At 40.0% G+C, this 144,179-nt stretch overlaps 2 protein-coding genes and 1 pseudogene across 2 annotated transcripts; 2 read left to right on the top strand and 1 right to left on the bottom strand.

Annotated features, from left to right (window-relative positions):
- Window positions 1–1,275, top strand: part of LOC141958422 (uncharacterized) — a 3,109-nt pseudogene extending 1,834 nt beyond the window's left edge.
- A 28,213-nt stretch (window positions 1,276–29,488) lies between these two features.
- Window positions 29,489–111,655, top strand: ZDHHC17 (zDHHC palmitoyltransferase 17). The gene is made up of 17 exons (XM_074902828.1): window positions 29,489–29,591; window positions 50,783–50,886; window positions 60,911–61,033; window positions 67,257–67,334; window positions 68,714–68,858; window positions 75,779–75,843; window positions 77,166–77,328; window positions 81,942–82,067; window positions 83,304–83,446; window positions 85,808–85,908; window positions 93,496–93,620; window positions 96,906–96,968; window positions 98,267–98,360; window positions 102,150–102,233; window positions 102,626–102,783; window positions 104,851–104,945; window positions 106,868–111,655. The coding sequence occupies exons 1-17, from the start codon at window positions 29,529–29,531 to the stop codon at window positions 107,004–107,006; spliced, it is 1,869 nt and encodes a 622-aa protein (XP_074758929.1). The 5' UTR covers window positions 29,489–29,528; the 3' UTR covers window positions 107,007–111,655.
- Window positions 111,656–113,879: 2,224 nt separating this feature from the next.
- On the bottom strand, window positions 113,880–123,445 carry CSRP2 (cysteine and glycine rich protein 2). The gene is made up of 6 exons (XM_074902829.1): window positions 123,340–123,445; window positions 119,220–119,338; window positions 117,177–117,345; window positions 116,058–116,190; window positions 115,300–115,393; window positions 113,880–114,114 (listed from the first exon to the last, which is right to left on the bottom strand). The coding sequence occupies exons 2-6, from the start codon at window positions 119,329–119,331 to the stop codon at window positions 114,038–114,040; spliced, it is 585 nt and encodes a 194-aa protein (XP_074758930.1). The 5' UTR covers window positions 119,332–119,338; window positions 123,340–123,445; the 3' UTR covers window positions 113,880–114,037.
- Between the last annotated feature and the right edge of the window lie 20,734 nt (window positions 123,446–144,179).

Raw genomic sequence — 144,179 nt, 5'->3', positions numbered from 1 at the left:
ACATGCAGTACAATTACAAGATCGTTTGCTTAATGCATTAGCCTCAAAGGGGGGAGACGGGCAGGGGGAGAGCCCATTACCTGGGAAGAGATAGCTCAGGACTTAATAAATTATGGCCGGAGAATGGGCCTTATCAGGGGAACGGGTAAAACTAAGCCCTCGGTACGCAGAATGGAACAGCAGGAAAATCTGTCTCCTTCCCCTCCACAAGTTTTAAGAGCAAAGAGAAACCTCTTGTGGACTGAGGGAACAAGGCAGGGGATTCCCCGAGAGTTAATGGATGGTCTGACTGCTGCAGTTTTAGAAAAGCTCATTCGAGCCTGGAAAGGCAGAAGGAAACTGCCCCCCCCCCCCCCCCCCCCCCCCCAACCGAGCAGACCTCTCAGATGAAGGGAGGGACAGAACTGAAAACTAACGAGATGGTGGTAATCGCTTCTCAAACACCAACTGCCCCTGAAGAGGACTTGATTGATTTAGGGTCGAGAAATTGGACGCACCATCCCCAGTAAGTGAGCCGGGGGATGGCGGGTGGGTCCACTTAAGGAGGCTCACAAAGAACTAAAGGAGACTTGTTGATTACCTTTCTGCTCAGCCCCTTTAAAACTCCAGTTGCATTTCTAGTAAATAGCACTCCAAACTGATGTTGCCAAGCGTAATGGCATAACTGCTGGCAAAAAGCAGATTTGGGTTACAGATGTTTTCAGGGACTCTAAGCCACAGCCGACTGCTCAGGTGAAATGCTGGTTACCTGGGAATGAAACTGCAGCAGAAGCTATTATGATTCTGGGAAATTTCCCCACAAATATCCTGGGACTTGACCTATTGAAGGGACAAGCCTGGGTGGATACAAAAGGAAGGGAATGGAAATTTGGGTCCCCAACTGCCTCTATAAGACTTTTACAGCAAGCGCCTGTGCTTCCTCCTTCTAAAATTGTTAATGTGAAACCTTACGCCTTACCATTGTGTGCCAGGGAGGAGATCCCTCCGGTAACAGCAGAGCTGCGGGAACAAGGGATAATCATTGCAATTCATTCACCCTATAACTCCCCGGCATGGCCAGTCCATAAACCTGACGGAAAGTGGCGACTGACAATTGACTATCGGCGATTAAATGCCAATACAGGTCCTCTAACAGCTGCAGTACCTAACATAGCTGAACTGATTGCAACCATACAGGAACAAGCCCACCAGATCTTAGCAACTATTGATGTGAAAGATATGTTCTTTATGGTCCCCATACAGGAGGCAGAGAGAGATCACTTTGCCTTTATATGACAAGGTGTGCAATTTACTTTTACACATCTCCCCCTGTGGTGGTGCAATTCTTATCCCTCCCTGCCCTTCTTGTTGGGCTGCTTGGTGCCAGGTGTGATTCCATCCACATTCCCCCGAGCCATACACCAATCTGTGGAGATAAGGACTGATAACCTTGAGGAGCCTGGCTCCTGCCCCTCCCAATTGCTTGGAAAGGGTTATAATGGCCTATCATCTCCTGATGGCCTGACACACCTATGCCTGGGATGTGATCAGATGGAACAATAACAGGGTTGCATGTTATTCAAATTCTTGTGCAACTGCCAGAAGGCACCAGATAGCATTTGACAAAAGTCACTTATCTTGGACCCTATAAACTGCGACCACCAGAGACCCTTTGAGCTCTCCTGGATCGCAGCGGCCTGTGACCAGCATCTCTCCTGAGCTGGGACGCCTCTCAGGTGTCGTCTGCTCCAGACGGAAGGCCAGGGCTAAGTCCCCCCACTCGAGTCTCAATTATCGCCCATTGAGGAATGCCAAGGCATTGTGAGTATTTGCTCTAAACTCGAGAGGGAAATTTTCTTTGAGCTAGCTTCTATTTCACCTGTTTATTGGTGTGTGTGTGTGGGTACGTACCCTTGCCCTTGTTTCTGTGTGTGTTTGTGCCTTTTGTGTTCATTTTACTGAATCCAAACCCCTTTGTTTCTGTATGTATATGTCTGTTTTGTGTATGCACACGTATATATGTGCATAAATTAAGGTACCGTTAAGTAAGTTAGAGTGAATATTGTCATTTTAGAACCTGAATAAGTTGCTTTTCTTTCTGAGTTATTTTGCATTGACAAATAGTTGTTAGTTATTAATAAATCTAGAATATTTTTACTAGATCATTACCATGTCAATACTTTCATCCATAACAAATTGGCATAGTCTGCAGGATGACGAGCAAAATCACCGAATACTTACAAAAACATGGTATCCAACCAAATCCCACCTTCCCAGAGGGTTGGGCTTATAATAATTGGCACAACTGGGAAAAGGTAGAAAACCAGTTAACTAATGCTAGAGGCGCAACTAAATTTGGAAAAAATAAAGGTATGATTTGTAAAATATTGGGAGTGTGCCTGGAAGCTGCCTGTCATGAACGAGAGAAGTTTAATAGTAAAATACAAAATTTACAAAATGAGATTACATGGCAGAAATCCACCAATCTGGTGTTATCAATTAAAATAGAGCAGCTGCAAGGGCAACTTAAGGAATCCCAATTGAAACAACAAAAACTGGGGGAACGCATTGAAATGATGCTAATGCAGTGTCTGACCCCCCTTGATATCATTCAAATCAGAAAATTGATTGTGTCCCCTGAAGATTAAGATGGTAACATTTGGAGCGATACACATAATGACAACTCAGACAAAAATGATTTTCAACCACCTGAGTCTCCTCCACTTGCAGTCAGACCAATTATTAAAACAGAAGTAACAACAGGATCTCGGGGTGGTGTGAGAAGCCACATCAGCAAAACAACCCCTTTTGATCCAATTCAAATAGCCAATTTACAAGATCGTTTTGGCCGTAAGCCGGTAGAAACGGAAACTGAGTACCTATGGAGAGTGTCTCTAAACGGGGGAGATAGAATTTTACTAGATGGCAGTGAAGCCAGTGGTTATTGGGGTCCTGGTGTCTTTTTGGATGCTGGTCCCAACCCCCCGACTGACCCCCACTCACTAACAAGCAGAGTGGCCTATTGGGCTGGTGACATTGATGTTTTAGAGAGAGGAGAACCTCTGTTGATACCTATCAAATCTCTAAATAACCTCTCCGCAGCTTTTACAAAAGCTGCCTGTATCCAAGCCATGCATCAGCGTAATCCTACTGATGTTCTTCTTTCGGCACCTGTAGCTCCTGCTATACTCAAACTACTGATAAAAGGAGCCCCTGCCATGCTCAAACCTTTTCTCATTGAAAAATGGGATGAGATCCAGAGAGACTTAAATTATAACGAATTGATAAATCTACCATGAACTGTTGATAGCAGTGAGGAAGTAGAATTAAAAGGATTACCCACTTGGGCAACATTAGTGCATGAAACTATAAACCACGCCCGAGAAATGGGATGGAATGAAATTCCCAATGAAACAAAAAATACAGGTCACACTGTTATAAATAAATTTCGAATCACCAAGATTTCAAACTGAATTCTAAATTTATTGTTTGAATGGAGACAAGCAAACAGCGCCGGGTGTGCCGGGATGTTGCCTTTGGAGGAGTGGCGACCTGGTTCAGGAACAGCACGGCGACCAATCCCAGGCCGCTCGGGCCATCAGCTCACAAACACCAATGCGGTGGATGGTAAATGGCGTTTATTGATAACTAACACAGCATTATATAGCTTAAGTTTGCAGCGTCACTTCATCCGCTTACATCATAAGCTAAGCACTATTAGCTATCCGGAGAGGGGTCCTACATTTCCGTACAGCGCAACATCTTCCGACCAACAAACCTTACCTACACCGGGAGTCTCCACTCCACCAAGACACACACCCACATAACAAAACCGCGTCTTTTTAGAGTGTAGTTCTTTTACATATTCATGAGGATGGGCGTGAGTAAAGTTTCTCGGGCTTTCCTCAGGTTTCCATCATGGAGGGGAGGATGACTCAGCATAGGGAATGACTCAGCACAGGTGTTTTTGCAGTCATAACTGCTGTCTGGTTTGGTGACGGAGGCCATCTTTGTTCCTTTCTTTAACAACAACAACTGGTCTAAACAACAAGAACTATGTACATGACACCTTATTTCCCTAAAACCTGTGGCTACATAAAAAAAGTACAAAAGCATTTAAGAGTTTCATACTTAAGAGAGTTGCATTTTTATCACTCACGTGGGCATGAATCAGACAAACATATCTCACAATCCCCCCCTTTTTTTTTTTTCCTAGCATTGATTCGTGCTTGATTTTCAAAACATAAAAAGGTTTGTTGAATAAAATTTGGTTTTAATATCATCAGGGAAGGAGTTTTCTCTGTCCCTGTTTCAGAATCAATGGATACAGCAGATATTTGCATCCCCTGTATAACTGAATGTATTAATCAAACAAGGAATTAACAATCCCCCAATTACTCTTAATACGATTATTCTAATTTTGGTAAACCAGTCACCACGAATAAAGTTTCCCCATAAATTCCCTAGATTAATTCCATTCCAAATTTAAACTGGAACGTGGGTAATCTTCATTTCTGTTAATAATTCTTTCAGGATGCCATTCATTATCTTTCCAATTCCTGATTTGTAAATCTCTTTTATATCATCTTTTCTTTAGCTCTTCTGCTTTTGCATACACTTGGACTCCCAATCGTCCTTCTCTACTTATGGGTAACAGGAAAAAACTGGGTCCGATAGTTCCTATTATGTAGGATTCTGTCTAATCCTTTAGGAGTTGTCCAGACATGTAATATATGTTTATTCATTTCCAGAGGATTTCCCATTTTATAGGTAACCTCCTTCACATTCTAGGTTACTCACCTGAATTCCACCCTCTTTTAGATTTTTGCCAGTAACTCCTCCCAACTATACCGGTTTGGAGTATCCATTGTCGTTTCCTGTTACGTCCTCTTATTGTTTCCCATACTTTAGGTTCACTTATATTACTCTCCCTAGCTTCTCATGGCTACCGTTCACCTTAATTTGTTCTACCACAAACATAAGGATTACGTTCCATGACTTAACTATATTCTCAACTAGATTACAAATGAATCCTTAGCTACTGTGGGAATCTCATAGTTTACTCCTGTTTCCATCTCATGGTAAAATGAATTAAATAGTAACCGGTGTTGTACTGACTCTTTCGATTTCTCTTTTATTTGCACACTTAATACAACACCTGGGTCTTCTCCTGTCCCTTAAATTTTTCACAAGCATCAAAAGATATCCAAACTGGTGTGGTCAAATTAGTGACTACTTCACTGGATCTCATTAATCTTCCATTTTCATCATTTGTTCTAATCTCTACTCAATATTGATAAGGAAGTTCTTTTGGATCATAGCGTACAGTTCTGTTTTCCTCCTTGCACAACATATTGGGTTTGATTATTGGTACAGCTTCCCATTTTTTTGACCCTTGCAACTGTAAACAGTATGGTATACATTGGCACTCCAAGTAAGATCAGAAGAGGTCTGGTAAGAGCTATAGGGGTCAGCAGTCACAGCCCAAAGGGGTTGCAGCCCTTGGCAGACGTTTTCCTGGTTGCACCACCTGTTCCCTATCCAGTCTTGCCCTCTTCCTTTAATAGGTGGTATCTTAAGTATCTGAAAAGTTGCAAGGTTGCTTCTTAAGTTTAATTTGTATGCTATATCCAAAAAGACTTGATATTTTAATCTTTGAATACTTTCTCTCTATGTATGTATATGTATTTCCCAAATTGCATAGGAACAGTTACGATGAGAATCCCACAGTAACTTGTCTTACGATTATTACATTTCCACCTGATACAAAAAGGAGATGTATTCACCAAATAAATTCTCTGTAACCCATTAATTCGGATTGCATGTTTTCCACAATAATAACAATGACAAATAAGATATAAGCTTCATCGACGACAAGTAGGACAAGGTGAAGTACTGGCCCAATTTAAGATTCTGCTGTCCTGTGTCATTAACTGGAGTATTCCTCCCATTTAGTGACAGCCTCAAATTAAAGTTCTTTTGAATTTGAGTCTAATCATACAACCTCATTAGGTTCATCTGATAGTCAGCTTAATTTCTCCTGGTTCAGACGTTACTTTCCATTCCTTCACTGGACCTTTTACCTGCGATGCATGTGTCCATCCTTTTTCGGCAGTCCTCACGGCTGTTTCTGTAGTCAATAAAACAAGAAAAGGTCCTTCCCAAAGGGGAGATAAGTTTTCTTCTCTCCACGTTTTTATTAAAACTTTATCTCCTGGTTCTATTTGATGAATTGGGAATCCCAAAGGTGGGGTTTGAGATATTATCCCGATTTCTCTTAATTATTTTAATCTTTTCCTAATGACAATTATGTATTTTTGAATATTATAATCTTCAATTGCATTATTTTCCAGGGGCATTCCCTGAAAATAATGCATACCATATAGCATTTCATAAGGGGATAATCCAGTCTCACTATACGGTTTGGTTCTTATATTTAAGAGTGCCAATGGTAAACATTTTGTTCAAGGCATTTGTGTCTTAACCATTAATTTGGCCAATTGTTGTTTTATTGTTTGATTAACTCTTTCTACTTTTCGTGAACTCTGTGGATGCCATGGGGTATGGTATTCCCACCGAATACCTAATGACTGACCCAATAATTTTATTATCTTAGAAGTAAAATGTGTGCTTCGATCAGAATCAATATATTGGATTATTCCATATCTAGGAATTAAATTTTCTAATAATGTTTTTACTACTGTCTGAGCTGTGGCTTGCGTTGTAGGATAAGCTTCTGCCCAGTGCGTTAAATGATCCACTATTACCAGTAAATATCTTATTCTTCCTACTTTAGGTAATTCTGTAAAATCAATTTGTACCCTTTCAAAAGGCCTATAAGCTGTTTTTCTTCCTCCTATTGCCACTTGTCGGAATACCTTTTTATTTATTCTTTGACAAGTTAAGCAGCCTTGTGTAATTTGTTTTGCTATTTCAAAAATTCCAATACAACCGAATTGTTTAAGAAAATGATCACTTAATGCTTTAGTGCCCCAATGTGTCTGTGTATGTAAGCGTTCTATTATTTGCCTGGCATAAGCTTTTGGTAACGTTTCCCGTCCATCAGGTAGTATCCATTTTCCCTGTTCCAATTTAGCCCCTATTTTTTCCAGCTTTGATTGTTCCTCAGGAATTAACTTCTTTTCTCCCTCCTCCCGTTCCTTTTCACTACTGTTCTCCTTTGTTTGTACTACATTGATCTTGATAACCTGAGCCTTTAGGGCTGCTTCCTGGGCCTCCTTATCTGTCAAAATTATTTCCCCTAGTTCGATAATCCAATCCTTTTTGATGTCCCCTCACATGTACCACTGCTATTTCCTTCGGTTCTCTTAATGCCTTTAAAACTTTTACCACTAACTCCTGGTGTATAAGACCTTTTCCCTGGGTGTTAAATAAACGCCTTTCTTCCCAAATTTTTCCAAAGGTGTGAACTACCCCGTATGCATATTTGGAATCAGTGAACACAGTCCCACTTTTTCCTTTTAACAACTCCAAAGCTCTGCATAAGGCATACAGCTCACAAGCCTGAGCTGACCACAATGGGCTTAGAGGTCCCGATTCTATAAGCTCCAAGTTTTTATTAATTATTGCATATCCTGATTTTCTTTTTCCTTCTATTACTCAGGAGGAGCCATCTATAAACAGTATTTCTCCCTTTTCCAATTCGATGTCACTTAAGTCTGGTTTGATTTTTGTTTGGGTTTCAATTACTTCCAATTATGTTGTAATATTTCTGATGGTTCTCCAAATAAAAACTGAGCTGGACTTTGGGCTGAGGTCACCCTTAATTCCAAATCAGGGGAGTCAATCAGTATTGTTTCATATTTTAAATTTCGGCTGTTAGCCATTTTTCCATTTTTTGTTGTAAAACACCTCTGACATTATGTGGAGTATATACTTTTAAAGGAGCACTAAAGGTAATTTTCCTGACTTCTTCTATTAATAACGCTGTGGCTTGGAGACAAGCAAGCCATCCTCTGCTTACTGGATCAAGCAGTTTGGAATAATATCCTACAGGTTTCTTAACTCCTGCCCAGTCCTGAGTAAAAACTCCATATGCTGTCTGATTTGATGTGTTCACAAAAAGATAAAAAGGTTTCTCCATATTCGGTAAATTTAATACAGGTGCTTGTATTAATGCTTTCTTTATTTCCTCAAATTTCTGATCATCCTCCATAAACCATTTAAGTTGGTTATTGGTTAATTTCTCATAAAAAAATTTCACCTTTTCACTGTAGCTTTCAATCCATGGTCTGCAGTAACTTTTTAATGCCTGCCCAAAAAGGTTAGGTGATTTTGTAAAACCTTGGGGAAGCACTGTCCATCTGAGTTGTTTTCTATTATTAGATGGATCTTCCTATTCAAATGTAAAATTGTCTCTGTTCCCCTTGTCCAGGGGGGCAGGACCAAAATGTATCCTTTAAGTCAATTACACTGTACCAAATATAGTCAGGAGTAGTTGGTTAAGCAGCATATAGGGGTTTGCTGCCATAGGGAAACGAGACACAGTTTGCTGGTTTACAGCCCTTAAATCTTGCACCAATCTGTAAGATCTGTCTGATTTTAAAACTGGTAAAATAGGTGTATTATGTGGAGACATACAAGGTTCCAATGTGCTATCTGAATTGGTGTCTCCGGATCAATTATATCAATTTTAATAGGCTTTATTTTAAGCTTTCCAATCTCTCCTTTTGTATACCAGACTTTAGGATTTATCTGTTACTCGTCTTTTTCCATTAATGTATAAATTTTTATTTTTCTTGTACTATTATTTTTAATTTCAGCTTCCGGTAGCAACAATAAATCCCCTCGGAATATTTTTACAGTTGATTTTTCTGCACCCGTATCTACTAAAAATTCAAACTCTTCTCTTTGGGGACTTATCAAGCGCTCCTTTGACGTCTTTGTCCCCAGAAAATAGAGCTCCCGACTCCCTTATTCTTTAAACATCCTTTTATCCTGCTCCTGCTTTCTACAATTCTGCTGTAAATGTCCCTTCTTTCCACAATAATAGCATGCTAATTCGTTTTCTCTAATTACTGCCCCTTTCTTTTCACCACCCAAAGCTCCAGGTAAACCCATTAGAATGGGATCTCGGAGGTTTCTCTGACTGCTACAACAAGTATTTTCGCCTTTGCTTTCTGCTTTTCTTCGTCTCTCCTAACATACACTTTCTGTGCTTCTTTTAATAGCTGCTGCAGACAGAGTCTTGCCAATTGTCTACTTTTTCTAACTTTTTCCTGATAGCACCTCCCGAATTGGCTACGAATCGAGTTTTTAATAAAGCCTCTCCCACGGGGCGTGTCGGGTCTACCCCTGAATACATTTGTAAATACTTTCTTAATCTTTCCAGCCAATCAGTGGGTGGTTCATCTCTTCCTTGATGTTCGCTAAAGACTTTATTAATGTTTTGCCCCCGAGGAACTGCTTCTCTAATGCCAGCCCCTGTTAAATTTCTAAGGTCCCTCATATTCTGTCAGCCCTGTTCTTGCTGATGACCCCAATTAGGGCAGACACTGGGCCATTTCTGATCTGCCGACGGCCCTGCTTGGTTTTGCAGTTCCCACAAACGCATTCCGGCTTGTCTGATCATTTGCCTTTCCCCGGTCATAAGTAAGATGCCTAAAATGGACTGTACTTCTTCTCAAGTGTAGGTATTGGGAACCTAAAAATTGATCTAATCTCTCAGCTACTACGAGAGGATTATCTAATAGAGTCCCCCTCTCTTTCTTAAAATTTTGTACATCGGAGGTGTTTAACGGGACTGCCACAAATCCGATGCCTCCTTGATTGCCTCCGAGGGGTACCTCCCGTAAGGGATATAAAGAAGCTCCCTCAGTTACGGCAGTTTTACTTCTTGTACATGCAGCCGGAGGTGGAAGGGGAACCGCCGCCGGGGTCGTTAAGGCCTCCGGAGCCGTTAAAGCCGCCGGGGCTGTCGGAGCTGGATAATATGGAGGCGGCAAGTTATCTAGTGGTTCCCATTTATCATCTTTCTCTTCCTTCTTTTTATTTTTCTCCTCTTCCTCCTCAAACTTTTCATCTGTTTATAATCACTTTCTTCCTGATTAAAAGGTTCCTTTGAATTAACATATTAATTTAAAGCTTGACAGATCCAGTCTTCGAAGGATCTAAAAACAGGCCAAAAGACATGTGGTCTTAAAGGTTTCTTTGGCCATTCAACCATACAGTACTGTATTAATTTCAATTTACTTTTTCCTTTTCTGGGGCCCCTTTGGTTTCAATTCTTAATCATTGTGCCTAATAGACTCTCTGGTGGTATGTCTAATAATTTTCTCCCTTTCTTCTGGTCCTGGGTCTTCGATTTCTTATGACCCATCTAGGAATTTTACAGTGGCAATTCCTACAGCCCTTGGTTGCCGGTGAGAGTGTCTTGCAGGGGGCTTAGGACCTATCACCCACCCACGAATCCTATAGGAATCGCTTCGATCCTTCACCAGCCAATTCCCTCGCGGGAGATTGGAACCGCGGTTAGAAGACCTCCACAATCGCTTCGGAACCAGGTTCTGTCTCAGTCACACTCTCACACACACAGGCAACCGAATCCCACCCAACCGAATGGTATACGCAACGCTTACGACTCTGCCATCTGCGTCCGGATCTTCACGCGCAGAATTACGGGTAAAATAAACTGCTGCAGCCGGCAAGGGAGCTCACAAAACAATGAAGTTCTTTGCTTGCTCTGTTCGGGTTCAGGATGGCGTTTAGTCCCGATCAGACTCAACCAGGAGCCACCTAGTTGTGGGGCGCCCCTCCTGTATGAAGTCAGAATGCAGGATCTAAGACCCTCCCGGACGAGCCCCCAATTGTTATAAATAAATTTCGGCTCACCAAGATTTCAAACTGAATTCTAAATTTATTGTTTGAACGGAGACAAGGAAACAGCACTGGGTGTGCCAGGAGTCTCCACTCCACCAAGACACACACCCACATAACAAAACCGCGTCTTTTTATAGTGTAGTCCTTTTACATATTCATGAGGATGGGCGTGAGTAAAGTTTCTTGGGCTTTCCTCAGGTTTCCATCATGGAGGGGAGGATGACTCAGCATAGGGAATGACTCAGCACAGGTGTTTTTGCAGTCATAACTGCTGTCTGGTTTGGTGACGGAGGCCATCCTTGTTCCTTTCTTTAACAACAACAACTGGTCTAAACAACAAGAACTATGTACATGACACCTTATTTCCCTGAAACTTGTGGCTACATAAAACAAGTACAAAAGCATTTAAGAGTTTCATACTTAAGAGAGTTGCATTTTTATCACTCACGTGGGCATGAATCAGACAAACATATCTCACAGCACTGTCAGGCAAATTAAACAGTCGCATCAAAATAATTCTCAGGAACAACCCCCCCCTGACCGACAATCCAGGGGTCAGGAATGGAGAAATGATTTATGGAAGCAAGCACTGTCACTTGGAATTCCTAGAGCCGCGATTCAGAGGCAGCCTACTGGCGTCATTCTGAGCCTAATTCAGGCGTTTCAAAGATGTAACGCTTCAAATACTCCAACTCCCCCATCGCCACCTCCCAGGAAAAAAACTTCCTTTCCTCCCTCAAGAGGATCAGTTGCAAAACACAAGATCAAAAACCGGATAAGGTCCGGATGGCAACTGGGCCTGCCAGCCCGGCAAGTAAAAGCTTATCAGTGGATAAATAAGAACGGCCCTTACATTCTAATTCCAGTTGGTCCTCAACAACAGTTAATAAAATTTTTTAATTGATACTGGTGCACAAATTTCAATAATTACAAAGCGACATGCCGACAAGCTAGGCATATGACCTAGCCGGAGAAAAGGTTAAAATTACCGGAGTTACAGGGAACTAGCACCGTGTGCCAGACAGCAAAAGTTAATTGGCGGCTCCCTGGCGAAAAACGTGTAACACCTCTTGGCTCTGCGATGAAGGAGCACTATGAAAACATCCTGGGTTTTGACGCGTTGAACGGCCGAACCTGGCGTTTGCCAGACGGCGGTCTGTGGTCTTTTGGTTCAACTGCCAGCCCTCACCCTAACAAACATCAACAAACGGCCACAGTGCGTGTGCTCCGTGCAGCTCCGGCACTTCCCGAATCAAAAATTACGAACGTCCCACAGTATCCCATTTCTGCTGCAGCACGAACTGGGATTTCTAAAGTAATTGCAGACTTAGAAAATGGACAGGTTATTTCCCGAACTCACTCCCCATACAATTCTCCTGTTTGGCCAGTCCGTAAACCAGACGGGAGGTGGCGGTTAACAGTCGATTATTGGCGTTTAAATGCTAATACAGCCCCACTGACAGCGGCAGTCCCCAACATTGCAACTTTAACCGCTACACTGCAAGCCGCCGCACATCCTTGGATGGCAGTGCTAGATGTAAAAGACATGTTCTTCATGGTCCCCTTAAGGGAAGAAGATAAAGAAAAACTTGCCTTTACATGGGAGGGTATCCAATATACCTTTGACAGACTCCCACAGGGATGTAAACACTCACCCACAATTGCTCATGCTGTGCTTGCTGAACTTTTACAGAGGTTCCACTCCCTGAAGAGGTAAAACTGTATCAGTATATAGACGAAATTCTAATCGGAGGAACCTCTCCTAACAAGGTGGGGGAGGTGGCAGCAACAGTTTGGCAAGCATAGCATGAGGCACAAATTGAAATTCCACCTGAAAAATGTCAGGGACCAAGTAAAGAAGTGAAATTCCTGGGCACTTGGTGAATTGCTGGAAGTGCAGCAATCCCACCAGATACTCTAACTAAAATAGAACAATCAGAAATGCCACAATCTAGAAAATAATCACAACAGCTAATGGGTACTTTAGGATATTGGAGAAAACATGTACCTGGATTCTCTATCATTGTCCGTCCACTGTATTCACTTTTACGAAAAGGAAAATCATAGAGATGGGACTCAGAACATGAAGAAGCAATTCAATCTCTGCTACTGGAATTAAAAACATATCAATCCCTATGACCTGTTCATCCTCATGATCCTATTATAGTGGAATGGGGTTTTGCAGAACATGGTACCTACTGTAACTTATTTCAAATGGGCCCTGAGGGGCCAAAGAGACCCTTACTGTTTAGCTCAACTGCATTTAAAGAGACAGAGCAAAGAGATTCAGAGTGGGACAAAGGTCTTTTGTCTTTAGTCCGTGCAGTTAAACAAGTTGAGAAAATTAGTCAAGAACAAGCTGTTCAGACCAGAGGTCCCTTTAATTTATTAGACACAATCCTAAAAGGGACTGCTCCCCCAGAGGGAATTGCACAAACCCCTAAAATTAGGAAATGGTATGCCTATCTAGTGGGCGTGGCAGATGAAAGGCAATTAACTGAAGGACACACAAGTTTCTAAAGTACAAATGCCTGTTAATACTGACCCGCTAGCATTACAACAACCATTTAAACCTTCACCAATTTTAGACGCACCCCCCTTCACTGCAGATTCACCAACAGAGGGTGTCTGGTTTATCGATGCCTCAGCAAAAAGAGTGGATCGTAAATGGCAATATAAAGCTGTTGCATTAGAAATCAAAACAGGCAAACAAGTTATTGAAGAGGGTGAAGGCAGTGCTCAAGTAGGAGAGTTAAGAGCAGTTGTTTTGGCAGCACAAAATGAAGCAAAAACCATTTATGTAGACTCTTATGCTGTCTGGGCAGGTGCCACACAGTGGCTTTGTCAGTGGGAAGCCCTAAACTGGGAGATAAATAAATCACCAACGTGGAGGACTGCAGACTGGCAATTACTATTAACCATGGCCAGAAAAACACCATTCCAAATAGGACGGGTAAAAGCCCATGCTAATGACAATAAACCAGCTACAAATTGGAACCAAAGGGTGGATGAATGGACAAAAATTAGGAAAACAGACATTGAAAATTCCCCAAACCCCACATGGTATCGATTAGGCGAATGGTTATATGAAAAATTAGGCCACACAGGTCGAGAAGCACTTTACTTTTCAGCTCAAAGCCGGGGATGGTCCCTCAGTAGAAAAACATGTGAAACCATCCTTACTGAGTGTCCCCAGTGTAAATTAAAATTGCAGATGGACCATCCTGCCAATGCACCACCTTTACACATTAAAGAAGGGAAAACTTTGTGGTCCACTTGGCAAATTGATTACATTGGTCCTTTAAAATCCTCTGCTATGTAAAAATATATTTTAACAGGTGTAGAGATAATATCTGGACTCCTTACAGCTACCAAGTGCCAAAAGGCTAATGGACAGAATACTATCCAAGGCCTTTCCTCATGGTTCTCTATTTTACCTGTCCCTGATTCTATCCAGAGAGACAATGGCTCGCACTTTACCAGTAAAGAAGTACAAGAATGGGCAAAGCAAAGAGAAATAAAGTGGGTATTTCATACACCTTATTACCCACAATCTAATGGTATAGTTGAGCGAGCCAATGGACTGCTAAAAAAATATCTTAAACCACATGAAGGACAATGGGACAGCCGTCTTTCTGAAATTATACAGCAGTTAAATAATCGGTATGGTCCCTATGGAAATCCAATTACTCAAGCCTTCTTAACACCTTTGTCACCGAAATCCGGGATAAAAATAACTTATCGACACCAATTTGATGCAGATAAGCAGACACTTCTTTATTGACGGCCGGATGTGTAGGGGGGAGTGCTCTCACCAACAACACGTGCCAGGCAACAGAATCATACACCTTATATAGAACTCACTCATACATATTCATTAAGTCTTCATACATAAGCATACAACTTCCAAGAAATCATTAACATATTGTCCTCCTATTTCCAGTTCTGCGCAGTAGAGGTTAGAAATGTCTAGAAATGGGTCTGGGGTGTAATGTGAGTAGGTGGTCCATGAGCCGGTGGTCATGATCTCCCCCTGCCGGAATTACCTTTTGCTTAAGGACACAGTTTTCTTGGCAGGTACCTGCAAGCTGTTACGGTTACTTCCCTCAGTTCCCATTAATCCTGGACCTTGACAACTACTTGCATTCTTCTAGTCCTATATATATATTATAAATCAGTTTACAAATCACCTTGTGTTTTGTTACCTAGGTTCTAACCATTCCTACTAAACAATTAGGACCAATCCCTTCGGCCTTGGTACAGGGCTGTACAGGGAATTTTAGAGTAGTAGTCAGTTGCTAGATTCAAAATACAGTAAATGTAAAATGATTTTTACTAAAATATCCCTTAATTCTATACTTGTATTAAAATCAAACACAATTTAATTTCAATTGATAATAAAATCAGTAACACCTTCTTCAGAAAAAACCCTAAACAATGAACACACCTGGTCCTCGATGAAAGCAGGACAGCCTGTGGTGGCAAAAACACCATCTGTAGGAACAATACCAGTAACCCTGGTCAAGCCACAAGGATTTCTAGCATGGGATGCTATTGATAATAATGGAATAAAACATAAAATCTGTACTAGATGGATTTATCCAGCATCATAAGGGGTAACCTGAAGTGCTAAGGCTTGGACAATAGGCCCAAGTCAGAGTTGATCTATAGATGAATCCTGTATATTGCATAACTGGTAACCATTATGCCAACAGGTATTATACTAAGTTATAATAAACCACCTATCCTGATGTAAAAGGTGGAAGTGATGAAGCCTGAGCAACAGGCCCTGAACTGAAACTGTTAACCCGGAATGTAATCCTTAATGACGCGTGCAGAGAGGATGTCTTGAATGTATCTTTCCTTCCCTTTGTATGTGAATAGAACAAGAGTCATGGAGGCAGGTGTCTGTCACAGAGACCAGATGTGAGACCTTGCGCATAATCCCATCAGATAAGCAGAGAAACTCCTTTGGCTTCTTCCTTGAGCCCTGGCCAGGCTCTGGGGGGAACCTAATGTGATATTGAAATCAGGTATTTCCGCTTGGGTATACAAGGCTGGACCCGCTCACAGCGACTTTGGAAGCCTCACCTATGGGTGAATGCACCACGTAGGACTTCCCATTTGCAGGGAAAGGCTCCCCAAATCCTCACTGTGACCAGGGCTACACAGCCACTGCGGGTCTGGATGATGGTAAAGTATGCAAGTGGTGATGTACCTTTCTTAATCACTATTCTCCCCCTGGTAGTAGCGATTTGATGCATTACCCTGTATGTTCCTAATTGTTTAAGTGCACTATTCTGTCTTATCGTATATTTTCTATATTATTCTGTTACATTCTTATTTTGAGTAAATACACCTACTCTTTTCACTCTGGTGTCTGAGTCTAACTGATATCCCTAATCAACAAAACATAACCTGTTCAGCCTCCACCCCCCCACCCCCACCCCCTCCCCAAGACAGTTCTCTTTTCTTTCCTTTTCAGAAATAACTAACTCCACCAATGACATCGTGGAAACAAACACCACATCCAGCAAGCCTATCAGCAGCACTGTGGAAACAACCCTCATCTTCAATATGAGAACCTCTGCAGCATTGTGCCTACCCATTCTCTCCCTCACCATCATACACCGATTACTACAACGATTGTGGCTATATGCCTCTTCTTCTCTTTTTCTTTTTCTACTCATGGGAGTAAGTGCATTTACAACGGCTCACACATCAAATCCTTGGGATCTTGCAACACTAAGATACACTGGAAGCATCAAAACACCACAAGACAAGGCAGGTTTAAACCTTGCTATTTTAGTTCTACATGAAAAGGAAGTATATACAAAGAATGAATGGGGATGGAACAGCTCTCAGCAAATGGCACAACTTCAAGCCACAATAGGAGAGAGAATACAAATTGGGTGTCGAGTGATCGATGGACCTACTTACCATAGACCAACAGAAATTAAGATATTTTACAGTGATTTTACTAAACCGGAAAACAACAACGATTGTTATAAAATAACAAACCCAAATCTAGATGGTTGGTACAATTTTACCTTTTCTAAACCTATAATTGTATTTTGTATGTAGGGCCATAGAAACAGAGCTACTATTTGATTTTACAATTAACACACGTAGTATGTGGAACCTGTGTACAACAGGATGGCCATGGACCCACGCTCATATAAGTTACAGTCAATATACATACTTATCTTGCTGAATCTCTAAATTTGTCTGTAGTAGCCCTACACAATAACTTTGCTTTCCAAAAATGGGTTGTAAAAACAGAAGATAAAGATTGGCAAATTCCACACCTAAAGGGGACAAGTGGAGACACTATTTCAGTAGGATACCAAATTGAGAATCACACTCAATGTACAACAGCTTCACATATTATTGTAGATTACGCTAGAGGAAGCATGGGAATGGTCCTGATAACACACACACACGTACCTGTCACTTTGGGCACGAATGTTGGTACAATTTAACTATATTCCACTCAGCACTTATGTATTTCAGCAGACGCCAAGTCTCATTCCAGGTTGGCCCTCCAGTTCAAAATTGAAATTCAACAGCCATCTTTACTGACTCGACCTCCTATCAAATTATCTCCTCACATTTATAATATGGGTCCTTACATAATTAAAAATATAGGGCAACAACAAGTCCTCTTTAACCCCAGTTGGTCTCTAAAAAGAGTGGAATTAGCACTGCAAATTGATGTGCCAAAATTTAAACTAGAGTGTTCTGCCTTTCTAAGAGTTGCCCACACTGGCTGGTTAGCATGGTTACATGGACGATCTCTAAAACAATACCAACGTACACGACGAAATGCCACTGGGTTATTAGGAACAGGATTAGGAATACTAAACACCATAGACACTGAAGTCCTAATGAACAAATTAACTGCTACTACCGAAGACTTGATCAAATTGGAACACCCACTAAAATCATCTTTATCAGCCTTAGGAACAAGTCAATGGCTTCTATCAGACCTTTTACCTCACTGGGAACGAATTGAAGAAAATGATCATCAATTAATTACAAAAGCTCTCGGAGCAACCCAAAGTAATACTTCTCTTGCTTTAAGTTGTATCCAAGCACAACTGTGGATACAGTCTGTAGTAGCAGCCATTATTAGAGAAGGAGAAGGAGGAACCCTCTCATATGAAATCTGTAAATTGATCTGGGACAACGCATCAGCATTTGAAAGGCAATTTCAGTCATGGTGGCAATTAGTCAGCTTCACTCACTACACAGAAAGCAATAAGATTATCGCATTTGTCCTCACCGTACGCAATGCTTCGGTGTGCAACATATACCCAATCCTTGCATTAGGACTGAATCACAATGGAAACATACGCTATTCCTTAAAGCATAAAGTACGGGCCCACCAGAAGGAGGGAAAATGGCAAACAATTGATGTAAATGCATAACAACATGGCTTCATCTGTGAAGGCAATACTCTTGAAGCTCAAGACATTTGTCTTGATACTGAACAGAACATTTGCCATTTTGAGATCCACCCAAACGAAACCCCTGAAACCACAATCATATATGTTGGAAAGGGATGTACTTGTATGCGAACACTATGTGATTCTTTTTTAGTAGACGGTGTTGTCCATAACATAGCCACTAAGTACAATCTATGTGTGTCCAACTTTTCTGTGATTACTGGTTGTGATTTTCATTTCTCTGTACGAATAACTACCCATGATGACTTATCTTTCAATTACATGCTATATCACGAGTTGCAACCTACACCTATTGGGATGAGCCTAACCATCATTGAGCAACTTCTCCAACATCCTGACCTAATTGACCTCCTTCAACAAGCACAGAAAACTGGACAAAAGACTCTTAGCACGGTCCAGCATGATATAGAAGAAATATATCAGGTGCTAACAAGAGTCAAAAGGGATGGAGAACATCGATGGTGGGAAAGCTTATTTGGATGGTCACCAACCACAACAGCACTGTTTAATTCCATGTTCCACCCGGTTGTGATTTCCTTAATTTTAATTTTAATATGTTTACTGCTCATAATTGTGTTGTATATTAAGGTGTGGAGGATGGTTAAACAAATTGCTCAGTTACAAAAGTATCCCCATGTGTATACTATCCCAAAATAATTTTTTTTCCTGAAGCTAATCAAACACAAAATTTCCTTCAATTATAACTAGATTATGGCATCCTCTCTTTATAGGCATAGAGGCAAGAGGCAACCACACTGCCACTCTATGGACAAGATAAATTGACTTTAGTCACGGGGTGGATTGTGATGGTGCAATTCTTATCCCTCCCTGCCCTCCTTATTGGGCTGCTTGGTGCCAGGTGTGATTCCAGCCACATTCCCCCCAGCCATACACCAATCTGTGGAGATAACGACTGATAACCTTGAGGAGCCTGGCTCCTGTCCCTCCCAATTGCTTGGAAAAGGTTATAATGGCCTATCATCTCCTGATGGCCTGACACACCTATGCCTGGGATGTGATCAGATGGAACAATAACAGGGTTGCATGTTATTCAAATTCTTGTGCAACTGCTGGAAGGCACCAGATAGTATTTGACAGAAGTCAATTATCTTGGATCCTATGAACTGCGACCACTAGAGAGGCCCTTTGAGCTCTCCTGGATCACAGCGGGCCCGTGACCAGCATCTCCCCTGAGCTGGGACACCTCTCAGGTACCAAAACCCTTAAGGTGTCGTCTGCTCCAGACGGAAGGCCAGGGCGAAGTCCACCCACTCGAGTCTCAATTATCGCCCATTGAGGAATGCCAAGGCATTGTGAGTATTTGCTCTAAACTTGAGAGGGAAATTTTCTTTGAGCTAGCTTCTATTTCACCTGTTTATTGGTGTGTGTGGGTGTGGGTACGTACCCTTGCCCTTGTTTCTGTGTGTGTTTGTCCCTTTTGTGTTCATTTTACTGAATCCAAACCCCTTTGTTTCTGTATGTATATGTCTGTTTTGTGTATGTGCATGTATATATGTGTATAAATTAAGGTACCGTTAAGTAAGTTAGAGTGAATATTGTAATTTTAGAACGTGAATAAGTCGCTTTTCTGTCTGAGTTATTTTGTATTGACAAATAGTTGTTAGTTATTAATAAATCTAGAATATTTTTACTAGATCATTACTGTGTCAATACTTTCATCCGCAACACCGCCAGGGATACTGCCATTCACTGACCATTGTTCATTATGCACTAGTGCAGGAGCTTGCTCAAATCCCTCCCAGGGAAGGGGTCAGGATATATCAATATATTGACGATGTTCTGACTGGTGGTTCTGATGCTGCTGCAGTGGGACAGACCCAGTCAGGAAATCACCCTGCCCACCTACTAAACAACCAGGTGGATTATACTGGTCCTTTCTGGCTCTCTGAGGGAAAACACTATCTATTGGTGGGGGTGGAAATAGTATCTGGCCTAACCCAAGCTGAAGCTGTATCATGAGCAACTGCAGAAAATACAGTGAAGGGATTAAAATGCTGGTTTAGCGGTTTGCCTAAACCCAAATCGATCCAATCAGACAACGGTAGTCACTTTACTGCCGAGGTGGTTCAGGAGTGGGCTCGAGATGAAGGAATTCAGTGGATTTTCCATACTCCATACTATCCCCAAGCAAATAGGATTGTGGAACGCACCAATGGACTTTTAAAGCAGGCCCTAAACCCCCTCAAATCAGGATGGCCACAACGAGTGCCAGACGCAGTAATGAAGCTAAACAGCTGGTGGGGAATTAAGGGATGCCCACGACTTACCGTGTTCTGTCTAAGCCTCTGTCAATACTCGCCAGGAAAAAAGAGACTAAAGACTCTGCAAACCCGCTCCATTATCCTGGACAACCTGTTCTAGTAGACTTGGTCACTGTGGGGCAAGTACCCCTAACCCTAAAAACTCCTATCAATATCTGTTCATGGGTGGCTACTGATGCCCATGGGAAAGAATACGGTATCAACACCAGGTGGATATTCCCTTCTTTCTAACCACTATTGTTTTGTTATGCATATATTCGTTTTACAGGGATCCTGGACAACCAGAGACCTCTGTTACTTTTAGTGCTTTCAATAATTATAGGCATTATCGGCTAGTTATTATTTGTAATCTGCTTACATTGTTACATAATTTGTGATATCATACCTGCTGAGTGTGGAATAAATCATTGCCAATCAATTACAATCAACAATCCAAGAATTTTACAGGTACATTTAATGAGTCCACTTATTGGAAGGCTAACCTGGAGTTGTGCCTTAAGTTACCTTATTGGGAATCACCTCCAAAATTAAGGAAGCCTGTGAGTCACCTATGACTGCACACTGGTGCTTGCAAATATCATTCAACTGTATGTGATCGTTACAACACCACATCCACCAACAGCAAGATGAAGTAATCAAAGACTAGCTGGAGGGGTCTGGTCCCACAAATTAAGCATTAGTGAATTGTACCTGAATATTAAATTGTATTCCCATTTAAATCCTTATAGACCTGTTACTGTGATTGTGTAACCTCAAATAATTTTAGAAAATATAACTTAGCATTTGTATGTACTAACAAGGTATGCCTTTAAGGAATTAAAGGTGCAGACCCAACAAACATCTAAGATGGCATTGCAGAATCCAGCTAGCATTGCTGAAGGAACATGGACTGTGCGGTGTGCTGAGTCTGACTGAGGGACAATGCTGCATCACCATCCACAATGCCATCACCTCTACAGAGGAGACCCGTACCATGATGAAGAAGATTGCCAACAGGAACAGAGAACTTTTTCAACTGATGCACTGGTTTGATGGATGGAACCCTGGGTCATGGGTAACATCACTGGGAACCTCAGGACTCACGGGGTGGGGAAGATGGCTTGTAAATATTAGTATTGTAATATTGTGCGAAGTTTTGCTTTTCATAATATGCCTTGCAGCAGTTAGATATATGCTCTCTTACCTTCTGTCTTCTTTTTCCCTATACCTTTTGAGACTACAGTGGTCAAAGAAGAACTTGGAGTGCTTGAATCACGGGGTGGGATGTGAGAGACGAGAAAGCAGGCCTGTGAGAAACTAAGAAAAACAGCCTGGGAAAGCAAAAGTTGAGGCTGATTGAAGAAATGCCTCAAACACTCGCAAGACCAAACTCTGAGTCCCAGGGTGCATTCTGTGGAGGCCGAAGCTGATAACCCTGCCTGATGTAGCTGGGGGAGAGAGCCCTGTGGAGACAGGACGGCTCTCCTCTGGGGCACCTGGGCAGATTTCAAGGGCCATGTCTCCGCTGAACAAACTTTGCTTCATTATCCATGAAATGCATATTAAAGTTAACACCCCTCAATATGCTAATGAGGGCTGACATGATCATGCTAATTACATCATCCCATGAAACCCCTTACCCCTCTCTGTACATGGGATACGTAGCTATGTGGGTTGACCTAGGGGACGGACCCAAGGAAAGGGTGTATAAATCAAGGGGGGGGGAAGAAAGAAGAAAGGGGCGCCGGCTCTGCCCTCCTCTCTGCTCTGCCCCCCCCCCCCCCCCCCCCCCCCCCCCAGCTGCCACCTGGAACCCTCCCCGGCAGGATCAGGGCAGGAACCCAGACCGGTGATCTGTATTTCCCCTTTCCCTCTATCTCCCTCTTTTCCTTTTTCCTTTTTCCATTAAGAAATGCAAGGCATATTGTGTTGCTCGCCACAACTTGCTATATACTTAGCCAATTATTGTGTGCTCAGTTAGTACATTGTGGGTAGTTAATAAATGTTTGGACTTGGACACTTGTTGTCCGCTCCAATTGGGGATTTGCAAATCTGAGTCACTTGTCCCCCTCGTCTGAGTGGGACATGACAGAGACTAACAAAGTCAGGTAAGTTAAAATGTATTTTAGTAGATCTATTAGACATATTCAGCCTAAGTAGCAAGAACACTAGGTAATAACAACTTTGACTATAATGAACAAAGAAAGAAGAGATGGCACTTTGGCATTAAAGAGGACAGCAAAGCCATCCATGAGTATGATATGGTATCAAGATCAGATATTCAGAACACATCGAGTAGGAAATAGAAGTGCATCCTCCTAAGGGGAAAAAGTGAGCATGAAAAGTCAAGTTAGATAAAACCACTCATTTTCTGTACTTGTAACTCTATGAATCAGTGCAGAATTTCTCAGCATGTGGAACTGCATCAGCAAAGGTGATCAGCTAGGGAAATAATGATTGCTTTACGTCATTCAAGGGCTCTACATATTTGCTGCTAGGTTATTTTGTTGGAAAAGAAGTAAACAATAAAATGGTAAAACCACCAAAAACCTAAGAGCAAGGGTGCTTGCTATGCTTAATAGCAACCTATACTTGGTGCTTACCTCTCTGACTGTGTTCAAATGCTAAATAACGATTCCACTAAAAACCTATACGAAAAGAACAGAAAGTGACTGAAAGAAGCTATCCAGAGATGTTGCAGTCACAGGCTGAACTCCTTAGTGTTTTGAAATCACAATATTAATTAAGACATTTCAGATTTCACAAATACAATTTTTTTTTTAATACATGTGTAACATCTTGCAGTTTGTCACTGTTTTATATATATGTTTATTTTATCGTACTTCATATGTCCATTAATATATTAAAATGCTTATTTTAATACCTGTATGGGGAAGGCTCCCTGCATTTAATTTAATATAGAGATTTGGTATCCAATTATACTGTGGGAAACTACATGTAGAAAAGGCTCCCTTTAAATGAAATGGGTGACATCTTTCACCACTGCAAGGGCATTTCCAGCTTCCAATGGCCAAATGGAGAGTTTGTTCACCCTAGGAAAGTGAAGGTGAAATAGCAGCAAATATATTATTTTTCTGATGCTTCCTATCAATCATCACTGGAGACTCTTTTAAGACCAGCAACCTCCTGGAGTGTTTCCAAGGGAGCAAGAGGCTGTGTAGTGGAAGAGCAGATTTCCTTGGGCAGATTCATCCAGTTCCATACTAACAGTCCTGCGAAGGACCTATCATCTGCAGGCCAGCAGACATTATGGCTTGCTATCCCAACAAAAGAAGCTTGCCCCCTAACAGATTTACTCAAGAGGAATGGGGAAGAAGGCGGCTTTCCCTTATAGTACTCCTGTCCATGCTGTGTACACAACATCCAAAACACAACACTATACAAGCTACCAGGAAAGAAAAATTAACTCTATACCAGCCAAAACCAGGACACCAGGTTACAATAGCTGAGGGAGGACCCAGACATCAGATAATAGTTCAGCTTGGATTTTTCCAACATTTTTTCCCCTGTTCTAGGAGGATCGCTGATACTGTACAGTATCTAAAACTGCCTGGCATGAGATATGGTGGTATTTGAGAAATAGTAAAGGACGGTATAAAAAGACACTGTGTCTGACTTTCTTTTCTTCACAACAATGTAAATCAAGATGATCTGCACTGAAATTCAGAAACACATCACTATAAAACTGGTGTAAGAGCACTGCCAGACTCTCTGACATGATCCTCAGAAACAAACGGCCTAATGTAGCCACTGAGACTATTCCTCTTCACTGTCTGTGCAGAGACGAGGAGCCTGGTAGTGAGGCAAATCACATCACCCACTGCTCTCTTGTACTAACAGCGCTGACTGATGTGCGGCAGCACATTACACAGTCATACAGTCGAGCGGCTGCTGTCCCCACCCATCCTGGCTGACAGGCGCTGCCATCTCTGAGTAAGGACACCTGATCGCCTCCTGGACCTCCATGACTTTCAGCTCAGGATGCTGAAGACACATTACCTTAGAAAAGAGGGCTGAAGCCTGCAGAGGTTCAGGTGAGGCAAATGGTTGGGAGCAAAAACAGGTTCAGTCACTCAGGTTTTATTCATAACCACACAACTGTCAGAGTCCTGAAATATTATCACAGAAGCAGTGACTGCAGCTACAAGAGGCACTGTATTAACCAAATTCACTGTCTTTGATTTCTGGTATCAATGCTGCATATTTAATATTCTCCTAATGCACTTGTTTTGAGGGTATTTTTAGCTGAATTATATTTTTAAAGACAAATTTCACAGAACTGTTTGGACAGAATGACACAAAATAAACTATCCCCATTTTCCCACGAACTGTGGCTTTCACTGAGGAGAAATGACTGGGATTGTCCTTATAAAAACAGGTTCTAGTTTGACTTCAAGATGTCATCCCCTGCCCAGCATAGGGGAAGAGCTGTTTGTCACAAGTTTTTTTCTCTAAGTTAAACTATACATTTTGGGGCATCACAGCCTATCTTAACCATAAGAAGGTATGAAAGGAAACCCAGCAATGGTGTCATGATCCCGTCTCAGCTACAGTCATACTCAAGAGAGACACCTCTCTTTGAAAAGAAAAATGGTCGTACCAGCATAGTTTTTCTCCACGGTTCTGTTCACATTGGATGCAAAATGTCATTTGTGAACTTCTCCCTACTACTGAAAGTGGCTGACTAGTTTCACCTGAATTTTCCCTTTTGGTTGTTTCCTGTTATGCTGAGAGAAGATGCAGTGAGTAAGAGTTTCTAAAAATGCTGAGAACCTACAGCATGGGATTAAAATGAAATTATTGAAGCAAGTTAGAATGTTGCTGGTAGGCTTGCCTTCCAATAGCCAAACCAGAAATGGGAGACATTGATTGAAGTGCAGTATATGAGGTGTGCTATCACCGTTCAGGGAGTGAGCTTCAGCCAGGCAGATGTTAGGACAATGAAAAGATGCTGGTCCCCGCATAGAAGACAGACCTACACAGCCTGTAAAGAAGGGTATGTTTCTGAGCCCACTGCATACTTAAGCACTCAGGAATATGGTAATGCTGCAGTAGTTTACCCTGCAGAAACATGTCACAGAAATGCTTCCAAGAAGCAGCAGCAGGAACAGGCTGGAGGGAAGGGCCACCTCGGGGGTTTCAGTCACCCAAACTCACAGGCTTTCAGTCACCCAGACTGGTCCAAACTCTGTGAGAACCAGGTGCTCTCCATCTAGGTGTGAATGCAGAGAGAAAGCATAGACTTGGATAAAGCCAAGTAGGATGACACATTTTACACGTTCGTTTTGCTATACACATTTAGATGGATGGGTGTCATTTCCAATACAGAAAACACGAGGCTCAAACAGTAGTGTGAGTAGAAAATGAAATATACATAGCAAATAATAAAGATAATTACTCATAGCTCCTCTGCAAACATACCCAGACAACAGGAATACAATATGGCTTCCCCAGATATTTTAGCCCCTGACAGTGAAGCTAGTTTTTGGGTGACTGTGCAAGGGAAAAATTCAGAGAGGGTTCAATATTGTGGCAAATCCATCTCATGATGTATTAATTAGAATAAGATTGATGAAAACTATGTATGCAAAGTGAAGGATAAACACAGGTCTTCTAAAAATACTAATTTTTGTAAGTTATTTTTGACTTAGCATCTATTGTTGTACTAAGACATGTCAACATTTTCACTTTAAATTTTGGCCTGCTGTAAGAGCAAATACTTAGCCTACACTTCAATATTTAGTTGCAAAGGTAAACATTGTTTACTCATATTTTTAGTTGTTTTAAGTGGTAACACCAAATACAAAACTACTGCTAAGACATGTATCTTAAATATTTTTTCACTGTCACATTTCACAGCTTAGTGAAAGATAGGAGCTAAAATAGCTGCACAGTCATCCCTAGTACTGAACCGTGTGTATTCTATAAATGTCTTGTTTCTGTCAAAGGTGGTTTTTATCTTCATTAAAAAAGGTAAAATTCATGCTGCAGAATAATCATAAGTTTTTGTGCTACTTACTTCCCAGTTAATCTGTATTTTATCGTACTTGAAAACTAAAATGTGTCTAGACTTTTTGTCCATTTCCGGTGATTAATGCAAAGGGAAGAAAATCTGTTTGTCTGTGGTATCGGTGAACTGTGTTTTCCTTAAGTCAGACTAGAATCTAAAATAATTTTCTAGTGCATGCAGTGTTTAGCCAATATTATAGACTTGTCCCTATTGCATGCCTTGTAAGTAGCACTGGATAAAACCTCTTTGGTCAATATGGAAAACACTTCACAGATCAGCTATTTGACCATCCAGTGCAACCAAGGCAGAAGAGGTTTTTGTGCCATTGATCAACAACAATTCCTGGCATTTACAAGGCATCTTTAATCTGAGAGCCTTAAATTGCTCTGCAACGATAATAAATTCTCAGAGTACCCCTCTGAATTAGGTGACATAGTACTTGATTTACAAATGAGCAAAGTGAGCAAAGTGAAACATCAAGGAGTAAGATAATTGTTCAAGGTCAGATAGTGAATTTTTGTCAGGTAAAACATCTAATCTTACAGCCTTTTGGATTTGTGGAAAATAAGTGTAAACTTTGCTACTGAAGCAGATTGTTAGGTTTCTAGCTGCTGTTCACTTACTCTGCACAGATGTTAACCTGCCTGTAATGACAATGTAAGACAGCAAAGAACCATGTTCCCAAGCAATCATGTTACAGTTTAGGAGAAGACTGAATGCTTGAGGTGTGGAAAACTTTTTAAACTTCTGAATCACTGCTAGCTTTTGAATTAAGAAGTCTAATGCAGAGACATCTTAGCACATTCCTGTACTCTAGTTCTGCTGTTATTCAGTGGTAAAAGGGACACTCGGTTCTGAAGAAGGACGTAATAGGCGGCACATAAACTGTACACACAGGCAAGGCTCCAAGTTTAATGGCAAAAAATTCTCTGTACAGATGTCTCTGACAACAGAATTGGGTTTCAAAATGTGTAGACCTGTGAACAACAGGGTATAAATACCTACACAGATGTCAGGGCATGCAATTACAATCCAGTTCAGAGCCATGGGATGAAGCATACCTTCTTTAGATTTGAAAGGAAAAAATAACCTGCATAGTAATTCAGAGCCATGGGATGAAGCATACCTTCTTTAGATTTGAAAGGAAAAAATAATCTGCATAGTAAAAATACTATAAAGATTGGTGGTTATTTTATCACCCTTACTCTTAATATAAATATGAGTGGAGAACTGTCGTGATTGATAGGATTGCTATTTCTGGGGTTTGCAGGGGGTTGAAAACCCTCTCCTCCAGGCAAATCATATTGCAGATTATATCTAAGCCCTGGTACATTTAATAATATACACAGTTAAAAAAAGATCCTCTCCTGTATATTCTGTGTCTTGTTCTGCTCTTTTCGCACGTCAGTACCTTATGGTTTCAAGTCTGTGCTTTTAGACCTGTTTCACACCCCCGATTTCTAGATCCTATGTCATTCTTCTTCCTGTCAATTTTAAATATATTCATACAGAAAACAGATATTTATGGTTTAACATTTTAATAATGCTGTAGTCAGATTTTATTAGTGCTTCTCTGTTACATTTCAGATCAGATAGGAAAGAGTAATGAAGAGAATATCATTGTGGGGTTTTAGGCTTATGAGCTTAATGTATTATGATACAACAAAATGTATTACCTAAAGGTCCCTTTCTCACAAAGGCAGATGAGACCACCATAGATACGACAATACAAAGCAGCAGTCAAACCAGTGGTAACATTCTATAATTGCAAAACCTTTTTTTTTTTTTTTTTTAAGAAAATCTAATTTATTAAAAAGAAATTTGAAATAAAGAGCTTTAGGATTCCTAATCTTGACTGTATGCGTATTACACAGCTTGTAAGAACAGAAATTACAAACTAAACAGAACCAACCCTATTTTCCTGCACGATGTAATTTGACCCCCGAATTTGCAGCAGATAGCCTGGCCATCTGGATAGAGTGACAGGATGCAAGAAAACACCAGTTCAGTGGGGTACAGATGGTTGGAAGGAATCCCTTCCACATGTCCTCAGAACCACTGCGGGGTTTCAAACATTCTTGCAGCTCAGAGCGAAAACATTTTAAAAACTCTCTTATTTTCTTCCCATGCTCACTTTGCTACCTAGTAGGCATGAGGGTAACTTCCAAAGAAAACTGGACAGACATTACTTAGTCTGGAAGCAAATCAACATTAAACGTGAGTGGAGCTCCCCTTTTGCTCTCATTCCAAATGATAACGGACTTACAGCTGAAGTATCTCCCAAAACCTAAATTACACTAAATATTAATTTCAAGAGCACCCATTATCTCCAAAAAGGAACATGCTGCTCCAGACAACAAAGTTATTAGTAAAAAACTTGTTTTCTCTTCGGCCGGCGGCTGCCTGCCCCAGAGCCGCCGTCCCGGGAAGCCCGCCGGTCCCTGCCTGAAGGGGCCGGGGCCCTGTAGGGCCGGGCTATGCGGCTGCCGCGGGCACCGCCCGGCTGCGGGCAGGCGGGTGGGCAAACGGGCAGAGCGCCACCGAGCTCTGCCCTGCAGATCCGGCGAAACAGCCCTGGGCCTCCCGGCGGCCGCCCCGCCGCGCCGCGCCGCGCCCCGCCAGCGGCGGCCCTCTGCTCTGACATCTGCCCGCAGGCTCATCCCCAGGCCGCCCCGGGGCTCCAAGGCCCGTTAGCGTCCGCTACGCCGCCGCCCGGCGCTCCCAGCGGAGGCGGCGCCCCGGCCCCGCCCTTCCCCAAGCCGCCGGGGAGCGGCGGCCGCCCGCGCCCCCGAAGCGGGGCCCGCGCCCGGACGCGGCTGCGCGCCCTCCACCCGCCGGGGGCGCCAGGGGCGCCAGGGGCGGGGCGCGGCGCGCGCGCGCGGGGCGGGAGGGAGCGAGGGAGGGGGCGCGCATTACCCGGCATGCAGCGGGCGGCGGGCTCGTACCAAGATGGCGGCGCCTCTGGAGGAGTACGAGAAAGAAGCGGGTTGCGTTCCCATCCTGCACCCGGAGGTGAGGGCACCCCGCCGGGCGGCGGCGGCGCGGGCGCTCGGGGCGCGGCCGGGACGCGGTGCCCGCCGCGGGAGGTGGGGTGGGGGGCGAGGCGAGCGGGCGAGCGAGGTGCGCGGAGGGCGGGAGTTGCGCCGCCGCCCCCCGCTGCCGGCCTGGGTGGGTAGGGCTGGGCTGGGCTGGGCCGGGCTGGGCCGGGCCGGGCCGTGGCGGGGAGGAGGCCGGGTGGGAGGAGGATGCTGGTGTCGATAGTGGGGAAGAGGGCAGGGTCCGCCGCGGGCCCTCCGCTGGCGTCCTCCTCCTCGGCGGCGGTCCCGCCCGGCACTGGGCCGGGGGGTGAGGTGGGCGGTGGGGCCCCGCCTGCCCCCTGGCCCTCCGCGACCCAGCCGCTCCTCCGCGGGCAGAGCCGCGCCGGGGTGGTGCCGCGGCACCGGCGTCACTGAGCAGCAGCAGCGCTCGGTGCCCCGCCGGGCTCGGCGCCCGCCCCCGCCACCCCAGGGCGAGCTGCGGCCCGGCAGCCCGGCGGGAAGCGGCTCGGAGGAGGAATAAATGTGTCTTCTTCTATATTTTGTTGGCACTGGCATGCGGGTCGGGCCCGGTCCGGTCCAGCCCAGCGCTCCCTGGGCGGCGTGGTGTTTATTTTGAAAGCAAACGGTCCGTATTTTTCAATGTGTTGTCGAGGCGGTGGGAGGAATGTTTACAGGTAACATGTAGAGGTCGTTTCGTGTCATATTTTTATTCTTCTTTTGTGCCTCTCGCCTTTGTCAACAGAATGCATGCATGTTAAAGGGCTAGTATGTTTTCAAATGTATTTTAAACCGTTTAGAAAATCTCTTACGTGTGGACTTGTCATCTGATACATTAAGGATTGTAAGAATTGATTTCTCAGCCTACGGAAAAGATTAGTGCATATGCCAGGCTCCAGTTTTTGCTAAACAGATGGCACTCTTTTTCCTTAAACAACATCTTAAAGACACTTTCAGTTTTCTTGATGACTTGAAGAGGCTTTATAGGCCTCTATATGTGATTGTGTATCCTACCCACTCTTCTCTGCTTCTCCAGACTGTGCTCGCTTGTAACTTTAAAATAGACCCGTCTTTTCTGAAGGTTAAATATGAAAACAGTGCATTCCAATAAGTGTCTCGATCTTTTTTGTTGTATTGTTTTGTTTTTCTTTTTAAAGTGATGTGTCAAGACTGATGCTACATGTTTCTGAAGACTTACTGGAGAATTATCCTCACTTGCGGTGTCTGATGTTTTTCAGAAGTGACAAATTTTCAGTAACTATCTAGACTATTGGATGTTGATGTTCTTTGAAAGAAAATAATTCTGTGGAAACTTTAGATGGGCAGTCTAAAACTATGAAATGGAATAAAAAGCTTATACAGGCTGTTACAAAACCGTTGTGTTCTTAAGATTGAACATTATTTTTTGGTAAATCAACTTTGAGTAATTACTGTATGGTGAACAAAAATGTCTCAATTTACACTGGTGATTTTCACTAGTTAAGCGGGTAGAACTTTATATTGTTCCTCCGATGTATAAAATTGAGTGTGTACAGAAGACGGGGAAGGAAGTGAACATATGTGCTGTAGCACCAACCTGAATATTTTAATATGCAATAAATATCACTTGTCTAACTAGTTTTGAGGGCTTTTTTAACTTGATTTTTTTGGAAATGCTGACTGCCTGCCTATGTCTTACTCTCACAGGGTAGTACTTATATGGATTTCAGTGGATGTTCCCTTAGTCCTTAAAATCCATTTGTGGAGACAAACTTTAAAAGAGGAGGATGTTTTTAACGGTGGTGAGACTGGCTGTTAACAGCAACTCCAGAAATGCTCTTTTAAAAGCTTGAGGATTCTTTGCAGTAGCAGAGTTGGTATTGTCACAGACCTGCCCACTGAACAATGTAGTATACTTATGTTTCGTCATTTTTGAAGGTCGGGGGACTTAATGCTCAGTGACTTCGACTTTTTGAGAAAATAGCATCATATCCTTATGTAAGTAATGATGTTGGAGCAGATAATTAGTTCTTACATTTGTATACATATAAAACTGATACTCTTTATAGGACAGTCAAAATCTTTCCTGGTTTCTTATGTTTCATGCTACTGTTATCTGTGTAATGCTTCACTATGTCATTTCTTCCCTATGAGGGTGGTGAGGCACTGGAACAGGTTGCCCAGAGAGGTTGTGGATACCCTGTCTAGGGAAGTGTTCAAGGCCAGGTTGGATGGAGCTTTGAGCAACCTTATCTAGTGGAAGGTGTCCCCTGCCTGTGGCAGGGAGTTGGAACTAGATGGTCTTTAAGGTCCCTTCCAACCCAAACTGTTCTATGATTCTATGTATCTTTTCCAGCTATTTTTTTTCTGTGTTTTTTTTTTTTTTTTAATGATGCTTTCACTTCTTACTGTCTCTGCTTTGGCTAATTTGGATTACTTAAAAGTTTTTTGAGGGGCTTTTTTGGAAGGGATGTGTTGGGTTTTTTTATATGACTCTATGGCTTTGTGTTTTGCCCTGATATATTATGAATGCTGTATTAATGTTGGAGAAAGGGTGGTCTTGGGAATAATGAAAAATTGTTTAAATACAGGGTGCTGGAAGATCTATTTATTCATTTCTTAAAGGGTCAGTTTAAAGCAATTGAGTAATTTTGGTAAGAAGAGGTAGAAGCATGGCTGAAAATGTAAATGCTCTAGGAAATTGACGATAGGACTGCTTTTGGTGGGTTTTGTGTGGTGTCTTGCTGACTGAGTTCATAGGCCTCCCTCCCACGTGAAAGCAAGCTGAACTTATATAATAGACGCTTGTTTCAAAGGGTATCGATTCTTTCTTCTTAACACAAGTTCAGCTCAGTGTGACAGTGTTTATTTACTAACATTGTTGTAAGATTATTAGTGGAGCAGCAAAGCATATAAGTATTTTAGTGGTGAAGAACAACAAGTGACGTCAGTTGCTCATGTAATACTTAGAATGATCTTATAATGTATGATAAATTGATGGAGAACTGCTGGCTAACTGGTCTGTCTTAGAAATAGTTGCTAGAGAGAATTATTTTTGAATGTCAATATTCCTGAAAGTTTTAGAGGAGCTAATCTACTAGACTTGAGATTTGTTTCCATGAATTATTTGGAAGTAATAACAAAATTTGCATTAATAAAACTTGCAGATGAACAAGATGAATAGGTACTAAGTGGGGAGGACCCAACAACTGTACAAAACGATCCAGAATTCATATTACGTTATGCTTAGTGCAGTCGTATTCGAAGTAATGTATTGAAGATAAGGAACAGAGTCATGGGATTGTATCTGGAAATTTACTGATTGCTAGAATATAAATATGAACAAGCAGTTCAACAGAAGCTTCCAGTATAATGCTTTAATTAAAAAGCATGTAATATATTTCTTGATCTAATTTTTTTTAAAGGTGGTGTCCTGATTAGGAACAAGGAGATGATTTTTGGTTGAGCATGTGATAATACTAATGATGAAGTTTTGTCCTTAAAAGTCATTGTTAAACAATGAAGAATGTGGAAGAAAGTTAAGTATTTTAATAATGCCTTGCAGTGAAAGACTTGAAAAAAACCTGTTCACATTTATCAGAAACTGTGAGAAGCACCTTCTTGCCCCATGTAAACACTTTCTTACTGAAATGCAGTGCTTTTTTCAGTTTATATTTAACAAGATCCAGTGGCTGGAAAGTGAAGCTGAGTGGGATCAACTTGAAAGGCACAAGTGGTAAATGGTGAGGGTGAGTAATCATTGTAACAAAGGAGGGTGGTGGTGGATTATCCAGCTCTTGATGTTTTCATCTTGAGTATGGATGTCTTTTTAGAGACCAAATGCAAGCTTTTGAATTCTGCACATGGATAACTGGGTGGTGTTTCAAATCCACAAATAGGAGTGTAGATTGTGTTGGGGTGCGTGATTCTTTGAGCGGTGTACTACCTTTTTCATATAAGTGAATTCTTAATCAGGATTGTGAAGTGCAGGGATGACCAGAGAGAGGAAGTCCTGTGGATGTAGATCTCAGAGTGGACATGGCATTGGCTGCCCTACGGCGGTATGGTAGCTCCCATATAAGAGATGCAGATCCCCCTAGGATGGCACAGTAATGCTGGACTGAGAAGTCTCTGTGAGTTTGTTTCCTTCTCCCAGTGTTCAGGTTTCTGGTGATGATTACAGTGGCAAGCTCTGCTTCCATTTATACAGTGTAACCCTAGTATGGGAATGCTACTCATACTGTTTGTACTTGTCCTTTGGCTAAATGATTTCAGTAGGCCTCCTGGCTTTTGATTCCTTGGATCTTCTAAATTAGACCAACTTCCTGACTGTTCTGTAGCAGATGATCGCAGGCTTGGATGTTTTATTTTGAAATCCACGAATTGGGGGATGTTTAGGAAATGATTTTGTTTGTATTGCTCCTTTTTGTTTGGAAAATACTCTTGGTGTGTGGCCTAATATGGCCTGAACTGCCAAAGGTATTTCAGCTGTTAAGGGCTGCATCTCTTCCTAAATGGTAAGAACTGTTACTGGGGAGGAATATTTATTTCGTTACTGCTATGTAGTGCATTCACCAGTGTCCTTAGGTTGTGTGGGATATGTTTGAGAGAAATGGAAGTTATTAGTTATTACAGATTATTTTGGCTGTGAAAGTTTGGGGGGGGTGGGGTGGGGGGTGGGTATTGGCTTACTCTGAAGTCAGAAAAATCTTCCTGCAAATTTTGAAGAAAATTAAGAGTTATGGACTCTGGCAGGATTTATCCCAGCTGGAAGCCTTAATTTTTTATCTTTGCTTCTCTCCCTGTGGTTCAATTTGTAACTACCTGGGAAGTTAGAAGCATAATATTTCTTTGTATTCCTTGGTGGCAGTGGGAAGAAAATACGTAAATTTACTGTGGATAGCTTTGGCTTTTTTTTTACCTTCTGTTAAAACTATCAGTGAAAGGCCTCATTTTGCAGTCTGATTACAAACCCTATGGGATTATGTTGATATGTTGGGGTTGTATTGGGATGCAGATTGCACTTAAGACGGTTAAGAACAGGATTTACTCTGTAGTTTAGTCAGGATCGCTCCAGGGACTAAGCTTACATTTCTGAGCTCATTCAGAGATCAGTTATTGTTTATTGCATTACTTAAAAAGGAGGATAGTACCACGAAGTTTCAGACAAATTAGCCTGCTTAATATGGAAAATTGAGTCTTGCCTTGTGTATCATGGTTAGGGTCATAGTTTGAGGCAAGAGGAGACTGCAGATCTAATCCAACCTTCTAAGGCAGGCATTGAGGGTTTTTTAACGAACTAATTCTTTTTATGGGCAGGGTACAACTTGTAAAGTAAGCAAGAAAATAAACAAAATCCTGCAGTAAAGGATAATATTGTATAGCTGGGAAAGTTGCCCCCAGATTTAATTAGCCTGTTTATGACTTAAACCTGTTTCTAGTCTGAATTTTATTTGTTTCTGTTCATTACACCTTGAGAGATATCTATCCAAATACAGGTTTGTATTTATTTAATATACTGATGATTATCAGATCCCTACATTTTTGTTACAGTTTGCAGTCCTACAGACCCTTTTGAGTCTCTCATGGAGACACATTCTTCGTTCTTTCAGTGTTTTCATGGCATTGCTCCGAGTGCAATAGCTGCTGTAGTAGTGACCTTGAGAACAGAGCACTGTCTAGTATTCTCACCAGGGCCAGCTGCAATAGTAAAGCAACTTCCACATTCTTACTCGGCATTCCCCATATGTGTAGACCATTGTACTGGTCTTGTTGGGAACTGCATCACACTAGAAGCTTGTACCCAGGTGATTACCCACCTCCAAGTCTTTTCAGTGCTTTCTGGATAGTTTCTAGGATGGGTCTTCAATTCAGGTATGATTTTGCTTTTACTGGTATTGAAAACACCTTCATCTGGCCTGCCCCAATCTTCCCCAAGTAATATGAGCTACATTGTGTCAGAAAAAGTATTATTTATCTTAGTTTCTCCCCATACTATATAACACCTCCTAATTGTGGTTTACTCTTAGGTTGCAGGCAACCATGAAATAGGATGGGATCAAAACCCAAACTCTGTAGGGTGTTTAGTGTCCTCTCAATAGTATTTTCATATTGATACTCCCCTGAGGTTTTAAAAATGTGAGCTACTGAAAAGAGCAAGAGAGGGATTTTTTTGGCCAACATAGTCCTTAACTAGGACAGTATGTAGAATAGCCACAGAGTGAATCTTAAGAATAAAGCTTGTTCATCTCTAGTTTTTAATACGTGTACGATAGACCACAGTAACTTTCTTAAATTCTAATTTCCTAATCAAAATATCAGACGCTACTAAATCAAACACTTGGGCTATTAACTGTTTGACTGTTACTACTGCTTTATCAACTGGAAGTTCTGGGTTTATGCTTCTGTGAAGCCATGGTACTTAGCATTACTAGTCTTTGCTTTTTTGTTAATTCTATATCAAACCTTGAAAAGCCAGCAATAACTTCAAATGGTAACTATCAATAACCCATGTTATCTTTTATCTAGATTCCTGGAGTTTCTTCAGGCTTAATGAAAACCAGTATTTACATCTTTTGGACTATATGGTTGACCTAAACAACCTGTACTTTAAAGAAGTTTAATGATATTTGTTGTTATATTCGAAAGCATTTTATCATGGCAACAACATATTTACATTTTCTGGCTTTTTCCTCAGCTGTTTTTGTTCTGTACTTATTGAACACTTTCAGATTTTGTGGATTTGTGTTCTTATTGGCAGTTCCATCATGCTAATGTTGTAATCTTGATAACTTTTGCCCCCTTCTTTTGTTGTTAGGATGTTGCTTGCCCTTCCAGGGATAGGGATGTCTTGTGTCCTTTTGTTTGCCTTTCAGTTTTCTGTATTTATCTTATTTGTCACACTCATTGTCAATGCTTCTCTTGCCATTTTTATAAGGTTTGGGTTTTTTTTAATTATTCTCGCTTCCCTTGTAAACTATGCAGTTTTTCACCACTCTAGGCTTTTTCTCTGTGGTAACATTGTTCTCAGGCATCTAGTAAAACACTTAAAGTAGATTTCAACTATTTACAGGTTTTCTTCTACATATTTTCTTCTGATTTGGGCAGTAATTGATTTTTAACCTTCTGAAACAGGCCGCCTTAAAGCATCAATAATAAATGTCTGGTTTGACCTGAATTTGTGTTGACTCAGTTTGCTGTTACTTGTTAGGCACAGACTGTATTTCTCTCGTATTTCACAAAATTTTAGTGTCTCAACATTGTTTTGCTGTTTGCTCAGGAAAATCATGAGACATTATAAATGTGGAAGAGTTACGTTTTAACTTTGCAGAATCCGGTTTACAGAATTAAAGAGGAAAATGTTTGTTTGCTTGCTTGAAAACTGGATAGTATTGCCATTGATACTGACATGTTTAGATGGGAGCAGCCACAGTAATTGATATTTCAGCATTCACACTGTCCTCTGATGCTTTTCAAAGACAGCATGAGATAAAGATTTGACTTGCACAGCATCTTTGTAGTTGAGAGAAACACTGGGGTCTGTTACAAATGAGACTGTAGAACGAAGTTGAAAGCTTTTTCTGAAGTCAGAGGGAGTCTGGCTGAATTGAACCCTCAGGCCTGTCATGCTCAGTACATGGTGTAATGTTAGACCACAATTTGTCTTGTGTAGTTTTGAAATCTAGTAATTTCTTTCTATGCTTGTAGGATGCCCTGAGGTCTTTAGAAGTGTTTCCTTGATTGTCTCTGTGAGGGGAGAGGTACCAAAAATGGAGGATAGTGGGAATGCTGTGGTCAGAGCTTGGAAAGCTGCTGAAGATCAGAGGAAGATGAAGATGACTCAAGAAGGAGGAAGCACGGTAGCAGGAGAAGGGAGGACATCGGAGTGTGCTTTAAAAACACTTGTATTGCTATCTTTGAGGAATGTAGTTTTGCAATTGGGTTTAAGCTGGTCTAAAGCCATGATGGAACCCAGACACAGACCCTTACCCTTCCTGGGCTTAGCTCTTGGCAACTGTGTGGCCAGTAGGTGAATTGTGATGCTTCTTGCTTTGTGAGCCTGTGACCTGATCTAACTGAAACCATTACTGCAATGTTGTGAGAACTGGTAAGAGGTAATGGAGAATGCGCAGCCAGGCCTGTGACTGTGGCCACACCTTCTGATGGCAGGACAGTTTTAGCTCCACTTAAGCTGATTGTGAAACCTACCTTCCAGCTGCATCTGCCAGTAGTGCTTGTCTGGTCCCAGGGGGAACCAGTTCAGGGAAATAAACCAGAAAATTCATCCTCTACAAAAAAAAAAAAGTGAATAACTTTCTGCTAGTCCACTAAACCTACTCATTGTAGGATCAAGTCCACTACAGACAGAAAAAGGTAGAGGGTGAGCAGGTCTTACCAGTTTGGAAGGTTACTTTGGACAGAGTGGGACTGTTCTTAACTGTCAGACCACATATTTACTAAGCTGTCTCTCAAACACTGCAGAAAACTGTCAGCATGACAAGAAACACCTTTCATGTGCTTACTCCTTGTGATAGATGAACCAGCCACCAGAAGTGGGAATGAGAGTTTGCTTAGTTGGCTATTGATTTGAAGCTCCCTTTGCTGGTTCAAGCTGTTGATGGGAATGGTGAATTGAAGTTTTCCATGAGGACTGAGTGCAAGTTGTACTAACTTTGTTTTCTGTATGCACCAAGGAGAAAAGAGGGTCCATAGCTAGACTGCTCATTCTGTCGTGTGCACTTGTCAGTGCTCTAATTCTTGATTTAAGTTTTTTACTGTTCCTCAGAGATGAGTTAGCTATAAATTTGCTAAGCAGTTTAATTTATATTTGAGTGTGGCTTTGGCAAATACTTCTGAATAAAGCAGAACCTTCAGTATACTTTTTTGAATTTGTGAGGTTACCAGGTTTGAAAATTGAGTGAAGAGCCTTGATTTTTGAAAAAGAATCTTCAGACTGGCCTTTTCTGGGAATTTTCAAGGTTTGGTTTGGTTTGGGTTTTTTTCCCCTCTCCAAATAGTTGAGAGTCAGGGTTGAGCTAGATATATACTTGGGCACATTTTTGAAATTTATCACTTTAAGAGTGAAATGCATAATTGGTTTTAAATTCCTGTAATGATGACTGTTAATGCTAGTTTTCAGGGATTTTGTTTTTTATGTTGAGAGGTCTGCAAGCTTATAATTTCTGAGACCTAGACCTGTTTAAATCAATTGGAAAAAAACCAGTTTTATTTATTTATGAAATCATGAGATTTTGGCTGAAAACACAGTGCAACACTCCTTGAAAAGAAAGCCAAAAAAGATGTATGTACATGTTAATGTAAGTTGCTGACTAAACCAAAACTTTAAGCTTTAAACCATGGTATTTTAAGTTTTAATTTTTGTAACCTTTACAAATGCTAGTAAATGCAGCTGTTCTAACTAGCATTTGATGGTGACACTACATCTGCAAATGTAAGGCCTTCTGAAAAGCCTACTTGTGAATCTACTGCTTCCTAAAGTAAAACACTTCAGTTAAGGAGCATCTGTAAGTAAATGATTAGGAAGCAGTCCATTGGTTGTGGACACATGCTTTGAAGAAGCAAAACTTACTTGTTACCAGCTGTGCCTTAAATCACACGATCTCTGAGCTCTGCATAGAATGGCTGGATTAAGGGCTCTAGCTGAGCATCCCTAACTCGTTATGTAAAAAATTAAATCTGCATTGGAGAGTATGTAGGATTATTCTCTCTGTGTAATGGCTGACTGACTGTTGCTTGTGGGTGGAACTCCATCACAAAACGACTACTTTATCGTATTTGAGGCTTTTTTCAATCTATTTTGCTGCTTTTTAAAGAAAGCATTTTCAACTTAAACTGTAACTTGCTTTCAAAAACCGCAAGTTATTAGGCACAGATTTTTTTTGCCATTGTGTATGTATACTACAGTTGGCTTCTCCAGGGTTTTTCATGAATGCATCTTTTCCATTGGTGTGTCAAGAAACTGTGCAAAAACTTAGGAGGGAAACCAGTTGAACTTCACAGGATGCTGCCAAATGTGAAAAGTAATGGAAAATGGTGACAGAATTGTCATTGAATGGAAGGGTTGTTTTTGTCATGTTATACTCATTCTGTGTAATTTAGTGCTGTAATAGGGGGCAGGGAGAACCCCAGCATAAATTGTAAGAGTTCGAGTAAGGTGGCTCTGATAGTATAGTATATAAATGCAAGCCAAATGCTGAACTTTTTGTTTGTAATATGACCTTAATATTTTAAAAAAGTGGTATTGCACACTTGGTTTTTTTTTCACGGAGAATTTAATCTGGTTTAGGTGGAAGTTTTCTAGGATGCGTTAGCTAAACTGAAGGTGTATATACATCATCTCAGCTCAGACAATCTAACAGCTGATAGCTGGTGAAGTCTCTGGGTCCTCAAACTGATGAACAATCTATACAGCCCTGCAGAACTCGTATTTACTGGTTAGGACTTCATGTGGATATGAGAAGGATCAGACTGCTCCCACTCGATGACAGTCAACAGTTAGTCAGATTAGCTGTTACTGGTTTCACCCTGAATTTTGCTGCTGTTTCTAGAGAAGAAAAAAAAAGGAATTTCTCTAAAGAAATAAATGTGATTGTCTCTAAAGTTAAGCCATGATCACTTTAGCCTCTGCGACTTTCTGTATTGCAGATTTAGGTGAGGGGGTAGGGGCATAAACTTTAGAAGAGGAACTTCCATTAAAAATGTTAAAATAAGTACCAGCAGTATCTTTTTTAGGATTGTGATGAATTGATTTGCTTGTACTTATTTTGTGAGCGTTCTTCTATTAATGCTGGTACATGAGTGGATAGTATTTATATGTATGTAAACTAATGTGGGTGTTTAATATGTAAATTACTATAAATAAATTTGTCTGTATAGGTTCTTGCACTTCTTAAAAGTAGGAGGAAAACTGGATAAGCTTGCTAAAAAACACTATATGCTAACAAATGAAGAACAGAAATCGAACACACCATTATGGGGAAAGGAATTCCTTAATATTAACCTCCAGTAGTCCCTGTTAAACATAACACACATACATGAGGATTATTCTGTTAGCTTCCCTGAAATAGTTGCAGTCACTTCCAATTTTATCATGATTCCTTTAACTGCTGCCAGATATGGAAACAGCAGTCATTAAGTAAAAAAAAGAATATGATTTCTTCTGTTTTCATTAAGAAACAAAGGAAATGGTATGCAATATTTTTTGGAAGGTAATGATTTTACTTCCACATCTTTATTTTAGAACTTGTTAGTATTTTTTCTTTGTGTCAATTATCTTCGTCATAATCCAGAATTTGAGTGTCTGACTTAGATCATGGTATCGCTTCCTTGCAGCAATATTGCATAACGTTAAAGGCAAAGCAGTCCTAGCCATCTGTTAATGCCTACCAGAGCCATGTGTAGCAGCTGTAAGCAGCAGTATTTTCCTCCCTCCCTTATGTCCAAGCAGGTGTATTGACCTATTCATATCCTCCTGCTATATATAATTGTGAATTATGAAATTGCTATCTCAGAATAATTCAGTCCTGGTCATCTTAGTCTTTCATGTGTAACTTCTGAGGTTTTTTCCTATGTTGTTCTCCGAATTCCTCTTAAGCTTATTTCATTTTGGCTTTTTTATGGGAAAAAATTGAGTACTGAGAGAAAATGAGCATAAATTTACTTGCGCATTTGGTTATGAGGAGAATTGATTGGGAATGCTGGTATTGTTAGTGCTCATTCTTGGGACCTGTGCTTACATTTTTTGCCATCTGCCCTGCACTTTTTCCCTTGGAGTTATTCTTCATCTTTTGCTTTACCTTCTGTTTCTCCATTTTATTGGTCCTATTTTCCGGAGGAGGTTTCCTTTTCTCCTCTACTATGTTTCTTTTTTCCAAAACACCCTTTTTTCTTTAGCCTTATTCTCAACTCTTGAGTTTTTTTCTACCCTGCATCTGTGCAAGCAATCTGCACATTTTGTGACTAATGGGTAATGACAAACTAGTCACAGATGCATAGGAGTGATTAGGACACTGTCAAAGGATAGTCACTGAAGTGGGAAGCTCATCTAGGAGGAGTGACCTGTGGTAGTAATTGGGGAACCGAATTTGATTTTCATAAATAAGTAAAATCTGTGTCTCTTGCAACCTTTTAAGCCAACCAACTCTACCAATTTCTAGAATTATCATCATTTTCTTCATCCTGTCAGCCTGATTTTCTTGAATATTTTAAAGCTGGAGTATGTTTTTCTGTGAATACTTAGTCAAATTAGCAATTGGAAGCTGCCAAAATGTTCTTGCTACCTTGTCTTTACTTGCTTTCTGTCCACTGGTGGCTCTGGAGCCTGTCTTCTTGCCTGAGAAATGGATTCAACTTGCTGTCCTAGTAAAAGACTCAGGTTTTTCTGTTTCTTGTTTAACTTTTTTTCCCCTCTAATGAATTAAGTGGGCTCGCTCACTGTGACCACTGTTCCGAGTACCAAAGCTAGCTTGAGTTAGGCAGCAGGAGCACAGAGCCAAGAGCAGTGGGGGAGAGTGGGCAGAGAAATGACCTTTCTCTTTTAGGAATGGTTAACTGCTAATTTGGCTCAAGTCACACTTGGAAGTGGCTCCTTGAAAAATGATGAAGCAAGCAGAGATTTAGTGTTTGCAACCTGCTTATTGTAAATCAGTGAAATAAGGCCTCTGCTCTACTACCTTCTAGTTAATTTTTCTGACTTTCAGCTGGGGAGGAGCCATAGTCAGTAGAGATAAAAAAATAAATGCCTTTGGATTTGTTAGTTTTTAATCTTTGAATTAGCTGTTAGTAGTTTTTAACAGATCATAATTGTAAAATTACGTTTTCCTGGAATAAATATTTTCATCATAAAGGAAAAATATTTTAATACAAAGGAGTATTATTGAAGCCATTTGTCAACGTTCTATATGTTCTAGGCTCAAAATGTTATTTCATTATCGATGTCATATGTTTAAAAATTCATAGTAGTTGAAATAATTTTAACTGTTTTCTTAAAATTTGTGTGAGGGTATATGAATTTAGAGGAGATTCATTCTTTCCTATTTTAGGTGAGAACTTAAAAGCCAATTGGTAACAGTAAAACTGACAATTCACAAAGTTCTGTAAAAGGCAGGATGTAAACATGATATAAATCATTATTTTTATCTTTATTAATGCTTATTCCTGCTCTTTTAATAATGGTGGGCAAGTGATCTAGATCAATACAGAATTTTTAAGCAGAACTGCCTGTTCTGTCCAACAGGTTGGAGGAAGTAATCTGTATTTTGTGTTTTTTAATCTTCTGTTAAAATCTGAAAATAGATGCTGTCTGAAGGTCATACTTATAATTTCTTTCTCGCCTAGCTGCTGATGCAGAATGACCAGCATAGGACAAATTCACCCCGATGTGTAAGACCACCATAGTCAGCCTTACCAGGACTTGAACCGGACGAGTGATGCCTAAGCATGGGCAGCTTTGTTCAGGTAGCCTGCTGCTGATTTAGAGCCATGCCTGCACCTATTATGGCAGCGTTTGATGGCTGTGGCTGTGCTGAAGCCATTATATTTGGTAGCAATGCATATTAGAGAGAAATTGTGTTTAAAATCTACAGCCTTTTAAACAGTGGTGCTTTTAAATTGTGATGCTAAACATGAAAAAATTTAAACCTTGCCAAAAAACCTGGTAGAAAGGTTAAGTGTTTGCTATTTCTTTAGCTTTGGTATGGTTCTAAGCCATGTCTTTTAGTTTATAATTGGTGAATATACACAAATGTGTTGTGTTTGTGTGGTGGGGTTTTTGGTAGCAGGGGAGGGGGCTACAGAGGTGGCGCCTGTGAGAAGCTTCTTAAAGCTCCCCCAGCTTCAAGTTGGACCTGTGTCTGGCTAAGGCTGGGACAATTAGCAATGGTGGCTGTGCCCTTGTGGTAAGGTATTTTAAAAGGGGAACCTGGAGAGGAGGAATGGGAGTTATGAGGAAGAGTTGTGAAGGAGCCACCTTTGCAAACATCAAGGTCAGTGGAAGGAAGGGGGGGGGAGAGGTGAGCCAGGGCAGAGACCCCCCTGCAGCCCATGGGGGGAGGGCAGGCTGTGCCCCTGCAGCCCATGGAGGTCCACAGTGGAGCAGATGCTGACCTGCAGCCCATGGAGGACCCCACACCAGAGCAGGTGGCTGTGCGTAAAGAAGACCAGGACTGTGAGGGAAGCCCCTGCTGGTGAAGTTTGTTGCTGGGAGGACTGCATCGTATGGGAGGGACCCAGGCTGCAGCATCTTGGGAAGAGCTGCAGCCTGTGGGGAGCATTCATGTTGCAGAAAGTTCCTGGAGGTCTGTCTCCTGTGGGAGGGCCCCCCATGGAGCAGGGGAAGAGCATGAGGAGTCTTCTCTCTGAGGAGGAAGGAGCAGTGGAACTGACCATAACCCCATCCCCTGCCCCCTCCCCTGCACTGCTGGGTGAGAGGAGGTAGAGATATTGGGAGCAAAGCTGAGGAAGAAGGGAGGAAGGGAAGGTGTTTATAAGATGTGTTGATGCTTTTCACTGTCCTACTCTGTCCCGATCAGTAAATTGGTGGTGGTATTCAAATTAAACTGATGCCGATCTTTTTTTCTAAGTCCATCTTTTGCCTGTGACCATAATGGGTGAGTCATCCCTCCAGTCCTTAATCTTGATTTCCAAGCCTTTTGCTTTATTTTCCCCTTCCCATTCCTGAAGGGGTAAGGGTGAGTGAGTGGCTGCGTGGTGCTCAGTTACCCTCTGGGCTCAAACCACAACACATGTATAGGCTTATGAGGAGTTTTGGTGTTTCTACAACTTTTGTTAAGTGACTGAGTTGAAATCCTTGCTTATGTCAGTTAGCTTTTTCACTTTTAAATGTTGGGTTGTTTTAGAACTGACTTCTTGTTGCAAATGTTATGGTTTAAGTATACTGTTGCAGTCCTTGAGAGGGAGGAATTACCAAAGTGAAATTTTGGAGATCTTGTCTACTTTCAGGTTGTGTTTGCAACAATGTAGTATAGTCAACTGAAACAATCACCATGCTCCATTTTTCTCATACACGCTTTCCAAATAACTACAGAGACACATGGTGGAATTTGACCACTGGCTGGTTAGATATGAAGAAGAATTTATGTTTATTCTCTTATAATTTGAGCAACAGATGATTCAGAAAACATTTATTTGTCCATATTGTACTATTAGAGATTATGGTTTTCAATTACAGATTTTTTTTTTCTTTAAAAAGGGCATAATTGTAACTTCATTGTGAGTTTTAAGAAGTTTTGGGTTTCAGTGTTGTGCATTGAATAACTAACTAAGAATAGCTTTGCACTTCAGTTTGAATTGACTGTACTGATAGAACTATATACGCATCAGACATAAGGTTGTTCTAGTTTGAAGTAATTTGAAATCAGCTTGTTTCAGGTTTTTTCCATCAGTGTGTGTATATAGTCTTTGTAAAAGCAAAGTTAGCTAGCAGTTGAGTTCTGTTGACTAAGTACTGGTATACCACAAGCCGTGACATCTGAGAAGCTTAATCGTGTTGAATACAACACGTTTAGTTTCCTGCAGAGTCGATGTTTAATCAAGCTAGAAGGCTTCATAAGTAGAGATATAAATAACCAAATTGTTCTATAAAATGCCTAAGGCTGATAGGGACTGCAAAATCACAAGCTGAAGGTTCAAAGAAAGTGTTTGTTAGCTGTGTTTGGTAGACTCTGAGACAACACCGTGAGTGGAAATCTGGTTTGGATTCACTTGTAGGTCTTATAATGATCTTCTGCTTTATGCTATCAGTTGATTTCCTGTTTACTGGTAACTTGCCCAGCTAAAATGCTGTAGACCCATATTAGATTCTCTTAATGTTAGTCTTCCATTATTTCTTTCTAAATCATTATTTCTGGAATAACTAGGAGAAATTACTTTTCTGCATTTATAGTATTATGCCCTAACCCTGCACGGGATTTTCAGAATCTTGAATAAAATTCTTTAGGAATGAAGAGGCTTTCTTCTGTTCCTAGCTGCTGCCTTACCTCTCTTATATTTTTTCCCTTGTCAGCTGAGCATAGTGTGTGACAGCATTGTTTGCAGTGACTTGGTCCAAATCACCTATCACTGGGTGAATCAAATGTTACTGTGTCCTGGTATCAGCCAAGATAGAATTAACTTTTACAGAATCATTCAGGTTGGAAAAGACCCTTGGGATCATTGAGTCCAACCTTCAGCCCTGCTCTACAAAATTCTCCCCTACACCATATACACAAACATCACATCCAAACAACCCTTAAACACATCCAGGGATGGTGACTCCACCACCTCCCTGGGCAGTCTATTCCACTGCCTGATCACTCTGTCTGTGAAAAATTTTTTCCTAATGTCCAGTCTGAACCTCCTCTGTGGAGTTTGAAGCCATTCCCTCTTGTTCTGTCACTAATTACCTGTGAGAAGAGACCAGCACCAACCTCTCTACAGTGTCCTTTCAGGTAGGTGCAGAGAGTGATGAGGTGTCCCCTCAGCCTTCTCCTCCTCAAACTAAACAGTCCCAGCTCCTTCAATCACTCCTCATAGGATTTATTCTCCAGGCCCTTCACCAGCTTCATTGCCCTCCTCTGCACTCGCTCCAGCACCTTGGTTTCTCTCTCGTATTGAGGTGCCCAAAACTGGACACAATACTCCAGGTGTGGCCTCACCAGTGCCGAGTACAGGGGCACTATCACCTCCCTACTTCTGCTGGTCACACTATTTCTAATACAAGCCAGGATGCCGTTGGCTTTCTTGGCCACCTGGGCACACTGCCCAGGGCTGAGAGGGAGCACAGCTGGAGGACCAGGTCCTGATTGGTCATTGGGACATTCCATATCACGTGACGTCATGCTCAGTATATAGGTGGACGTGGGCTCTCACGTGTGCTTGTATTTGGATTCTGAGTCGGTGTGGTGAGATTTTCTGGTGCAGTTGGATTGCTGCTTTGAGGGGGGTGGGCTGTGTACATGTTGCCACGCTCAGTAAGCCACTGCTGCATTTTACCCGTTTTGGACTTACTGTAGTTACTGTTGTTTTGTTACTATTAGTAAATTATTTTTTTAATTCAACCTACAGATTTCTTCTTTTGTCCCTCCCCTATCTTACCGGAGGGGGAGGTGAACGTCCAGCCAGGTGGCATCTGGCTGCCAGCTGAGTTCAAATCTCAACATACGGTGATTCACAAGATGTGCGTTCTCTTTTATTTTGATTCCTGACAGCTTGTTGACTTGGGAACCCAAAAGTTACTTGGCAGATCAGTTGTGAGCTAGGCATTTGCAATGCCAGGTGAGAATTACATCCTGCAGAATGGCACTGATCGTAGCCAGTGTGCTACTGCAGCCAACATGCAACTGTCAAGTTGCATAGATAAAAAAAATGGTAAATTTTTACTCTTAAACTTTGGAATCTGTGTCCAGGCTGCAGAGATCTGACTGTATTGGGTAAGGATTCAGATTTAATATGCTTTCCTGGAATTTGTCTTAAGTTAATTCCAAAAAGAGCTGTATTTGCATTTCTTTTCAGGCAAATCTGAAGTCATCCTTTTTTCCACAGACTGTAGTTAGAAGACTCTGTTGTATGATATTGCAGGCTGTGATGTTCATATACCTTTCATAATTTTAGGGATTGTTTCAACTCTTTTTAAATATAAAACACAAACTCAATTCTTTCAGTAAATAGGGTTCACTTTAAGTTTATATTTGTCATGAGTCTTTATATTAAAGTACTGTAACTGTTAATATATATGCTGGGGGAAAAGACGGAGAGAACTGTTTCTTGCTTGTTCATTTTATGTCATGTCATATTTGCTATCACTTCAAATCTAACTTTTAATCACTTTGGCTATTTTGCATTAATACAACAAAAATTAAAAGTTTCAGCATAAAAAGAGTAGTTTAGGGATGCTATCAGTACAAAAGGAGATTAAATTACATTTTTAAAAAAAAGTTAAGGGTACTGTCATTATCTTCAAGTCCTTAGTAAAAGTAGTAGATAAGCTGTAGAGGGTGTTTAGGAATATCATCTCTCACTTTTTTGAATTTATATGGTTAATAGTTAAGATTTTGCTATGTTCCCATAAACCTTTTTGTGAAAGCATTATTATCATAAGGCTGTGGTTTCATGGTCACTTTAGACTGACATAAATTTACACTGCTTGTAAATGAACGGCTCTCTTGACTGACTAGTCCAAGCTCAGGGGAACAGAAGCCTGGTTTGTGTGCTTGAAGTGGTCAGGAAAATGCAGTTTAAGAGAAATAGTGTTCCCTGGGAAATTAACATCTGTCTGAAAAATAACCCAAGTTCCTCAGTTTGCTTTTGATAGTGGTTAAATAACCAGAAGAGAGACTTCTTCCCCTTCCAGTAGCTGTGGAAGGCTAAGAAATACTCTGAACTACTATCTGCTCATCAAGGTGCTCTAGGACAGAGAGCTAGTTCTGGACTCTGTCTACTTGACTTGTCCTTTAGATTTTCAGGGTCTGAGCATTACACTTTGCAGCAGGATTTTACATATCAGTTATGTGGTGTAATAATAGGTGAACAGAGATGGTATAAATCCTTCTTTTTTTCTAGTATGATGGAAGAGAGAAAATCACATGGGGAAAAAAAAAAAGCCTTCTTTTATGTTTGGTGGTTTGTTTTTGTTTTTTTTTTTTAAATTGAAATGACCTCTGGTATCTTTCCAGCATTTTTACTCCAGCTGACACTGGCTTTTTTTAGCTGGTAAAAAAAGGTTTGGTTAACTGCTGACTTCTTCAAATACAAAGTGAAGTTATGTTTCTCTATAGTAAGAGAATTGGTTGCATGTGTCGTTTGGATGACAGCAGATGCCCTGTTACAGTTTTAAGATGCTCTCCTGTAGAGCTGGCAACAGAACAGCAACCTTCCTGCTGGCCTGGCAGTGCTTAATTGTTTAATCTAGTTAGGTTTTCAGGCTTAGAAAGAAAAATTGAATGCTACAAAATAACATTGTGGTCAAGAAAGTACATACTCTGATCATTTGGGTACTGTGTGAAATTGAAAACTTTATTTTTCAGAAGAAAAGTCTGTGCATAAGAATAAATCTATTTTGAAAATGAAGACTTTTGCTGTGCTAGTTCTCAGCAGTTTACTATATTCTAGTTTTAAAGCTCTAAACACTTGATTTTTCTTGAAAGATTTTTTGGTGTATAAAATGCCATAAATATTCTAACTATAAATTACTATATTACCTTGGTACTTTAGTAATACAAAATATACTTAATGCATTAGAATCTCTTTTGTTTTGATTTTTTTTTTTCCCCTGTCTGAAACAGGTACATTGTATGTAACAAATACAAACATGCACAACTGAAGTTCTTTGGTTTTGAGATTAATACTGAGAGTTTTGGGATTTGCAACTATACTACTTTATAGTTTACTCTGAGGTAACTGGTATAAGTTTTGAGACTTCTGCTTAAGTGGCCCTTCCGTATGTTGAAATCTGGAAAAAGATATTTAAAATGTGGTTTTCAGACTTTTTTTTTTTTACCTCTCTAAATGGGATAGGTAATGCGTGTAATAATTTTAGGGTAGAAATATCTTTAAAATAACTTTAATAAGAAAAATTTGTAATGACTGATTTGATTACCAGTGTCCACTTAATCTGTTTATACAGCTGAGTAAACTCCAGATAGAGAAAACAAAGGGCAGTTCACTTGTCTGCATGCAAGCTCAAGACCTAACCTCCCATTGCAGTCGATAGAGAGCTGCTTAATGTTATGGGAAGCTAGAAAACACCTAGCCACAGCTGGACACAGGAAGAAGTTCCTTCTCGTTGTGACCAGCAGCGACTTTTGCAGAAACTATTGCACGACTGAGAGAATGTGAGAAATGGGGAGCCCTGCTCATCTTGGCAATAGGAAGACTCCCTAGCCCTAATATGTCTTACTTAGGCTAGCAGGTCAACGCATGCCTCTTTGGAGAGAAGGTGGTGGGGACTTGTGACTGCAAATCCTTGTTAAGTTTAGGTGTTACCTATCATGATTGCCTTGATTCAGGGTATCTTTATTTCAAAAAAATAAAAACCTGTCTAGTGTAATAATGGAAAAGATGATCACTCATTTTAATAACTTAAGTGGAAGTTGGAATCTTAATTATACACCTTTCATAAAGGTGGTTAAAAGTGTTTCCACATATAGATTAAAGAAACAAAATTTCTGCTCATGAAACTGTCGGGGAAAACTGAGTAAAAGTAAAATTGCTAAAAATGCATTTCAGTTGATTATTAAACTTTCAGGGAGCTTGCTTTTTTTGCTGCACTGTTGCAGTTCTCATGCATTTTTTTTATGTAGCTATGCTGAATTGCACAGTTGATAAAACAGAGGCAATCAATGATGGTATTTGTAACAAATGGAAAATTGTCTAGAAGCTGTATAAAATTCATTGTTCAATTTCGGCTTGCTGGGCTGACTGTCACATGCATGCAGTTTGTAAAGAAAAATGGTATGTTGCTGCCCTAGTGATCTGTCAGTACAGTGTTTTAATATAAATTCCACCAAGGGAAGCATTGAGGGTTGAAGTGTTGCCCTTCATCAAAAGATTTAGATTTGTAGGGAGCGGTATCTGGTGGACAACATGTCATGGTCATGCCATTTATTTGAGACCCATAGGTTAAACATACACAGATAACTGCAAGCTGCGACTGAAGTTGAAGAATCAATAAAGTATCAGTAGATTCTTGTCCTTGGTATTAATGATTCCTAATTATTTATTTTCTGGAAGGTATTTGGCTATGCTATTTGAAGTATAAGATTTGTTGTAGCAGAGTGAGTGTCTCAGTTTATGGACTATAGCTTTTTTTTAGTTATGCTATGTTGCATTTATAAAAACAAACAAAAGAATCGCACCAAAACAAATAAATTACTTTACTTTTTGTTAACATTCTCTGAAAACACCCCATCATAGAATTTGGCGGAACTCTATCACAAGTGGTGTTTTCTGGAAGGTGTTAGAAATCCATGCTAGGGAATAGCATAGGCAGCCCGCTTTGCGAAATTTAGAATGTGGCCAGTCAGTTTACCACCCTCAGATTTAGGTAGCTTTGTAGTACACTGAACTTGGGTACTGGTTTTAGTTTTACATATAGGTTGGTTGTTTGGGTTTTTTTTCTGAGAAACTTGAGTAATGCTGACTTTGGTGTTCTAATGGCAAGTGTGTCTTTTTTAGGAAATAAAGCCTCAAAGCCATTACAACCATGGATATAGTGAATCTCTTGGACGGAAAAGTCACATGGATGATTACAGCACTTGGGACATTGTCAAAGCCACACAGTAAGTTTATTTTTGAGTGTTAGCTTTGTTTGTGTCTGTATTAGTTTAAAAATAGTAAAAAAAAGATTTTTTTTTATTTGCATGAAATGGAAGGTGAACTGTATTTGTCGATACAGTAGTGGAAGATTTCAGAAATTAACTCTACCAAATTACTGTTAGGACAAATTTATGAACATTGTATGAAAATATGTGGGAGGAATTATGGTAAGATGTAAATACAGGTGGTTGCTGGACAGTCTGTTGGAAGAGAACACACAGTTTTCTTCCTGGTGGTACTGATGGTTTTTTTCTGTAGGTGATGATTAAGAGGTAAGTGTGCAACACTGACACGCCAACACGAGGGTTTCCTTTGTAGGTTAGAAGGAATGTGTATCTAACATCCTTCATTGTCTGATTCTGCAGTTTCAGTGCTGCTATAAAATTAAGTTTATTTCTGAAAAAGGATTGTAGGAGTAAACTGTGTGCAAATTTAATAATTGCATTCTTAATGCAGGCGAATTATACAAATGTCTTCTACACAGTCCTGTAGTACATACTAACTCACAAGACTTTCTGAAGAATTGTCATGGCAGTACTTTTCATTTTGCTATCGTTTACCATTCATAAACCACCTGCTTTCACTTTTCTTCAGTGAGCTAAGACAGTTTTTAAGATTTTTGGTTTTTTTGTATTGTTAAATTTGAATGCTTAAACTATTATGTATGTTGCTAGCTATTTTTCTTTTTAAAAGAAAATTTTTCTTTCCTTTTTTTCCAAAAAGGCATCTCTTCAAACTGAAAGCAGCTTTGCAGCTCTGCATGTGACACAGGCCCCACTTTAGGTTTAGGAAGTATGTACTTTCCTTCACTTTTGTTTTGAGTTGTGAGGAGTTTAACTTCCTGATCTAGATGTTGGCTGACTCTGTGTGTGTTGCTCTAAATACTTCAATAGTATGTCGTGGTTAGAACCCAGAGGGCAACTGAGCCTGACATAGCTGCTTGCTTACCCCTTCTCCCTCAGGACTGGCGAAGAGAATATAAAGCAGAAGACTCAGGAACTGAGATAAGGGCAGGGAGAGGTGATTCACCCATTACAGTCACAGGCAAAAGATAAACTCATGGTATGGGGGGGGAACCATCAGTTTAATTCAGAATCTAACACTACCACCACTTAACAGACAGAATAGGACAGTGAGAAGCATTACCATATCTTAAATCACCTTCCCCCATCCCTCCCTTCTTCACAGGCTCAGCTTTGCTCCCGATTTCTCTACCTCCTCCCCTTCTGCAGGGGGCAGGGAATGAGGGGTGCAGGTAGTCTTGCTGCTTCTTCCTTCTCGGGACACACACACACACACACACATGACTCCTCACATTCTTCTCCTGTTCCAGCATGGTTCTCCCCTCATAGGAGATGGTCTTCCACAAGCTTTGTCATGAGTTCTTCCTATGGGCCACAACAGTTTGTGTGCTGCTCCAGTGTGGGTCACCCCCATGTGTTGGCAGTCCTCCTAGCACTGAACTACAACAGCATGGGCTTCTTCCCTTGGGGTCCCAGCCTTCTTCAGGCATAGCCACCTGCTCCAGCCTGGGGTCCTCTGTGGGCTGCAGGTTGGCATCTGCTCCACTGTGGACTTCCATGGGCTGTGGGGGGCAGGGGGGTCGGCTCTGCCTTCTCACCACAAGCTCCAAGGTGTTGTGCACTGGCGCACAACCCTCCCTTCCTCTTCCTTTCTTCCACTGACCTTGGTGTTTACATAAACGTCCTCCTTGCAACTCCTCACAACTCCTCTTCCTCTCAGACTCCCCTTAAATACTTTATCACAGAGGTGCAGCCACTGTTGCTAATTGTCCTGGCCTTGGCCGGAGGTGGGTCTGACTTGGAGATGGGGGAGCTTCGAGAAGCTTCTCACACAGGGCCACTTCTGTACCCCCCTCCACTACTACCAAAAATCCCACCACACACTCACAAACCCAGCACAAGTAATACTACAACCCGTAATCCTCATATGAGGGGATTTTTAGAAATGAAAGTATTGGCACAGCATCAAACTAGCTGCTTCTTAAAAGCATGGAAATATGACAGCAGAAGTGGTTTTCTGAATTATGTGCTTCCATTCTTAATGCATTTGTCTACATTAACCCTCAAATTTTGGCTGGTCGGTACTTTCAGCTGAGTTACTCTTTCTGTTCTTTTCAAACAAGAATCAACTGGGCTGTTAGTTAACAGTTATGTTCCTTCTCAGTCATGGTGAGATGTGATTTATAGAGAGAATGACGTCTCACCAAAGAGGACTATAGTTTGATATCATAGCCCTAATGGTTAATGTCACAGGAAGGGGGCACTGTCAGCATGGGTATATGATCAAGTTGTGGTATCCAGACAGTAATTACGTGACTAGGAGAACTTGCCTTTAAGTATTTTCTAGGCTTTGAAGGTGATGTTATATGAAACAGCTGTCTTAAAGAGAAAAATCTCTGAAATTTAAGGCAGAAAATAAACCCACCAAATATAAGGCTTGCAATAAAATAAATACTGCTAATATATTAATTCAGTGTTATTAAAAAGATAGATAGTTCCTATCAAAATGATTATTAGTTTTTGTAGAAATATAACCTCTCTTTTATATATATGAAGAATAGGTGATCTTATGCTCAACCACTTGTCCTCAAAAATCAATATTCACTTAGATTAAAATATCTGCTGACTTTGTTTACTTCTTAATTCAGTGCTAATGTAAGTAAGATGCCACAAAGTTTTGTAAAAAAGCCCACTCATCTGTTTCCCAGAACTCACCTTCCCAAGCGGTTCAGTAAGTTCAAGGAAGAAGTAGATTAAGAGTTATTTTCAGTCTCTTAGTTTGGGTGGGTTTTTTTCCAAGTCCAGACATGTAGCATTCAGCATAGGATTGATGGCACAGTTACTTTTTTCAGAACACTTCAAAACTCCCCAAGACAGTATAGTGGGTTTTTTAGTGTGATAGTCAAATTGTAGCTGGGTATTTACCATTAGTTAAATGAAATTCTGTTGGTCTCAGGAATGGTCTGATAGCTAATTATAATAACGAATTGTGTATCTTCCTCTGTTAAAAAAAGTCAAACTGATCTGTCACCTAAAATGATTTGGCGTTTCATATAAGACCACTTAAATTGGAGGCTTTTTGACAGGAAGAAGGTGCATTTTGCCATAGCATAGAATTGTTTGCTATTAAATTTTAATAATCCAAGTAGGAAGCAGTCATATAAGTAGTTTTTCAATTACTTTTTTTCATAGTCATTGTTCTTATTCAGGGTGTTTCATTATTAAAAGTTTCTCCTGTAAAAGTAATCAATTGCATTATTCTTGGAACATATGTGAAAATGGGGAATGTAGTTTCTTAAAGTCTAAAGATGCTGACGAAAAATGGGATGAAAAGATTTAAAACTCATCAATGCTTCATAGATGCTGGACTGTAGAATTCTGTTTTGAGATGCTGAGTTTATTGGCACTTGATTACAGAGTAATAAAACAATGTTAGTAAAACAACGCTTTTGCTTTTATGTTTTTCAGCAAGGAAAAATAAGAGCTCGTAAGCTCCACACATTTTTCCAGAAGTATTTGTTCATTGTTTCATATCTTGTTGAACTGTTTGTGTGCTTTATCTCCTTAATCTGTAGATTGGACACATGAAACTAACATGCTCATACACTGGAGCTACAAATCTAATAATCTTTTACAATGGAATTAAGACTTTGTCTAGAAAAAAGCAGTTAAGCTGATGTTCTTGTTGCAAAGACTTTATCAGTATTTGTCTTTTTTTCCCCATTATGTTCCTGATAAATTCTCCCACAGATAGGGGAGCATAGGCATGCTTTATACCAAAAATAGTGTGTGTCTGCATTTAATTTGCGGAAACTTGTGCTGGAGTAAAAAATCATAGTGTTTTAATATCTATTGATATAAAGGACACTTTTCACTGTCTTTGTTATAGACATATCCAAGGACAACTAGGTAGCGTTAAAAGCAGTAGTGTCTTAGCCATTCATCTTGCAGATGTTACAATATGTGTATAATCTCTGGGCATCTTGTATTCAGTTATTGTTTGGTTCATAAAAAGTTTCTCTTGTGTTTCTGACAGCAGAAGCAGGCCACTCATGTATTTGAAAACCTGTCTTCAAAGCAGTAGTAAAACAATCATCCATTCTTGCCTTTGCGGTTGCAGTGGAGGAATATTGCATACTAATGCTTAAGTACTTTGCCTATAACTCCATAGAAGGTCTTTGAATTTCTTCTGCCTCTATAAAATCAGGGTGGGCTGTGTACTGGTTTTGTTCCTCTGTGATAACATTCAGTGCTCTTGTTTGGAGCTGCAAGGGAATGGAGTCTTGTAAAACAAGTCATAAGTGCTTTAAAAGTGAAATTTAATGGAGATATGTTGGGTATGCCTATTTTTATCTCTTTTTGTCACCGGTAGCCCTGGGTCATCCAAGGCTGGAGTCATAACTTTTGGGTCATAACTCCTATGCCTTGGGAAGGGTACTGTGTTAACATAATAACCTGAAGTTGCTGCCTTCGTTTTAAATCTTTTAAGCCATGAAACTCTGGAAAGTAGCTAATGTTCACATGTAGAAAAGTATGATAGGTTATGACTAGGAGAACAAAATCTGAGACACAGTAATCCTCGCATCATGATTTTCTGTTCTGTTGAGAGTGAGCAGGTACCTTCTGCTTGTAGTAAACTTAAGCAAATTTCAGCTATGCTGAAAGTATGTTAAATAACCATTATGAATGTGGCTATTAAACGTTAATGATATTAACAAGTGCTTTTGTGACTTCTGGAAGATTGTTTCCTTGTGCTCAAGTGTTACGATTTCATTATCAGAAGATAAACTTTTCTGTTAGTTTTATTCATTGAGATCATTCAACATGAAGTCGTGTGCATTGTGAAATAGTGCAGCATGATATATGAAATGCTGAATCATGCTTAGGGAAAATTGGATTTAAGAACATGCTTTCTTCCTCACCATTTCTCATAATTCATAGGGTAACTGATAAGAAAAAAGATGGGATACATATGGAATAACTCAAATTTGTGAGAGTTGGCCGAAGTGACAGTTACTCCTGGCTTTTTGCAGCTATGCACAGGAGAGAATGGGCAGACTGTGACACAGGTACCCATTCTTTCTGCCTGGTCATTTGTGCCCATAGAGTTTGTTCATGTTGCTGAAAGTGAAATATATCTGAAGTTCACATGGAAGAGTAGGATTTTTTCAACCACAGTAGTAGTATAGCCACAATTGTCTAGACAATTTGAAGCTTTGGAACATACACAAGAGCTGAATTTTTCTTGTCGCTCAGCGTCACCGTGAACAGTTCATTAAGCAGCTCTTGAGTTACCCTTTTGCTGTTGAAAACAAAATTGTCTTACTGTTTAACAGGAAAAACCATGAGAACTATGAAAGGCTTTGTTAGTATTTAACCACCATCATTCACGGGAATGGGACTTCAAAGATAAAAACGATCATTTTTCTACTAATTGCATTTCCAGTTAAAACAGCTTTGATTGGCATTAAAATTATAGCAAGATGAGGGAGTGAGCTCTTGGCTTACCTACTGTTTGTTGGCATGGTGATGTGCTCACTGAAGAGATTCCTTCCTAGTATTGTGGCCAAATTTTATGTTAATCATGCAGCAAAGCTGGCAGTCTCTTATTTCCAAGAGTCAATGTGCTTTCAGACAAAAGATTAAAAAATGGATTACATATTTAAAATGCAAAAGGCTTCTAGGATACTATTTTTGAAAGTATTAAATTCAGAATATCTTTAAACTGCAATTACAAATAAAATGTTACAGGTTAGTTACCAAAATGGCTTAGAGACTGTGATAGTGAAATGAGCTTGCGAAACGGTATTTTTGCTCCAGAAGAACTAGTCTTTCAGAACAAGGCAAGCTCAATAGTATGCTTTAATTATATTCTATACTGATGTTTACAGCATCACCCTCTAGAATTCACCCAGATGCTGAAAATTTGTTAATATATCAGTTTTCTATGAGGATTTGAATCTTTTCCTCCATTCTTCTTTCTTGCAGGGCATAGAGCCCTTTGTAACAATATCATACTGAGTCTCTGAAGTAGCTGACTTTCTCATTTTGTAATCTAACAGTGCGTCATGAACCCTTGGAGAAGATAAGGTGAAGTCAGCTGCAGCAAACTGATGGAAGATGACTGTCCTTAGTATGTGAGAGAAGCATGCTGCATTTCTAGGACAGAGCTCAAGAAACCATGACTGCCTCAGTGTTTTATTTAATTGTAGAGAGCCTGATGGTTCCCGGAAGAGGAGCAAACTGTTGTAAATTCCTAACCTTTTTTGCCAGGCATATTTTTGCCTGCCTAGATTCTTAAGTCCTCTTGTGACAATATAATAAGTCAAAGTAACACACAAGATATAATTTAGTAACATCTTTTGTAATTGGTTGTGACTGAGTTCAAGATACCAAAATAAATTGCTAGGAACAGACAAACTGATGGTGACTTAAATAAAAAATTGCTATATGCCTTGTTCTCAGTTTAATTTTTAGAAAGTGTGGTTTTTTTTTTCTTGGGAAGGCTCTTTTGATGTATTGCAGAATTTCATGATTTTGTTTTGTGGCCACGCGATAGGAAGTATATGTGACTTGCAGTTTGTCTTCTAGTGCAAAGGAAAGGAAGTCTATGATGCTAAGCCTGGATAAGGAATCCATTCTTACTGCTCCTTGTTGTGTCTGAAGCCATGCAGTAGTCTTTGCCCAAGGCCTCACAGCAGTATATGGGTGAATTCTAGAGGGTGGTATTTGTAAACATTGGTGGAGCATAATTGGAGCATCCTATCAGGGCTTCTGCAGGCACTTTGGCAGCAGCATTCTGCCTCAACAGGCTGCAGAGTTGATTTACATGCTTACCACAGCTCTCTTTTGTTTGTTCAAGAAATATGAAAAGTTCTTCAGAAAGCAGCATAACATTTTCTGATATTTGCTTAAAATAAAATACGGCCCTACCGCCCCACCAAGCCACAAAAAACAAACACTCACTTGCCACTCACCCCTCTGCCGCCCTTCCTTCAAAGACTGTGACAGGATTGCCTGGTTATTCCTAGGTCTTACAGAAACTTGACTTGGTATCAGAGGTTACTTTCAAGGAGGTTAATTTTGGATTGACAGGACAGTTATCTGAATAATTTGTATGATTTACCCTAGCTGAGCACTAGTGATGTTGTGGTTTAACCCTAGTAGGCAGCTGAGCTCCACACAGCTGCTGGCTTGCTCTACTCCAGTAGGATGGAGAAATGAATCGGAAGAGTAAAAGTGAGAACTCATGGGTTGAGATAGGGACAGTTTAATAGGGAAAACAAAAGCTGTGCATGCAAGCAAAGCAAAACAAGGAACTGATTCCCTAATTCTCATCAGTAGGCAGGTGATCAGCAATCTTCAGGGCAGCAGGGCTCCATCACACCGAACAGTTACTTGGGAAGACAGATGCTGTAACTCCAAAGGTGCCCCTTCTTCCTCCTTCCTCCAGCTTTTATTGCTGAGCACAGTGTCACGTGAAAAAGGATATCCCTTTGGGCTGTTGGGCTCAGCTGCCCTGGCTGTGTCCCCTCCCAACTTGTGCACCCCCAGCCTACCGGCTGGCAGGGCAACATGAGAAATAGAAAAGGTTTTGACTCAGCACTGCTCAGCAATAGCTAAAACATGGGTGTGTTACCAACACTGTTTGAGTCACAAATCCAAAACACAGCACTATAGGAGCTACTATGGAGAAGATTAACCTTATCCCAGCCAAAACCAGTACATGTAAAAAAAACCCCAAAATGTTTACATGATTGCCTCTTACACTTTATAGAAGTTAGCATTATTGTGTTCTTTGTATCTTTCAAATAACCTGGAATATTCTATTAATATAATTCCTTCTTGTTGTGTAGTACTGCTTATTTAAGCAGGATGAGAGTCAGCTAAACTCAGCCTTAGGCAATACAGTTTTTTTAGCTGGTGACTGTTAAACCTAATAGTAGGCTGTAGGTTAATAGTTTCTTAAATTATGGCTTCAGTTAATTGTTTAAATGAAGACAGCAGGCTTGTCTACAGCAGTAGGGGTTGTCAGAACAGCTGGCTGGAGTAGAACAGCTTGTCAATGAAAGGGTGTTTTAATATTCTATATGAATTGCTTTCCAGGTTACCTCCAGATGTTGTATTATGCGGGTGTGATACTCTACTGCAGTAAGATCAGAATTTGCTGTCTTGCCTTCAGAAGTCCTTCTCTTCCCCTGTTTCTCCTACTGTCTCTACTCACTCTTCGTTCTTGACTGATCTGCCTTTATTAGGCCTTAACCTGTTTCAGTGGCCCCTTCAGCTAAGGGGGAGGAAAGTCTGGAATGTTAAGCCATTTGAACAAGCACTCAGCAGGCCATGCTGCTGATCTAGACTGGGACTTGGGAGGTAGTGTGCCTCAAGATTAGCCATACATAGAACCTTATCAGTTTTCCTGGCAGTTTTATGTGTCTGAACATGTGTATCTTGTCTAGCTGCTTGTGTATTTTGAAGTCTTTATAAAGCTGAACCTCTTCTCTCGCCCCCACCCCCAACTGATTAAAAACAAACCTTTGTTGTCAAAATTTTTCATGCCTGCTGCTTTTTGACTTGGTCTGTCTGAGGGACCAAATTTTACAGGCTTGTTGCCAATCAGTATCTACTGGACACAATACTCTGATCTTTAGTAATGTTTGGAAAGATTATAGGTATGACAGCAACTTCTGGCATTTTTCATAATTTCTAGTGCAACTTCCCTAAGAAATTGAAAAAGATATGATCCTAAGTAGGCTGTTATGCCTAGTATTTATTTTTTAATACTGTTCAACTATTTTATGTGCTTGAAACCTGTGATAGGCTTGGAAAGCATTTCTCAGGTTTGTTGACTTGAGTAATTTGAGACTTGACGTGTAGGAGTGCTGTCCAGATTGAGGATCCATTCAAATACACGAAAGGAAAAGGAAGAATGGTAACTACCCTGGAAAAAAGGTCTTTGCATCAGTTATGCAATCTTATCAAGTGGAGTCAAAGGGCCTTAAGTTGTCTAAGGTTGTCTCTTCTGCAGAAAGTAGAACATAGAAGCAGCATAAGGAAAACTTACTTAAATTCCAACTTTGAGAAGCTATTAAAATTCTACTCTAGCCGAAGTCAGATGTCACAAGGCATTGATCTTGATTTTAAGGTATGCCCACACATCACTCTCTTCCTTAAAACTTGAGAAGTCCCTATGGATTCTACAGACATTGAAATGTAATCTTTACTTGCCTTTCTGCGTTCTTTTTCTTGCCACTGAAAATAGGTGGTAAAACAGTGTAAGCGTCAAGACAGACATTATGCCTAGGTGATGTTTATGCTTCCTGATTTGTTTCAACTTACAAAATGCAGGCAGAATTTTTTTCAAATGAAGTTAACTCACATTTAGTAGTCATCTTTAAGGAAAGAAATAATTTCATATTGAAGTATAGAATTTTGAAGTGGTATAAAAAGCCAAAATGGTACTAACTTATATCAGGAAGATTGCTATTTGTTATCTGAGAAGAAAAATGGGAAGTGTTTGAGCTCTGTTAGTGTTTGTAATTGACCTGATGATCTTGTCATCTGCTGAATTCTAGGAAGATACTGTCAAATCAGTTGGCTAAGCATTTCTGGTCTTCAAGAGATGGAAGGAAAGGAGAACAGAGGTGGAAGAAACAAATATAGTGGAGTCCCTGAGAAGAAAAGATCTTTATTTATATTTGGTATACTGCTGATCGATATTTCACCTCAGTCTGCTGTGTAGCTTGCTGTGAAAATAAGTTTTCTGTAAAATCTTGAATTGATTAATATAACTTCTGCCAGTGGAAGCTTCTTGTTTCAAGAGATCTGTAATCATATAGAAACAGAAAGTAGTTTCTTCATTTATCTTCTGTTTAAGCTTTTGTATTGTGACCATATGTATAGTGTTTGCTGAATGTATTTTTATCTAAGGCAAAAGCTTTGAAAAAATCTCATTTTCTTCTTCAAGGTATGGAATATACGAACGATGTAGGGAGCTGGTGGAAGCAGGTTATGATGTACGACAGCCAGACAAAGAGAACGTAACGCTTCTCCACTGGGCTGCAATCAACAACAGGATAGATCTGGTGAAGTATGTATTATACTTTAATTTAAACATAAACTAAGTGTGTCCTAAAAACAGTTGATTTATTTTTTTTTAAGGTGTTAAATAATGTTAAGTCTATTAAAATTTCAATTTTTGGTCTTGAACTTTGGGAGAAGGGGGAGAAGTAAGAGACCTAATTTGCATTTTGGCAGCAATGTTTTCATGACACAGTTACCAAATAAAACCTGTTCTATGTCCAGAAGTCAAGCTCAGGCTCTCTCAGATGAGTTAAACCGGTGGAACAGCTATTCACCTGTATGTGCAGTTTCTTTACACTATGGTATACTTGTTGAAATACTAAATTTCTTTTTTAAGGAGGGGAAGATTGATGCTAGATGGTAGTGAATGTTTTTAAATAAGCAAGATTAATATGATGCAAGGGGCAATTGCTACTTCAGGATTTCAAGAAGTTCTAACTTAATTTCTTTGCCTTTTAAAAATACAGCTGTTAGAAAAGGTAACATTTCATCACCTCTGCTTGCAAGTAATAACAAAATGTTTAATGGTGGGAGCTGTGGGATTTAGGGTATATTTTTGCTTTTCAGTTTATAAAATCTGGAGCATAATATTTGAGACTATGTTTTTAAATCTATTATTATCATTCAGAACATGGAGACCTTAAATCCTGAAGGAATAATTCTTAGTGCTTGCTGTTTATAAATCTTGTGTATAGAATTTTTTTCTCTACCAGTAAGAAAACAAAGAATGTAAGAATGTATTACATGCAATTAAATCTAAAACCGCAAAATATTATTGAATCAGCAGGTTTCTAGAATATTTGACATAAACCACATCTTTAATCAGTCCACTTTTCAAAACAGTTCTTATTAACAAATGTGTGTACTTACACATAAAAACAAATGCAAAACATGTTCATTTAAGCACTTTCTCCTCATGTATGTCCATCACTAGCACCTTCATCAGACCAGACCTTGAGTTTCTAGATCTCAACTTCATGTTTCTCATATTGTTTTTAAAGGACTTTCTGTGTCCTCATGCAGTTTTCAAAGAAGGTTAAATAGACAAAGACAGATAAATAGATAAAGATTTAGATCTGATGAGAAGGATGTTGGGGTCCTGTTGGACAGGAAACTGACTGTGAAGCAGCAATGCAGCCTTGCAGCAGAAAAGGCCAACGGTATACTGGGCCTCATTAAGAAAATCCTCATCATGTTGAGGGAGGTGATCATTCTCTACGCAACCGCTGAAGCTGGACATTGGTGTGAAGTTGTAGGTTCCCCTTTGCAAGAAAGATAAGGACTTACTTGGGGTGAGTCCAGTGCAGAGTCACAAAGATGATTAAGGGACTGGAATATCAGACGTGAGGACCTGTTGCAAGGGCTTGGACTTCTTAGCCTAGAGAAGAGAAGGCTTACCTTGTCAATAAGATCCTCAAGAAGGATCTTACCAATGTCCATAAGTATAATACCTGAGATACCTGGTAATATATAATACCTGGAATCTTATCAGTGTATATAAAGTGATGGGAGGGGGTAAAGGAGACAGAGCCAGACTTCTCTCAGTAGTGCCCAGAGGCAAGACAAGAGGCAGAGGGCAGAAATTAAAACGTACATGAAATTCCATCTGAACATCAGAAAACCCTATTTTACTGTGTGGGTGACTGAGCACTGACACAGGTTGCCCAGAGAGTGTGTGAACTCTTCATCCTTGGAGATACTTAAAACCCAACTGGATGTGGTCCTAGACAACATGATCTAGATGCTTTGATAAGGGATGGTTAGACTAAATGATCTCCAAAGGTCCCTTCCAAACTAAACAATTCTGTGAAATAATTCAGCGTTTTGAAAGAAATTTTTTTATTACACATAATAGATAACACAGCAGATTTCATGTCTTTATTGTGGGTAGAAGCTTATAATGGAAACCATAATTCTGCATTTGATATTTTCCCTTCACTATAAGATAGGTAACCATTGTGCTTTTTGGAATGCTGAAAGAGAGCCTCCTGCAAAAGTGATGCAGGACCCTGGTTTACCTAAACAATCTTTTTTGTGAGAGTACATTTTAGACCATATTGTTTTCTTCCTTTTCATTCCATTTTCCTTCTGGGAGGACCCCTTGTCCTGGATCTTTATGACTAACATCTTGCAACTTAATGTGAAATAACTGAAATGCATAGTGTTTCTCAGATAACTGTTTTTCTGTAAGATGACTGTAGTATCTAAAAGCAGTTGTTATGTTTTTCAGCTCACTTTTTTATCCATCTTGAATGCAGAATGAATTACTTGCAATTAATTGTTTCTTACTTGAGCTGTTGGAAGACATATTTGTATTACAGATACTCCATCTCTTTTGGTGTGTCTATAAGGTCTGGAATGTGAATGGCATCGAGATAACTCATAATTTAAAAACATCAGTATGTCATGAAGCATTTGAAAAAATAGGCCTATATTGTGCATAATGTTTCTGTATTAACTTACGTATAGTTTCTGTTTTAGTTTTGCAGTGCAGTGAATCTACCTGTGTGATACTCAGTTATGACTTAATGCTTTAGTTCGTTAGCAATTTACGTATTCTACAGCTTTTTCTTTAAAAAACCCAAACCAAAATAAACAAAAAAAACCCAAACCTGCCCCCCAAAAATTGTTTGGGGACTTTGTTATTCACAGAGTAAAATCAGACCAAATTTTAAATTCCTCATTAGTCCTCTTTTGAAGTTAAATTTGTGGAAGAAGTACTTTAGTATGTGAGTAATTCATGGTGTATCTTACTTTTTTTCCCCTTCCAAGTGTGTTGTGAGCAACTTCCTGCTACAGCAATTAGATTAGACATAGAGGTGGTTCAGAGGCAAAATGTCATATCCAGATAGATAGTCTGTGCTTAAATCTCTATCAGAATTTACATTTAGGTCTTTATTATATGTTAGGAAGATCTTTCCACCTACATGTGAGTGCTGGAAGCTTGTGCTGAGAATTAATTCAACATAACTTCAATTGTACCGGCCATATCTCTTTCAAGTTATTTTAGTATGAGCCCTGATAGTTGAAGGTTCTTAAATCTAATGTGTCTAATTCTTCCTTTGCCCTCAACAATATGTCAAAGCTCTTGTCCCTTCTTGATGCATCACTACCACTGTGAGATACTGCATCTTTCTGCTGTTTACTACGGTGCCTGTGACTACTAGTGTGTTTAACTGTGTCTAAAATTCATTCCTCCTAATGTACTTCTTATGGTCTAAGTTTCTCTGTCTTTAGGGGACTTTAATTTTGGTTTATATTACTCAGCATATTGTGTGCTCTCTCTTTTGTGAGACACTGGTTTATTCTGTTTATTTAGAGTGAAATTATCCTGTGTTTTTCTTTCTGTTTGATCTTATCACATTTTTTCCCATGTCTCCACTATTTGTGCCCAATGTGTGCAGTGGATAATTTCATTAAATATGTTGTCTATTAAGCTTGGTCTCATGGAGATAGAGTCTAAGTGTAAGTGGTCTGCTCTCGTGATACCAGATCTCAGTGTCTTGCTTACTGGGTATTGACTATATAAGGTCTTCCCAGTGAAGTAGCTTATCTGCTCATCTGTGGAGCCTGCAGGCTTAGAATTTCTTTTATTTTTAGTATTTCTTCATCCTGTCTAATCATTCAGCATAGTTAATGGTGAAACCCATTGATATTTTATAAAGAAAACTGCAGAAACTTCTATTTTTTAATAGGATCAGGAATAAGTGTCAGACATCTACAGTGTAATACTCTTTTTATCATGACACTGTTCTATTGGTCTCTCTTCAACTCAGTTTTGTAAAAATGCAAAAATTAGCCTTATCTCTACAGTTAACCTACTGCCTACATTTCCGTGTTCCCCGTGTCAGACTCTCTTCAGACAAGGATTTCTCTTCTGCTTTTCCTCCTCTAGCAACAGTGACTCTGTGCAATTTGATTCCGCAAACACTGAATGCAAACTGCACCAGTTTTCAAATGCCTGGCAAAGACTTAGACGTCCTAATGTGGAGATCAGTGGAGTATTTTCTTCTTAAGACAACCTCTTATCAGATCTGCTTGCTTGGAATGTAAGTAGATTGCTCAAATAGGACTTGCACACCTGGCATTTTCTAGTGTAGAAGCTTAGATGACTCACTGAGAGTAGAATTGCCCAGTTTCTACTTTCTCCAGGGACATTCTTGCCAAACACAAAGTTCCTTCTTCAAGATCTACCTGGACAGGGATATTAAGTTCTCAGTCTGGTTTTGCAGAAAAATCTCACCATTTAGGTGTACTAAAACTGAAGCACAGTGATAAATCTCAGCTTAGTCTAAGAACACCCTTAAGGAAACAAAAAACGTTTCAATGTGCCATCTGGCAGGAGATTGCTGTCTTCTTTTCCCAGTTGTCAAACTGCAAGTTCTTTTCTAAATAAAATGTACTAACCAGTAAGCAGTGCTGTTGCTCAGTAGAATCTGAACATATTCTGTGTTTCTGCAGGGACCAGTGTTTGAATGGAGACAGTCTGTTTAATGTTCACCTCCCCACAAGTGACTGTCACATCGCCGAGATGGATCCAAGCTTTGACTGTGAATTTCTGTGCTGTCTTTTATGTAGACGAGATTTCCTTGGGAACATCTTCCCAAGGGGGACTAAATAGCTTCTCATTGTCTTTTTCAAATTTTTTCTTTGGTAGCTGGTATTCGCCTCACAACAACAAAATTATGTTGTTCCTTTACCCTCTATACATCTTGTCTTTTCACCTACATGGAACCAAGACTTTCACAAAATCTGTGGATGTTCTCATTGAGAAATCCAAAAGCTGAACTTCAGCAGAGAGATGTTGCAGTTTTGTTCCTTTGGTGTCGGAGACCAGCGGAGTGGACTGTGCTGTACTGACCAGAGCAGGTCTTGTTTGTCAATACAAACTTTGGCAAGTCTGCTGAAGTACTTCATTCTGTCTGATGGCTCTAAATCAACTGTATAAAAGAACTTTTCCTTTATATGTTTTTAGTGTGGACAGGTATAGCTAATGCATTTTTCAGTTTCTGTTCTTAAAAGTAACTTTTGGGCTGTTTTTGAAGTTTTACTCTGAATCAATAAACACTAAAGGAAAAAAAGGCTAGTTACTTAGGATAATACTTTTCAAATTGTTCTGTTTGTTGCCCTTCTTGCTGTGTCTTAAAACACTTAGAGGAAAGGTGACAGAAACTCAATGCAGAGTATTTGAAGCACAGTTTGTGTGGGCAACCTGACAGGTATTTTGAAAGTGAAAAGTCTGCAGGCAGGGGTACTTGAAATATGCAAGCACTTAGGAATCTATAGCTAGATAGTACTTTTCAAAGGTCTGTTATTACTGCTTTTTTTTTCCATTGGCTTATAGCATAGAGAATGAAGAACTGCAAGCCTCCTCTGAGAAGGTTGGTTTTTAGAAATGTTAATTTCTTTTAAAGTGTGCATTTTCTTTCACAAAGGAAAAGTAATATTACCAGTTTAGTGTCCCATATAAAACAGCAAGGAAAACAGTTTACAGAAACAGCACAAATGACAATGAATATGAATAGCTGCAGTTAAATATGGGTGACTTGTTTTGTTCTTACAGGTAGGTCATCTTTTTGTGAATGTTCTAGAGGGAAAAATATTCTCTACCTCATCATTTAGAAGCATTTTTTAAAATACTCTGATGTTTTTGTCCTTTGATTAATAACAATTCACAAGTATGTAAATATATTAGTACTTGGCTAAAAGCGTAACGTAAGCATGAGGCTCTTGGAACAGTGACTTCAGCAGAGCCATTTCAGTGATGATACATACTGTAAGTTGAATTGTATGTAACTTTGCCTTTCAGCCAAAATTCTCTAAATATGCTAATCTTCTAGCAGCATATTATTTTACCAATAATTCAGATTTCTTTTTAATGCAGCAACCCCTAAATATTTTATAAGAATCCTTTTTATTAATACTTCTGTGGTAGCATAGTTCATACTGTTATATATAGCAATTATTCTATTTTACCTTAAAACCAAACTAAGAAATAGCAGCATGTTCCAAACACAGTAGGAAGTATCTGTGCTTTCCCAACCCATATCAAAAAGGCAAAAAATTGAATGTATATGCATAACCTCTAAAAAAGATTATATGAAGGCAAGAGAAGGTTCTTATCTTCTGGTCTGTAACTACCTGTTTTTCATAACATGAAATTTAGTTACTGTGTGTCCTTTATATTTAACCAAGGCAAGCAATAATGTTTACTGTTTCTGTTATTCCAGATACTATATATCAAAAGGTGCTATCGTTGATCAGCTTGGAGGAGATTTAAATTCTACCCCACTTCACTGGGCAACGAGGTAGGGAAAAGTCTTCTGGAATTTTCTTTTCCCATGTTTTTGTTTAACTGGGAATCTGTTACAAATTGATTTATGAAATTGCTGTATTTTATGGGAATACGGTACAAGAATTAATTCAGTCACTGATAACTGGGTACACTGTGAATGAGGTATGTTTGAGCTACAGGAGCTTTCAGTATATAGTTCAGTTTTTGTCTTACCTCTTTTTGATGTAGAAGATGATGATTACTATGACAGAAAAAAAGAGTAAAGTAAAATTAGAGTCTGTGGTCCCCTTGGTTTACTCTTACTTTGGAGATCTTATTTTTATCAATCTTCTGAAGTTCAGCAATACCTGTGAAGATGCGGCTTGGGATGATCTTGTGTGACTTTGCAGTCTTCTATTATGTGTGTGGACTTTTTTAAGGTGCACTTAAAATCATGTTTTTGATGTAGAAGATAGTCCAAGAGTGATGAATGGCTGAGAAAATTGAAGATGGCCTCTGAGCAGTAGCTGCTCCTTCAGACAACCTCCTAGAAATAGGCAGGAAAGGAATACTGTCCATATTAATATTTTTAACTGCGGACTGAAAAAGGAGACTAAGAAAACTACCTTTTAGAACAATTAATGTATCAAAATAATTTGTTTACTAAAGATGAGGACTTGCTTGTTAGCCTCTCTTAAAGATGTTAGCTTGTATATTTCTTACAGATCACACTCTTAAGTTCTGTTAACAGCCCAAAAGCTTGCTTAGGTTTCCTCATGTTCACAGCTGTAATCTGTTGTTCTGTGAAGCATTATCCAAAACCGCTTCTGACAAATTGAAAAGGTTGTTTTTCTTGTGTCAGAAACTGTGTATTGACAGTTAGGCACTGTGCCTACAAGAAGGATATGCCTATGTTCATTAGGCCAAAAAGATGCTTAAGCTTCTAATGTATTGTGGAGGAAGTGTAGGCTTTCAGTTTTCCTTTTTTTCTTCTATTTTTATTTCACTACTGTTTTTAATAGTAGAATGACAAACCATATGCCCCACAGAAAATGAGAGTATATAGCCAGTTTGACATCTCTTAAAATAGCAGGTTTCGTATGTGTATTGGAAGAAGTCACAGTAGACTAGATTTCTAACCGAATAACTTGGGTTTTTTTGTTGACTGGCTTTTTGCTGTACAGCACACTTAAGCGAATTGCACGTGGTGAATTCATTGGCTGCACGGAATTTGCTCATATCAATGAGTTTGCTTACTCGGTTGCAGAATCAGGTCATGACAGTTGTTGTCAAAGTGTGTAAGCCCCAGTGGTAACTGCTCAACACATTTATTTTATGCAAATATTAAAATTCTAATAGTTCTTTTGCATATAGTTATTCAGTTGTTTGTTTTTTGTGTTTTGTTACATTCAGACAGGGTCACTTATCCATGGTTGTACAGCTGATGAAATATGGGGCAGATCCGTCGCTAATTGATGGAGAAGGATGCAGCTGTATTCATTTGGCTGCTCAGTTTGGACATACTTCGATTGTTGCTTACCTGATAGCAAAGGGACAGGTAAATTTTAAATACTATCATATTTAAATAGATTCTACTCAAAATTAGAGTAGGAAAACAATTGAAACCTATACTTGTTATTCAGGAAATGCAAAATATCTGCCAGACTAAACATAAAAATAATTCAATGTCTTTTATTGTGAACTACAGTATTGATGTGCCATCTGCTAACTTAATTTCTTTGAACAGTGGTCTGAGTACTTTGGCTTTAGTTCATACCTGTCTAGTGTGGTATATGAAATTCTAGCAGTTACTCTTTTACCATTCTTTATTTCTAATGAATTTAATCTTTAAATGTTAACAGTGACAATGATAGCAAACATTTTGGAACTCTTCACAGAATCATCAGGTTGTATGTGGGTAAAGAATCTAATGACAAAGCGTTGTCATAGGTCATCTCTTTGTTTACACCTCAGTCCACAACGTTTGTTTATTGCTGTTACTAATTGCATGCATGTGTAATAAAAAAACCCAGCCAAAACAATCCAAAAATCTTCCTGCTAGCCTCCTACATGACTGTTAGATCTGTAAAGTGTGTATATGGCATGTATTCATTACTTTTCTTGTTGTCTCTTCATTCTGTATGCTCAAAACCACCTTTACCTTTTTGCTACTCACCCTGCATGATAATTTGTAGATTTACTCACCCACAGATAGGTGCCTGAAACACAAATTTGATTTACTTTGTAAACCATATAAAACAGTCAAAGTTGTCCTCTTGTTTTACAGCCTTGCTAATGCTGTTCAAGCTTCTGTATTCTGCTTATTCTTTCAAATTGAAAGTGAGATATGGTCCAATGAGTCAGGTAGAATCTGACTATTAAATGAGTGGATTTGGTCTGTGTAAAACACTAAATTTGATGCAGAAAATTGTGCTTATACAAGTAAAAAAATATAAACTATTGCTCCAAGTAGTATTCAGTTTGTGCCTGAGAACTGTTTGGTAAAACAGTATTTAGCATCTGATAGAGAATAAACTAGGCACAAGAAGAGGCTGATCATATATAATCACTATTTTGTGAGAGATAATGATTGGAGAGAAATGCTTTTTCATCAGGAACAAGTTTTATATTTTGTTCACAAATTATGTGTAGTTGTATATGGATTTTATGTTACCAGAAAAATCTTGCAGATTTTATGTTACCAGAAAAAAACTTGCAGAACAAGTGTGAACTTATTTAAAGCATAGCATTAATGAAGTATAAATGGCCTTTAAAATTACATACTGTGATAACGAAATCTCACTGTAAATGGTTTTTGTCCTCATGTTTCTATACAGACTTGTCCTATTTATCTGAGCATACAGTATTTCAGTCCAGAAGAAGTTGTGTGTCTTTACATGTGCACATACGTAAACTCACAAAACTTGATTTTAAAATTTAAAACCTATTATCTTGGAAAGCTTATTAGCAGCTTTGAAAAGGATGATTATTCTTAAATCCTCCAAATGTTATCAAGTATAGTATGATTTTGGTATCCTTTCCATGCTCTAAGTTTGAATTAATTTTAACAGTAACTTTTGTAAGCACTTCAGGAAGTTCAACTTTAAAATTATGTATTGATTTGTATGTTTAAAACATAGTATGTTTAAAATATAGTAATATTGATATCATTGTAATAAAAATTCCTAAACTCATAGTTTTCTAGCTATACTACATACAAGTACAAAAAATACATGGTTTCTGTAGAAGCTATGGGAAATACATGATTCTACTTTTTATAAGTATATATGAGGTCATTAATACCTTTTTTTTTTTCCCCCCAAACCCTTTTTGATGTCATGATTTGGGTTTGGAAACTTGAACTGCTTTTGCTTATGTGGGTTTGCCCTATATACTACTTGCAATTTTTTTTTGCTTTTTGTCTTTACAAAGACCAGGTTCTCTTATATCCAAAGAGTAGGCTTACCCTTGTTCTGAACCAAATTGTAGTATTTGTGTGGTAAATCACAACTAAATAAATGTCAAAATAAAGCTCAGCGTAGGCTGTGTGATTTGTTAGTTCTGATCCTGGTGCCTTTATGGACCTTCATGATAAGAGGAGAGCCAGTTTTCGTAACTGTGTAGAGACCTGTGGATTAAGAAGTTACTCCCAGTTGCTTCTTGTCTCTTTTTGAGACAGAGCTGGAACCCAACTTCGGTGTTCTTCACTCTCTTCTTGCATTGCAGCAGCCAATGGTAAAATTTCCAGTCTGAGGCTTGAGTCCAGTCCTCTAGCTTCTGAAATGTAGTGTAGGGGAAGAACCCTTGGCCGGATGCCCTCTGGCCTTGGTCGGGGGTGAATCCACTTTCATACCAGCAAGTACTACTCAGCGAAGAGGTAGCAGTGACTGATAGCTGTTGCTTTTTATTTAGTCATGTCTCTTACTGAATTTTGACAGACTAATACCTGGCTGTATCATAATTTGCTCATGTTGTTTGTGTCAGTAGGTTGCCAGTAGTTTGTGCCAGTAGGGTCAAAATCAAGCCTGGGGCAAGTACATGATATAATCAGATACCAAGTAACAGAATATGTAGCACAGTTCAAGTTTAGGTAAGATCATTATTTTTAAAAAAATGTAAGAAAAGAGCTGAAGAACTTTAAAATGTTCAAAATTGATGCTCGCACTAATTGATTGCTTGACACTGTGCTTATGCTCCTTAAAATGCCAAAGGCATGTCAGAGCCTAGCATATGGAAACATGTCACCCCAAAATAAGTTAAGATATAGATATGGTATGTTGGATGGTTGAATAATGTGGTTTCATCCTGTGTCATGTGTGAGATAACTAACGTCAATCACAGATAATGGGTGGCTATAAAAGTTGCTAGTAGGATAAAATCATGTTGTAGAAAATATTCTGAAGATAAAATTATAGTTTAACTATTTCATACTCATAGTTTAACACTTATTCATCAAGTATGTATTTTCTTTATTCTCAGAGTTGCAATTTTATATGATAACTACTTTCCTGAGCTACAAAGAGCCTTCTTCTGAGCTATAGCCTAGGAGTAGTTGGCATTTATGTTGAGAGATACCGGCAGCCTTGGTTACTCTGGTGCTGGAGTCCTTGAGCCATGCTCCTAAGCACTGTTACCTCTGTTGGCACTGAGGATTGTTCTCTCCACCGGGTTCAGGATAGTGTAAAACACTGAACCAGGTGTTTATTTCCTAGACCCAACCTACAGCACATTATTGACAGAATTGTAAGTCCAGTCATGTTTCTTCCTCATGATTGTCAAAACTGACTGTGTTTGATGGACTAGAGTACTCAGAACAGAGCTTGTGTTCTTTGAAAGAACGAGGTAGATTCAATTCTGTGTGTTACCTTCTGCCTGTCAGTTTGTGGTTGCTTCATTCCACAAGAGTCCTACAAAATCTCTGCTTCTAGTGAGTAACTAGCATGGCTTTCCTAAATTAGGAAATGTTTTCAGCCTTATATCTTCCTTCCTGATAAATCTTCTTTACTATAAGCTTTTAAATATGTCATCTCTTTAGAAACCTGTTTCCCTGTCCTGAGGCAACAGTCCGTGTGAAAGAGATCTTTTCCTTACGGAGAACAGGCTTCTGAACAAGGGTGTGATGGGTCTTTCTGTGAAGGTCTGTGTTCTGTGAAATAAGCAGTTCTAAAGAGGATCAAATTCCTGGTCCCTTGCTGCACAGTTTCATGCAATTCTAAGTGGAATCTCTTGATGCTTTTTGTGCTTTTCAAAAAGCTGTATTGTGTCACAGAACTGGTTTGACCATTGCTTGTTAAATGTTCTGGTAAGCCTAAATGCTGCTCTGATCTCCAGCTGCTATTCAGAATCCTACCTCATCAACTGTGTTGCTTTCAGAAAGTAGTGTTAAGCAGCTGTAATGCTGCAGCTCCTTTTCATGCAGGAAGCTCTGTCTCCCCTATATTTTTGCCTCTCCTAAAGCTTTTTGTGGAATCTTGTATTAGTATCCTAGGATTAAGTCCGGTTATCTTTGCATATGCAAAGTTGTTCCTATTTCAGAAGAAAGTGAAAAATTTGCCAGTTGTGGTCCACAGAGTTCATGCTTGAAATACATACAGAGTATGTGCAATTTATGATCGTTGTGTCACTTATTGTTGAAATCTTTGGTTCTTCTACTGAGTCCTAGCAGCACAAGGTACCCCTTTGCATGAGCATTATCAGACTGACCTGTCACTGAGAGTTAAACAAGAAATTAACGCTAAAATGCCTGTTGGCACACACCAGAACAGAAGACCAGTCTCCTGATACGGACCTGCTGCTGAATGTTTCCTTTTTTGCATCAGCCCTTTGGTAAAAAGCAGCAACAGAGCTTACTTTCTGAAATGTCCCACTTGTTATGTGGTTTTAGTAGTAATCTGGCAAAGTAAATAACAAAAATTTTTGATGAGAAGTTAGAGCATGTGTCTGTGTTGTGGTTTAACCCCAGCTGGCAACTAAGCACCACTCAGCTGCTCACTCACTCCCTGCCAGTGGGATGGGGGAGAGTCAGAAGGGTAAAAGTGAGAAAACTCATGGGTTGATATAAAGACAGTTTGAGAGGTAAAGCAAAAGTCATTCACAGGAGCACAGCAAAACAAGGAATTCATTCACCACTTCCCACTGCAGGCAGGTGTTCAGCTGTCTCCAGGAAAGCTGGGCTTCATCACATGTAACAGTAATTTGAGAAGGCAAACACCACCACTCCAAATGTCCCCCCCATTCCTCCTTCTTCCCCCAGCTTGATGCCATATATGGTCTGGAATAGCCCTTTGGTCAGTTGGGGTCAGCTCTCCTGTCTGTGTCCCCTCCTAACTTCTCATGGCTCTCCTGTCTGTGTCCCCTCCTAACTTCTCATAGCTCTCCTGTCTGTGTCCCCTCCTAACTTCTCATAGCTCTCCTGTCTGTGTCCCCTCCTAACTTCTCATAGCTCTCCTGTCTGTGTCCCCTCCTAACTTCCCAGGCACCCCCAACCTGTTTGCTGGTGGGGTGGGATAAGAAGCAGAAAAGGCCTTGACACTGTAAACACCATTCAGCCATAACTAAAACATCTCTGAATTATCAACACTGTTTCCAACACAAATCCAAAATACAGTCTCATGCTAGCTGCTAGGGAAAAAATTAACTCTGTCCCAGGCAAAACCAGCACAGTCTGCTAACCACAATATACAACAGTACACAAGTCAGTCTTAGTTGTTTTGCCCCTTATTTAAAGTTCTTTTGAAAAAGGGGTCTGCCTTAGTGCATGTTGTAGCTTAATATGAGTAATAGCTGTAGCCTGCCTAGGTGATGTATATGCAGGGAGTAGTCTGGAGCTCCTGGCTTTTTTTTTTTCCTTTTTAGTTGAGTGTCACCTACTGTGCGAAGTATGGTTTTGATTTGTCAAGTCACTGAAGGAATCATTTTACTTACATCCAGGGAATCAGGTCCCTGTTGTCAAGAAGAATTGCTTTTCTATATGAAATCTATAGATGAAATAGTGATTGTTCATGTTACAGTAATTTGTACAATCTTCACAATATGTTGTTCTCACAATGTGACCTGTGAATCAAAGTTCTAATTTCCTTCACACCAGGACCTTAAAGGGAGTGCCAACAGTTATGTGGTCCTAGTAGGCTCAAAAGGATCTAATCTATACAAGTACTGTGGGCAAACAGACTTTGATCCCATTCTCAATGCATTTATGTCTTCTGAGCAGACAATACAATAAAGTAATGGTTCTTTCCTCTCCATCAACTGTTTTTTAATATTTTTTTTTTTTTTAAATTAAGCAACAGAGTAAAAACTCAGAAATGTAAAATTGTCTGCAGTCTATGGATGTTTTAAAAGCAGATATTTGGAAGAACTAATTTGGATTTTCTGGAAAACTTCTGCCTGGGCCAGGCTAGGAGCACCATGAGCAGGGATCCCACCCAAATCCCAGGGTGCCTGGCGTTTGGCAGACTACTGGAGTGGAGAAGATTCTGGGGGTGGTAGAAAGCTACATCATCTACTCTCTGAGTTTCTATCAGTAGTTTCTGTAGCAAACGACTTTACTGAAGTAAACACTTTCAACCTAATTTTCCTAGTAAGGACTGAGGGGGATAGCTTAGAAAACATTGACATAGCTCTGTTGTCTCTAAGGAGAACTGTTCAGATCTTACATTAAGTTAGTTTAGGGTAATTTTGTTCGCAGTGGCCTGTGGAACTTGCCCATATGTGCTTGAGAGTCTAATCTGTCTCAATGTATTTAGGAATTAGCAACTTCCATGTTAGTGAGGCAGAGATCTATAACAAGGAAAAATGCTTTAGGTATTAGATCCTTTTTGATGGATCTAAGAGAATTGTCTGGATGGTGCTATTTTGTCATTCTGTGGCTATGTTCTGTTTAATGTGTTTTTATTTTTAGCCCTGGGTTTAATCACCACTTGATTATTGATAAGTTTTATTTCTGGGTAGGTTGTTTTTGTTAATGGCTTTTGTTTAAACTTATAAATTTTCTGGCATGCATATACGTAAATACCTTTGGAACTGAGTGAACTAAGGAAAATTGCTTTGAAAGTGGAAAAATAGATGCAGATAACTTTCAGTAGGATGTAGGATTCAGGCCATGGTATTTATTTACGTTAATTTATCAAGTACTTTATTAAATATTGGTGCATTATTTTAGTTTTCTCCTGCTTTTGAGTGCAGTAATACACCATCTCTATGTATCTTTTATGTTGAAGATTAATAGTAAGAGAGAAATTGCTAATGTTATGCAGCATGAGTGTTCTTTAGTTTCCAAAATAGATGGGAATGGTTATATATATTTGCAATGGCAGTGTTAATGTCTGTTTTCATTTTTTATTATGAACTAAAAGTTTGCCAGTTTTTCTCCAATTCAGTTGGTTAGTTTTAAAATACTGTTTGTCACTGCAAACCTTGTATCTACTGGATCTTGAACATACTTACTCATCTCACCAACTTTTTCTTTACCTTTTTTAGGATGTAGATATGATGGATCAAAATGGAATGACACCTTTAATGTGGGCAGCTTACAGAACACATAGGTAACATCTCCCTGCAATTTAGACTTTCTCTTGATGTTTAAGTGGCATATAGTAGTGACTAGTTTTGCTTTTTTGGAAAGTTTATTTTTAACTAGTCAATGTTCTTCCCACAATTGGCACTTTATCTTCATTTATGATTGTTGTGAGTTAACCCCAGTAGGCAACTCAGCCCCATGCAGCCACTTGCTCGCTCCCACCCAGCAGGATGGGGAGGAGAATCAGAAGGGTACTAGTGAGAAAACTCACGGGTTGAGATAAAGAAAATTTGATAGGTAAAGCAAAAGCCACATGGACAAGCAAAGCAAAATAAAGAATTCATTTACTACTTCTCATCGTCAGGCAGATGTTTAGTCATTTCCAGGACAGCAATGCTCTGTCATGTGTAATGGTTACTTGGGAAGGCAGACACCATACTCCAAATGTCCCCCCTTCCTCCTTCTTTCCCCCAGCTTTTATTGCTGAGCACAATATCATATGGTCTGGAATTTCCTTTTGGGCAGTTGGGCTCAGCTATCCCAGTTGTGTCCTCTCCCAGTTTCTTGTGTGCCCCTAGCCTTTTCACTGGCAGAGCAGTGTGAGAAACAGAAAAGGCCTTGATGCTGTCTAAGCACTGCTCAGCAGTAGCTAGAACATGTGTTATCAACACTGTTTGAGTCACAAGTCCAAAACACAGCACCATAGGAACTACTATGAACTTGATCACAGCCAAAACTAGTACAATGTCCTATTCAAGAAAGAGGATATTATGCAGAATTACTGTTAAGAAGTTTCAGTTACAAAGTAAAAATGATTGGAAAAAGTTGGTGTAAAATAACACTTTTTCAAAGAGCAAATGTGTCTGAATTTGATTCCTGCTCAGAAGGTATCTTAATTCAGTCCTCCATCAATTGTTGAGAGGAACATAAGCTAGTTTTTACAAATAGCTACCATTACCAACATTATAATCCTTTTTTATTTTCATCTTTTGGAATGTGAGGTGGAAATATGTTTTGAACTTTGGTTCTTACCTGTCAATTATATAATCATGTGCATGCTTTTACAAATTTGTTAATACTCTTAGCTTTTGTTAAACATGAAAACAGAATTGTATAACAAATGTGTTTCATGACATCCCAGAACAAGCTGTCTTACTGAGCTCCTTTAAAAGTCAACAGAATTGTGATTGCTCTTTGGTGGGAAGGGAATTTGAGCCATTCCTAATTATCAGTAACAAGTGTCACAGTGTACCCGATCAACATTCTTTATAGAAATTAAACTCATTAACAATAAGTTGGTATGTGTTTCAGTTCATCTGTAGATCTAACAAGAATTTTCTTTTCTAGTGTGGATCCAACCCGATTACTACTTACATTTAATGTTTCTGTTAATCTTGGAGACAAATATCACAAAAACACAGCACTGCACTGGGCTGTGCTAGCAGGAAATACTACAGTTATTAGTCTTCTGTTAGAAGCTGGAGCTAACGTTGATGCTCAAAATATAAAGGTAAACACTTGGTCTGTTTTTATTGTAAGTGATTTGGGGCAGATATAACAGAGCCTATGATAAATCTCAAGGATAGATTATTGTTGTGGGTATGCAAATAAAGCATATAAATATAAAAAATATAAAGCAAAAGCCATGCAACTAATGTTTCATTTCAGAATCGTTTTTTCCTAACACTGATGCATAACCACTAAATCTGCACCTTCAGAAGTATTCACATAAATAATTTACCAATGGTTATGTGCAAATATATGGGAGTGGGGTGCACAGTTAGACTGCTTGTGTGAAGAGCCATGCATTTGGATGCAAAATTGGAAATCTGACTGAATGTCTTGTAGTGAAGTTCTAGCGTGACTGTTGGAGTGAGATGCAAGACATCTCTGCCCTCCTTCAGAGAGATGACACATGCCCTAGTATATCTCCCAGTGGAAATAAGGAAATTGGAGGCCTAAAAATACCAGTAGGAGTAAAATAAGAAAATGGGCTCCTTTTGCATCAGAATTTTTAAGTTGCCCAATTACTCTACCAGAACCTCTTAATGACAAAGCTAGATTCAGCACTAACAGAGCCCCTCCCTAGCACATGTTAAACCAGCCAAGCAGCTGTTAGAATTTATGCCATAGACTTGGAGTCTGTAAGAGCTTCTCCATCAGTGGAAGGTGTGCCTATTGAGTGTAGTTTTGTCCCTTTCCTCCAGACTATTCTGTGTAGCAAATTAGATGCACTTCACCACCCAACTTACTTTTTCTGTGGTGTCAGAGAAGAATTCACTTTTAGAAAAAAGAATTCTCTACTCAATTTCTCTTCTAATATTTGTATTTTCCATTTAATGAGTGTTACAAATTGAGTGGTTACACTGGAAAATACAGCTGTAAATCTATATTTATAAAATGTTACTTAAATTTATTTGACCTTTCACCATTTTCCCTACAAATTTAAGATGGCCTATTTTCCTTGGCCACAAGTAATAGAAATATGCTAAAAAAAATACATATATACACATCTGTTTTCTTGAACAGCATGGAACAGTCTTTTTAAGGGTGCAGTCAAATTTTTCTAGTAGCTTTTCTAAAGCTACATCCACTTTAGAATATCAGAAATACTGATGATGATGATGATGAATGAAAACTCATCAGAAAAATCACATGGCTTTTCAAGTGTTTAAAACAAATCAACTAGCCTCTTGCATGTACTGATGTGAATATATAATTATTCCTGGTCTGTAAGGTCAGTCGTGTGGATGAATTATACTTCTAGTCTCACTTCTTGTAAACTGTTGAAAAGCTTTTTTTCTATGCCACCTAATGGTAAAAATTAAGGTATTTTTGTGGGAAAAAAAATCAGTGTGTCATACCTTGCTTCCCTTGGCAGACTGATCAGTGTGATTAGAGTTTTAAAGTCATCACCTTACCTAGATTTCTGGACTCTTAGTAAATCCATAATAAAAATTCATATGTTAGGCCAAATGAAAAAGTATCTGCTAGCCTGAAGCAGTTCATGGTCTCTCCTTCTTTATTGGCAGACAGCAGCAGTCAGTAGAAAAATAGGTTTTTTAACCTACTGGATCATGCTATCTTTCCAGTCATACCAGAAGACGTGCTTGGTTTCATTAACCACTGCTTGTGTTCTGCAGTGGAGTCTCGGTTTCTTGCATGTCTTCCCAGATTTCTAGGATCTTCACAGGATCAAAATCATTCTAGCGGTGGCAGTCTTTCTATCCTGCCAGTGGCTATGTAACAGATGCCGATTGGAGTGATAGTAAACATAGGAAACATAAGGATTTTGGTTGATTTTTATCGGTACATAGAAACTCAGTTTTGTGCTTCTGCTTTGGCTGTTCAGCAAAAAAGTTTTCTTTGAGCCAAAACCTGTTTTTTAAGTGTCTGGCTCATGTTCCCCCAGAAATAAAAGGAATTGTGAAAGGCTCCTTTCTGATGCAGTCACTTCCAGATTTCTGCAGCACTGTCTAGTGAGTCCTTTTCTCAGCCCATGGAGTTGACCAAGAATGGTTGTAAGGCAGCTAACATTAAAGAAATACATTGGCTGAAAGCTGTTTATCTTCTTCAAATTATGAAGTGGCTGAAATGCTAGGTGTGAGCTTTGACCTTGTTGTAACCAGCCCTAGGCAGTCTGCGTTAGAAAGGCACATGCTACTGGCCACCTGGGTTTGGAAGAAATTAGAATCTCTTATCTCAGTAAGAGGCTTTCTTTCCTTTGCATGACAGTTTGAGAAGCATACAAACAATAGCACTCTTATTCTAGAATGAAGCTTGATTGAACCAATAAGTTTGTCCTGGTTTTGTTATTTATCTTCTTATTATGCTGTACAAGAAAATAATTCTTTTGGTAGTAAGATACTTTCTTTTCCTTTTGTGAGAACTGGATTGCAGTTAGAGTTGGAAGGTGATTTTCAGTAGTCAGACTGAGTTTTTGTTTGGTTGACTTTTTTAAAAGGAAATTATCTTGCCACACCAGTAGACAGATTGGGCAGATGAGGACAGGAGTTCACAGTGACTCAGCTAGTCACTGGGGATTGTGCGGAAACCCATAAATTTTATTTAAGTGTAAGCAGAAGCTCCATTTTTGCTAGAGAGTGATAGAGACCTAAAGGATCTTTTATGGTTTAAGGAATTTTTTTTAAAAAACTTTTTTTATTTTTTAAATCCATTAATGATTCACTGAATGGACTTCAGATGTAGTTTCTTATGCAGTGTATCTGTGAGCTTGTCTGTGGAAGTCTACATGTAATGTTCCCTATGATAATGACTCTTCAGATTATTTTTTCTATCTAAACACTTTAAATATATACTATTGAAGCCTTATTGCTTTCTGGCAAGCTAAATGTTACTAGATTAAATTCCACCTCCCCCCCTTTTTTTTCTTTCTAAACAAGTCAGCTATCCACCACCCCTGTAAATACAGGAAAATATTAAAATGGCCAGATTATAAAAAGCATAGTCGAAGACTTCTTTAAAGCTCCCTCAATCTTTTTATTTAGGCAGTTCCTAGGTGTCTCATGGCCCTCTAGTGGAAGGGATGCTCAGCTGGACCCCAAGACAACTTCAGGATTTACTTGGGAGATCATCTCCCAGAGGGGATTGCTTGTCCACAGGTAATCTTTACAGTCTGGATATATAAAGTGGTAATAAAACAACAGCATCTCTGGAGTTTTCCAGATATTGGCAATTCAAGGTGCTGTTAGATTTGTGACCAAGCAGGCACTATAGTTTGATCTCAGGCATTTCTGCTGAGGATGGAGTTAACAATCTGTTTCTTAAGATCTGGCTAAACAACTTTGAAGCCAAGTTAAGTCAAAAGGTTATTATTTTTTTAACAGATTTTGTTAGTTAAACTTCTCACACAGAAGGAGTGCAAGATCCTGTTAAGCAGCAAAAAACTTCATCTCATAATCTGTAGTCTGTACTATTTGCTCTCCTTTAGAGATTTGGAGTGAGATTTCAAAGGCAAAAATGACAGGTAAATACTCAGTTCCCATTGTCTTTCTATGGGATATAGGTAGCTAACCATAATTTTTAATCTTTGAAATCTCTTCTGTCTGTAGTAATTATTGCCCTTTCTGGGTAATTTCAGTTTCTGGTACCTGTCTCACTTTTTTTTTAGGAGGGGGCCGAGCGATGGAGGATTCAGCCATTTTTCAAGCCTCCATGAATGGTTTGTTTAGGAGGGGAGTTAACTCCAGTAGAAGAGAGGAGGAGTCAAATGCAAAACTGAAGCTGGAGGTACCTGCAATTGGTTGTCTCTTGCCTCCTCTATAATTTTAGACCCAGTCAATAACTTTCATTTAGCTCTCTTCCTAAATGTTTAAAAAGCAATAAAATCCAATCAGTTTGATAGGACCTTTGGCCCCTGTATCTCTCTCTGTGTCTCTCTTTTGCTTTGTCTGTCAGTCCTCTCTGAAAGTAGGGAAAGAGAAAGCGTGGGCTGTTGCTGGCTTAGCACCCAAAGTACATGAAGCACAAGCTAAGCATAAAAGCTCAGAGTCTTCAAATAAGTTGGACATGAGCAATCAGTTTATTCTTTTCCATTTTCTTCCTAGGACTTGAGTAACTGAGGTGAATATAAGAACATTAAGCTTGTGGAAAAAAATCCTTATAGAAAAATTCCATTATATTAGTAACTTCACTCTGCCAGAAAGGCAGATAATTAACTGAGAAGTCAGGCTGTACACTGGGAGAGTTTCCATGATCCAGTGGGTCAAGAGTTCTTATTCTTTGCTTGATTTCTGCTGCCTGTCAATAGCTGAGGGGGAAGAAGAGTCTTTCATTTACAGGCTAGTGGACTGTGTGTAGAAGAGTGAAGCGTAAATGTGTTATGCCAGTAGTAACAATTATTACTATGTCAGGACATATATATTATCAGGATCACACATTTAATATTCTACTTGTCCATGCATGTATAGTCATAAGAGAATGAAAAAGACCAAAAGGAATGAATGATGTTTGGTGTCAAGTAAGCTGCAGGGCAAAAAGTATGCCAGAATATAGCTTAAACTGATTTAAAATGTATTATTTTTACCTGCCAATCTGCTGTTTCAAAACTGCTCTGAATGCACTTTATTTTTAAATTGGATGTTTCCCACTTACTCCTGGCAGGGAGAATCACCGCTTGATCTAGCAAAACAGAGGAAAAACGTTTGGATGATCAATCACCTACAGGAAGCAAGGCAGGCAAAGGGATATGACAGTCCATCCTTTCTGAGAAAATTAAAAGCTGATAAGGTAAGTAGTAGTATAACACACAAAATCAAATATTTCTGCTACTGTTGGTTTGGGGGCATGTATGTTTCTTTAAGGTAAGCAGTTCAGTACTGTGGTTTCCCCAAATTTCAGTTTTAGGAAACACTTTTTTGCTATGGCAAAAGTAATTGCAATAGAAGAAAAAAATATTCAAGGCAGGAGGAAAGAAAACCTCAAGTCTCCACACAATTACCTTTAGTTTTTGTGCTAACTAAATGTTAGGAAGGTACCAGTCGTCTAGTGTTGTTGGTGATGGCCAGGACTTTTAATAAAGCTGACTTTCAAATATCTAAGGAAAGAAACATTTTAGATGTCCTGAACTCTGATGTCCTCTCTAATTATGTAGTGTTTTGTGTTGAATGAAAGCAGTATAATGTAATACGTGAATCTGTAATGTGGAGGCCTTTTTATTCTCCATTTACTATTTAATACTGCAGATAAGAGGAGGCAAGAAATGAGGGTATAACAGGTAACATACTGCTCTAGCATGAAGAACTGTCTACCTGCCTACAGGTTGATAACATATCGATTTAATATTTTCATACCAGGCAGAGTGTTGTGCTGGATATTAAGTATTGCTATCACTGATTTGTTACAACTTCTTGATTTAAAAATACATTGCATCTTGATGATTAAAGCACTGGCTACAGACTCTGCTTTAACCCTGTGATAATAAAATAATGCAGTGATTATTGACTTTGATTTGGGCATTGCATTATGTGTACATGTGCATTGTGACTGTGCTTGGAATGTCTGGAAAGAGTTCAGTGCCTTCATCAGGATTTGTACCCACACAGTATAAGATAAAAAAAGGTCCTGTCTTTCCTCATAGATGCTTCAGTATGACTTTATTACTTACATAACTGCAGTCTTCAAAGTTCACTGAGATTACCATGTGCTGTGTAGTAGTTTATACACTTTGACAGATTTCTTAAAAAGAGCTACTTTTGCCTTTATTCTGGATTAACAGCAAAATCTCTAGAAGACAGTTCTAAAATATATAAAATTGCTGATTTGTTATAAAATTTTAGGTTTTTTTCTTGCACATTCATTGAAGATATGTAAATATAGGAAATGAGAAAAATTTATGGAGATTCCTCCCCCCGCATCAAGTTTCCTAAAAAATTAAGTTTTGTGACTGTCCTACTTATTATAGAATATTATTATACAATCTGTTCCTGAAAATAGAGTTACTTACTGATATTTGTTTCTATATAGGAATTCCGTCAGAAGGTGATGCTGGGAACTCCTTTCCTAGTTATTTGGCTGGTTGGGTTTATAGCAGACCTAGACATTGATTCTTGGCTCATTAAAGGGCTGATGTATGGTGGCGTTTGGGCTATGGTGCAGTTTCTTTCAAAGTAAGTGTTTTACCAGGATGATATCTGTTTAGTGTGCACACAAGAAGTGTTTTGCTGGCATCTTTATTGGATAAATAATCTTAAATTTCTATTTTTGTGTGTTTTTTTGACATGCAACATTAATTTTTTGTCAGAATTTTTTAAATTACTATTTCTGGGAAAGATCTTGTGCAACTTTAGCTCTGTTGTCTTGCAAATAGCCGTGGAATTACCTTCTTTGATTACCACTGAGCTAATAGAAGCTAACAGCAGAACAGAAATTCAGTCGTTATCCAGAGGAGGGTGCTGAATGTCTGTCTACAAAGTTATCAGCGTGAATTTTGAAGAAGGCAGTCAAGGGGAAAGTTATTAGAAAGGAATAGAAAAAAGATATCTGCAAGTCTGCTACTAAACCCTGTTCTTTTAGACTTTAAATACCCAAAGGCACCTAAAGAGATTTACAGAGAGGAATGAAGTCAGATTCTGTTGTGGAAAGGGGTGACTGAAGAAAAAGGTTGCTTTCTAATAATACTTTTAACTTGTTACCTGATCATAAAGAATTGTAGTTGTGTTCGTGATTACTGTAAATAACAGTAAATGCACCTATGTATACATGTGCACACATAGACAAACAGGCATGCTCCAATGGATTTTCAAGATCTGTAGACTACATCTATCTTTAGCTTTGCCGTGTTATGTGTGGCATGTATAGAAGAACTTATTATATCTTCATACTTACGAGCTTTCTGCCTTTCTGGCATTGAATATTATGTTTATTAGAACCACTTGCTTCTTCCTTTTTGTTTGAAAAGGAAAAGAAGATATATCTTCCTCAAACCAAGTTCATGAGTCTTAGTGGACTTAGTACACTTGAAGGGGGGTGAGGGGCGTCAGGCTGTTGTCTCTCCAGGGTCTTGGAGATGATCTTCTTGTCATCTCCGAGGCTGTGCAATTTGTTGATCTCGTCAAACAAATAATATATTTGGCAATGCAAATCCTTAAGCACACCTCCTGCAGGAAGCAAGGACAAGATTTCTTCAAGGTTTTTAAGATCTATATTTTGTCAAGTTTTATATTTTTGGCCTTCCTGACACACATTCAGGATTAACATTCTTCCTTTCTCTTATGCTTTGCTTAACATTTAGTATAAATACTTTTTGATGTGTTTTTCACAAAGTCCAGGTTTGAATGAAACTTTTGATGTTATTCTAGTAGTATTTTCTTTCTGTTGAATTTTAGCTCATCTGTTTAGCTGTTTTTTCTTCCATACTCCTTTCACACACACAAAAAATGCACAGAAATTGTTGAAAGATTACTGCTGAGTATTGTGTGTCCAAATGTATATTGACTTATTACTCAGCATTTTAGCTCACCTTCCTTGTAGTATTTTCTCACAAGACCTAAGAAACTTCCATTAGAGAAGACACAGTTACTGCAAGGGAGTGAAGGAGTGAGTGAGATGGAAATTTCTTCTGCACATATTTGTAGCAGCCCTAAGGGCACCACCAGGGCAAAAAGAAAAATGCATTGATGTAAGAATTTTTAGGTAGATGATGGAAGAAGTTTCATTACAAGGAGTTTAGCAGTTTAGAGTGTGACTTCTGATATGCTTAGCAATTTTTTGGAGTATGGAATATGGAGTAACCTAGTCACTAACCTAGTGTCTCAACTATATTCAGCTTCATTCAGAATAGTCTTTAAAATGCAAGAGTGTGAGAACATGAAAATAGTTCTGATGGCTTAATTATTATTTTTTTAATTAAAGTAGCAGCATTCTATTTTAAACTTAGAAAATCTGGTGAGATGGGAAACTAATTAATCTGTGGTTTTTTTTCCCAACTTTCTATTGGCAACTGTAAAAGAAGGGAAAGATTCAAGAATCTGAAATATTTGAAGTATGCAGGCTGATAACACCAACGTCTCTTAAGCTTTTTTTCTTACTGAAGTAATTTTAACATGTAATTTTCATTTAATGGGTTTTCAAAATATCTTTAGCATTGTAATCTCTGAAGTAAATGTAGTTCGCAACCACTATCTGTGTAGGCTAGGAATCTCACCAGTTTCTAACTGCTTTCACAGTGAGTTTTAGTATGAGTTATTTACTCGTTCTACCTTTTTTTTCCAGTAATTGACATTCAATTCAGAGGTAAATGTATAAATTTTAATTAACTAACTTTTAGTCATGACCCTTCATCTGGACAGGTTGAAAATGGGAATTTCTCATGATTTTTGAAGGTAAAAGTGAGGAAAATGTTTTTATGGCATATTTGCAATATCACATGTAGTACATATTTTAATGTGAAGTGTTTTTCATAAGCAGTGGTTCCAGATTTACATTTTATAAGTCAAAACTTATCATGTAACATTGCTCCTACTTTACAGGTCTTTCTTTGATCACTCCATGCACAGTGCACTGCCTCTTGGAATATACTTGGCAACAAAATTCTGGATGTATGTGACATGGTTCTTCTGGTTTTGGAATGATATCCTTTTTTGTGTACAGTAAACAGCAATATTTTTTCATGTTAGTAGTATGAAGTAATACCGAGATATATCCTACATATAAGAGTAAGTAAACCAATTAAAAATTTAAAATGGCTATCCTCATTGAACATTGCTTTCTTCTAATGGTAATTACTTTATTGCTTTAAAAATGTGCGTTCTGTTGCTGTGCTTCAGTAACCTTAAGATTTTTCCTCAAAGTTGGCTTATACTAGTCTGTAAAATTTCCTGTGCTTGATCAGTTTCTTAAGTAGGGGAGATGTAAGCAACTGTGTAAAATATGCTCTGGCTGTGAGGTGACAAGGTGTAACTGACTGCATTTTTAGACACTGTTTTCCTGAAAAGCAGTAGGTAATTTCATTGTATATATGAATCCTGGTGGAATTAGCTTTATAGTTAGTTTTTCCTAAAGATTTTGTAAATTCCTCTTCATACAAACATTAGATACATTTGTTAACTGTATTTTCAGTCTTTGAATATGTATGTATTAACAACACTAGATTATTATAGAGATTCATCATGTGTCCATCTTTTTATTAAAGTTTTTGACTGTCTGCCTAGATAGGAACTTTTCATATTCACAGGGGTAGAAGTTGATTCAGAGTTCACTGAAGAATGTCAGTTATCCGCATTAAGGAAAGAGATTCAAATTTTTAAATTACTTTCGTGGGTATTGTAATTACAATAACCAAGAAAACAGATTTAATGTTTTATTAAATGTTTAATGTAGTTCTTATAGTTGTAAATAGTTGAAGTGAACTTAATATTTATAATGGCTGTTGGCTTGACTTTTCTAGAACCTGGTTTTCTTTTCATCCTCAAAGGCATTACCATGAAATAGGATAGTAGTAGTGCAACCCGTTCGTCATCTTGTTGATATGTTCTCCAACCTTGGCTAAGTTAACCTCACATTTTTGGGTTGAGAATAGAGAAAAGACCCTACTTCCATGCTGCTGGTGTTTTGCAGAGGTGCTGCTATGAATAGTAGCAGTCCCATATGACTGGAGATGAATGCTATTCCACATTTTAAAAAATTAGAAATGAAAATCTAGCAGCTGTTAAGTAAAAAAAAATAAAAATTTTAATTTATCAATATTAGCATGAGTATGTCTTGAAATAGTTATTTAGAAATACTTATCCTACTAACAGTCTCTCTGCCTGGCCTGATTTTCTATGTTTTTACTTAAATTTACTAGTAACTGCAGAATGAGGAAAGCGAGTATGCTTGAATGTATATGTAAACCATTTTAAAAAGCAGTAGTTAGAAATGGAGGTATAATTTTCCAGTTTTTATGGAATGGAGAACAGTTTAAATATGTCACTTTAGACTGTCTAGTCTGGTGTTGCTTTTCTGTTCTTTTTGTTAAGAAAACCTGACAAGTAGTACAGTACAAGTTTCTGATGGAGTTATAATAACTATACCATCTCAGTTCTCCTTACCTTTTAGGTTTTATTTAGAAACTCATGTTTGCTAATACTACTACATGCTTTCGGTTGCAAATTTTGAGCTACTGTAAAATGCTTTATTTTGTGCTAACATAACATAAGCTTAAACCAAATCTAAGAATGCGTGCAAGTTTAAATCAAAGTTCTTGACCATATTAACATGGCTACACAGCCAACGCAACTTCATGATGGCCTCTATCATGATCTAGAACGGTGTCCCTTAAGGCCGGCAAATTGTGAGATTTTTATCCTAAAGTTCAGATTTTCTTCATATTGTTACCAACTTGCTTAGATTTTTATTTTTGTTAGCCATTCTGATTAACATAACTTGAACTTTGTGGTTTGTTTGTCACGGAATAATGTGAATTGTTCACTCGAAGTAGTAACTATAGACAATTAATTACCCTAATAAAGTCTGACTTCAGAATGACAGTGTAATACACTCTTGCTTCTGTAATTTAGGGTGGATGCCTCAAAACCTTTGCAACAATCTTTTTGTACACAGAAGTACTAGTCTAAAAACTTCAGTTACTAATTGCTTTCATTAGAGCTGACACTATTCTTTGACAAGCAGTTTTAGAGACTTAGTGCTTGAGGCCATCTTCCTTTAACTGGTGATTTTTAATTGGAAGTCTTTGTGATAAGATTCCAAATCCATTCTTCTTCTGGAAAGTTGCCCTGTAGCTTTATTGGAAGAAAAAGAAATTGCATGCCTGCTCTGTTTTTGTAGCATGAGGCACAGAATTATGGTTGGAGAAATTATTCTTGTATTTTTAGAGCTTTTTATGATTACTTAAAACAGACCAGAGTACTAGTTTATACTCTTTAATGTTCAAGTGATAAAACCTGTCATGGTAGTTTTCACAAATTCTGATCATCTTTTGCTTAGGAAGAAAGTTTCTAACCTTAAACAAATATTATTGTTTTCCTGGACCTTTATGATATAAAGGTTTAAATTGCTGCAAGTGTTACTTTAATATTCAGGTGCTTGGTAAGAATTTTCTTGTAGATATGCTGAAGGTGTCTGGAAGATCATCTGATCTTCTGGGTGTAAGCCTAGTAAGACAGAAAAGGGCAGTCAGAACAATGTATCATAAAGAACAGACAAACTGAAAGATTAGCAGTGCATTTTCTTGAATTTCAGGGTGGTCATATGATATAAATCTCAGGCTTAATGATCTGTCTTCTAAAAGACATCACAATCCTGAAAGCAAATTGAAACAGTTTAGATTAATCTAGTGTACTGCTTTTTTGTAAATGTTTCCATTTTACTGGATTTTTCTCAGCAGTTTCTGAGTCTGGTATATTTGTTAAAATAGAAATCCTGTTCTTGCTGAGAATGAGGAAGTTAAGTTCTGTATTTATGGATCTATGAGTCTATGTTCTTATGCTTCCTTGAACTGTTTTGCTACTTCCCTTTAACTGTGTTTTTCCCACAACAGAGGACAGTTATGTCTTGCTCTATTTAGTGTATTCTGATTTTCTACTGTTTGCAGCGTAGGGGTACTCACGACTTTTGAGGTGCCCTCGAAAATCCTACACACTAAATCACTGTATTTTAATTTAGTTTTATTTTTAAAGGGGGGGGGGAAAGGATTTTAAAGTGTACTTTTAATAAAGTGAGACTAGAATTTCACATTTCATTCTTTTTCATTAACATTTATAGGTAGAACATTCTCTTGTGTCCTGTAAAAGTTCAGGGCACATGTACCGAGTTCATATCTCAGTTGTTCACACAACTTTTTTAGTACCAGCTGAACAAATAGTGCCTGTTTTGTCAGAAGGTCCTTATACTGCTGTGTTATTCTAAGATGTCAGGTTTTCTGTAACCCAAAATATTCACAGTATTTTTTTTTCGTTTCTACCACTTCCATTTGGTGCAAATGGGAGTGTGCAGTTTTCATTAATTAAGCTTTTTTGGTATAGCATACTATTGCAATACTGAGATAATAACATATAATCTAATTTATAATTTTAGAAATAATTTATCCTTGACTAATACTATATTGATTATATTATTTTAAATATACTTCATGTTTTGATGGGGTTTAGGTGAAAGAAAACAAACACTGAACACTTTCTCAATGAGGGATCATTTTAAATGTTGGATATAAGAGAATTCATTATGATTTTCATGCTTTTACAAAGCCGTTACAATAGCATATTGTTTTAAAAACTGTAACAGACCAGTTGGTACAGTTAAGCAGTTAAAAACAAAAAAACTCATTCATATTACCAAAGTTAGCTTCAGGAAGAAGTCAAAAAGCCTTGCATGCAGAAGGAAAGAAGCCAGCAGCCATGTTTCTAGAGGAACAAAATACTCAAACAATCCAAACTCCTGGCTCAGCTATTCAGAACTTCTATCTAAATACTTTTTCTAAGTTAAAAAACAAAATAAATTTTCTAGAACAAAATTGGGGAAATGAATTTTTATTTTTGCAAGCTAGAATTATTTTTGAAATTTTTTTGTTAGCTAGAAGATGGAGGTAGAGAGCTTTTGCAGAGCTTCAGCTAATTAAAAATGGATTTTTGTCTTATAAATGCCTAATCAAATGAAGCCTCTTGTGTACCTACCTCCTGTTATCTACCTGGCCTCTTGAATCTCGATGTATAGCTCTTAAAATTTGGCAGGTTCATTAGCATTTATTGATCTCTGGCAGTTTACACTGGCTGCAGATTTTTCTCTTCAGGAAAAAAGGATTTTATTACTGAACTTGTAGTTAGTGGAAAGGAGCATTTTGGTATGTGCATTTTGGCTTGATTTCAGACCCTTGTATGACATATAGTTGTCATAATAGGAAGCTGCATGTGTTTGTGTCCTTTTACATAGGCTGTAGTTCAGGATGAAAAGTAAATTGGCTCATCACATGTTTACCTCACTCATGGGTTGTGGGATGCTTGTTGGTTTTTAATTTTCTTTTTAATGAGATGGTTTTCTTGGTTCTAAGTGGTTTCCTGGAATAATTTTCATCCTGTTGTTCTAATAATTAAAGGATATTGATTAGGACTAAAAGTAGAAAGTGTTTTCTGCTTTATCTTTCACAATGAAAACTGGGAAAACCTTATAAAAGTCAGCAAATGGGTGACCAGGTGAAAGGTGAATGCCTGCTATTATCATGTATTTTGCAACCCTTAATAATATGGTAATATATTTTTCCTTGCATAATTGTAAAAGAGGATGTTAGGACAAAACTAGACACTCTCTGGAGAAACAATTCCCTACTCTCTAACTAATGCAAACCTACAAGGGTTTCTTGTGTATGGAGAGTTTTGAGAGATGTCTGTGATAAAAGTTGCTAAGATCTCTCTGGAAGCAAATGTCAGAGGGGAGTTCAGCATAATTTTAGATACCTCTAGTGTGGACATCCAAATCTAAGTTAGATGCTTAAGCTTTCTTTGTACCAGTGGAGAAAAATGGCCACTGCTTCTCTGATTTAATTTAAATATCTTGATCCTAAAGATAGATTGGATGTGACTTTTTCCTTCCTGCTGTGTATAAAGACATACTGAGTGATTTAAGGTAGTGAGATCAATCCCCAAGGTAGTGAGATGAAGTTGTTTATCTACATCAGATGCCAGAAATATCCTGGAGAAGACCAACTGTTAACTTTCCTCTCTCCTTCTAATCTGGTGGGTTTTTGAAGATGCTAATGAAAAATACTGCTGACTGCGTCTTTCTCCATTTACGTAGTTACTGCTCATCTGTACTTAATTTTACTTTCTCATGTAGTCTCCCAACATCATCTGTCCTCAGCACAGAAGCACCTTATCTGTCACCGTTTACACTAGACTCTGTGGGAAGTCTCCTACACTCTCTCTGTATTTTATGGAGTAAAATGGGGGAAGGGTAAATTCAGAAAAATTCTGCATACTGACTTTCTGCTAATGTGGGTTGGATCCATGGACAGCTTCTTTATCATATAGGTTGTCCAAATTTTAGTCAGTAAAACGCAATTCCAGATCTTTAAGGTTATAAAAAACCTTCTGATGTATAGAAAATAAATTGTCTTTCCCCCTATCATCAGTCTAGACATGATGTATAGTAAATAGGAATGGGTCATATTTTTTTCAGTTGTACCTTTATTGTTTGTACTTTTAATAAAAAAACAGTTTTCACTGTTATAGCAAAATCTCCATACTTTTAGTGTCCTAACGAAAATGTAATCTTTTACTATACAAATAACTTGAACAAGCTTATTCCTGGCAGCAGGTAATTTTAGAAGAAAAATAGGAAGAAATTAGATTGTGTAAATATTAAAGTCAGCTTTTAATCTATATTGTATCAAACTGAACTGTGAGTGTTTAGATTACAGTATAGCTGGTGTTTTTTCCCCTGTTACAAATTTGCTGGAAACAGCTTATTAGGGGACAGATTAATTAGCCTTTAGTGAATTAATACTATCATCCTACTATATAAGGTACATGATTAAAATTTTAACTTAACTTGCCTTTTTTTTAAATTAGAAATTCTCAGCCAATTCCTCCGCCCAGTAGAAGAACAAAAGTTATTCGTGATATGCTTCACATGAACAATGAGACTTTGTTAGCATTTCAGAAGTCAAAAAGAGGCATTACTCGTATTTATTAATTTCAGGGTTCTTTCACATCACAAGAGCAGTGTAGAAGGATTTGAGATACTTACTGTTATTCTGTAGGAATTCTGTGTTTATTAATATTTGCTTGTATCTGTACTATGTAGATTTGATTATCAATGGTTTATGTAATTTTTTTCTTAATACTGCTTAATGACTTCAGTAAAAGCTTTTTCCAAGAGTAGTCAAACACAATAGAATATATTTGTAAGGATAGTCCAACACAATAGAATATGCTTGTACATGTATAGTACAATATGTTTTAACATCTACTTTGACTTCAAAATCCGATTTTTTTCAATGCATGCAAAAAATTGTTGTTGTTGTCTTTGAAGTCTTATATACCAGTTCAGTACAGTTTGCCATGTAGTGCTTTATTTTAAGACTTATATTCAGGGTTTTGTAAGACAAGCGCACAATATATTAAACTTTAATTACAGTAGAAGTTCTAATGACTACTGAAGTAGAGAGAAACATTCATCAAGTTACTCAGAATATAATGTAATTTGGGTGTGCTATAATTTGTGCCTAAGTAATAAGTGTACTTTTTTCCTGGATAATGCTGTAGAGGCTTCTGCCACCTAAGCTTTATCAAATATGACATCTCCTTGCAGTTATGACTGACAGGTATTTTTGGCCAAATTTTTCAGGTCTTTTGGAGGTGTATCAGAGTAAATAATTTTCCACTTTTTGCGAGCAACACATGTCTGAAGTATTTGGTTTTTCAACATCATTGCTAAGAAATGCTTAATTCTGCGAAGAAATGTCAAGTGTTTTAAGACTGGGCATGTTATATGGCAACTCATTCAACACAGGAAGTATGTTCTAAAACTAATGGTTTTTTTCTGTCTTTATATGGTAATTGATTTTATAAACACTTCCAGAGAATACCAAATCCTGTGGTTTTGTAAGTATTGCATGTATTATTAGTATGTTAAAAATAACTTTCACTGATGTAAAATATGAGTATCACCTTATAATAGGGCCAGGTTTCAGACAGTACTTTTCTTGGAGATAAGTGGTGTTGAGACGTGATGGCCATGCAACAGTGGTTGTTACAGCACAATTCCTTCTATGGCTAGAAACAGGCCTTTCTGTGATCTAACAGGAATTTCAAGTCACTGAAGACATAGGCGGTCAAATGACTATCTTATAAATAGAGCTCTGAAATGTTTATTGTGAGAACAGGAAATACTTTTAAGAAGATAAATTTAATGGAATTTAATTTATTTAAAAGGGAAAATAATCACAAAAACTGAACTATCATTATTTATTCTTTAGAAGCATTAAGTGCTTTAGAAATTCCTCATAGAGAACAGCATTTTTAAAAGTAAGTTTTCAAGTTTGAGCAATAGAAAATACTGAACACCAAGCTGTTTTTTACAGCAGCACTGAATTTTGTTAATTCAGAAGACTGACTCAAGGACATTCATAAAAATTGAATTTATTAAAATTCTATTTCAGAATTACCAGTGGGTATTTTCAAGAGGAAATTTGGTTTAAAACATCAGATTCCTTGACTTCAAACACATCTCAATTTTTTCTTTATACATCTTCCATTCCTTGCTAATAGCGTTGCACTTTTCTACAATTTTGGAAAATCCTGGAAATCTGATCCAGGAATCATCAAAGCCACGGAAGAACAAAAGAAAAAGGTAAAGACATGATTTATATCAAACTTCTTCAGCAGCCTGCCACCAGTTGGGCAGCATAGTTTGTTGTTCAGTAAATGAAATTTCAGAAAATTGTTGTATAACAAAAGATCTAAAATGTTGAAAAGTCTTCCACGTTTCTTTTCTCACATTTGGAGTATATGTTCAAGTCTTACTGGTCTGATGGTGCATTTTGGTCGTTTTGAGTAACAATATAAAATTGCAACTTAAATTTTCAAGATAAAAAGTTTAAAAAGCGGTTGGGTGAAAATGAAAATGTGAAGTGCCAGAATTTTACCTTACTGAAACAAATAACCCATTATGGGAAAACTGTTAGTTAATTTGATTTAATAAAAACTTTCCAGACTTTTAAGCACCTCTAATTTTCCTTACATTTGTGTCTAAAAGTATTAGGCTGATGAACATTTTGCGACTAAAACAACCAAAACCCCTGGAAATCTGGGCTGGCATTTTGTTTTGGTATAAGTATTAGAAAAAATATGGATGATTATTGATATCTTTCTAAGATGTTATAACTCTATTATTAGCATTTCTGATTTCTTTTAAGTGCATTTTTCTTAGCAGCCAAACTGAGCAATGAGTATGCCAAAAATACACAAGCAGCAGAAGCATTTTTTTTTGTTTCACTTTGGTTAAGTTTCCTAGAAGCTCACATCCCATGAAAAGTGAGATTTGAGCTTCTACTTCATGGTCATTTGTGAAAACACCCATGCTGATCGACATCAGACCACTTGGAATTATGGCCTTGTGTAGGAATGAAAACATAATAGCCTTTAAAAGGATGGTTGCAATACCTGAAATTATTTTTGTATTCTCCAGTGGGTTATAACTGAGTTGCTAGTTGTGTGCAGGATTACTCTGCGAACTCCCTTTCTGTTACTGCAAATTTGCCAAAGTAAATTCCAGACTAAATTCTCTTCCTTCAAGTGGACTAAATTAAATAGAATAGTCGGCAACTGCACTTTGGTTTGGATTCAGCAAATTGCACAAGTACGCAATTAATTTGATCTAGTTGCTTAAGTAGTTAAGTGTGGTTACAAAAGCCTTGCTGAACTGCATAGGAATTGTAAAATGCAACTTCTTCAGGCGGATGCCTATGGGTATGAATGTTTTGGATTTCTTAAGTTGCAGCTAAGCAAATTGTACAATGATCTATTATTGGGGTATAAGCCACTGTAGGGTGTGTGTCTTACCTTCATGCAACTTAGTGCTTTTTCCTATTTTCATAATTTGTCTCCAGATGTTTAATGTTGAGTTAGCCTTTGGAATAAGCAAAAAAAACCCAAAACACCTCTTTTAATTCCACATGACCTAGTTAAGTATCTTTTTGAAAATGTATAGTAAGAAACAATTTCAGATGTTTATTCTTCTGATATGTCATGTCCTTTCTTTTGTGTTACAAAATAACCCAAGTGACTCTTAAAATGAATAAATAAATAATTTTTTTTTCGGTAGTTCAGAAGCATAGAAAATAGACCCAAGGTTTACAAAACACAACATGTGGCTGTAACTTGAGTGCTTCTGGCTCTCTGTTATAAGCTTTGATGAGAGTTATATTTAGAAGTGATTTATCTGCTCTTGATCAGTTCTGTTCTCCTGAGCTTTGGGATCTTGCTTGTGGACAATACTGAGCTCCAGTGTTGAGCATCACACCTTGTATGTTCCTTTGTGCACCCTTTCGTTAGTCTGTGGTATAGTGTATGCTCCCACTGAAATCAGAAACTATGAAATTGTCCCAGGTATCAAAAGCCACACCAGCAGCATTGAAATCACAATAGATATGTCTTGGGGTTTGGGGTTTTTTTTCTGTCTGGTTTATTTACAAAAGTTAATCTTGTGAGGGAGGCACTTTAATTTCAAGTCCTGTAGTGGGAAGTGTTAGAGCAGTGAGGGTTGGCATAGGGGGAGGAGAAAGGGACGTAGAGTACTGAAGTTGGCAAGCTGCAGGAGGGACATAGAAGGGCTTGTGAATGGTTGGTTGAAGAGGGGAGCTGAAGGGTGGCAGTGATGGAGGCAAGAATACTGGGCCAATAAGAAATGAACTACAACAAATGAGGAGAAAAAATAGTCCAAACTTTAAGAGCTTGGAAGTGTGAGAAAAAAGGATTGTTCCTCATTTACCTGAGTTCAGTAGGGACGCTGATTTACCCCTGAACTGCAGACTGTAGCTTTTACTGGTTACTTTGAGGAAAAGTTCCCATAAATTTTTCTGAACCAGTTATCAAGTGTAGTGTTTGGGAGGAAAACTTCTATGACTTCAGTCAAGATACTCACCTTAATGGTCATCATCTAGTGAAGGAAAATTACATCTATATTGCTATGATGAGAAAATAGTTGTAAGGACTATTTCATTGCTTTTGCAGTTAGAAACCACCTTGATGCATATGATACACATGATTTGAAAGGGAGCAGTAGATTAATCTATTTGCCATTAGGCTATGTACTACTACTCTGAGCAAATTCCTTCTGGTTCAAGGAAGGCTGTTCTGGCAAAAGATTTTCAGGATATTTTCCATATGTTGCAAATGTTATTTAAGTCCCACATGGCATAATTTCAGCTGCTGAATTTTAAAAATTGTTGGAAACGATTTAATGGAATAATAGGTTCTTTCTGTTGCAGCAATGAAGTGGGTATTGAAGGAGTGTATAAAATTAAAAAAGCTATCATTTAGTGTGAAGGTATAGGTGTGCTTTAACTGGTATCTACTTCTGTGTATTACTTTGACCCATAAGTATAGCATTATCTGTAAGAGGAGGTTTGGTTTGCGTTATTTCTTTTCTTTCTTGAAGCTTCAACATCTGAGGAAATAGGTTAATATAGATTTAAAGGCTTTGATAAGATACTTCTGGAAAGAAGTCTAGTTTTTGGACTGGCTGATCCTGCTAGCTAGTTTTATGTATGTTCCTGTTTGGAAATCTAGCTGCATTAATTTTAATATGTTAAACAACAGGTTAGTCAAACTGGTGCTAATTACTGTGTGGGTATATCAAAATTAATATAAGCTTGCTTTTTCTCTAATCAAACCTAGATAGAGTAGGAATAAGTATAAGCTAGAATTAATTTAGAAGCAAATATGCATATTGGTTTAATAAATTAGGTCTAAAATCAGTTTCAACTGAATTTTAAGTTGTTCCTGTGTGTAGAAAGTACTTGGAATGAACAGAGTTCACAACCCTGGGTCTTAAAAGCAGCTATTATATGGTTGTAAGCATTTGCTTATATGCTAAATTACAGGTTTTTTTCCCCTTTTCTCTTTTTTTCTGCAGACAATAGTAGAACTTGCAGAGACAGGAAGTCTGGACCTCAGTATATTCTGCAGTACCTGCTTGGTAGTGTATTTTTTAATCAATTGCAGCACTGATTTTTTTTTTTTTTCCTTTTTTTTTAATGCTAGGCCAAAATTAGAGTTCCTATACTGATCAGGTTTTTGGCCTTAATAATGCAGTTTCAAGGGCAGGATTTATTTATAATCTTTAATTTAAGCAGTGTTTTCAATTAATAATATATCTGTACACAAAAAGCCCTGCAACAGTAAGAGGAAAAAAAAAAATCAATGTGGAAATAACTTGCCATTGTCAAAATCCAAGTATCCCATATCTCTACCAAGATGGTTATACACCTAACAAGTTAGGAAAATCAGAGGTCACATTTCACCACCTCTGTAACTCACAGTAAAATTATGTGGTGCTTCGAGGAATTTTTTTTTTTTTTCTAAAAATCAAGCATATTCGTCAATTTGGCAGTAATCAGGAGAGGGGGAAAAAAAAAATAATTCTGGTAAAGTTTGCCAAATTGCGAGCAAATACTTTTTCTTGGACTAGTTAATACTTAGTTTCAGCACAGAAAAATTAAAAGAAAACAACTGCTTAAGGAAAAAAAAAAAGTAACCATAGTAAATGTAATGCATTTCTTTTTTAGAAAGTTACCTAGTAAATGTAAAATTATCAATGTCATCAGTGTTACACTGTAATGCTCTAACCTATGTAGAACATGAATGATGTTAATATTCCTAAAGCTGAGCCTGGTAAAATAGGTACAGATGTGACACCTTAAAAACTGTGTGTGTATATGTATATATCTCATAATGCTTTAATATCAGTTCTTTTTCTACTGCCACTTTATATTTGTTTTGAAACATAACCTTTTAAATAACATTGTTGGGAGTAATTTAGCATTTTTAATTCCACCGGGTTCTACTTGTTGAGTTATATTCCTGTCTTTAGAAATTAAGCTGGAAGAGTTTATGTTAAAACTCAGTTATGAATGATACTGACAGAATTGTGGAACTCAAACTCATTCTTTATTTTAATTGTTAAAAAGCTGAAATGAAGCTGGTTGCTGTACAAAGCTCAATAGTTAGGTGACAGGAGAACTTTGGGAAGAAAAAAGTCCTTGTATAACAAATAGGATGAAAATAATTTCAGCGTGGTTGTATAGATGCTTGTGTAAATAGTGTATAGCTGAAGCTTAATAGCTAAGACTCCTTTAAAAATTAGTATCAAGTTTGAAGTTCTCCAAGGGGTTGAAAACAGTAAAACCAATTCACATTTGAATTCAAGGAGGTTTTCTACATAAAATATGTCAGGGTTTTTTTTCTTTTCTAAACAAATGTTAATAACCATTACAGATACGGAAACCAGTGAGGTCCAAACACTGTGGTGTATGCAATCGATGTATAGCGAAGTTTGATCACCACTGCCCATGGGTGGGTAACTGTGTAGGTGAGTGGTTTGCAAAAATACAGTTTTGTCTTAACAGGTAAAGAAGGGAAAAGCTTCTGAAATTGACTCTGGGTGTTGGACAGAGCTTTGACTATTCTGATTTTATGGTGAAAGTGACTTGGCTTCTGCCAGAGACTGAGAAAAACTGTTGAGGACTTTTTTGGTAGAAAGAAAACCCATTTTCAACATAGAGCTTAATTTTTTTTTTTCTGCATGTGATTCTCTGCATTATTCTCTTTGTATTGTCTATTATATACCCATGCTCAAAATTGCTCTGTGTCTAATTCAGTTTCCGATGCATATATTTTTATTAAAAGATGCAAAGCTTAACTGTTTTTTAATATCTACAGAAAAGGCATGTACCAATTCCACAACTGACTATTATCCATTACAAGATACAAATTTCCATCTTTACCAATAATTTTCAGTAATTTAATGGGAAACTGTATGTATTCAGATGTGTCATGATTGTAACAGTTAGATACAGAATGACTTCCTATTGAGGTATTCTCCTCTCTTTGATCTCCCCAGGTAGTCATTTATTGTCTCCAGTAACGATGAAAGGAACAGATATAGAACAGGGATAAAGTCTCTAAATGCTACTATTCCCTGTCATACCTTTTGAGAAACTTATTTGATAGCCGTTATTATTCAGGGAGCACTGAAGACTTCAGAGCTAGGAAATGAGTGCAGCTTGCTTCACTGGTTTATTTTTTTAGGATACAAGCAAAGGCAACTTCAATCTTGGGGAGGAATTAGGGCCTGGATTCATTGACAGCTGGAAGCCAATAAATGCTTCATTGTAGTCCTTCCAAATACATATAATAATGGATAATCACAGTAGTTTGGTCTTACGATCAAGAGTAAAATAGTCAATGCTAGTATTTGAATTGTAATAGAACATCACTAAAGTGATGAGATGGACTTACATCACTCCCTTCTATTTTATATTTCCTACTGATTTCCTACCTGAGCTACTCTTCATTTATATTTTAGATGTTTTACAATGAAGAACAGATATTTTTAATTAAAACAGGCAGGGGGGCATGGGCTCGGGTTTTGGAGGGTGTTTAGTGACTGTTTTGCGAGAGTGCTGAGGAGTACTTGTTAATGGGACAGAAAAATCCAGTATTTTAATCGGTAACTAGAAAACCATAAAACAGATGGGGGAGGAAAGATCTTTGTGAGTAATAGGAGAGTATGTGAGTAACGGTATTAAGTTAGGTGGAGAAAATGTTTTTTAAAAATGATGGAAAAGCAGAATCCTCTTACTAGTGGTCTTGTACAGATTGGGATAACTGCACATAAAAATAAACATTTAGGATGCTTGAAAGTATGCTGGGAAAAAAGTAATAGAAATCACACTATGGGAACAGCCCTGAACTGGAGGGGGGTGATGGTCTAAATGACCTTATATGGTTTCTCTGTCTCAGACTGGTACATGGTGACTCCAAGCATAGGATTACAAAACAGAATCCATTCTTAAAACAGCATTCATGGTATGTTTGCCAAAAAGGGAAACATGAATCGTGCTTTTCTGGAAAGGTGGAATTTGGAAATGTTTTGTGTAGACTTCCTTCAAATGTGTTAGAAGGATAAGGATTTTACTAAAGATAGGACTGAGAAATATAAGAGTATGTACAGACACTCTAAAATAAATACTTTGTGGTTAAAACTTGGCACACAAAGAGACTGAGAGAGAGTATTTTTACCATTCTGAAGAGGTTGACCAAAAAGCGCAGACTATTTGAAAAACAAATAAATTGGCAATTGAGGCGATTTATTTTCATCATACCTGCAAAATTTTAGTTAAAATTACAGTGAGCAAGTCTCTCTCTTTTTAATGGAGTATCAAAACAGCATTGTGGTTTTTTCAGTTGATTCTTTGAAAATGAAAAATAACAGATTTTATTAAACTTGTAGTTGCATTTCAAACACAAACTGCAGACTTGCAACAGAAATTTTGTTTTCAAGTAATAGCATGAAAGGAGTTAGAGCCAAATTTTAAACTGTTAAGTCACATGGTTTATGCTGATGTACTGAATTATTGTTCTAATAGCAGTGACTCAGAAGGTCACTTATGTATATGAGAAATTATTTGATGGTTTAGAATAATGATCACTGTTCCTCCCATTAAAGGTTCTTCAAGGAGCTAAAAGTAAGACATGAACAAACTGTCTAAATGATGCAATATAACTCCATCCATAAAAAGATCAGTTACCTTTATTGTATGGTACTGCTTATGTATAATATAATGAAAGCAATTAGAAACAATTCTTACAGCATTGTTTTAACTGTGGATGATAACCGGCTGTGTGCCAGTCCAGGGTGAAACTGTAGGGAATAGTGCTGTGTTTTGCCCAATCTTATTTATGATACAGAAGAAAGGAAGTTTCTCCACTTTGTTCTTTCAGTCTTTTTTTTAATTGGCCAAGATTGTACCTGTGTCTCTTAGTTTTACATGATACACATGTATATTTTTACCAAATACAGATGAATTTCCTGTTAAACAGAATTTGGTTTAGTATTATTGAGGGTGCTGCTGAAAGAAGCATCTCATCAGATGCCTCTCAGATGGACCTCTACGTCACGGTTTAACTTCTGTTTTTTTAAAAAAAAGTCTTTTGTGAAACTTAATGGTTCTGAAATTTAGAATGCAAATCAAAGTGGTATGTTGGGAACATTCCCAACACTGTTTCTCATATGCTTTTAGTTGATTGAAGGTAATCTTACAACATACTTTATGTCTGAAGAGGAAATGTCTTGTGTTTAGTCTAGCTTGTGTTGTATGTGTATTTTTTCCTTATCTCTTATTTACATAGTCTTTCAGTTCACTTGCTAAAAGCACTTGATTATTTTCTGCCTCCAGAGGATGCTCTTGTTTTAGCAGGCAAAACATTTGACATAATGAAGTAGTAACTGCTATGCTGCTGGTAGATGATGACAGCCAAATTTTTTTAGCCCATTATCATCTCTGTTGGTTTAGTTTACAGCCTAGAGCTGTTGGAAGGTTGCAACAGTGGACATATTTTACAAACAGAAGGAAGTCTGAGTACTTCAGAATTATGATGTACTCGCATAAGAGACATCTTTTTAGCAATATTAATGTTAAAAATAGATCAGTCTTCTAGTAACTGAGTTTTCTTGCATTTTAATTCTGTCTTAAGCAGAATGGTTTTTATCCCATTCATTGTTCTAGCCAGGTTGTCAGGCCTCATCTGTTCAGTTACATGTATTTGTTTTACAAGTTCTATTACGTATTTAATTTTTAACTAACTCCATCAAGCAGGTTTAAACCTAAGTTGTGGGTTAGCTTATTATCAAGAGAGGTTGTATATTCATATTTCTGTTTCTTTTAAGAAAGTGAACTCTGCAGTCTGATTTTTTAATGGAATTTTTAAAATATTGATGTGTAATTCCTGTCTGTTCAGGGCTCTGCAACAGCTGTCACCAATGTTGTTCTATATATTGTCTATCAAGAATTTTATTACCTCATGAAAGAGGTTGCAAATGAAATTCATTTGTGTGAATTGCAGCTGTAATGTGACAGATATTGAGAAAATAAAACATTGCTGCTTTGTCTGAGAAGTTAAAAAAACACACCAAAAACCCACAACTGAGTAAATCAGCTAATTTCACTGTCCTGAAGTTACATTGGCTTAATACGGGACAGTGATGTTTCTGTGTACAGTAATAAGCAGAACTTCTAAGCAAGCAATTGAACTTTCTAGTGTAGTGTTGTCTGTCTTCTGAAAGTGTAGTAATTTGATCCCTGTTATGCAAATTTAGGAGCAGGGAACCATCGCTACTTTATGGGATACCTGTTCTTCCTGCTTTTTATGATCTGCTGGATGATTTATGGATGTATCTCTTGTGAGTAAATGTAGTTTTTTTGTTTTTTAAAAATGTCTTATAAATACTTTGTTTATCTCCTGGTATGGATTTGTACAGATTTCTGTGTTATCAGAGTTTGGGATACCTTTATTCTGAAATTGAACTGCATATTAGTAATTATCTGTGTTGGGTATTTTAAGTTAGATGATGATGGGGTTTTTGTCCTAGATTTTTTTTTTTTTTTTCTTCATCACAGCCAAGTATGTGCATATGTATTCAAGGAGTTGGGAAAGGAAGAGAGAGCAAGTAAAACTATTTTGCCACATTGTCATGTTCTTATTTAATACGTTCTAACGTGGGCATTATGTTGATGTACAGTAAGCGTATCTTGAATCTTCTGTATGATTTTTGACACTTTGTTTTTTCTTCAGACTGGGGTTTCCACTGTGAGACAAGTTATGCTAAGGATGGATTTTGGACCTATATTACACAGATTGCTACCTGTTCTCCATGGATGTTTTGGATGTTTCTAAACAGTGTTTTTCACTTCATGTGGGTGGCTGTGTTACTCATGTGTCAGATGTATCAGGTATGGAAGAGCACTACATTTGTAATGCTAAGTCTTGGGAGTGACATAAGAATATCAAATAGTTCTGTCATTTAAATTTTAATGTTCATTATGCAAGACCAAGTGTTTAGTCTCTCAGGCACACTGGAGGAGGCAGGCATCTGTTTGTGGATATTAGGCATCATTCACTTCTCATTCACTTGTGCGGTTTTTTTTCCAAGAAGTTAAAATACCTACCTCTTGCTTTCCATTCTCAGAATGACAAAAAGGCCAAACAGACCAGAGAAAGGCAATCAAGGCTAACAGAGGATGAGATCTGTCAGCTGGACTTGGAATAATAATGCAATACGTCATTAGCAGGAAGAGGGTGGTAACTTCAAAGGGGATGCAAGCATTTCTTACGCTGCTTCAGTGTGATTTCAGATCACATTAGTGTACATCTGACCAAACGCAAGTTTTTCTTTATCTTTTTTAAGGAAAGACAAGTGATATGAAAGCCTTTAAGTATGACTTGAAAGTCTTTTAGTATGACTTGTTATTAACAAACCGATTTAATCTTTCCAGAGCTCCTGGAAATAAAAATAATCTTCTAACGCTTAGGTAAAACTTTTGAGGAAATACTAGTCCTCCTTTCTCTACAATATTCATCATTTACAACTTGTATAAATTTCAGAATCTTATATGTGTAAGCAAGAGCCGTTCAGTCTTTGAGGTCTTTCCTGCCCAAGACAAGTGAGCAGAGGTAACTACATGTATTTCAGGTGGCTTTCAAAGCAGTCTAACCCATCAGATGTCTAGCAAAATAAGCATGCAACTTTCCAGAGAGCCTTCTGTCGTACTTACATCAAGATCTGTTGAGGATTCCTGTTAATACAATCTGTGTACAGATGAATCTTTGGCTTATGCTGCTTGGAAAAATACATGTCAATATTTTGCACCATTAGTATAATTAAGCAAAATAATTCTATCATTTGACTTCTTTAATAATCCTGGAAAAATGAAAACCGAACACACAGTCACATTACTAAATTTCCTAAGAGTTTTATGCATAGAAAACTTAGTATTGTTCTTGCAAATCTCTTTGAAGTTTGCCATAGTGATGAAATTGGTAAAGACATTCTCTAAATTGCTTCTTTTGATTTGCAACTGCACAGCCTCTACTCTTGCTACCTTTTTCATTTTTCTCCATCATAAAGTTTGGACTTGTCCATCTTATTGAACTAGCCAGAATAATTGTCCAAACACTGCCTACTATCTTAGAAAAATAATTTCAAACCTTTACTTCCTACTTCAAAAGTTGGCTGTTGAGAGCCAGTTTATGTACATAGACATGAAACTTCACTGGGTTTCACGGAGGCAAAGAAAATGCTTGAGACAAGTACATCCAAAGGAGGCAAGCCAGCCCCAGCTTAACTTTTCAAGTGTTCTTGCTTTTGTAACGTGCAACAGAGTTGACTTCCTGTACTTCACTGGGAATGCAAGATTTTTATCTTCCTGTCGTATAAGGCTGCTAAGGGAGTTTTCACATCTTTTTTCCAATTACATCATATTACATTAAACTCCAGTTTTATGTTACGATACCCTTTTAGGCTAACATAGTTGGAAAGCTGTTGCAGAAAATCATAGCCTTTGAGCCAAATGATTCTGTAAAATGAAAAAACACAAGCAACAAAAAACCCCCACCCACTTTTTTTCTGGTCTTTTTTTGTCTCACAGACAGAAAAGTTGTTACTGCAACACTGGAGCTATAACCAGAATGTCAGGAGGAAAAGAAAGTATTTCAAATGCTATGTAAAGTAACTCCTGAATCTGTTATTTATAGTGTGCTTCAGCTGACAATATAGTAAAGGCATGTCCATCATGCTTTATTTCTGGTCACTTTCAAAATTAAACCTTTTGCACAATCTGGTACAGCTGTTGTATGGTGTTTTATGGTGTGACCTGATAATTTCCCCAGACAAAAATTCCTTCCTTAGAAGAAAGAGTATAAACTAGTAAATTCATCCTCCTTTTTCAGTCTGGCTCATGCAGGGCCTGTTTGCATGTTCTCACATGAGCTAAATTGTTTACTCTCTTTCCTGTCTTCAGATATCTTGCTTGGGTATCACGACAAATGAAAGAATGAATGCAAGAAGATACAAGCACTTTAAAGTTACAACCACATCTATTGAAAGCCCGTTCAAGTAAGATTTAAAGTGTAAACATATTTCTTATTCATGTAGCCTTGCATACATTTGAATTGTGCAGCTTGCTGAAATAACATAGCTAAATACTTTTAAGAGTATTTTCACTACTTAGAATGCTGAATCTGTCAGCTATTTTTACAGTAACGTGTTCTATTCAGTTAAAGGAAGTGATAAATGTTTTGTAGTGACTCTGGACAGGGATGGATAAACACAGAAAATAATGCTTTCCAGCAGTGGTCATATTTTGCTGTAGAGTTTATGGGGAAACAAATATTCTCTTTATAAATCAGATGCCCAGACCAGAGATAGTTGCTTAGTGCATGGTGTCAGTGTTGACCTGGATCTTCACTTCCACACCAGACCCTTTCTCCTGAATGATTTTTAGTGTGCTGTTGAATTTTCTCTGTGCAGTAGCTCCCCTTGCTCTCTTTACTATGAGAAAAGAGTCAGCACTTCCTTTCCACTCAGGAGGAAGAGCATGGGCAAAGCTATTTGTGTGAAAGGGAGCAGGGTGTCCCAGGAACTGAAGTGGGTGTTGCATGGGTGAGACATGGGCTTTTGGGTGTTGGTATGTAAAGGGTAGGTTGGGATTCTGGTTTCTGTAGTGATGAGGGTGCAAGCTGAAAGAGGTGGGCTCAGGGATGAAATAGCACTGGGATGGGAATACAGTGGCATGGAGCGGCTTGTGGAGCCAAAGCAGGAAATAAATGAAGGCATGAGGCTGGTGTGTTGGGTTGAGGGCACATTACATACAAAAGGAGCAGCAAAAGGACAGAAGCATGTCTCATTCTGCTGCATATATATGCTGTGTCTGCTGTGGGATCTGCTGCTCTTTCAGGTGACACCCAGGAGATAGGTGTTACTGTTGCAGTTTGATTTTTGTGCTAGAAGAAAAAATCGTGGGATCTTTTTTTAATATCTCTCCGTACAAAACTCCTGGTGGGAAGCAGTCAAGCATCTCTCTCTGGTTGCAGTCTTCTTACAGATTAGAGTTGTGACAAAACCAGATAATTATTTTGCTTGAAGAACACAGAGTGGTCCACATGACAGGAAAAAACTACTGGTTTTATCCCCAAATTAATGTCACATTCAGAAACCATTTACACTGAAATAGCTGCTCTTATAAAAATGACTCCTGAAAATAATACCAGATGTCTAAAATAACTGACTTGGCATCACCTGTCATATGAAGCATTGACATCGAGGAGTTGTCATCTCCTTGTTGCTTAGACCTGCTCTTGCATATATCATAACACGAGCTTCTCTTCCAGAAAACCATGATCTATTCACCCTATGTGTAATTAAGTTAAAAAACCCAACATGTTGGAATTTTGATGTAGGCATCTTAAATATTTGACACTTAAGTGATTCAACAACAGAAAGTAAGAAAGGTTTGAATAGTTCATTTAATTCAGATAATGTTTTCTTAATTTTGTGTTGTTGAGGGTCTTAATTGATCTTAGACCTGCAGCTGGTGAACCAGTGTGTATGACAGAAAAAGATATTAATAAAAATGGAAGTTATTCTAGGAAGACATTCACTTCATGCTGTTTTGTCTTGTATCCATCTGTACAATTCAACTTTCTTCTCAGAAAAGGATCTGAATTACCATGCTATGCTACGTGGTGGTGCACTGCCAACAGTATGTTACGTTTCTCCATACAGTTTTGGTAGATAGTGGAAGAAAGTTAGTGTCTTAGTTGTGTTCAAGGATCAAACATTCACCAGTCTGGTGACAACTTCTTATTTCAGAGCTTGCTCATCAGCAAGCACTAAGACAATTCTTAACTGAATTGGTTTTCTACAGTTAGGAACTTAAAGGGGGAAGAATTGAATTTGTAGGTAGACAAAAAAACATTGCACTTTGTTAGATGAACTATGATATTGCTTACTAACATGTGGTTTTGTTTTGGTTTTAGCCATGGATGTATAAGGAACATTATAGACTTCTTTGAATTCAGATGCTGTGGTCTTTTTCGGCCTGTTATCGTGGACTGGACAAGGCAGTATACAATAGAATATGACCAGACTTCAGGATCAGGCTACCAGCTAGTGTAGCACCACCTTCATCCTGTGAGCATATCATATCTGAGTGGTGCCTGAAAAATTTTCTCTCTCTCTCTCGAATCCGCATCCCTTGAAGAGTAGCATGCTATGTGTAGGGCTGATGATGAATCATAAGGTACCTTCTCTTCATCAGAACTCTATTAACAAAAGTAAAAATGGACAGACCAAACTGCCAAACCTGATAAGGAAGAGGAGGAAGATCGAAAAGGGATTTTAACAGTTCTTAACATGAGAATTATTCGCGACAGCATATTCACAGTACTTGTTGTTGGTTTTTTTGTTTAAGGTCTTTCACAATGGAGCATGAGATTATTGAAGTATTGACATAAGTAGTTACGTTGTGCTCAGCAGAAAAATTTATTTCCCAATATGAATAATTCCACTGAAACAAGAATCTAGACTATAAAACTAAATTTCATGATGGCAGAGTTCACTGATCACTATGTTGTAGTTCCTGTAATGTGATTTTTTTAATACAGATTTTCTGTAGTATTATGTACATTGAAAAATGTGCTTTTCAATACTGTTATAAACATCATGTGGTGGGAATCCACTGTAACATGTTAAGTTATAGCAGTAGGGCATGTCAGATAATGTTGAGAAAAGATACTTTGCCCATATTTTTTGGTGATTGTTTTTGCCTCCAGTTAGTGGTACAACTAAATACTTGTAATAACCCTGTTCTGAGATTATATAGTCTGAAATAAACAATCGCACAAATAAGGAAAGCTCTACTGTCAAAGTTAAAGGCCTGCTTAAATGCATGATACACCTGTAAAACTAGAGTACTGCATATAATGTTCAGGAAAAAAGTGGAAAAAAAATATCTTTGAGTTAATTGTATAAGTAACTTACAAACTAGCAATGTTTCAGTATTAGGTTTGGTCCTTATACAGTACAATGTTGTGTAATTGGAGACATGTTAGAAGAGAAATTGCATGGGGTACACCGGAGATGCAAAAGCAAAAAATGTTAATTATAAAAAGACAGGATAGTTTTAAATTGAATGCAACTGCAGAAGAAGAACCCAAAGTTGTCTGAAATTCTTATTTTGTTTGGATGTAAAATAATGGAAACCAAACTTCAAAAAAAAAAAAAAAAAAAAATCCCCATAATAGCACGCGCGCACAGAAAATGTAACACAACGTTCTGAAGAAGATGGTGTATTGGCACATGGAAATCACCCTTAATTTCTTTAAGTTCTCATGCTACAGATATGTTTGGAAGGTAAGGAATGATCTGAAATTGCATTCCAAAGGGGCTTTTCTTGAATGTGATGCACTGATTTTTGTTACGGTGTTTTCATATACTCATAGTGAATTGTTCACTGCTTCCTTAACTATTGTTTACAGAGAGACTGAGAATCAGGTTAGTTCTCTTCTAAGTGCTGTAGCAACCCAGTGGTTCAAGAAACCTGTGAGGGGAGTTTGGGGAGGGACCTGAAAGCAGATGTTTGAGACCAGTGTAAAGAATGTGTATCTGTATATAAATAATTTATCAAATAGTTTTCTCTCTGTGAGTGTGTGTTTAGTGTATTTAAAGCTGCTCATTTTCATTTTATTCAACCAAAAAAATGTAGGAAGATACCTAATGAGCTTTTAGTGATGTTCAATATTGCTGTTAATAGGCATTACGCCCTGCAAATTCACTGCATGTTTGATGCTTGGCAAAATTAGCGTTTTCTGTAATATGCAGATTACAGGTAATAAAGCAATCTAGTGGTATTCCCGGCCCTTGCCTTAGTAAGAGGAGCAGTGAAACTGTAAATAGTTGATGTTCAGTATTTGCAAGTAAACATTTTTTCTGTAGTTGTTCATTGATCTCAAGACACACACTTAGTTTGCAAGTACCAGATATCAGGGTTTACAGAAGTGCAGAATTAGAGTACTTGAATGTTTAATACTGGAAAAAAATCAACATTGTCTTGGACACAGTTTTAATGGGAGAGGTTTGGGTACAGGGGTGGCAAGAAGCTTTTGCTTTTTTTTTGTCAGACAAAATTTGTAATCCTAATTGAGGACACGTTCTGTTTCAGTGAAAACAGTTAACATTAGTTGCTCGTATTTTTTTTCTAACCAGAAAAGCATTGAAGGCTTTACAATGATGTTTATTTTAATCACCAGTAATGTTCTGCATATTTGTTCATTTATGGGGTTTTTTTCACATTTCTGTTGCGGGTCGGTTGACTTGAAGAACTTCAATCCACTTTATTAAATATCACCTAGCACCAGAAGAGCAGTTCAGTACATGATACAAGTTTTGGTTTGAGTTACCCAGTAGCATTAACTGCCATGAATTGTGTCATGCAGTCCATGTCAAAAATGTTTGCAAAAGAGGTGATCTTTGATAGTACGTAGTGAGTTCTGCACAACTTACTTCTTAATAGCTCTCTGGTGACAGTTTTGTTGAGACCTGCAGAATTTGAGCAAAGTAGGTAGCTGTGAAAATTAACTTGCATATATGGATTCGGGATGTATAAAGTTTCCAGTGCAAAATGTAACTCGTCTTGAGTAACACTGAATCATTTGACGTGAAATCATAAAATCAAGCAGGGGGGAGCCAACTATGCAGCATTTTTCTGTCGAGTTATCAAACTTAGAATTCACTTGTTGAAGCAAAACTGCATTGCTTCTGGAACTTAACAAAGCTGATCCAGACCAGCGGCAGATCAGACCAACTTAATCTGACATAAATAGAATAAATTGGAATTTTGTCTTGGCCCTAAACATGTGCTGTTTCTTTGCAGGTTTCTGTATTCTTTGATGTCCACCAGATTTTTTTTCAGTTAATGTATAAAACAGCATCACTACATTTTAAGCTATGGATTTTTTTGTATATTCTTTATTTATAACTGTGCCAAGTATTATTTTAATACTGTCGAGATCTTGATGTATTACATTGTGAACAAAAAAAAATCTGTAAAATGTTTAATAAAATAGCTCTCCTTACATAAATTAAATCTGTTAAATTTTGTAAGTTATTAATCAAATAAATATTGACTCTTAGATGCAGTGTTTGTCTTGACTTGGGACATGATTTCACACAGTGTTGATTTTTTGCCTGATTTCAGAAGCTGTACTATGAGAAAATAGCTGCCATCTTGCATCTTATTTTAGTAAGGTCTTTCAGGAAAGATTTATAGGTCTTTCAAAGATAATGTGCACCCAGTTCTGTGCTAATGTGAAATCCTGCAAACCACAGTGGGTTTTGGTAAAGTATGCCTTTGTACTACTAATTAGTTACCATTCCCTAATTAGATACTCCTTTCTTTTGAGCAAAGCATGCTGGCAGGGTAACACTTCTTAAGGGAGAATTCCTCCTAGGGAACATTTCAGGTGGCCAAATATGTGTATTTAATGACATTTGAGGTATTTTAAGGGTAAACAAGACATCCACATAGGGCTAGCAGGTATGACCAAGATGTGTGTGCTTCTAGGTGGCACTTGCAGAAGACAATACCTTGGCTCTTCTGGTCCATGCTAACGGTTAGATTTTTGAGTAGAAACAAGGTAACTATCCCAGCTGGAATTTAATGAGGATGTTAAAAAAAAGACATTCTGTGCTGAAGATCTCCATCAGACACTTGCAGTGCTTCATCAGAGAGGTTGCTGCACTTGGGAGGTACGGGTGGGCTCCTGATGACTTGAAAGGAGGTTACTGGGTTTGTTTTATTTGGTAAGAAGCCTGCCCTCTGCACCCTCATTATGGCTGGCTTAGAGTTTACGCCCTTGCACCTGCCATGAGCTGCCTTTAAGTAAAAACAGATGGTTTTGCTATGAAGGCAATATCTGCTTGGAACACTTGCATTTGGATTTTATCTACCTTAGGCTACTGAATGGAGATCAGTAAAAATTGCACCTACTAATTCCAGGTTGAATTTATTTGTAGTATCTTATAAACTCAGTGCTGTATCTTATAAACTTTGTGCCATATTCACATTGCCTCCAACCTTATGTACTACTTCAGATCTCCAGATCATGAAGTCACAGTATTTTTGAGACCAAATTTCTCCTGGAATTAGGGCTCCAAACTGAGACTAACTCAAAGCATTACTCTAGCCTGGGCTGAGCTTTTGTTCATCAGTGCTTTGCTGCAGCTGAGAAGTTGACAGTAACCAAGTGAAAGCACTTCAGTGTAGGGTACACGTTTCTCTTGACAGGTATATTGTTTTTGTAGTCACAAATTCTCTGTATTCCTTTTATTTATTTTTCTGTTGTTAAATAAGTTGTTGGGATGTAGAGCAGTATGGAGCTGTGAGTTACTGCTATGACTCCCTCCGGGAAATTAAAGGAAAGCCCTTGATTTTTAGCAGTTTTAATCACTTCTACAGTTCATTTTTTGAAGAATTGAAAGCTGTATTTTATAGGTAAATGAACAGTGTGTTAGATGACTCTTTTTGTCAGTATAAACTGCACCTGCAACTCTGCTAATGTGGTGGGTTTAGATCCACTACAGTAGCTACGTCAACTAATGAGGAGTGGTTTCATCGGCTCACTAGTGGGTCAAAAGCCTTATTTTGGTTTGTCTATTGACCAGTGCCCCTCACCATCTTACATAATGCCTTTCCTAAGAAGAGAAAGCGCTTCCATCAGGTAACAAGGCTATAGAAAGGGAATATTTTCATTGTCTTCATGTCCTCAGCTGCTGGGGCCTGGATACCATTTCTAAGTTAGAGCTGTCCTTGCTCAGGTTGGAAGAGTCAGAGGGAATCAATCCTCCCTGCACAACTATCAAGGTAGTTGATAAAAAAGTACTTTTTTTTTTTTTTGCTAAGGAGAAAAGTATTAGGATTATCAGTACGAGTAGCAGGACCAAAGGTTTCTGCCTAGGTTTTGTGGGCTGTGTTCTTGCTTGCTGTCTTACTCCCACCTGAAATGTATGCTGTTTCTGCCTCACTCTGTTCTTTTTCAGTTGTGATCTTTCCGTCTCTGTGAACTGCACAAACTCTTGGCTCACATTTTGAGCCAGCTGTCTGTTCTTCCTCATATCCACATTGTTCCTTTGTAACTGCTACAAAATGCTCTTTGTGTATTATTTTGACTAGTATGTATTTTTCTAATTAGGCTTTTGGCTTCCATTGCTTCACTGCCTCAGACCACAGTGGTAGATGCTGCTTGAAACTCTGCCTTAGACTGTGTTGACACACTTGCTTACTATTTTATTGTAATGTTCGCAGTCTTGAATGCATCTCCATAAATCCAGTCCGTTAAGGGTTTTGGGTTTTTTCCCCAAAAAGTATCAGCCTGCTTCCCAAACCACTCAGTTTCAACTAACTTCTGTTGGGCATGATGATAGTTGAAACTGAACCTGCCCCTCCACCCCAGAACACCGTGTGCGTTGTAGCCACCAGGGCTGGAGTTTGCAGCTCCCTGCTGATGTGGCTGGCCTCTAGGGAAGCCCTTGCTGTGCAGTAGCCTGTTCTTCACTGGAAGGGACAGAAAGACGCTCCTGCAAACACCCATTACCTATAGGTGCGCTCCTCTGAGGCTCAGTTTGTACTTTTAAAAGGTGGTGATGCCCAGATCTCACGCCACCTCCTTACTGTAGGCAACAGGAAGCCATTAGCTTTGCACAAGGACCTTGCCAGAGGAGCCTGAGCACACTAGTGAAGGTCTGCTTCAGGTGCTCAAGAAATTTAGGACTAGAACAAGGCAAGCTGCCTTAAACTGGGTGATTTTTGCATAACTATTACAGGCTTAAGTACTTCATTCTCACATAAGTAAGGCCTTTGGGGTGGGCTGGTCCTGGGCCACCTGTTGAGGTGACTCCCATTTGCTTCACAAGATGTGCAGTTGCAGGTACTACCAGCTCAGGCTTTGCAGGCTTGTGGTGGGAGCTGCTCTAGCCCCCAAAAGCAGCCAAGTTCTTCTGTAAGCTTTCCACTCAAGATCTGGCCACAGCAAAAGTAATTGCCTCCTAATTGTAGACTTCTATTAGTAGCAGTTCCTAAAGAGTTACATTAGCAGAGTCAAGGCCCCTGACGATAGGGACTTTGCCCATCTGGTGTGTTCACACAGAGTAGATCTACACTGCATTCGATGTGTTTAATTGCCATTACTCCTTGCCCATCAACTTGAGTTCAAGTCACCTTTAGAAAGACTGAATTTTATTCTGCTCTGTTGTTATGCTGCAGCTACCTTGTCAGATGCTGTCACCCTCTCCCCTCTTCAGGGAACTAACTGTCCTAACACTCCTGAGAAAAGGTCAAAAGCTACTCTTAAACTGGAGATTGACAGCATAGTCCAAAGCTTGGTCAACTGCTGAGTAGGGACTATAGCTGTCTCCCTAGAGCACTCCTACACAGTAAGTCCTGTGCATAGTAACCTATTTCTAATACAAGCCAATTACCTTGAACCTCAATACCAAAGCAGGTGCAATCCCACAAAATATTACAGTGGTAAAGTTTGTTTTCCATTCACTAGAGTCCCTATGGCAACAGTCAGCCACTGAGGCACACAGCAACTTACACTCTTATCACTTTCAGAGCTGTATCACTGCAGAGCAGTAGATTAAGATTTACTACTTCTGTGCAGTGAGCAGCAAGTTGCCTTGCACATGCATATGATGGTGTGATACTGGGAGACAGTTGTCCAACCTCTGAAGGCCATGATCAGTGCTCACTATGTCCAGCTTCCAGTCACGCTGGGTGCAGACCTTCCCTGAAGGCCAAGTCTATAGCATCATATCTCCACCCCTGAAGTACCCCAACACCACTTCCTATACTTTTATTGCTGACAAAGCATGTAACACTTGATTTCAGGATATATCAACAAGCAAAGCTTTACTGAATTGATACTCAGTATTAAAAGTGTTACAGTGTGATATACAAAGCAAGGAGAAAAGCAGTGCTTTTTTTAAAAAAAAAAAAAAAAAAAAAAAATCTGCTGAATGTATGCCCAAGCACTACAGTAACTAGTATCTGTTTCACAGTAGTTAGTAATATTTAGGAAACTCTTGTTTCTTGTAGCAGGATCTCAGCAGAGCCGTAAGGGGTTCTGAAGGGACTTTGAGCTGTGCCCCCTTCACTGGGCATGAACTAGGGCACCTGCTCCCTGGCCATACCCAAATCCCTTGGGGCCAAAATTCTTCGCGTAACAACCTGCAAGAAAGATGAACATGTGGAAGCTGAGGCTTCTGACTCAGTCATTAAGAACAGCACTGTCTAGGCTAACTCCCTCAGTCACTTCCTATTAGTCCCCCAAGAACATCCCCACTGGAAGCAATCCTGTTGGAAAAAACATTTTGTTAAGCTGCGGAACTGCCATGCCTGAACTCAACAGCCATGACTGTTTGAGTTTGAGCCATATAGCTCCCAACCTACTCTGTGAAAGCAATTCATACCTTAGTTCTGTGGCTAGGTATCTGTTAAGACATATTTCATTAGTTCATCAAACCACTGTGTGGATCAAGTGATGATGGCAGGATGCCTCCTAGCTTGTTTCCTCACTGACACAGGCAGAGGGCACGAGCTGCTGATGCATTTCTCAGTTTTGCTTGATGCAAATGCAAGCTACATCAGCAGCTTCAATATGTATTTCATTTCTCAGCTCTATTCATATGACTTATAGAACACTCCCATCTTGACAGAAGCCTGAAAGTTTCTTATATCAGGAATAAATTCAGCATCCGTCCTTGATTCTGTGATTCTGTACTGTGTTACATTCAGGTTGGAAAAGACCCTTGGGATCATCGAGTCCAACCATCAGCCCTGCTCTACAGAGTTCTCCCCTGCACCATATCCCCCAGCATCTCATCTAAATGACCCTTAAACACATCCAGGGATGGTGACTCCACCACCTCCCTGGGCAGTCTATTCCACTGTCTGACCACTCTGTCTGTGAAAATTTTTTTCCTAATGTCCAGTCTGAACCTCCCCTGTTGCAGTTAAAAGCCGTTCCCTCTTGTTCTATTGCTAATTACCTGTGAGAAGAGACCAGCACCAACCTCTCTACAGTGTCCTTTCAGGTAGGTGCAGAGAGTGATGAGGTCTCCCCTCAGCCTTCTCCTCCTCAAACTGAACAGTCCCAGCTCCTTCAATCACCCTTCATAGGATTTATTCTCCAGGCCCTTCACCAGCTTCGTTGCCCTCCTCTGCACTGGCTTCAGCACCTCGATATCTCTCTTGTATTGAGGTGCCCAAAACTGGACACAATACTCCAGGTGTGGCCTCACCAGTGCAGAGCACAGGGGCACTATCACCTCCCTACTTCTGCTGGTCACACTATTTCTAATACAAGCCAATTACTTTGAACCATAAACAAACGATCTTTGTTTCTTTCCTCACCTTTACAATAGATTTCTCCCTCCTTTTCAGTTAGGGTTGTAGATTCTAGGCTTTTTCCACACTTGGCACATCGGAAGCAGTTTTTGTGCCATGGCTAGGGAAAAAAAAAAAAAAAATAAAGAAAAAGATAGTTTAAATACACAGAATGCCTGACTTGTTAAAAAAAATGCATTAACTGGAGATGCTTGCATCAATACTGTTTATAGATGACTGGTGCAATAAAAACCAGTTCAAGTGCATCAGTAGCAGATGAGAGCATCTGCATTTCTGCGAGTGACGCAAAGCCCCGAATTCCACACTGTGTCCTGCTCAGGGCAACATTTTGCAAGGTTAGGGCTTGCTCTAATCAACTCCGAGCAGATCTTGGCTCTCTGCATCAAGTCAGACAGCTGGCTCAGTTTTACACAGAATTTTCAGAGATCATCCCCTTTCTGCTGAAACATTCAGCCTTTACCAAAAGCTGCACACCATGAGACTGCTCCCTTCTTCTGGGGGGAAAGCGCTCCCATAGTCTGCTTCAAGTCTCTGGCACAAGACTATATTGAAGCTTCACCTCTGAAATCCAAGGTGAGCCCTCATCATCCTGTATTTCAAGTGCTTTTTGTTAAGTTGATTGATTTGACTATTTCCAATGCTAAGAAATGCTATTTTAAGGTAATTCTGCCTCACAGTTGGTTCCCTACTGAAACCCACATAACATACCTTGCTCACTTTAAAGTCCATGTAGCAGGTACAAAACAGCACATGCAGTTCCTTACCTTTCCAGCCCCTATTACTTTCTCTGCCGCATAAACAGAATCGCCACACCTGGAGCATTTCTCTGCCCCTCCGAACTTCTGAGCAAACTTTGAAGTGTTTGGATTTGTTGTGGGTCGGTGGGGAGAGGGCGTGCTGAAAGAAACAGGACATTTGTTGTCTTTACTCTTTTACTAAATGACCTCTTGCTCTTCTTAACAACCCTGACAGAGCAGTATCCAACACACAGTACAGAATACAGTATTTCTGCAAAACTGGCGAAGTAAGTTACCAGCAAGGCTATCAATTACACTTGGCAGGGAAAAAAAAGAAAAAAACAAGAAGAGAAAGACCATGGTTCAAAGCGTAAAAAGAAGCTACTGTAAAAGCTCTCTAAAGAGCCTTCACCTTTTCACTTCTCTAGAACTGCTGAATTCTGTATCAGGATGTGGATTTATCAGATGGGGAGTTACAAATAATTCTGTTAAATCCACTGATCATAATCTGGAACCTGAACTGATCACTGAACCTGGGTGGAGCGCATACATCATATAAACATCAAGCAATAATTTGGAAACTTATACGAAGCAATTTGTGAGGCATACCTCAGCTTCATGCCACATGCTTTGCTTTACAGGAAGAACTTAATCAGGCTAGGAATGTTCACTATTTAATAGGCCTCTTGGTTTTGGCTATAATTAAGCAGAAATGATTCTTCATTTGCCAGTTAAAAATTCATTCTTGTAGCCTCAGATTCTCAGCTCTCTAAATCCATCCCTGCCACAACCTGTTGAACATTTGCATTTGCAGCTTATGTAGGAGAGCAACTCAAGACCCGCAGTCACCTCCGCAGACTTGTGCGGAGCCATCAGCAGCTCTGTAATCCAGTCCCCTATGGCTCGTGCATAGGGTTAGTGCATCTTTACCTGCACTAATTCCTGCTCATACACTGCCTACTCACATAGTCACCAGTGGAAGCTTTGTGCACTGCAGGTTAAATGCCCTGCATTCGGTTATACTGGGGCATTTTTCAGCATTTGTTTGGTTCATGTTGTCTGGAATAGAAAACCTTGCCTGAAAGACTCCTCTGAAAACAGTACTGAAGGACAAGGGTCACACAGCACCCAGCTCAGTTCACTCACCTCTCAGGCTTGATGCCCAGTCTCTCTCCCCTGTCCATGTTCAGCGTGCCTGCCCCTTGGCCATATCCATAACCTTTCGGGCCATACTTTTTTCCATAGCAAGATTTGCAGTAAACTTCAGCATCATGAATTGCTACAGTTGTGCTGTCCAAATTTTTCCGGCAGACCACTGGAGGGAAAAAAAAAGGTTAAACTATCTTAAGGGAGCATTTCCATCAGCACATGTAGTAAGCCAAAAAATCAAGTGAAAAGTGATGTTATGGGTTTCCTTGTCCATAATTCCTCTTATTAGGTTGTGGGACAGCCAGAGATGAGGGGAAGCAGGTTGTTGTTTGAATTAATGAATTATGCTTAGCCCTTTAAAGGCCTCTATTCCCTCCCACCTCTTCATGACCATGACATTTAAAGCCTGGAAACTTGCTGTGGTTTGATGGATGAGGCTGCTCAGAAACCCAGATAGTGCAGTCAGCAGTTTTCCTTCACAGATGCCATAGAGCATAAAGCAAAAATCTATGAGTGCAGAAGAGCCCCTGTCCTGTCTTTCTGGCCAAGGTGGGACTGTGGAAAAAAAACCCCAAACTTCAAGGTTTTCCCCCTGCCTCGGTATTAGTTTGGAGCGGAGCTGGGACTTTTTCACAGCTGTCACTGGACATACTGTGCTTTTCTGGCATTCCTGTATTGTCTTTCAGCACAATGCAAGCACTCTGCTCAAGGTTACAGTACAAGGCAGAACTATTTCCTTCTTAAACCTTCTTTTGTGTCCCAACTGGCATGGTCTTTCAGTCCACAACAGCATTATGCCCAAGACAAAGAATCTGGGGGGGAACACAACAAAAAAAGTCTAAAACTCTTTTTAAACAAAAAAATTCCTAAAGGTCTTCAAAATACAGTGTGACCTTTGCCTGTGGCATTCATTAGCTTCAAGGTTCTTTTTATAAGATACAAATATCCAGTAAGTAAATCAACTAATGCATGTTTGTTAAGTCTACAGACTTTAACCCCAGTAGAATTATGCACTAAGGAAAAGCAAATAATCAGACACACTAGAGCCATTGTTTGACTGTTTAGTTCCAGGTTTCTTTTAATAGAAACTCCCATAAAAGGCTGAAAATGAGGCAGCCGAGACATCTAATCTTTTTTTGTGACTGCTGCAGAGCTAAGGGAATGGAGCGTAGGTGCGCCGAGGCTCACATGCCAGCACACCGCACTGATGTTATGCTGCAGACATCGTGCTGCAAACTAGTGAGAGGGCCCGTTCTAACTGTGGCTCATATGAAGAGGGAGGCTCTGCCTGTAGGTATTAAACACCAGCAAGCAGGACAAAACAGTACCTCATGTTTGTAAGAAGATAAAATTCTCTGATTCAGACAGACAGGCTGTCTGTTTGCAAAGCAGTAGCCTCCAATTCACAGCGACCCTTTGTTCTCTTCATCTAGGCAGAGGTCTTTTCAGCAGAGAAAGCTATTTTCAATGCCTCACTGGGCTTGTTGGTTGGACTGGAAAACAACGCTTTGGACTCCTTTCATCTGAAATAAACCACAGGCGCCTGTGCCAAGAAAGTCTAGGCTTTCAGCCATGCTAAAGCACCGACAACTTGGCTGTGCTCAGGCACGCCAGTGTCCCCGTCTGCACAGGACTTCAGGGCAGGGGCTTGATAACTGTTCTCAGCTGCTGCTGGCCCCAGGACCACCAGGAGAAGTCCAGCTGAGCTCAGATCAGTGCAAAAGGGGCTCTGCCACTGGGCTTTCTCCTCTGTGTGAGCAACACTTAAGCCAGGTTTCCATCCTAAAGATCCCCTAGACTCCTGAGAAGGCTGGGAAGGGGGGCAAACGGAGGAGAAAAGCATGATGTGCTCTGCTTTGGGAGGCACAGGAGTCAAGCCCAACACATGATGGACAAAGCCATCTCTGGCTGCTGCCATCCCCTGTGCATCACAGGTGCCAGCTGAGCCTGGGACGTCTGCAGTAGACCAACACCTTGCTGTTGTGACTCCACAGCGATGCCAGGAGAGGTTTTGTGGGGGAGTGGGCAGGGAACACTTACTGCAGAGAAAACAGCACCGGTGGAAGCTCCTCCCATCGCACTGCACCTCTTCGGCATGGTAGACAGTGCGGCCGCAGGCACCACATTTGTTGCCACCTCCCCAGTTCGGCATGGTGTCTCTGTGCGCCCAGCCAGGCAGGAGGGGAGAAGGGGAGAGGTTTATTAATCACAGTGTCATCCACCACCCCAGCTCAAGGACAGCTGGGATTACAGGCTCCTTGAACCCAGGTGTATGAAGTTTGTATATCAGAGCACAAGCCTGCAATTTCGCCAATGGTTTAAAAACGTGACGTTCCACCGCATGAAAAGTTTTTGTGATCAGATCAATTTCTCAGCCCTTCAGATCCCAGACTAGACTTAAAGGCTTAGGTAGGCTCTCTACAGCTGTTTGTAAAAGCAGATGGACTGGCAAGGGGAACAGAGGCCACTGCTGCTGCTGAACAGCAGGAAAAACAGAGACACAGTCTTCACGAGACGTGTCCTCCCGTCCCTGCCCAGAGTTTTGAAAGTAACGTAAATTGGATACGCACAAATTACAGTTTCATGCACAAGGGCTTTACTGTACCTTGAGCAAACACCCCCCCAGATGGATATAATTTCAGTTTCTATGCTTCATTAACAGTGGGCCTCTTGTCTGGTGGAAGCAAACCAATTGTGCCAACAACGACATTTCATTTTACCGCAGGGCCTATCATTTGGGATGCAGTAAAAGCCAAAGTTCACCTCATCGAAGAACCACTTACTAGGGCTGTAGGGACATTCTGCACTCCTTTGAGATCATGCCTGCATTTCAAAGAAGCTTAAGGGGGATTATTTCCCAGGGACTCCACCACTATTACATGAACTGCACCTTTACCAGCCAGGTATATGAACCAAACCCAACTGCTCAAGGAGCCACAGCTGCTTTAAAATAAAACTCACTCTCACGCATTACTTGCAATGGACACTCAGAAGGTTAGCAGGGAGGGACAGGCACCATCATCCATCATGTCAAACTACAGTCTTGGGAACAGTCTCCTACATTAAGCCAGAAGCAGCAACTGTCCCACCTCAAGATGAGCTGCCCCCTCCCCAACTTCCCTGCACTCATGCCATCACCACCAGCAGTTCCCCCTCAGTTCAACTGGGAGCTCCTCCTGCTCCTCCTATTAACAGCCCTGGGTTAAAGCACTAAAGCAGAGTACTGCCCACCACCTTTGGCTTTTCTGGGGCTTTCCTCCTCCCACCACCATAAGCTAACATAGCAGTGTTAGCTGAAGGCTCATCTCTCAGTCATTGCTGACCTGGCCATGACTTGCAACCATTGATTAATGCTGGTTTGCTCCCCCGGAGCTCACCACCAGGGGACCACCTCTCATAAGCACAGAGGCCAACAGCAGCCAGTTGCTATTGTTATCGATAACAATCAATAATCGAGGGTTACCAATTCTGTGATCCTAAGCCAGCAGTGCTGCTCAGGCCTCATCACCCTCCCCCTGCTCCTTAATGACCTTTGTTTCAGACAAGATTTCTGGGTGAGGTCCATGGGTTCGTCCACTGGAAGCCCAGAGGGCACCTCCTGCCCCCCTACCCCACCAGCAACACCGTTCCCTCCCAGCAGGCTCCCCACAGCAGCACTGCAGTACAGGTCAGCTATCAGGGAGGGATCTGTCGAAAGCTTCTAGCTTCTCTCTGCACAACGCACCTTCAGTCACCCTTAGAGGCTCTCCTATGTTGGCCAGATAGGGAGAAGAGACACACGACAGCATCCCCACATATGCCCTACATGACCTGCTGCCTTCAGTCAGCTTTGCCACTCATCCCTCTGAACCAGCACCAGAGGACTACCAACATCCAGTTATCCCCCTGGCCAACAGAGAGGAACTGGAAGCACTGCCGTGACTCACAGAGGACCGCTTTGCTTCAAGATGCTATTTCTACAAGCGGCTCTCACTGACACGTGGGAGAGACTTCAGTGCAGAACGAGGGGTCTTGCAGATGCCTGGCTGCTGCCTTGTGCTCCCCAAACAAGGTAGAGACTCACAAATCACATCTCGGAGCAGCAATTCTGGCTACGCCTCAATTAAGTGACCCATCTTGCCAGTCCTGCTAAAACAAGGCTCCTGCCCAAGCAGCCTGACCAGCAGTTCAGCAGTTTTAGGGATGCAGGGAAGGTTGTGTGGTTCCTAAGACCTGCTGCCAAGTAGCTGCTACAAGACCTTTGTCCAAGACAAGCAGACAGCCATTCATGGCATGTGGGAAAATAAGATTAGTTTATTAACCTAAATTGGGGCATCTTAGGTACATTCCTAAGCAAAGGCTTAGGAAACTTCCTCAGAGCAGCTGAGCAGCACCATTTGCACACTGACACTAATTACTGAGCTATCCCTTTGTTTAATACTTCTACGGGATTAGCACCATTACTGCTCCATGGTTTAGCACTAATACCCTGACCAAGCTCATAAAATTAGTTTTATGACATTTCCCACTTTGCCTTTGTCATTCTTGGCACAACTGTAGAGTCTAAAAATTAAGATTCCATTTCTTTTATTCAAGTGCTTGGCTGTGCTACCGCACAGCAGCTGACATCAATCATGGAAAAGAGCGTCCTTAGTTAAAGGGAATATAGGCTGCACAAAGCTTTGGAAAAGGAATGCATGGCCTGGAAAGAAAAAAACAAAAAAAAAAAAAAAAGGAAAAAAAGAGAAGAGATTCCTTTCTACTTTGGATTCCTTTCCAAAATGTAAACGGTATTTGATGCAAGAACTACGTCTGTGTTTCCCTCTCACCATCCCCACACTCACGTTCTTTAGTGCATTTACATGAGTCTATACTATTTTAATCATTTTGTTAGCGAGCAATTAGTTTCCATGCATACTAGAGGTGAGGACCTGGATCAAGTTTCCAGCTTTGCCGCAGATTTCCCATGTAATATTGGGCAACACAGGGTGCAACTCCACCCTTTCTTCCCAAGGGAGATGAAGAATTAGACGATCTGGCAACCATTAGCTGATTCAAATCTTCTGATAAGGGCTCTGAGTATTCGTTAAATGAAAAGCAAAAAGGAACTGAAGTCTGTGCTTCAAGGTGACCGTGGTCTCTTCCACAGAAGATATTTCCATTCTCAAGATGGCTTACATGGTAAGAACGGCAATACTTCTTCAATTACCCAACAGCAAGGGCTACCCTGAGGCAGTGGTGCCCAGAAGGCAGCTAAGGGGAGAAGCGCCGATGACCTAAAGCAGCTCTGCGCGCGGGAGTGTTCAAGCCTGTGCTCCTGCCACCAGCCGCTCTCACCGGGCCAGCCTAGAGCTTCACGCTGCCCAGGTCTCCTTCGAGAGCTCCACAGGTAGCAGGTTCAGACTTCCAATCCCGCGTTAAGCCATCCCTGCTCCCTCAAGACTTTTTGGCTAGTTCAGACAGGCCTTCAGGGAGTCAGGAGCAGTAATTAAACATCCAGATGATCTCACTACCAGTAACAACATTTTTGACTTTCGATTGCTGGTTTGTTGGCAGCTACTGTCCTCTAATGAGGAAATCCTGACTTCTGCTAAGCTTGTACCCAGTCAAGAGGGAAGCACGTTACTCGACCAGCATTCTCCAAAACCACCAGTGACAAGCCACGGCAACTGCAAAGTCCTTTCCAACCCGTTTGGTTACGGCGGGTTTAAATACAAGAAGGCTAAAACAGCCCTGAGACAGCCACTGAGGAATTTCTGGCTATCCGGTTATCCCGGACTGCTTTTTCAGCGGCCCGTTGGGGAAGCCAAGCGTCTTGCAGCCCCGCTCAAGGCGGCGGCCCCAGCACCTCCGGGCAGCGCCCAGTCCCCGCGCTCCCCCCGCCGCCCGGGAGCGCCCTCCGGCCGGGGGCTCAGCACCGGCCCCCGCACCGCCGGCCGGGGCACCGGGAGCGGGGCACCCACAGCCCCACCCTCCCCCTTTCCTCCTCCTCCCACCCCCCCGCAGCCCTCACGGGTGAGGCGGGACGGGCCCCACGGGCGCAGCTTCGGGCGGCGGCAGCGACCACCGCGGGACTGAGACTGGCTGCGCGGGGGCTCTGCCGGCGCCCTTCCCGCGGGGCACGCCCGGCCCGGCCCGCTCCGCACCTGCGCGCCCACCCGCGGCCCGTCCCTTCTCTCACCGCACAGCTCCTCTGGTCCCGTCGCGTCTCAGCCCGGCGCAACCCCGTCGACCGCCTTAAAGAGCCGGGGCGGAGCCATGGCGGGCCCGGCCCAGCGCCGCCGGCCCCGCAGCCCCGGGCCTGGCGGGCAGCCCTGCCCTCGCCGCCACGCGTGGGGCCTGGCCCCGTCCTCGCGGGAGTCAGAGCCCGCCGGGGGGCCGGGGGGGCGCCTGCGCCCGGAGCTCCCCAGTCGGTGAAGCACCGTGACGGTCTCTGGGGCATCCAAGTGCGGTGGGGTGAAGGGTGTCACCCTGCTACAGCCGCCCCGGGAGGCGGGAAGGCTACAGGAGGCGCCCCAGCTGCAGCCTCAGATAGGACCGAACCTGTGGTTTTACTCACTTTCAGGGATTTCTTTTAAATTCTACACTTATTCACCCTCCACAGGAGATCGACGCGGGCACCGTGATCGCGTTTCACCGGGAGCACGGGGAGAGTGTAGGGCTCAGAAATACATTTCTCTCGACGTGAGAACGCAGGCAGGGGTGGGAGCAGGGGCCCAGGCGCATGGGAGTCTGCAGGCACCCCCAGGGGGGGAGTCGGCTGCGTAGCTCCCCGATGAACCATTGCTTTAGCACAGACTAATTAGGAAGAACTTAAATAGTTTTAACGAAAGGCCAGCAATTAGGCTCGTCCACACCAGTCCGATCTTGCCGTAGAAAACAACCCAGTGCTTGAGCTGCTTTCTAAAAGCGGCCCCATCTCCCAGGCCCGCAGGGCTGTCATGAGCTAGCTGGATCCGGTCAGGATTATGCACGGGGCTCCCGGTGTTTACAGGGAGATGCAGGTTTATCTCCTCCTCTTTATTAATCAAATACCAAATCACCTACTTGTTACCCGTATGAGTGCCAGGTTGTTCTGTTTCAGCACAGGAACGGCTTCTTCATGCACACCAGAAACGAAGCACAGCCAGCTGGGTGGAGGCAGCTCCTCACAAAACTTCCAGTGCAAGCACTGCACAGCGAAATGGCTGCCTGCGGGTCGGGCGGGAAATTCGTCCCGGGGGACTGTTCGTGCAGGCGGCTGGGCGGCGCGCAACCCGCGTTGTCCAGCGGCTGGAACACGGGGCCAAACTGCCTGTGCCACGAGATTAAACATGACCTCCATGTCAGGCATACAAATGGTAAAGATTAGCAGTCCTCTCCCCTTAAAATGTGCTTCCAGTGCGCTGCAGCCTGTGTGCTGGCACCCGCAACTTGCTGAGATGTTTTCCTTCCCATTTATGATTTTATTTTTTCATTTGTAATGAATTGTGAATGACCGGATTGTGCGCAATTTATGAACGTCTCAGAGCCCTGATCCATGAGCAAAGCCACTCTCTGTTCCTGTGGAACACGGTAGCGTTCGCTGTGAGCAAGGCCAAGAGTCTGCTCAAGCATCATAGCAAAAATTTCAGTCTATGTTTTGAGGGAAGGAAGCACAACGAGAAGCAGAAGTATTACCAACTCTTGTTTCAGGATTTGGAGGTTACATGAAGGGAGAGGATCTCTCCAAGTCAGACAAATAAGAAGCATATGAGTCAGAGCAGGCTGACTCCATTTATTGTGTGAAATGCCTGTGCTCTCTTGTCCAACCTGTCCCGCTCCCAGCCCTGCTGGAACTACGTGTGATGATGCTAAGTTGTTTACCACGTCTCCTCAGGTAGCCTCCAAAGCTATTAGATTTTCCCTTTTGATAAAATTTCCTACAGACTATAAAAAATAAACAGCAGAGATCCCAAAGAGAAGAGAGTAACATTGCAGTTCTAGCGAAGTCTGACCCTAGTCAGAGAAAGGAAATTCTCACTGTGACTAAGGGGCCGTGCTGGTACGAAATAAAACGCTCTTTGATGGTGAGGCACTGTTAAGTGAGCTAGAGGACAGTCTGATATCCAATAATTACTTTTCTTGTGTCTAATATTTAGTCTGTCAGAAGCAGAGCAACTATGAGGGACAGACATAAATATGTCAATATGTCCATTACTATAGGAACAATATTAAGGAATACATTACTGCAACACTTGGGAATATTACCTTGTAATGAAGGAAAACAAAAGCAAGAATGAAAACTCACCACATACTTTATTTCTATTAATAAGGACTACTATTGATATTTTATAAAGTTTTATAAATGTACTTATAAGTATTCATATTCATTTCTTATCTATAAATACATACTTATTTTGTATATAAAAGTACATATTCTATCTTCTCAGCAGATCTCTTCGTCTGTCTCTATCTTTCCTGAGGGCATAGTTCAAAATTTTTTAAAGACTGAAGCCTGCATCTGACCCTGGCGCATTCCTCCTTGCTGTCCTGCACTCCTTCACACTGTTACCCTGAGCATCCCTCCCATTGTCTGAGCAGCCTCACTGCCCTCTTCACCCTCACAGAATGGTTTGGGTTGGAAGGGACCTTAAATGTCGTCTAGTTCCACACCCCTCTTCCTTGGGCAGGGACACCTTCCACTAGACCAGGTTGCTCAAAGCCCCGTCCAACCTGGCCTTGAACACTGCCAGGGAGGGGGCAGCCACAGCTTCTCTGGGAAACCTGTGCCAGTGCCTCACCACCCTCACAGCAAAGAATTTCCCTCCTGGCTATCCTCCTGGCACGACCCCATCCTTCCCATGTTCCTGCCTAACACCTGCCGTAAATTCCTCTTTCTGACTCACTTGCCCAAAATCTCAGATGTCTCCTCTCACTGACCTGTGGAGGAGATCCCATTTAACCACCATGAGAGATGGGCTTCTGTAGCCTGCCAGCTTTATGTCTGGCTTCTGCCATTTTGAGCTCAGGAGCTTGTAATTAGGACAGTTCTGAGAAACACCGTTCAAGTAGATGAACAGCTCCCATTCATTTCCCCTGCTGATTCGACAGCTCCGTGAGCAAGGAGGTGTGCCGCTGTTTCCTTCTACTTCCTTGGCCATGGGAAAGCACACAGGCTCTACACTAAACCAGTTCTCCCTTCACTTGTAAATTTGACCCAAAGCATGTTTGCTACCTCAGAACAAAATTCTTGAGGCTTTAGCTATGCCATAATATTATGTAAAAGTTGTTTTCCATGTTTCAGGGATCTGAGTCTGACCTAGTTACTTCTCAAAAGACTTGTTGCACATCAGTGTCCTCAGGCCTTTTACATCCACTCACCTAGGATTATTTTATCCTCATTTGATTTTGTAAGCATGGTCTCACATGTCTGCTTACAGCAGAGTCAATCTGCTTGCTCTGCTGGTAATCCTTGCTATTATTTTATGAAAGTTTATTCTAGATCATGCAGATCTTACTTTGCAGGGGGTTTAGTCATATTCTGACATTGGTTTTGAAAGACCTAGTTTTATCCAAATACTGCTACTACTGATAGAGCTCCCTTAATTATGTTCTTGAAAGAGCATAATTTAGCTAATTTTCCTATTACAAAAGGTGGTTTAAAGTTAGCATTAGAGAATATTGTTTACCAGCCTTCAAGGTCAACCACCTCCCCGTGGTTCCCATGGTACCTTGGTTAATTTCTCGCTGGCCAGCCCCCAAATTTGCCCCTAGTAAAAGGGATTTTGAAGTGAGCTGTATGCAGTATCAGCCAGCGAAAAATCAGTTCATGCCCAGACTTACCCATATTTGCTCTGTCCTGGAAGGGAATATGTGTTTAGCTAATTTCCTAATCGAAACATTCATGCATCTCAAGAGTGCTATACATTTATTCTACCATAAATATAACAATGATAAATCAGTGAAGTTTGCACACATTAATGAAAATACAGCAGACAATTCTAGAGTTTACCAGAAATTTGATTTTTTTTTTTTGAATCGGCTCTTTAAATCCAAAGTACGGATCTCAGAGACATTCGGTATGAGACACCTGTGCTTTCCAAGTTCATTAATTTCTTTGTTGTTGGTCACATTCATAAATTATTTTACTTCTAGGAAATTTTAATTCTAGGTTAAAATCAATTACAAAATCCTCATTTGCCTAGTGATTATAAGAAATAGCTATTTGGGTGTCCAATAAACATCATGATCTAAGCTAGAATAATTTTCTGAAACCTGTAAGTATTTTCATCTTTGTTAACCTACATCTTTATATCAGTGATGCTTCTCAATATAGAAAACAATAGTTAGATTTGTGACCCTATTTGAAATCTATCCAGATCTTCCTTTTTATAGAGCATTTATTTTTTAATACTATACCTCATGATATTTGATTCCTAAGATGTAAGCACTGATACTGAAGAGTTCTCTGCTATCAAGATTTAAAACTAAGAAATAAAGAAAATTTAAACTTTTAATTTAAAGAATTTGCTTTGTTCTAAGTTATGGACAAGGGAGATATGTGTGCTTCAATACAAGTCCTCGAAGGTATTAGGCTTTTGCAGCATCCCAAATGTTTCCCACACTGAGAAAATCTGGATCCCACCTTAAGCCTTAAAACATCTAATATTATTCACAACAAGGGTTGCAGAAGGAGATTGAATATCACCTGGATACATCACTGCTTATGTTAGCTCTACCACATATCCTAATATGATTTGTAGCTATACGGGGTCAGTAAATCACCCAGATTACTTCTGAGCAGGGCAGCATGGTTGTGCAAACGTGTCAGGAGAGCACCATACTTTGCCACACTCCATCCTTCATCCCGAGGGATGGCCGTGACCCAGTGCTTGGGGTCTGGACTGATGGAGGAGGTGGGCACTGCTTGCTGTTTGGGATGCTGAGCAGCTGCTCCTCACTGCTGCCAGTGCTCTCCTCCAGATGCTAGGGCTGGAAAGGTCCTGCCTGGGAACAGAGGCAGAGGAGTGCAGAGGAGGCAGGGTGCTGGGCATTGACCACATGCCTGCTGCAATGCCTCCAAGCATTCAGTCCCCTTGCTGTGAATCCAGATTATTTCTCCTAGTATAACAGTGCCATGGGAGGAAGCTGTGAGGGAGCCAGCTGCCATATCCACTGGCCTCCTGACAGCCAGGACTGCCTCCCACTGCATGGGAGGCTGTGGCTCAAACCCCTGCTGCAGCCCAAGGATTTGAATCTGCTTTTCATGTGACCAAAGTTAATTGCTGCAAATAAGAAGTTGTTTGGGAGGTGGAGACATGCAAGCTCTCTCATGCCTGGCATGCCCCAAATGTGCCTCAGCAGGGCCAAGGGGCAGAGCAATATCTGTCTTCCAGGGTTGCACTTCCTTGTGGGCTTTGCATTAGGGTCTCTGAGCAGAAATGGAGGCAGCTGTGGAGATTCCCACTGTGGGAAGTATGGGTGCTAGTGGAATTTTAGGGAAACTGAGCAGTGGGTTTTGACTCAGAGGCTCTCAGACCCCTCTCCAGCTCAGCAAAGCTTTCTGGACCCAGCGAGTTCCTGGTCCCCCAGGGAGATGGATCTGGACTCCTGCAGAGAGATCCCATTCATTCCCAGGGTTTTGCATGCAACACTTCATCCTGATGTGAGGTTTGTCTAAACCCCATAAAGATGAAAGAAACACACAGTTTGCATCTAACCCTAAGTACATTTAGCAAGGTAAAGCACAGTGTAGGCTGCCAGTGTTGATGTTATCAGGCGACAGCACTGTAAAAAACCAGTGAAGTTACTGTATTCAAGTTCTGAGGTTTTGAGCAGAGATTTCTGAAAAGCCTAGCAAAACATGAGCTCTATTTCAGATGCCAGCTCAGCAGAATACTGATACCTGGACTAGTAATGATGTCACCACCCTGGCAGGAGTCAGAATTTAGGCTGAAAGTATTGGTTTCTTCAGTAAAGCTCAATTTATTCACTGTACACTCACAAGGCCAGATTATACCTCCTGTCATGCCATGGAAAAACCTGCAGGCAAGAGCTTCAGTAATCTCAGCCATGGACAAACTCTGTTGCTGACTGACAGGATTTCATTAGCACAGGACAAAATTTGAGGACCCACACAGCTTGTTCCAATAATACTGTTACTGATTTTTGAGGAGGGCAGGGAAATGTGTTTAATATTAGATAGCACACACAGAGGGGATAGCAAAGTGAATTGATCCGACTCTGCTGTTTTAGGAAAGCTTCCCAGCTCCATCAGGCTGCTGGGAAGACGTTACCCAAATTACAGATGGCAGCCTCGCTAAATCCATAACATCAAAAAGCAGTGGTTGGGCTGAAAAAAGAGTCCATATGATGGTTTTTTGTCCATCGGTCCCTTTCCCAGTAATGGTTAGGACCCTAAACCCATCTCCACCGCCCCAGCACAACTGTGTGTAGCTTCTTGTCCTGATAAGAAGAGGAAGCTCAAAGGTGAGTTGTGCCAGGGTGGGATGGTGATCATGCCGTTCCCTGCCTGCCTGCCAAGGAGCACTGCTGCAGGCTCCATTACATCAGCTGTGAGCAACCTTGGTCTCGCAGTCTTGGGCCAGGGCTCCCTGCTAGCTGTTGTGGGAAAGAAGAGAGTGGATGGTTTCCAAGTTGCATCGTGTCGCCATTTCATGGAGTTTCCTGCATCCTTACATCAAAGGAAAAGCATTTCAGACTCTACAGAAACAGCTAGAGGGTGGTCAACAGTAAACCTAGCAACATGCTGATGCCTGCTGGAAACCATTGCTACAAAACATGTCTTTGGTGTCCCTCCCCCTGGCAGCACAGCATGCTAAGATGCAATGATGCCTCACCTTTCCCAGGATAGGAACGTCGGATCTAGGGAGAGGGAGTGCAAGTTTTGGCAGGAAAGTTACCCAGCCTCAAGGGGAGCAAGCTGTTGAGCATGATTGGGCTGTAGCTGCTAGCGTGTCTCCTTGCAGACAGAAGTGTTATAATTACCCTAACTGTCTGCAGAGGAGCGTGGTTGGATTTTATGTTGTTCCTATTCTCATCTGAACAAAAAATGAGCGTCAGACTCCTGCTTTGCAACTGACTGTAATGTCAGCGACAAACACATGTCACTGGGGAGTGTATGAGCATGCTATGAAGTCTCTTTTTTCCAGCAGTGGAAAGGAAGGATAGGTATACCTCATCTGATGTTGAGTCTCCTGGTGGGAGAAAGACAGCACTATCCATAAACATGATTATGCTTCATTAACAGCCTGTGGAAGGGGAATAGGTGGCACTGGGCACCACCTTAGTGGTGCATCTACAACTGGATGTTGCAGCAGCAAGAAGATCCAGCCATAAGCTACAGCCCACCTCTGTTTCCTTTGACTGGAAACTAACCATCTGCAGCAGGCTCTGCCCAAAAAGCAAGGCTGCAGGTGGCTTGCCAAGGGAGATCTGTGGCTGAGAGCTCTTCCCAGCCTGCAGAACTCCTGGTTTGGTGCATAGCAGTTGCCAGTTTGACTCTCTGCAATGATCCGGTGGCAGCACCGTAATCACATAGTGGCTTTCTCCAGTGGATACTGGCTACAGGTGAGGCAGCATTAGCTCCTGCCACCAAAGTGAGTTTCCATTAGCTCTGGATGGACCCATTCCTGTCTCTGACATATTCCTGGTGTGCAGGATTCTTGTCAGCAGCTGTGTGATACAAGAGTAACACCTCACATCTGCATTTTCCTATGTGTTTTAGGAAGAACTGAAGCTGAACTGCTCACCTCAGTACCATCTGAGGAGGAAAGACTACTTCATGAGTTAAATCAGCTAATGCCGATCATTAATTAATAATTTGTCATCACTGGCTGGATTATTTTAATTACCTCTATCACTAAATAATTATTTGAACCAGTAAAACCAGGTAATAACTGTACCATGGAAGAGCTGATTACACACAGGGATTTCAGCAGAGGACGTCAAGACTGAGTGCTTGGAGATGTCTCTGCGATTTTATTAACATAAAGGCCATCATAGTGCACAGCGCACACCCAATGTGAGTTTCCCAGGAGAAACTGCTCATCTGAGATGTTGCTTTCCACCATCGGCAGAAATATCCATGAGCCAGCACTGGCACTGGTGCTCCCCTGGTCCCTTGGCCCCACTGCTCTTTCGTACTCCCATCCATGTCCATGCTCCTTCCCTCCCATTGGCCACAGCATTAATCAGGGCACACAATGGTTCACAGTTAAAACTAACTGCAAAAATAATTTCTAGTGGCAATGCTGGCTTTGGCTGATGGTATGACTACATCAGCAGCAACAAATCATTGTAAGGCACTTTGTTTTTCTGTGGTTTCTTTGGATAGCAATTTATGACCTCCTTCCACACGCAGCGAGTAAAAACAAGCTGAGTTTAAGAGATCACATTGGCTAGCTATCGCGCATCACACAGTCTTGGCAATGGTCCTTTTTTCTTGGCACAAATGTAGCAGCACTGGGACACTACAGGGTGTCAGAACCTCTTCAGTATAGTGCTGATGGTCAGCTTTCAGCACTTGGCTTATTCATTATCTTTAATGCTACGTTCAAATTATGATTCTCATCGTCACGTAACGCACACTCTGTAACAGCACACACACTGTCCTGCTAAGATAGAGCAGTGCCTGTAAAACACAGATCTGTTCTGCTGAGAAATACAGGTGTAAAAAAGCAATGCAAGAGCCAAAAGGACTCCTACAGGTATTTTATCACTCAGAAAGTGAAATTCTGCGGTCAGGACAAAGCCCAAACATGTTACAGTATTTTCCTTAATTGGATTACAAATGCCCCCTTTGGAATACATTTAAAAATCAATTATTCTTTTCTCTTTGTTGTGTTGTCAGTTTGGTTTTTACACTTCATTAAGCAAGGCAACGAAACGAGGCTGTTGTTCTTCTTATTGATTCCTCTTTGTGTTCAAAGTCAGTTTATCTTTCTATATGTTGGGCAACAGTAAACTCTGTTATTTCTGATCTTCCTTGGGATGTAAAATTCTTCCACACAATTAAGTAAAAGATACATTCTACCATAAAAAGGGATAGAATATATGGAGGTCAGAAAGACAGCCTGGTTAACTCAAAAGTTAAAATGGGAGGAGACATACAAACAGAGGTTGAAGGGGAGGTGTTTATTGTCTAGAAGGTAGGAATTAAGGATTTTACAAAACAGTTCTGGAGGTTGTTTTGTAGGCATAAATGGAGAGACTGTGACAGGCAGAAGAGAAAGCGTGAAACTTCGAGTGAGAAAAGGAAGGAAGGAGAACAAAAAGAGTAAATGTGTAAATGGGGGAAAAAGGATGAATGGTAATAAGGGAAACTGGAACAGAGATAAGTAGGAAGATAATATGCAAGGTCCCAGGGGAAAAGGTTTCTGGATGAGGACAAAGAACCAACATTTAGTGCTGTTTGAAGCATGAATACTGAACAAAGGAGACAGACAGTCATCAGCATGAGAGAGGTTTTAGTATTAGATTGAAAAAAAATTATTTAAAATTCAGAAGCTTCTAACTGGCTACTAGTTGCAGAAATGTGTGTATTTGCTGTATTCCTTGCAAGTCGTGGTACTGCTTGTACAGTAAGATTTAGCTTTGATTTTTTTTTTCCCTGTGGCAGTCCAGATGTTCAAAAGCTTTAACAAACAATATATTAATTGAAATTTTAGGACTGAACAGTGATTTTTCCTTTCCACCAAAAGACTTATTCCCCTAACTCAAAATAATTTGTACTTTTTTTTTTCTGAGACTGAATTTCAAGTCCAAAATTTATATAGCCATAAATAGCTGTATGTGTATATGCATATATAAGCAGGCACATGGCCATAGTGATGTTTGTGTCATTTTTGATCGTTGATTACACACATTATTATTTACACTCTATTATTTGTTCCGCGCATTTGAACTCTGTGCAAGTACACGCCACCAGTTCAAAGTAAGTCACCTAAAACTTTCCACTCTCAATTGAAAACCCATTAAATAGCATGTTGTACCCTGCAGTTTACCACTGTGCTTTGTGTGCACATAATGGCCTTGGTGATGTGGCTCCGAGTGGGAGGAACAGCAGAAGAGTCTTTAGGCATTTCTGTCTCCCCGGGGCTGGCGTACATTGTGCTGCAGCAGCCATGGCCACTGGCCGTCATGGTGATGTGGCTCTGATGGTGTTGCTGGGCTGTAAAACCCTCCTAAGAGTAGGTGAGCTCATCTATGCAAGGCTGAGGCCAGATCAAGAACCTACTAATGACAGCTAAAAGAGGACCATGGATTTCAGTAAGGTCTGGATGGGCTTTTGCTTCATTTCTTTGTCTATCTTCCCCCACCTGTAAACTGAGGATAATGTTGGGATAGCCAAGCAGGACAGTAAGTTTTAACTACTGAGAGCCATCACAGCTTGTTGCAGCTGTAATCCTCTCACTAAGTAAAGGTCAACATACTAATATGAAGATGAAATGCTAGGCGTTACTGTTATGGCGCTGGTCATTTAGCAAGCAGCCTTCTGTCTGCCTCTACTTCACCATATGTGGTTTCAGTCTTGTTTCTGCAGTGAGCCACAACATCAGTATTTCCAGTAATTAATTCTCAGCACATCTTGGGCCAAACCCCTCAAAAACAGCAATGGAGCAAAAGCTCAACAAGCACTGAAAAATTTCAGCAGGTATTGGAGGACTACAAAGCCTTCATATTAATTTTGCAGTCTGAAAGCTAACGTTTGTGTTTGCTTTACAACAGAAATAAAAGAGTTTTGTTTCCAGTCTGTGATTATTTGGTGTGAATGAAGACTTTTAAAGGCCCCTTGGCATTGTACACATTCTTCCAAAACCAGCTTTTAATGTCCTAAGAATAATTACATGGGCCTGAAATTCACAACTAAAAATCGTTTTGATTTATTTACATGTAATTGTGGTCATACAACCAGATGCTCTTTTCAAGCTTTTGCAAAAGTGCAAAAAGGATTTTTTTTTTTAAATGGTAAAAGATGTAACATAAAACTGCTTTGCAGGTTAGCACCATTTTTACTGTTTGATGATACTTTCTGTGGTCTTCGCTCAAAGTCAGAGATGGGAATGGGGTGATTCCATTGCCTGCAGAGCGTTTGGAATCTGGTGCAAAAACCAATAGGGAGATTAGCTGATAGATGAAGATTTAACCATTGGGTGAGATAGTTGCTGATAATTACACATTCAGGATAATGAATGCGAGTAGTTTCCATCAGCCTGTGGCTCTTTGGCATTCAGGGAGGACTTGCCAAATTCAGGGCATACAGCAAAGAGTTCTCATGCACAAATTGCCTCCTCTCTCACCACACTCGGGTTGCTCTTACCCATTTGATGTTTCAGGAAAATGTTCTCAAAGTGCTGGTGTGCTTCAGGAATACAGCTCTTGTTTGGAGAGATGACAGGCAGGCCGGTTAGACATCAAATCAGCTTTTGGTCATGCGGATTAGACACCAAATTCCATTAACTGTAGGCCACCTGGATACCTTGGAGGCTTGGAGTTGTCAGAGATTTCAACCAGTTTCTTTCCTTGCTTCCAGCCCACTGGTTCACAGCCAGGCAATAAGTGCAAGGCTGGTGGGGCACTTAGCCAGACATTTTCTAGCCTGTTCGCCCACGTTTCATTCACTGTGCTGGTAGCTCAGGAGTGGGACTGTATGTGCTCGAGCAAACACTATGTCAGCTCAGTGAGGATTTCACCAACTGAGGATGGAGACCATGCACTTGTGTATGGATGTTGTGGGGTGTCAGCACATCATTAGGGCCTTGTTGTTTGAAATTAACTTTTATAATTGGGGACACAAGAGGTTGCCCAGTCCTGCCCGTGGAAATTGTTGACCGTTTGGCTGCCATCAGGGCTGTTGTTGCTCCAGACTTGTACAACCGAACAAAGTCCTTCTCGACTGAGGAAAGTCAATGATCCTTGGTGTTGTTTATTTTAGCTACTGTAACTTCATATGATATTCATATCTGTGTAAATATAATCCTTTCCTGTTTTTTTCTATGCTAATCACCTCAGTAATGTGTATGGAAGTAGTTTCTAGGGGTTACTTGCTTGCTTATGCAAACACTTCCTGATACTCATTTTGCTTTCATTGCCTCTCGGCTCCTCAAATGTATGTAATGTCAAATGAAGGACATGCCATGTTGACCAATCCTTTATTTAGCCCTTTGCCTAGCTGTCTTTTCACTACCTCCACCCCAAAGCCTTTGTCTGACTTATTTTACTCCTCCTTGCCTGAGAGCAGTCCACAAGTTGGTACTGAATGCATACACATGTATAGACATACATACGTATATACAAACATATTATTTTCACGTGGACTGGGAGGACATGATTTATATCATCTCACATCTATTGCCCTGACCTTTTCAAATAACTCACGCCAAGTTTCAGTGTTATTTTAGTTTGTCTTAGTGGCACGTTTGCAGCTGAATTTATATAGCATTTTATGGTTTGATCCTTTTCTCCCTAGTTCAACTATACTTCAGGGAAGAAATGCTGGAAAACTAAATAAATATGAAAGAAAATTATTGTGCAATATACCACTCTAATGTTAGAATTTCACTGTGTTATAAATAATTTCATGTATAGATGAAGAACAGACTTCTGATTTACTACTGTCTGTCTGAATTAGTCGTATATGGTAAATTTCTGTAAAGGGGTCATATTTGACCGAAGGTGTCTGTTATTTTTGGCATTAAGTGATATGCTTTCCAGAACTGCTAGACTACTCATGGAACTGGACCAATTAGTTATTCTGGGAGTAGATAAAGTCTTTGTTTAGCCTTCTGGCACTCAGTGTAGCTCTTAAAAATAGTTTTCTTTGTTTTACTTTAGGTTTTCTGTTGCTCTTAAATCTGCTCTGTTCCATGGGGTTTTGTCGCAGGAGACAAGGGGCCTGAGTATTAGGTGCACTCTGTCTTGGATGTCTTCCCAGAAGGCTTAATTTCAGGTGGATGAGAGGGGCACGTTCAGATAATGTACAATATTATACTTGTACATTGCAGTGTTGGCAGTCCAGCATTCGTCTAAGACCAGCAGCTGTCACTGTTGCTGATGTTCACTAGATGCCAGATATGATTTTTATATTATACCATGGCACCTGGAGAAGCTGAATCATATTTTTTACCTCATTGTGTACAACTTGGAGTGAAATCCAGTAGAGGACTTGGGCAGTTAAAGGAGAAGCATGTTTATACCTGACTTAAAATCTTCCTTGGTTCCTGATTTTAAGGTTGCTGGACCTGCATGTTTACACAGACCCAGAGCTGCCCGAGCTCTGGCACAGATGTCACTTCAGGGTGTGGAGGATGCCCGAGGCCAGCCAGGACCCTAAGCAAAACATTCCTGCCCCACAGCCATTGCTGTGCTTAGTACACAGACAGAATTGTTCTCCCAGAAGTACCATTGCCAGCTTCCCTGAAGGCAACTTGTGGTGCTATTTTGCCCGATAACCTTGCAATTAGAATGGCCGACAAGAGTCTGGGAAACCTGGATTTAGTTCTCTTCCCAGGTGGAGAAGATGCCAGTGGTCCCTGAGGCCTGTCCCTCTCACCAGACTCCAAGCTGCCCTGAGAGTGTGGGGCTGCCAGGTGGAGGTGCAAAAGAAGGGGAGAATCTACGCTGCCTGGGTGAGGGGTTATCCATCCTGCTCTTCCTTATGCCCAGGGCTGCTTTAGTTCATCACTGATGGACTGCTCCCTGTAAGAGCACCCCAGCAGTTACCCAGGTGAACAGGGACCCCAGGACTTTCCCATCAGAGGTGTCCGGCCCTTGAGTAGTACAAACACGCAGCTCCTCTCTCTCTTCCATCCACTCTCCTCCGTGAACTTGCTCTGCAGGACCAGGAGTGCCCCAGCCCAGGCTGGCCTGCTTCCTTGGGTACCAATCAGAAAAGTGGGACTTTGTGCCCTAGGAGTCCTGAGCAAGGGCTCTGACCAGTTTCTGTCTCAGCTTTACCCATCCATCTCTTCCAGCTGTGGTTTGAAAGAAAAGCTCCGTTTTCGAAAGCCACGTGTTGGGTGCAAAGCAAGGAAGGTCCCGAGGCCAGCCCACAGCCAGGGTCCCAAGGGGATAGGCTGAAGGCTCCCTTTACCTCCAGGTTTCTACCTCTCTGTAGTCATGCACCAAGTGTGTGGGCTGAGCAGAGCTCTGCCTGCTCTGTGTTTACTGAGGCATCTGTGTGCATCATATATACAGCCTAACTGCTGAGCCATAGGGGTCTGAGCATCTACGCCAGTCTCACATCTGTGGTCTTGATCCCAGCTGAGGCTTTTATCCTGTTGCACAGCTGGGACAGACTCCTGTGCAACTCAGGACGTCAGTGGGATCCACTGATTTACAGTCTGGAGTAGTTTACTGAATTCAGTCTCTGTACTTAGAGTATTTTTATTGAAGAGGTTCCTGAGAATGTTTTTTTGTTTGGCCAGGGCTGAAGTAAGCTCCCTGGTAAAATGCACACTTAAGGACATACCTTAAGTCCCATCTGTTCGAGTGAATCTTAAGTAGGTTGCCCTTAGGAGTTTTGCAGAACAGGACTGTGACCTCACGACCTGATTTCAGTGTCTCTGCTTAGGCTTCAGAGTCGGCAGGATGAACAGGTTGATATTGCTACACCATGGTTCGGGTCTTGGAGCTGAGTGAGGATTCCAGGCTTCGATTCTCCATGGAAGATATAAGCACCTGTTTGTATGTATAGCACAGAAATGACACTGTGCTGCCTTTCTGTAGTCTCCTGCAACAGCGTGTTTTCTAGACAGTTCAGCAGAGATGATAAGACTTAGAACATTTATGCATTTGAGGCTCATAAAATATCTTGTACTCCTCAGCTTTTTGAACTGAAGCACCTCCATATTTTCTCAAAGCAGTTTTTAAAACAACAATCAATGAAAATGTCTCCAGAAATCCAGTTCTCCAGGAGACAGCTCCTCATTCATCTTGAGTACCATGTTACACTGCAAAAGGCCCAACTCAGCAAACACAAACCCACACATTTACCTTAAGTCCCAAGGGAGCCTCTCTGAGTACAATTCTGGCTTGCGTTAGCAAGTGTTTGTAGAGTCTCGACACAGAGACCTGCTGTTGGAAATATTTATGAGAGTTTGATAGCATTTGTTTGGAAATGTCACTCCAGCAGCACATGGATCCTACTCCAGCCCTCAGGCGAGCAGCAAGTGGGTGTCGCGGGTGCCCTGTGCTGCAGGTGCTCTGACAACAAAAGTTTAAATTATTTTTAGAGGAATGAGAAAGAGAGAGAGAGATCTGAATTTCTGCTGTGGATAAAAATATGTTTCAGCAAAAGGTAAATTTTTATCCAACATGTGACTGGTCTGAACAATTCAGATGGCTAAATATCAGCTTGCAGTGTTGCTTAAAATGTAGGACTGTACTATGTAGTCCTTCATCAGTGGTTGCTTGGAGGCTTAGGCCTCTGGCTAATGTGAATAGTGCTGTGGCACAAGTACCTGCAGTACCTCTGCATCCCTGTTCTCCTGAGACATGGGCTCCCTACTGCCCCCCCACCTTCTGGGGGCTTCAGAGGGAGGACATGCTCCACCATACATAACTCCTTCATCCTGGAGTCAAGACTTTGGCATCTCAGAGGTCTTGTTTGGTTTGTTTGTAATTCAAGTGAAGTGACAGGACAGGGAGTGCTGGACAGGAGGAAGGGAGGTCCTACAAACCGTGCAGCAGTTAGCTCATGGGAGCAGGCTGGTGAGCAGCATATCAATGAGGGTTTGAAAGCTACATGCGTATGCTATTCCTGGCCAGGTCCAGAAGTCTTCACGCTGCTATTTACTCAAACAGGGTGTTAACATCATAGGGTTTGTCTGCACGAGGTGAGGTGTATATAGAATGAGTGCATGGGTGTTTGATATCTCATAGTGAGGGAGGGAGCTGTAAAGCTTTACAAAAGAATAAGTTTTAAAAAACAATTTGAAGGGCAAAAGGGGGGTGAGGAGGGAGACAGGAAGGCAGGTCTCTTACTCTATAGCTAGACTGGGTTTGTGCTGGTTTTAACCGGGATAAAGTTAACTTTCTTCACAGTACCTAGTATAAAGCTATGTTTCGGATTTATGCTGGAAACAGTGTGGATAATACAGCTCAGTTATTGCTGAGCAGTGCTTACACAGAGCCAAAGCCTTTTCTGTTTCTCACCCCATCCCACCAGCGAGCAGGTTGGGGGTGCACGAGGAGTTGGGAAGGCACACAGCTGGGACAGCTGACCCCAACTGAGCAAAGGGATATCCCAGACCATATGACATCATGCTCAGTGTATACATCCTGGGGTGGGGAAGAAGAAGGAAGGGGAGAACATTCAGACTGATGGTGTTTGTCTTCCCAAGTAACTGTTATGCATGATGAAGCCCAGCTTTCCTGAAGACAACTGAACACCTGCCTGCTGTGGGAAGCGGTGAATGAATTCCTTGTTTTGCTGTGCTCCTGTGCATGGCTTTTGCTTTACCTCTCAAACTGTCTTTATATAAATCCACGAGATTTCTCACTTTTACCCTTCCGATTCTCTCCCCCATCCTACTGGGGCGGGGAGTGAGCGAGCAGCCAGCTGGGCTTAAACCACGACATGGTTTTAACACAGAAAACCATTGTGGGTACAAGAAGGCTCAGCTTCTCTTTGATTTAGTGTTTTGGCCAACACATCGCTTTGCTTGTTTTCGGCTGAGTGGCTGTAGTGGCTTGTTTCCATGGTCTTCGTTGGCTCATCAGTTTTACTCAATTCTTCAGAATTTTCAAAAGGCCCAATTAAGGCCATTTCCTTGAACTTCATCATTAGGAACAGTGCTCAGCTTGTGCACTGCAATTACATGACAAGTCTGGTGCAGCCATTCCACATTTGGGGACTTGTGTGCAGCTTCCTTTTGTGGAACTTGGATTTCTTCTGTCTGTAGAGGAAAAGTTTTCTATCTGGCTTGAATTTCTCCAGGTCTAGAACGATGCCCAAGAGGAAACTGGAACCTGGGTTTCTTTTATCTCAAATAGATCTTCACAAACATCTGCCATAAATGGGGCTTTGAATTACTGGAGCAAGGGCAAATGACATCCCACCAGGAGCACTCTGTAGTGTATGGGAACATTCTGTAATGCATAGGATTTGGGTCTTATTTTGAGGTTTAGCCAAAAGAAAGGTGTAAAAATATTGATCTTTCCAAAGTGTATGCAGCATGTGTTAGAGCTGGCTGCTGAGATTTTGCTTCAGCCTGCATCAAGATTGCTGAAACAAATCAGTAATACAAATATTAGTAAAAGGTTCATTTTTCTCCTCTAGTGTGTCTGCTACTGCTCTGGAGTTTTCAGTTTCCTATTTTTTCCCCAAGTATTACTTACCAAAAATATACATTAAATGTGTTGCCTTTTTGTCTGTCTAGTTACATATCTAGATATATCTGACACAGGTGTGGTCAGTGATGTTTATTGAACAAAGCTACAGCCTGAGTCAAAGTCGTGTCAAATTGCAAGTGTGCATTCTTTATACCTTTTGACAGGAAAGTGATGTTGAAGGAATACAGCTACTATCCTACTTACCTGGCAATGGATGCCTTCTCCCACTTGCAGATTTCCTAGTATCTTATTTCTGTGGAGAAATGAGATGTATTACATTTTTAGATTGGATGAGAGGTGCATGGACATTTTCATATTTGCTCTGGCTATAAACATTACTCCTCCAGAAATTAGGATCAAAGAGCAGAAATGATGCTTCTTTATCTTTGCCTTTTTTTTTTTTTTTTTCTTAATTAATTAAGTTATTTTCTCTTGTCCTGGGCTCTGGCAGACCTCAAATGCAGGAATGACAGCTGTTTTCAGTAATAGATTCCTTCTCTCTTTTTCCCTTTTTCCAGCTCGCCTGTTTGTTTCAAATATATCTATCCATTTCTCTAAGTACTTGCAACAAGGTTTAACTGCAAATACTGAAAAATTCTGTTTCCAGATAGTAACACAGCTAGGACTGGAAATTCAGATTGGCCCAAGTTATGCTGTACAAGCAATACTTCTGTTACAACAAATCACTTATTTTGCAATATTTTAAACAAATAAACAACCAAAGTGATAAATGCCGTCCTTTTACAATTTTTCTCAGAGAAGACTATTAAAAAAAGACTTGATACCTTTATTTTTAATTCAGTACTCATCTGGGCTCAGTTCTGAGTTGTGGAGAAGCTGGATCCTACTTGAGTCTCTGCTATCCATTGCAGCAAGTCACCTCAGCCTGAAGCATTGAGGGTTATCTCACATTAATAGGTTGATATATGCCCAGGACCACATGTACCTTCCCCTCGTGCTGTGTATGAACACCGTGTGGTGAATAAACACTGGTCCAAGCATTCCCATCAGATGCAATCATTGACAGAACTGGTTTTGGATGAGGTAATGTATTCGGGCTTCCCTTTGCATTCATGAAACAAGCTTTTGACTTTGGAAACTTGAATAAGAAGTTCATTTGCTGGTAGATTTTCATATTGAATAAATGAAGGCAGGAGGGAAGGGAAAGTAAGTACGATAGCAGATGTAGGTAAGGGGTTTATAGCCCAGAAGGAGCAATGAAAGTTTTAGGATGTGAACGTTTTTCCCCACTGCAGTGTTATGACCCTCATATATTGTGAAAGGGAAGATGATTACACTGTGGCTGTGTTACTATAATGTTATAAAATGGATGGGATGGTATCTTTCAAGGAGACTGTCAAAGGATTCAGTAGCATGGATAACTAACCGCAGATTTCTCTGCATGACAAGACCAAGTTGTAATAACAGCTTGGGAATAATGATGCTATATTTTTCCATTAAAGAAAGTTTTATTTCTGGAACCTTGACAGATTTTCAAAGTAACATAGACTTTTTACCACTGAAGCCCACATACTTATTACAAAGCCAAACTGTTCTCTCTGAAACCACATTATGCATGTTGTAACAGTACTCTCCCACAGACGATGAACACTTAGAACATATTTTTCCATGTGAATCATCCATTCACTTAAAAATAAATTCTCTTATTAAACAAAATGCAACCATGTGACAAGTTTTGTAGGTTTGTATTCCATCTCTCCTTTTCATTAGACTATTAACGTTTTATTGCTGTTTCAAATAATTTTCTGATGATTGCATCATTTTTCCTCTTTACTTCAACCTCCGCCATTTTCTTTTCAACAAAATGTAAAGCAGTTTCTATCCTCACTTTGTTGCAAGCACACATAGGTAAAATAAATGACCAAGAACTGATCCTGCAGTGAGATTGATGCAAATAGACCTGTAGTGCTCCTTGAAACCAGTGATCACACAGCTGCACGTAAAGCTGCTGCATTTCTCTGCTGGATAAAGCTCTTAAAGAGAAACAAAGCCATTATTACAATCCCTGGCACTGATCACTGAATAAAGCAGTGTCTCATAAATTTTTATACTTTCCTTCAAAACTAGAAGGTTACAAAGGAGCATGAAAAGCATATGTTGTTGTTGTAAGGCTGGCACTCTGGGTGAGCATCCGTCACCAGATGCTATATCTCGCCACTGGTGATACGGCTTTTCATGGGTATTATATGTCCATTTCACAGCCCCAGATAAAAGGTAAACAAGATCCCAAGTTCCAGGAGTGATTTGGTTTGATAATTGTTCTGCTGCTTCCTTTGTGCAATTTAATTCTATAAATACACACTAGGGGAATCATTTATCTAGTGTACCATGGCACAGTAGTTTCCTATGTAATTTCATCCAATTGCTGCAGGAACTCATTTGAACAATTGTTAATTAATCATTAACAATCATTAACTTCAGGTAGCAATGATTACTAATCAAGATTTCCATGCTGCATTTTTAATTTTGGAAGGTTCATCATTAATCAAATTAGTAGCATTTTTTGTTATTTGAGGAAAAGAAACAGTATGCAACCCATCCATTCAAAGGAACTGTTAGTAACATCTTTGCCTTTGCATTGCATGTGTTCATGCTGGCTGTTGTAAAAGTCAGAGGCTTTTTTGATGCATAAATTTCTTGAAAATATTTTGCTGTTTAAATTAACAGTGCTTTCCCATTGTTCATGCTACTGACAATTATGCTGTTAGGAACAATGATGAAAGTGGTGACACCACTCCAACTATTTCCCTCATGGTTAATCTTTGCCTCATACCTTATGGCTTTGGAAAAAAAAACCCAGCTATTTGTAATACTTTTAATGCCACCTTTTTCTCAGTGATGTACCTAATAATAATCTGTTTTTCTATTAGTGTACCCTTATGGCCCATCAGCACTATGCTTGCAGATGAGGTAGATGTTGCTGCATCAAGACTTTGTGCAGCTCTGCAACAGACAAACATTTAATTCTAATTTTCTCCCACACTCCAGTGACTTTGCAGTGTCCTCTTGGAAAGAAGAGAGTGGCACAGTCCATGGGTGACATGCACATGTAAACCTTCCCTTAGGAAAAAGGCCAGCCAGGTATCTCTGCTCTCCTTCCTCCATACCTTTACCTGCCATCCTTGATAGCAACAGCGACGGGAAGGAAGGAGCAAGGGTGGAGTAGAACTGCAGCTGGGCACCACCACATCTCCAGCAAGGACTTCACCTTCTGTAGCTGCGCCAGCCAGCCCCCATACTTCCAGTGCCATGTGGGACTTCAGGTGACCACATGGGAGAAATTGGACTTGGGGAGTCAAAGATTTCCCCTTTCTGAGACGCGATGGAGAAGCAGCCTAGAAGTTGCCATGTCTACAGCGAGATGTTTGCGAGCACTGGGAGGAGAAGGTCAACAGGCTCCCTAAACTCCTGGCTCCCGGCTCAGCACCAGCAACCTGGCCTCAGACAAGAAACTCCCATGTGCGTGCCTTCACTTGGGCCAGAAAAAAGGGGGTAATGATTAACTCACAGGGCTGTGTAGTACCTGAACAAGAAAAGAGCAGCATATTTGAACAGCACCTCCATCCCGCAGAGCCTACCTCAGCAATGCCCAAGAAAGCTGCAGAAACCTGCCAAACTTGGGCTGCACTTATCAGGGTGTGACCCACCAGCCTGGGGATGGAGAGATTAGCTGCTCCTGTCACT

Source organism: Athene noctua, chromosome 3 (genome assembly GCF_965140245.1).
Source record: "Athene noctua chromosome 3, bAthNoc1.hap1.1, whole genome shotgun sequence".
Taxonomy (NCBI): domain Eukaryota; kingdom Metazoa; phylum Chordata; class Aves; order Strigiformes; family Strigidae; genus Athene; species Athene noctua.
Note: the sequence above shows the minus strand (reverse complement) of the source record. Positions and strands in the feature narration are given on the sequence as shown.

Bases quoted from the DNA above. Each gene is read 5' to 3' on its own strand.
- ZDHHC17 (XM_074902828.1), top strand. From the start codon at position 29,529: ATGGCGGCGCCTCTGGAGGAGTACGAGAAAGAAGCGGGTTGCGTTCCC. The intron at 77,329-81,941 runs GTAAACACTTGG...TACTCCTGGCAG, and splicing joins TTGATGCTCAAAATATAAAG to GGAGAATCACCGCTTGATCT. The intron at 96,969-98,266 runs GTAGTGTATTTT...TAACCATTACAG, and splicing joins TATTCTGCAGTACCTGCTTG to ATACGGAAACCAGTGAGGTC.
- CSRP2 (XM_074902829.1), bottom strand. From the start codon at position 119,331: ATGCCGAACTGGGGAGGTGGCAACAAATGTGGTGCCTGCGGCCGCACT. The intron at 116,191-117,176 runs GTGAGTGAACTG...TGTTTCTTTCAG, and splicing joins CTGGGCATCAAGCCTGAGAG to CACGCCCTCTCCCCACCGAC. The intron at 115,394-116,057 runs GTAAGGAACTGC...TTTTTTCCCTAG, and splicing joins AAGTAATAGGGGCTGGAAAG to CCATGGCACAAAAACTGCTT.